This window comes from Spinacia oleracea, chromosome 2, assembly GCF_020520425.1.
Source record: "Spinacia oleracea cultivar Varoflay chromosome 2, BTI_SOV_V1, whole genome shotgun sequence".
NCBI classification, from domain to species: Eukaryota; Viridiplantae; Streptophyta; class Magnoliopsida; order Caryophyllales; family Amaranthaceae; genus Spinacia; species Spinacia oleracea.
Window position 1 is genome coordinate 27,940,048 of NC_079488.1, and position 144,179 is coordinate 28,084,226.

The following is a 144,179-nucleotide window of genomic DNA, read 5'->3' on the forward strand; positions in this document are numbered from 1 at the left end:
GGAATGGGGAAAAAAGTAGGTGTCTACAGTTAGCCCCCACTTTGACTGAGTCTTGGAGTAAGACGATGGTCAAAGTATTAGACGGAGTGCGTCACACAAGCCATGGTGTATGTGACCTATTTTGCGAGGGTCTCACGAGCCCCCGAGTGACAACATTTGACTTAAGGGTCGTCACTTGAAGTGTCGACATATCCCTCACGTGTCATTGGGATTTGTCAACTGATAGTATAGAAACTTCCTCGCTTTGTCATTGGAAGGATCTAAAGACGCGTAGAAACTCCCTCACTTTGTCATTGGGAGTAACTACAGATGTTTTTGAAATTAAAGCTGTAAAGTGTAATTGGGCCTGGCCAAGCCCAATCACGAGGTAAAACATTTTTTTAAAGATTCTCATTTTCAGGGCTAGCTAAACGAGAAAACCCCCTTGTTTTTATAGGATCTAAAACGAAGGAAAATCCAACAAACCAATCCTTTAATTTTTGGAAAAAGGGAAAACCAATGAAAGTTATCGCTGCAGCGACTAAGGACCTGCGCTGTTAATGACGCAGACCCCGCCCGCTGAAGGTGGGCGAGCCTGTCCTCTGAGGGGGACCCCCCGTCCGATAAAAGTGGACGAATCTGTTTGATGTTTTTTGAAAATAAGGACCTACGCGGTTTGTGACGTAGACCCCGCCCGCTGAAGGTGGCGAACCTTGTCCGCTGAGGGTGGACACCCCGTCCGATAGAAGTGGACGAATCTGTTTTGAAATTTTTGAAAATAAGGACCTACGCGGTTTGTGACGTAGACCCCGCCCGCTGAAGGTGGCGAACCTTGTCCGCTGAGGGTGGACACCCCGTCTGATAGAAGTGGACGAATCTGTTTGAAATTTTATTTTGTTTTGTTGTTTTTTTTGAAAATAAGGACCTACGTGGTTTGCGCCGTAGACCCCGCCGGCTGAAGATGGCGAGCCTATTTTAAATTTGAAGACTTTATTTTTCGAAAACTGAGGACCTGCGCGGCTAGTGACGCAGACCCTGCCCGCTGAGGGTGGGCGAGCCCATTTTGAATTTCTTATTTTGCCTATGTAGAAGAGCTTTTGGTGATTACAACCTGTTGGTGGGTCGTAATATTTCCTGATTAGATGTGTCCTATAAGTGGGTCCACATTGTGTATTTTTGTTTAACAATATTTTTTGAAATATCCAAACATGTTATGGTGCGTGGCGCAGTCTGGGAATGTGATTTTGATTGGCGCTCTCTGTTGGAGTCCACTTTTCGCGAGCCCCCAAGTGTTGGGCCTCGTCGGTTGTTTTTCGCGTCTTGTAATCATGTTTGTGGTCACGCTCGTATGTGCGAGCGACCTCCTATAGTAGTGTGCTATTTTTAGTGAAGCCGTGGAGTGCGACTTTAGCTTTCAGGCGACATCCGGTTTTGGCTTGGCCCGGATTATCCCTTTGACAGACAGACATTTTCTATTTGGAAAACCAATGACTTGACGACACATATTTTTGGTGTTTCGAAGAATGACCATGATATTTAACTTGCTTTTTTTTTTAAAGTGTACATGAGCGTTTTCTGAGATGAGTCTAAGTTTCGACCAAGTTTTATTATTATTTTTTTGCTTATTTGGGGAGCTAAAGGTGCTTTGGGCTTGATCCTACTTGCAATAGGGCCTCGTGTTTAGCAACACGGTCTTAAGTCCTTTCCTATTCCGTGTTTTGTGAAATCTGGGCCTTGGGCTGCATTTTCAGCGCCCCAGCTCAGGCGTTAAAAATTCCGGCGCCCAGAGGTGGGCGCTGAAAGTTCTTTCCTGGTAATATTTGATTTTCGGATTTCTAAACACGTTTCCGAATGGGATCAGGATGTTTATTGGGTGCGTTCAGCTATATATAGGGGCTAGGTACGTCCTTATTTTCCACCACTCTCAAATTCTTTCTCTCTTTTTGCTGTGCTCTAATTTATTTACTGCTTTTGCCATGTCGACCCCTACTTTCTCACTCCAACGGACTGTTAGGCGTTGGCTACGAGCCCTTACTCCCACAGAAAAAGCTTTGTTAAAAGAATACCACTTAAAGGCACTTTTAGGCTTACAACAAATTAATATTGGTTATAATTTTCTGCATGCTGCCCTAAACTTTTGGGACTCCGATCATCATGTTTTTTCCTTTCGGGGCAATGCTACTCCTGTTACCCCTGACACTATTGAAGAGGGTAAAACAACCATAAGGGCTTTCCTAGGGCTAGATGATAACATGTTTGCTGAACTTGTTGTAGACGATAAGGTTAACTTGGCAAAACTTGTAAAACATCATTTTAGGCCTAGTAAGAATATGACCGAACAAAGACTGAACATTCGAGCCCTTGTATTTTGCTTGTTGAATCATTATTTGCTATCGAATAATAATGGTGTGTTCGGTGACATAAGGCTGATCCCCTTGATTAGCCAGATGGAAATTTGCTATTTTATTATGCCGTTGGTTGTTGCTGAGACTTTGCTGAGTGCGGATGAGCTGAAGAAGGATGCCAAATCCGAAATTTTTAAGGGAAGCCCCCTATTACAGCAGGTAATCTATTTTTTCTTTTGCGCACACATACGCCACTTTTATATATTTCTTTTTGCCTGGGGCTGAGTTTCAGCGCCCAGGGCTGGGCACTGGAATATTGGGCGCCTGGTCCTGGGCGTTGAAACTGCGCCCCAGGAACCTTTTTCTTTCTTTTCATTCTTTTGATTCGATCGTACCTGTTTTTGCTGATTTGGCTTGCGGAACGGCTTAGACTTTTGGAAGCTCCTGCCGATCCTAAACATTATCGCCCTATAGCTTTGGGTAACCGAAAATACTTGCACCAAGGCCAGGACGAGACCGAATGGACCTCCTTTTTTACTTATGGCATTTGTTCTATTAAGTGGGTGGTACCATGGTGGGGTTTGACAACTATGACAGGGGGGTCTGATGTATCGGTTTATATTTCTTTGTTAGGGCTATCTTGTCCCATTTATATTTTCCCTTACCGAGTCATGCGTCAATATGGTTTAAGGCAGACTATCCCCTTTTCTGATACGGTACCACCTAAGGTAGCGACTTTTGCACAAACACGGGTCTTAGCGTGGGCTAGGTATTATGATGGTCTCCCGCGTTGGGCTGTAGCTAAAAATGGGTTTGTGGGTCTTTCTGAAAACTATAAGTTGTGGATGAGTTCCGATGATAAGGATGTGAGGACCGAGGCTCGTAATGGGGAGCCGGCTGAGCTTTTGATACCTCGTATTCGTATTAAGTATGAGGTTCCTGATTCTGCCAGACCTCGTACCTATAGTTTTAAGACTGTGAAAGCTCGTCCTGATCGAAAGCGAAAGGAAGTTCTTCCCCGTTCCAGTGTCAGGCCTAAGAAGATGCCTAACATGAAAGGGCATGCTGTTGTTAAAAGAAATGCAAGCTCTCGCGGAGATCGTCGCCGGAACAATGTATGGGTTAGGAAGGCTCAGCCGCCTGTAGAAACAGTGGCTAGTCCAGTTGACGATAGTAATCCTTCTCCCACCACTGTTTGTGCCCTTGAGGCTGAGCGGGCTATAACTGAGAATGTTTCTAAAGCTTTGGCATCTTTGGAAGTTAGTGTCCAGGAGCCAGTTCTTATGGAGATTGATATTGGAGCAGCGCAGAAGACTATGGGGGTGGATCCTGCGAACATTGCTCTCTTCAAGACTTTATTTGATGATCCGGAAGAACTAGAGTAGTGTAGTTCTTTGCTAGGGTGTAGGTGCCCTCTATTTATTTCAGTTGTGTTTGTTTTTATTCCTAGCACTTTGTTTTCCTTCTTATTATGTTTTAATAAAGGCGTATTTTTAGTTTCCATTCAATTTTGTTTATATGTCTAACACTTTTTACACAAAGAATATAATTTTTTTTATTATTGTTTGGACCGAATCCTTGGTGAGGATGGCCTACGTATCTTGTCAGAATCAGGTCGCGCGTAGTTCTTAGCTTTAGAATAAGTTCTAGTATGCCGGATTTCGGTAGATATGTCCTGAAGTGGAAACATATTACTTAATCGGTCAAATGAGTAAAGTATTTGCCATTTTCATCTGTCGTTTTCCATAGGTTGCGTAAAATTCGACCAATTTGTTGGTAAACCTATTTGGATACGTAATGTACCCCCCAAGTGTTCGTTATTTTTCCGTTGTGTGCGGAAAAAATGACGAGCACTTTTCGAAAAAAGGAAAACTTTTGGCAGGCAGAGAGTTTCAACGCCCAGGCTGGGGCGTCAGGAATTTCGGCGCCCAGCCCTGGGCGCTGAAAATAACTTGGGCGGTCAATTTTGACGTTTTTGCTTCACATGTTCTTGCGTTTATTTCTATTTCGTTTTTTGTGCCTTGATATTTTGCTTCGTAGTTAAAGTTAATTTTGAGGCTTTTTTGGAGGTTTTTTTACTGTTAGCGTGAAACGCATTTTTGTCCAGATTAATTTTTTCTATTGGTGACTCAAAACAGTTTTGAAAATGGAGTTAGGGTGCGGAACTTATGAAGATCTTTATGGAGGGTATGATGGAATCTATGTGAGACCGCTGTTGGTGGATTCTACGTTTTATGAATTTATTTTTTTGGTAACATTTGCATTTGTTTTAAATTTTGATTTCTTTTTTATTGTGGGTTGCATGGATTGGCTCTTATGATGACATTGGTTGGCTTTTTAGGTTTTGAGGATGGGATAGTGTGGTTTATTTTGTGGGTTTCGGGAACTGGTTCACATGGCATTATTTCAAAACCGAGTGGGCTTTGTTTGTTGGGCCTATAGTGGGCCGCTTCTTTTTTTTTTTTTTTGCAAGTACATTTGGTGTTTATTTAGTGTTAGAATAAAATTTTTAGGAAAATATTACGCCTTCATTGATTTGGAAAGTAAGGAAAACACACTAAAATAAAACTGACCCATATTCTAAAGGGCCTTAGGACCATCTAAAGTCTCTATTATTTTTTCTATCAATCTAAAGAACTACTAGGCGCTTTTTACTAATGGTGCCCTATGTGGCTCAAGCCTGGGGTTTGGTCTCATAAAACTTCGGTCCTTCACCGGTACTCATCTTGAATACTATTCCTCTTGCGTTGACCCACTGATATGTCTTTACCCATCCGTTCCCGACCTCTTCTAGTGTTGATGCAGGAGAGATTAACCGGGTTGGATCGAAACCTTCATCTTGTAAAGCTAGGGTAGTCATCACAGTTTCGTTCTCCATAGGCCTCGATTCGTTAAACAATGTCCATAGAGCCTGGTTGTCCAATATTTCAGCTGTTTTAGTCTTGGTGAGGTGGGGTGCCTCATCCAAGGTATGGCAGTCATGGAAAATTTCAAATCCGGGTTTTAGCAAGCCATCCTGAACGAAGGGTTCAGGGAAATCACAGCATGGGTGTTCTTCTCCTTCCCGAACAAACATCCCGTTAAGGGTCCTTTGATATGGGGGAAGGAGGGTGGTTTGTTTGGCTTTGTTAAGGCGTAGCCTAGATAGGCGGTCAGCAATATCTTCCTCCGTTGGTTCATAACCTAAGCCAAAGGGAGTAGATTTTTCGGGAAAAGGATGGAATGTGCATTCCTTCTTCCTTATGCCCAATAGGGTTCCTGGGAAATAACCTTGAGCTAACATCATTCTAGGGATGACTCGGGATGCATGCGGGTCTAGGAATGCTGGATCATAATCTTCGATGAACTGGATTGTTTCTTCCATTTGAAACCCATAAAGGTCATCTGCAGTTTCGGCCGTTCCAACCATAGTACAACTGACGTCGAGAGGAGGGGCGCGGATTTCTAGTATTACCCCGTTATGGTTAAGTTTAACCATTTGGTGCAAGGTAGAAGCCACACCTCCTAAGTCATGGAGCCAAGGTCGCCCCAAGAGGAGGTTGAAAGTGGGCTTGATGTCGATTATTTGAAACTCCGTGGTGCGTGCCACAGGCCCGGTTTGTATGGTAAGGTTGATTTTTCCCAATACAGGCCTTCGGGAGTTATCATAAGCTCGTACCCCTTGCGTGGAGGTTTGGAAGTCGTCGTTTCCCAGCCCCAAGCAATGGGCGGTTCGCAATGGGCAGACATTAACCGCCGAACCATTATCTACGAGCGCTAGGGGGATGTTTTGTCCTTTGCATCCAACCACTAAGTAAAGGGCTTTATTGTGAGCACCCCCCCTCTTTGGGTAAGTCTTTATCAGTGAAAACTATGGCCTTTTCTCCGGCATCTCTCGTGACATGGCTAACCAATGAATCAGGTGTGATATCTGTGGGTACTGAGATGAGGTCAAGTGAGCGAATAAGCTTTTCGCGATGTTCCTTTGAAGTACACATAAGATCCCAGATGGTAATCTCAGCTTTGGTTCTTTTCAGTTGTTTCAGGAGAGGATTTTCAATGACTTCCGCGACGGTGGCGTGCCGCCCGTTCTCAGGAGTTTGCCTAACCGGGATGTCGTCCATAGGAGGTGGGTGAATATCCGGTTGGTATATCCTTCCGGATCGGGTGAGGTTGTCGACCTCGGGCTCCTGAGGGGTGGTGTCAATGAGAGCATTCCCGGGCCAAGTTTCAGTGAAGAGGTCCTGGCCCGAGATTTGAGATAGGTAAATATCTTCGGCATCATCATTCCACACACCGCACACTTCCCCCTCGATTCGATCCATAGGTACCACAGCGAGTGGTGCACCTTGAGGTGTAATATACACCGTGGGGTCGAAATTCTCTGGTTGGTCGAGAGAGATGTGACGAGAGCCGAGTGGGCTCTTGTTGTTGTTGGGTTTGCCAACGTTAGGGAGAGGTATTACTTCATCCTCTATCATGTCCTGGATCGTATGTTTTAGATGCCAGCAATTTTCAGTGTCATGCCCATTTCCTTGATGGAATTTGCAGTAAATACCTTCGACCCAATATTTGTTTTTGACAGGAGGGTCACGGGTGGGGCCTATAGGTCTCAACTTTCCTTGATTGGTTAGTCTTTCAAAGGCTTGTACCAAAGTTGACCCGAGTGGGGCAAACTTTCGGTCTCGGACCCATCTTATAGGGTATCTTCGGGCGGGAGCCTCTTCTACAGCATGGACTTCTTGGGCTTGGGGTGTGTTACCCCGATTATAGGTGTTGGTCTTATATGCAGGTTTGCTCTGTATGGTTTTGGCGAGGTCGTCCTTGATTTTTATTCCCACATCATAAACCCTTTTGAAAGTGTCGAGTCCCAGGTACCTAAGGTGTTGTCTGTAAGCCGGGTCTAAGTTGTCAATGAATTTTTGGACCAATTCTGTTTCGGGAGGCCTATTGATTAGCTGGGCCGCCTGGTCCCTCCATCTAGCAAAGTAGGTTGTGAAACCCTCATTTTTCTTTTGGAAGAGAACTTTCAGCTCGCGCATGGTGACTTGGAAATCCATGTTCGACGAGTATTGCTTGATGAAGACATTGACAAAGTCTTCCCAAGTGGGGAAGAGCTTAGGGTCCTGGTGATAGTACCATTTGAGCGGCACAGGTTCCAAGGACAAAGGAAAGGCAGGTAGGTACATGGACTTGTCCACGCCTTTCAAGTTCATGGTGTTCACAAAGCTCAGTAGATGATCACGGGGGTTATCCATGGCCTTGAACTTTGGTAAGTCAGATGAACTGAACTTTTCTGGTAATTTGCCGGAAAAAGGTTCAGGCTCGAGGGAGAAGTATTTTCTTCCCATGGTTTGCTGTAGGACCATTTTTTCAATCCTCTTCTCGTTTTCGAGGTCATTTTTGGCTTGCGCAGCCGCTAAGGCTTCATTTTCCATTTTCAGTTGGCCCATGAGTTGGGTCATTTGGACCATCTGGTCTCGCAAATCTTTGATGGACGTGTTTGGAGGTGCGAATCGAGGTTGGGGAAGCGGAGATCCTTGAAATGAGGGACGACGGACGGAGCTTGGAGCTACTAAACCTGATGTTGGTGATGTATCTTCGAGACGCACTAGCCGTTGATTCCCTGATCGGCACCAAGTGGCAGGACCGGTCCTAGGCATAAGATAAGCTAAAGTTTAGGTTCCCAAAGTTTCAAGCATTACTTAGTCTAGACTTCGACTCTCTAAATTGGTTTTTCACTTTTTCGCTCTTTCTTCTGTCGGTACATTTTTTGGGGGGTTTTTTTTTTTGGTCATTCTTTGGATTTTCGAAACACTTGCCTGTGTGACATTCATAGTTGTTAGCATGTTCGGTTTTGGTGCCGAGCATTGCCGTCGTAGGAGGCCTAACGACGACACAAAGAGTTATTAATTTTTCGCGAGTCGTCTTTTAAAATCGAGTGCTTTTCTTACGCCCTCGTAGCAATTGTTTTGATGAACATTTTTTTGTGCTACATACTTTCTTTTTGCTTGGGCACCGAGGCTGCTGCGCCTGACTAGAAAGCCAAGCAGCAACTTCAGCGCCCAGAAGTGGGCGTGAGAAATTTCGGCGCCCAGCCAGGGGCGTTGAAAATGCGTCCCTGGCTGGTTCTCGTTTTCTGTTTTCTGTTTATGCGACTTCGATTTGCGTGCTTGCCTAATAACCTCCTTTACGCGTAACAGCGTTTGTGGGATTCGTTACAGGCCATCCCGAGTGTCGCTTATTTTGTGGCGATCATTCGGGTTTGCGGAACACGTGTTTCGGTATAACTCTTTGGCAAATTAGTCTATGAATGTTTGGGCAATTTTTAAGGTCATTGGTTTTCTAGGATAGTTTGTCACACACAATCACATATTTCGCTACATATAACTACATTACAAACATGGATTTGAAAATTAAATATGCCACGTAGTTTATGATAGGTTTCTATGGGTAGTTTATTTGCGCCTGGCTTGGTACCGCTTCTATCGTAGATCCAACACATGCCCCGGTCGAGGTAGTGTTTTCAACAGACGAATTTCGCTCAAGAGGCCAACCCGCAAGTGTAAGCCAAGGGGGCATGCAGGCGAGAGGGACCTAATGGGCGAGCGATTGGGTTCGGGATGGGTGTACTACCTGCACAAGTACCGAGTGGGAAACATGCGCGGCGTATGCACCCCCCTATTGGCGAAAAAAGGTATCCTTAGTCCCAACTCCCGAGGGAGCCGAGATTCGTTATGATGTTCTGCCCGTTCACATTAATATGCTGATTTTCAGGTCGTCCCAACTTGATGGGGAAATAAACGCGGGGTAAAATCGTTTCACCCTTCGGCTATTTTGATTACCTACAAGCACGAGTATTTCCTTCACTATCCCCAGTGGAGTCGCCACTGTGAGGGGGTCGAAAAAGCGCGAGGCTAATGCGTGACCTGTCCCTCGTGGGTGTGACGATTCTTTTTATTCAATCAAGTGTAATTGGATTTCCTGTGAGTATACACCCAATTGACTAGTAATATAGGAGTCGCCATTCAGTTTTTAACGACAATGAGAAAAACTGACAAAACCCGGTTATCGTGACATAAAGGGAGTGCAATTATGTTTGACCACGACGGCCGTAGGTTCCCTTGTGATCCCTGGTGTGGGGATCTCTCAATATACACCCGCAAGGTAGAGATTGAGGGTTCGGGGGACCGTAACTACCGAGAGGAGTATTTCGCTCGTCGATAACTCCAGAGGCAGGATATCTTTACTAGCTCAGCATAAATAATTGAAGGGACATGCGTTAACTATTAAACTAATCTGAATTGATTTTAGCAATATGCAACATATAATACTAATTCGATCGTGATTATCTGATTAAATAGCATTAAGGGACCTAGCATGATAATCCGATTTCCCAAAAATATTATATTTGTTAGGCGTGATAGAACAATCAAATTAGGTTAGTTTAACAGTTCATAAAAAGGGTGAGGAAAGCAGTTAAATCATCGAAAAGGGACACATTACGACGCACCCTTGAGAGGTGCGTCACGGTTCTCAGAAAACTAACCACTTTGACTTTGCTATTTCTCCTTTTTATTTAACGAATCTCAATTATGGGACAGGATACGTTCTGTTCGATTTATGGATCGATTGCGACAGAACGCGTGAACAGTTTCGCAGCGAGAGGCTTAGGCTAAGGGGGTTTAGAGTCAATACTCAGAATATATTATGTGTTGTTGTGTGTTGTTTCACGTCGAAACTAGGGGCCTATTTATAGGGAAGAGTTCGTGGAAAGATAGAATTGCAGAGTTCTAATCCGCAAAGAATTAGGAAAAGAAACGTACCCAGGTATTTTCAGCGCCCAGAGCCAGGCGTTGAAAATAGGATCTGGGCAGTTTTTGTTTAGCCAGATTCGGATTCTTAAAATCCGCAGAGTTTGAGATTAATTCGAGTCTTTTAGCGCGTATCAATTTCATGACGGAATGCGTCTGGGCCCGTTACGAAATCTAGGCTCGTTAGGATTTTGATTAATACGTAACTCTTATTTCCGAATCCTATTAGGAATAGGATTCTCGCGGTTTTCTATCTCATTTAGGATTTATGTTGGAGTGCAACACCTAATTCTGACAGGTTTCTATCTTTTATGATTTGCCACTTTTAACAACTACCTGTTACGGCAGTTACTATTTTTAGCAGGTTTCCATAAATAGCAGGTTTCAGGTGAAATGAAATGGGGATTCGAGATTCGTTTATTTTATAGGAGATGCGTTGTCAAGTGGAGTTTTTATGCTTTCATCATCGAACCTTTCCCTTGCGGGAATGGGGACAAAAGTAGGTGTCTACAGCATCAACACGTAATTGGGATGAGACTCTGATCGATGAGAGGAGGAGTGTTGCCTGGTTCGTCGAGTGTTAACCATGGCTTGTAGTTGACTTCCCCACAGACGGCGCCAACTGTTTCTGCGAAGAAAATGCTAAGTGTGAAAATAGGGGAAGCCTCTTCAACCAGGCTGTCGTTTTCCTCCAATCGGTTGTGGTTTGTCCTACAAAAACGGCAAACGTAAACTGGCTCGGGGGGGATTCCCGAGAAAACCCTCTCCGACGCTCAAGTCAGTTCTTGTAGAGAGAGAAAGTAGTGAGAGAGTCAGTGTGAGAATAATTGCATACCTCAGTAATGATTAGGTGAAGCATATTTATAGTAGTGCCGGATGGCATTATTAGTAAATATAGGCAATTATAGGGGTATGGACTCTTGGGCCTGTAGGGGGCTGAGATATGGACCCCTAACTTCTGGTCTGAGCCCATCAAGAGGATTGTGTTTGAGGGTATTTCAGTAATTCCCCTAGAAGGGTATTTTGGTAATTTTGTGTAGAAAGTGGGTCCCACAGGGGGGCCCGAACAGTTTATCTTAATGTATATTTTTAAATCATTAACTTTTTATAAAAGAATTACTAATAGAGTAATCGATGATGATTAAAGATGTTGATGTTCAAAGTTATACACTAAAAACATGTCAAGTCAAAGTGTGTCAAAGTACTTTGGGACAAAGGGAGTAGTCAACAATACACTAATTCATTGAACAACAAGCTCTTACAGAATTCCTTTATTACGGAGTATTCAATTACGTAGACTAAAAAAATTTCAAATAGGTTCAAAAATATGGAACTTCAAGGTAAGTCCATTAAAAGAACGAGCAGTCAAAACCAAAGATACAAAGATACAGAGGCAAGTGCTTAACTAAAAAAAACTTACCTAAAAAAGGTTTCCCATCAGCAGTTTTGGCCCAGACGTTACTTGTAAATCCACTATCGTAAACAAAGTAAACCTTTTCTTGTTTGATTCCTCATTCCTGGGTCAAGCATCCAGATTGAAACCATAAGATGAAGGTCATTCACCAGCGAGCTTGGGTCTGAAAAACGCTCCTGATACATTATTTTAAGTGAAACAAGAAAATTTTCAAGATCAATTAAGAAAATAGAAAAGGGGAGAAGAAATATCATCCAGAGACGATGGATAAGAGAGAGGAGTGATAGTGATGGGTGATAAAGGAGGTGAGAGAGTGGGTATATGGGGAAGGAAAAAGAATTAAATAATAGGGGTGGGGAAATTTAGGTGGGAATATGGCTAAAATCTTTAGGTATTTTGGTAATTAGATAGAAATGTTAGGGTATTTTAGGATAAAATGTATGTCCAAAAATAGAAACGGATAGAACAAAAAGAAACGCTTAAAAAGGAAACGGATAGAACATTAAGGAACGGAGGGAGTAATTATTAATTATTAATTATTTATTATTTATTATTTATTATTTATTATTTATTATTTATTATTCTGTTAAATTAAGTTAAGTTAAGTTAAGTCCAGTTCATTTCAGTTCAGGAGCATTCAAGTTCAGTTCAGGAGCATTCAGTTCAGTTCAGTTCAATTCAATTTAGTTCAGTTCAGTTCAGTTCAGCTCTAAAGAACATGGCCTAACTTGTATAATTATTTTATATTTTCACTAGATGTTGATGGGCAAAAACATTTTAATTTTACACCATACAATTTTCAAGTAGAGAAAACATTTCAAAGTAACAATTATTCATGCGAAAATAAAATTATATTATTCAAAGTAGAAAGTAGGGTATCGATCGGACTACACACTAGTTAATCATGAAAACCAACATATACGTACATTCTTTAAACTTACATAAACTCACAAATATAGACGCGTTCCTCTTGTATATATATGAGACTAGAGCGCGTGCATGGGTATTATTCATTAATTACATACTCGTACATAGACATAAAAACTTAGCTAGACACGTTCATACATGCCTATAAGTTGCGAAAGAGTTCATTCATGTATAAAATGCATTTTCGAGGACGATGCAGAATCTGTTATGAATTCTAGAGTTATTAGCTAGAATTCTTGTAACATAATGTAACCTAAGAATTGACTAAGACTTGATGTAGGAAATTGATGTAAGAATTAATGTTGTTCATTATGGTTTTTAGGAGTTTTGGTAAGTTAAGTTTCCTATTCTTTGTATAAATAGTTGTACATATTGTAATACAAGGATAGACTTTTCTCCTCATATTTGTGTGTGTGTGAGTTTAACATGGTATCAAGCCATCTCTAAATTAGAGATTTTTTTTTCCCTTTCAAATAGACGTGTTCTTGCATTTTTTTTATATATTCTTTGCTGCTGTTTGCGCAATTCCCATTTGTGTTTCATGGGTGATGATGATAAATCTAAGGCTCCTCGCTATGAGCCATTTTCTGAATACTACCTTCACCCGAGTGAAGGTACAGGGGCAGTCATAAGCCCTATCCTGCTGAAAGGAGACAACTACGAGGAATGGTCTCGTTCCCTACGCAATAATCTCCGTGCAAAAAACAAACTCGGCTTCATCGATGGTACCATTGATGTTCCAGATGCAACATCGGATGATTTTAATCAATGGGGTATTGTTAATTCTATGCTTGTTGCTTGGATTTTTAATACTTTAGATGTGTCTGTTCGTTCTACTATGCGTTTTCCTGAGAATGTTAAGTCTTTATGGGATGATTTGCGGGATAGATATTCTCTGGGGATCGGGCCTCGTATTCTTGAATTTTTAAAAAAAATTACTGATTGTAAACAAATGGGGAGACCTGTGGCTGTATATTATGGTGAATTAAGTAGTTTACAATATGAATTGTCTAGTTATACAAAATTGCCTACGTGTACGTGTTCCGCTGCTAATGAGTATGTCCAGATTCGTGAAACAGAGATGCTCCATCAATTTTGTATTGGTCTCGAATCAAAGAAATTTGGGAGTGTTGTTTCCAATTTGTTAATGATGGATCCTTTGCCATCTCTCAATGTTGCTTATTCTCGTGTGATTGCTGATGAGAGAAAGCAAACTGTTTCGGAGGCTCAAGAAAACCCCCGTCCCGATGCAGTGGGGTTTGCAACCAATGGTGTGGCGTATTCTCGTTCTGGTAAGGCTGTGGGAGACTCTGATGGTAGGCTATGTACTCATTGTGGTCGAGCAGGCCATGAGAAAGACAAGTGCTTTGAACTTGTTGGATTTCCTGAATGGTATGTTGGTGGTTCGCGCGGTGGTCGTGGGGGCAGGTCTGCCTCAGGCCGTGGAAGTCGTGGTTCTGGTCGCAGTGGGCGCAATTCTGGTCGTGGCTTCACTGCTAATGTTGGTAGTTCACGTGGTGGCAGTACCCAGGAAGTTGGTGAGGCTGATAGAAGCAGTGCACCAACACTGACTGATGAACAATGGGCTCAATTCATGGCTGCATTCAATCGGTCTAAACCATCTTCTTCGTCGTCTGAAAAATTAAACGGTACGTATGGTTTCAGTGATTCGATAATTGATACACGATGCTCAAATCACATGTTGGGTAATCTCTCTTTATTCACAAATTTGCGTGATATTTCATCACCTGTTGGTATGCCTAACGGCAAAAGTACTACCGCCACGAAAGAAGGAAATATTTTGGTGTGCGATGGTTTATTATTGGAGAATGTTTTATATGTCCCTGCTCTAACCTGTAATTTGTTGTCGGTGTCTCAATTACTAGACTGTCACAAGTTTATTGTTCTTTTCACTAACAAGCTATGTACTATTCAGGACCACAATTTGAGGGACCTGATTGGAGCGGGGGTGCAGTCTAATGGGGTCTATATATTCATGCCAATTTGTGCACGTGATCGTCCGCAAGCAAATAAAGTGGTTGTTTCAGATGCAAGTATGCTATGGCGTAGACGTTTAGGTCATCCTTCTATGAAAGTTATTTCTTCTTTACCTGGGGTAGTTAGTGGTAAAAGGCCTAATGGTTGTGATTTTAATTGTCCGATTTGTTTTATGGGCAAACAACCCCGAAACTCTTTTCCGTTAAGTTTGAATAAAGCATCTGGTATTTTTGAGTTAATCCATTGTGATATTTGGGGACCTAATAAGGTGCTTTCTAGTTGCGATGCACGTTTTTTCCTCACTATTGTTGATGATTTTTCCCGTGCTACGTGGGTATTTTTGATGTGCGAAAAATATGAGGTTGGAAATTTAATTTGTGAATTTTATGCAATGGTAAAAACTCAATTTGATAAACGAATTAAGATTTTGAGAAGTGATAATGGGCAAGAATTCTTAAGTATGGGGTCTTTCTTTAAGAAAAAAGGGATTTTGCATCAAACCTCTTGTGTAGATACCGCTCAACAAAATGGTCGTGTTGAACGAAAACATAGGCACATTCTTAATGTTGCTCGTGCACTACGGTTTCAAGCAAAATTGCCTAAGTACTTTTGGGGGGAATGTGTTCTCACTGCCGTTCACCTTATTAATAGGACTCCCACCCAAGTATTAAATGGTAAAACCCCTCATGAGTGCTTGTTTGGCCAAATTCCTTCATATGATTCTATACGTGTCTTTGGTTGTCTATGTTATGCTGCAAATAGGCCACGTGTTAAGGACAAATTCGGCTCAAGATCTAGGCGGTGTATTTTTGTTGGATTTCCTTTTGGTAAAAAGGGTTGGCGTCTTTATGATCTTGATACGAATGAATTTTTTGTGAGTCGTGACGTCCAATTTTTTGAAAATATTTTTCCTTACATTGAGTCACTTCCCGATAAACAAAAATTGCAATGGGAGTTGTATTTTAATCAAAATTCTTTGTGGGATGATACGAAGTTCATTGACGTTGAAGGGAGTGGGACTATTGGAAACTATGGTATGCCAAGTATAGTTGAGGGTAGCACTGGCATGTTGGGTGATTCTAGCAATGTTGATGTTGTTGTTGATGCTAGGCATGGTAGCATACATGATGATGATGCAATAGTGGATGCTAGCCAACAAATCAATCCACACACAGTGTCCATTGGAAACGTGGATAATGTTGATGGCATACAAAATAATATAGTTAATGAGAATGTTGGTCGGGGTCATCGTCAAAAGTTTCCTTCAACGAAACTTCGTGATTTTGTTACCAATACAGTTGTGCTACAAAATATAGACCCTACTTCATCGACTAAGGCTCACCCTCCTCCATCAAAGTCCTCAGGTAAACCTTTTAATATAGCTTGTTATGTGGATTATAATAAATTTTCATTGAGACACAAATGCTTTCTAACAACAATTACAAATGGTAAAGAGCCGACTTCTTTCAAAGAGGCAGTTAAAGATCCCGTTTGGCGTAAGGCTATGCAGGAAGAAATTGATGCTCTTGAAAATAGTGGTACTTGGACGGTTGAAGATTTACCACCTGGTAAAAAGGCAATTGGTAGTGGTTGGGTCTATAAAATAAAATATACAGATAAGAGCATTGTTGAGCGTCTGAAGGGGCGTCTTGTTGTATTTGGTAATCGGCAGGTTCCAGGTGTGGATTATAATGAAACTTTTGCTCCAGTTGCAAAAATGGGGACTGTACGTCTTTTTCTAGCAGTTGTTGTTCCTCTGAATTGGGAATTGCATCAAATGGATGTTCATAATGCATTTCTACATGGTGAGTTGACTGAGGAGGTATATATGCAATTTCCTCCAAGATATAGTACGCCTACTCCAGGGAAGGTTTGCAGGTTGCGAAAATCATTGTATGGTCTCAAACAAGCTCCACGACAATGGTTTGCTAAGTTATCCAACGCTTTAAAGGAATTTGGTTTTAAACAATCTTATGCCGATTACTCCTTGTTCAGCTATATCCAGGGTAGTATTTCCATGCATGTCCTTGTGTATGTTGATGATCTGATAATTGCAGGCTCTTCCCATGCTGTTGTAGTAAGATTTAAAGATTATTTAAGTACTTGTTTCCGTATGAAGGACCTGGGAGTGTTAAAATATTTTTTGGGCATTGAAGTTGCTCGAGGTCCAGAAGGTATTTTTCTTTCACAACGAAAATATACTATGGATATTTTAACTGAAGCAGGAATGTTAGGTTGTAAACCTATCGATACGCCTATGGAGCAAAATCATAGGCTTGCTTATGCCTAGGGGGAGCCGTTTGCTTATCCTGAGCAATATCGTCGTTTGGTAGGACGGCTGGTTTATTTGTCTGTGACACGCCCGGAATTGAGTTATTCAGTGCATACTCTCGCTCAATTTTTAAGTGCACCACAAGTGTTACATTGGGATGCAGCAACTCGTGTTTTACGCTACTTGAAAGGTAGCCCTGGCCAAGGGATTTTACTAAGCCCTATGCCTCATATTTCTCTTACGGCATTTTGTGATAGAGATTGGGCGTCTTGTCCGCTAACTCGTCGTTCTTTATCTGGTTATTTGGTTTTTTTGGGGCGTTCTCCGATATCTTGGAAGACAAAGAAACAACCTACTGTGTCTCGTTCATCTGCTGAAGCTGAGTGTCGTTCTATGGCTGTATCTATATGTGAGCTTAAGTGGTTGAAATCTGTGTTATTCTCTCTTGGTGTTTTGCATCCCAAGCCGATGCAGTTATTTTGTGATAGTCAGTCTGCCATTCACATTGCTAAGAATCCTGTTTTTCATGATCGTACGAAACATATTGAGGTGGATTATCACTTCATCCGCGATGAGTTGGTTAACGGAATGTTAATACTTCATACGTTCCTACTGGTCACCAATTGGCTGACATTTTGACTAAGGCGCTTGGGAAACAACATTTTACTTTTCTGTTGCGCAAGTTGGGCATTCGTGACTTACATGCTCCATCTTGAGGGGGGTGTTATGAATTCTAGAGTTACTAGCTAGAATTCTTGTAACATAATGTAACCTAAGAATTGACTAAGACTTGATGTAGGAAATTGATGTAAGAATTAATGTTGTCCATTATGGTTTTTAGGAGTTTTGGTAAGTTAAGTTTCCTATTCTTTGTATAAATAGTTGTACATATTGTAATACAAGGATAGACTTTTCTCCTCATATTTGTGTGTGTGAGAGTTTAACAGAATCCTCCATGGCCAAATTTGCAGGATAAGTTTCAAACAAGTCATCTGATGAGGAAATCCTTGTTGAATTGACATAATCATAGGGGAAATGATCAATGATACGAGGGACTAGGATCCCGATAAACCTTAGCCCTAGGAGCAGCCAACTCTCTCTGTATTCCGGCCCTGCTATATATCCGATGAACAACCCTCTTATCAGCTGCCACACTGCAACTATCCTTGCAAGTATCATAGTGTACATTAAACGCGCTATTTTTCCTCCCATATTATTATTGTTATTGTTCTCCTCTTCAATTATCTGTATATAGGATCATAGGTTAATTCTAACCTTAGCTAGGGCTCAATAAGCCGGTCTAACTAGACTCTGCTTGTATGGTGCATTTATGCAACGAATGTCTAACATGGAATAATTCTTCCGTTTCACAATATATGCATATTATTGACTTTTTGCTTTATTTATATACTAACTTTGACCATCAATTATATCTTTGTTTACATATTAATAAAAATTATAAAGATCGTAAATTTTGAAAATATATATTTAGATTAACCCAATAATAATCAAAATACAAAAATTCTCTTTACATATGAGTAATAAGTTTGGTCAAAGCTAGTAAATAAATAGTGTAATAAGTAAAAATAATGCATCTATTGTTTAACGGATGAAGTATATTTAGATTGAATCATGAGCTAAGACATGTTTATTTTAAAACTGGCAACAAAAAACTGGAAACTATTTTTTTGTTTTCATTTTGGTTTATATTTTTGTAAAAACAATAGAAAACTGAAAACAAAAAACGACACCTAACATGCTATGTTTCAAAGTGAAAAAAAATGTTATACAGATTACAAATTTTGAGTTTATATAATTCAGGGTACATCATATGACTTTAAAAATTTGACTAAAAACCGAAAAACGTTAATGATATATAACGAGCCCATAGTTCGGTAGACAGAAGTTATGCTAACCTTTCCATGGTAGAAGCTGTTAAATCGGATGGCCGTCCCAAAATGCTTGAACGATAATGCACCATTGTCACGTGGTGGAAACTCAGGCACAAGATCATACCCATAAACAATTCTATTATACTTAATATTATGCTTTCTTAAAACATTTTTCATGAAATGACCAAAATTTTCATCCCAAACCCTAAGTTGGCCATAAGTATAAATACCTTTCATTTTATCTAATCCTCCCTCCGTCCCGGAATACTCGACCCGGTTTGACCGGCACAGAGTTTAAGGGACTTGAATTGACTTATTTAATTTAATAGGTAGTAGTTGATAGTGGGGTATTATTTTAATGTAGTTAGTGAAAAATGTGTAAAGAGGTGGGGTTGGGGGAGAGTAGGGGTTGAATTTTTAATTATTTTTTGTATGGAGTAGGGGGTAGGTAGCTCAACCTCACCATGCAAGGCCAACACTGTCGGAAACAGCACCGCGAGTGCAGCCCCAAAGCTGTGTCCGGTTACGATAATTTTCGCATTTTGGTAACGTGACATCATTTCTTTGAGCTTTTCTCTAATTGTATAATAAGCTAGAGGGCGTTTTGGGTCTTGTTCGATTTGTTTAGGCCACATACCACTAATATCACCTAGGTTATCATCGTTATCGTTGTCACGTGAGTATTTGTTTAGACCTAAAGATAACATGTAACCGAAATGAGTTCTTCCCATTTCTCCATCAATTTTAACCCCCGCGTAATTGAAATTTATTCTCCAATCATCTACCCTGAAAGGTGATACACCTCCAAAAGCCACGACGATCATATCCTCGTCTATGTTTTTCTCGCGGAAGATGAAAGCTTGTGTTGTAAATTTATGTAGGAACTCTGCACATAAATTCAAATAACGAATTAATTTTTTTGGTGAGTTCGTTTACCTTAATGTCATTGGTTATGTTGAAAACACAACGTTAATCATTCATACGAAAAATATGTTTTTTTTTGGAAAAATTGACAAAGGTGCATCTATGTACAGATTATTAAAAGGGCCCAACAAAGGATTATTCCACAATAGTCCCAACTTTGTGGGGTGCTTTACAAAAATGGTCCTAGCAGGTTACCTGACCTGCTACAACAGGCAAACCACCTAACCACCACCCTTGCTACCCTCTCCCCTGCACTACCACCCCCTCGCCATGCTTGTAAATGTACTCCTCTGCCAAGTCACCCCATCCCCCATACCCCACCCTCAAAACCTCCTCTCGTGCTCCGCCACTCCTTACCTCCCTGCCACAGGCTCGCCGGATCCCGACCACCCTCCTCCTTGATCTCTCTCTCGCGTCCCTCCTTCCCCTATTCCCATGCATCTCTCTATCTTCCCCTCCCCTTAGTCTGTTGGTGCACTGCCACCACAAATCCACCGCTTCGCACGCCACACCATCAGAAAATCCCTCCTTCGCCCCCCCCCCATCCTTGCCCAAAAAAATATCTCCCCCGTCCTAGAAAAATCCCTCCCCCTGCCCGTCACCCCTTGCCCTGCCCTAGAAAAATCCTCCCTCGTCCCTGAAACCCCCTCCCCTGCCCCGCCCTTTAAACCCCCTCCCCTCCCCCGCTAGCCCCTCCCCTGTTCCAGAAACACCCTCCCCCCCCCCCCACCCCTTGAATCTGCCTCCCCTGAAACCAGTAAAAGATTTTAAAAATAAATAAATTATCACTTAAACCGGTAACTCGTCCACTTGGACCGTTTTTGTAAAGCACCTCCTAAAGTTGGGACTGCTGTGGAATTATCCGTAGTTGGACCCTTATAAAAATGAACGTTCATAGTTGGGACTGCCCTTATCAATTTTTCTTTTGATGAAATTGATTGAATGTAGCGCATAAAATTTGTCTCACCGTTGTAGAAACTATAGAAGTCCACGAACTCCATCTGGAAGGAAAAACAATTCAAGGACGTAATTAGTACCATGAACACGCATATTAAATAAATCGAAAATGATAAAGGTCGCAACATGCGACCTTTAAGCCGTGTTACAATGATGACATGGCATGATTATGTGTCATGATTTAAATTGAAAACTAAAATATTTAACTTATATAACCTATTATATTATACATGTTACAAAAAAATGGGTAGGAAAATCTTAATATTCTAATTTGTTTCCTTATTTACATCGACTACCTTATTTACATATATATTTTCATAATAAAAATATTGCATTGATAGTAAAAATATTGACGCATAGCCTACGTGGCGCCTATATATATACCAATTAAATTACGACACGTAAGATTGCGACAAATAAATGTTGTCGCAACTTGCGACCTTTATCATCACCCTATATAAATTAACGATGGACCATTTTTGTTTTGCAAATGAGACATAAGGGAATATAAATTGAAAAGGGGGAGGAAAGATTCCAAAAGTAATTATCCACATTTAGTCTTAACGGCTTAACCACTAGTAGGGGCATAAGGGGCAAGCGAGAGGTTCAGCACCCACAAGTTCTGAATTTTTTGACAAAAAAAAAACAGTTAAAAAATATTGAAAATTTTAGAAAATAGGTAAATCTTCTTACTAGGTCTCCCTAAAATGTAAATGAAAAATTAAAAAAAAATCCACCTTTTACGTAGAATAGTCTTAGTTAATGTAATTGCGCATGGCCAAATGTAACACTAAATGAACAACTGTAACAATAGCCAAGTAATTGGGATTGGAAATTATGAAAGTGTTACATTAGAGTATTAGACCCTTTGATGTAACATTTGAAGGAAAGCGTTACAATTTTACCATTACAATAACCCTTTAAATGCAGTAGTGTCACTAGGCCAAGATCTTATTAATTAACGATAGATAGACCATATGGTACTATGTTGTTACAGTTTTGTTTGGGAGTTCTTTTAATTAACACCTTTAGTCGGTCTCGATCCTATGTTGCACAAAAACAATTAATATGAAAATTCAATTAAATGGAAAGGCAAAAACAAGAAATTAGAGGAAATTAAATAAGTTCAACTATATAAATCAAATATTCTGTTGAACTTATATTGACTTACATAGACAGTAGACTAGCTACTCGTTTGCTTCAAAGCCAATATAGTCTACCTAACTACATTACTAACCTTCCAACGTTGAGAAACAGTGGTCTGGATAACAGCCTCATTCTCGTAAGCCAACTTAGATGCCATCATTGAAAGTGGAGGGTAATATTTCATGCTTTATTTTTTTGTCCAGATCGAGCCTAGTGTCTACGAATTCTACGATGGAGTAATAATCCTTACTACCTTCTGTAAACACGATTTTAATTAGCAATTACAATATACTAATTAAAAACACGAAATTAATGTAATAGAGAAATAATAAAATAAACGGCCGATCGAGTAAATAAATAATATCATTAGCGCTAATATAATACGTACTTAGAGTATTGGAATTAAGGAGCCAAGTTTCCCCAAGGGCTTGGCTATGAGCGTTAACAGTATTTCCACAAGTATAGATAGAAATATTGTCCACCTCATTTTTCATAAACTAGTTGTTGGCCGACGCGCTAACGCGCGCCGTCCCCCAAGTTAGCAAAATAAAAAAATATTAAATTATTAGTCATAATAATTACAATTTGAAAGTCACTTTACAAGAAAAAACACTTACTACATATGAAATCGAAAAGTGTATTAAATACGTTTTTCATTTACGAATTAGACGACATAGAATGAACTACTTGCGTAATGCCTTCAGAAAGTTGTAGTTGCTTGTTACCTTCCCAAACCATGTAAGGAAGCCATTCAGATGTTTTAAATACTCGCCTGGGTGTTTTTTGTGTCTCTAGATGACAATATAAAATTATTCTTCTCCCTTCGCTGGTGGACAGGGGCTTATATAGCAGGTGACAAAGCCTCGTTTCTTGCAATAATCAAGGTATCCAACCTGAGAGAAAGAATAAGACAGAATAGCAAGCATAAAACAACTCAACAAGCCTACTACCTCAAAAACAAGCAGCTGTCGCGACTATTTCCCCACTTCTCTATTTCGTGTTGACCTCACAAACACGAAGTCATGCTAAACAGTTTCATATGCCTTATGATCAACCACTATACCGATAAATAATGCCAGACTTTAAGGAAGCCAACGAAAAGAGCATTAATAAGCAATACACAAACTTGTAAACAGCATAATTCAGAAGCAAAATTTTGGAGGAACTCATTTGCTGTGGGTAATTTATATTTCAGACTATAATATGCTTTAAATAACCAACTAAAAGTAAAAGAAAAGTACCTTTAAGTGGTCAAGTTTAGCATTTACTGGTACTTTTGAAGATCTTGCAAATAATAGATACTTTTGATACTTTAATTCTTCATCATTGGGGTGTTGCGACGACTTCAAGGATCAGTACCAGTAATTGAAGTTTCTTCTTCCTCCTTTTCTTCAATATTGTTGTTCTTTCTGTATGATTGAGCTTTGTAATTGCTGAAATGCAGATTCGATGTACACAAGGTTAACAATGATTTGATGAAAATTCAACCAGAAATTGAACAGAAATGACAGTCGTTTTCCCACTCTTTCGCATGAATTTAATTACCTGTTCTTCTCTCCGAATTCATCCAGGGAACTGAAGAAATTGATCGATTTTGAGGTAAACAGCTGTAATAATTGAAGAAATTTAAACATAATTAGTCGGATTTTAATTCAGAAATGCTATGAATTTGTTAGCCGAAAATTGATTTAACAAAAAAAGCTTCAAATTTTCTAATTGTTCAATCGTCCAAATAAGCCACACATTTTAATCATTTTGAAGATTATTACAGGTTTTAACTCTTTAAATTCCGAAAATCGTTAGCCAAAAATTGATTTAACAAAAACAGCTTCAAATTTTCCAATTGTTCAATCGTCCAAATAACCCACACATTTTAATCGTTTTGATGATTATTACAGGTTTTGTTACAGGTTTAAACTTTTTAAATTCCGAATGTGAAATAAATCCTAATTACAGACGATCGATCAAGTACTCCCAACCAATCAACTTCAGACCACCATTACTAATTACAGGCTGAATTATTAAAAGAAAGAGAAAGAATTACCTTGATGAAACCAATTTCCTGATGATCCAAGGATACTAAAAAGGAGAGAAAAGTTAAGGGGGCGGAGGAGAGATGGCAGGTAGGGTTCGCAAATGGAAGGGATGAAATCTCAGAGAAAGCAAAGAGAGGCAGCAGATCTTGTCAGTAGGGAAAAGAGAAATGGTTTGCTGCTCATAATAGGTTATAGTTTAAAAGCAGATTGAAGAAGATGGGTGTTTGTAATGCCGAGGAGCATGCAATTTGCGCCCCTAGCTGTGAGGACAGAACTCACATTGTTGGGTTATGATACATATGACAATTCATAAATCATGCGGAAACAACCATTAAGCCAGGAATACATATTATTTACACATAATCATATAGCATAGTTTAGATGCATACTCTTTGTTGCGTGCCTTCCCTAGCTGCGCCCGAACCGAACAAGAACAAGTCTTTAGGACTCCAAGTGTCGTCCCTCCGTAGATAGTCCACAGCACGTTCGGATCCGCCTTAAGATTGACCAACTAGAATCGCCCCTAAGGTACTATAAATTTTCGGCACTTTTGAGCAAGATGTGTGACTGAATTTTTCTCTCAAAAACTCACCTTTGAATACTTGAATACTCGTTATGAATTGTGAACCCAGGCCACATATTTATAGGGGTATGGAAAGAGAATTGGAATCCTATTAGGATACGAATTAATTAAATTAGAATTATAATAAAACTCTTATTTAATTAATTTATCAAATAGAATTAGGAATTTAATCATTAACCGAACTCTGCACGTTTTAGGTTTCGTATGCGAACACAAACACTTACGCGAGCATGACCCGCAAGCGTGCAGGCCATGCCCGCGCACAGCCCACACGGCCGCACGGCCCACGCGAGCTACAAGCCCACGCGAGCTGCAGCAATGCTCGCAGCCCACTGCTCGCAGCTGCGCGCGCTGCGCGCGCTGTGCGCGCTGCCACGGCCTGCTGGGCCTGGCCTTGCGCTGGGCCTGGCGTGGCCTTGGCTGTTCGTGTGGCGCGCTTGGCTTGCTGGGCGATGGCCTGGCTTCGTGCTGGGCCCTCGTCCGGCAGGCCTTGTCCGATGCTTATTCGTACGATACGCTTCCGATTAAATTCCCGATTCCGGAATATTTTTCCGATACGAACAATATTTAATATTTTCGATTCCGGAATTAATTTCCGTTTCGAACAAATATTTAATATTTCCGTTTCCGGAATTATTTTCCGATTCCGATAATATTTCCGATTCTGACAATATTTCCGTTTCCGGCAATATTTCCGATTCTGGCAATATTTCCATTTCCGATAATATTTTCCGATACGTACCATGTTTCCGTTTCCGGCAACATCTACGACTTGGATAATATTTATATTTCCGATACGATCCATATTTCCGTTTCCGGCAATATCATCGTTTCCGGAGTATTCATTTCTTGCCTGTGACGATCTCAGCTCCCACTGAAACCAAGATCCGTCGATTCCGAATATCCATAGATGGAGTATTTAATGCCATTAAATACTTGATCCGTTTACGTACTATTTGTGTGACCCTACGGGTTCAGTCAAGAGTAAGCTGTGGATTAATATCATTAATTCCACTTGAACTGAAGCGGCCTCTAGCTAGGCATTCAGCTCACTTGATCTCACTGAATTATTAACTTGTTAATTAATACTGAACCGCATTTATTAGACTTAACATAGAATGCATACTTGGACCAAGGGCATTATTTCCTTCAGTCTCCCACTTGTCCTTAGGGACAAGTGTGCATTTCCTAATTCCTTTGTCTCTCAATGCTTGCTCTTGAACATAAGGTAAGAGTTGTCATCCTTATTATGTCCAGAGGTGTTCCTCGGCTTCAGAGTTCAACTGATCAAATAAACAGATAATCATAGCCTATGATTCATCCGAGCACGGCCATGCATTTCACAGTTTCTAGCTCTCCGAGTGGCCTTGTACAACTTTTAAGCATCTCATCCCGATTTATGGGAGGACAATCCCAATCTTGTGATCTTGAGATTAGACTTCGTTTGATAGGTGATTACCTGAGCGTTGCCTTTATAGCCTCCTTTTACGGTGCGACGGTTGGTCAACGTCAAAGCAACCAGTTCTCAAACAAGTAATCTCAAATCACTCAGGTATTGAGGATTTAGTGTCTAATAATTTTAATGAAATTTACTTATGACAGATTTTCATCTCTTACAGTAAAGTTTCATAGGTCTTGCCCGATACTAGTCTTCCCAAAGTAAGTATCTATGCAAATGATTATGACATTGCCATGTCCACATAGTTCAAGAAACAGAACTACTAGTCATCTTGCATTCTAATCGTCTAACGTTTTCTATGCGTCCTATTTTATAGAAAACTCCGACTAGGGACCATTTTCAACCTTTGACATTCAAGTTCACTTGATAGACATTTCTTAGTCACAGGACTGGTCCTGACAGTCTATCTTGAATATATCGTCAAATTGAAGGGACTCATCATTTAATACTAAACCAAGATTAAATGGAATATGAAAATACATTTCATATATGATAAATGTTCAACCCCATTGTTTTACAACCATGGGCCTTAAACCCATCTTTAAAAACAGTTCATGGAATTCAAAGCTATGCTTGATTTCCAGTGCTACAATGTGAGTGTTGTTTCTCACTTGTTGCATAGGTTTAGTTATCATGCTTTGCCAATCTTAATATCCTTTTCATCGAATGTTCTTCGAGATAGATGATAAGATCTTTTGAGTATGTTTATTTTGTGATCTAGTCTTTCTCGCTACAATGGTGGTTCTACGCATTTCTCAATGAAGAACCATCAAGTTAGCAGACCTTTTTCTTGCTTCAAGAGTGGTTCTACGCATTTTTCAATGAAGAACCATCAAGCCAGCAGATAGGTGATCTTCCCAAGTTCAGTGAAGAACTCTTTAACATAAACAACCCTGTTTTATTGCTTTTTAGGCAATAAGTACTTTTACTTCAACTGTTTAGGTTGCTAGTGATGCTTTGTTTGGATTTACCTATCCAAGCAGTTCATAGATATGTGGAAGACTCTCCAACTATATCTTAGAACATAGAAATTATTATTTTAATTTCCCACGCAACAACTCATGGTCTCCAACCCATGTTGCCATTTTCAAAACACGATGCTCTATAGCTCGTCCTTATCAATGGTTAACTCCAAAGGGTCTTGCTTGATCCTTTGCCAGTGTTTATGCGTGTAGCATCAATATTTAGCATATCTTTATTTCCTTGAATCAAGAACTATTCCTATGTACCTTTTCAAGTACCATAAGTATTCTTGATCTCAATCTAGTTGATCTTTACTTAGATCAATAGAGATTGGTATATGTTCGTCATGGTTAAAGTCATACGATACGTTTTTGGCGATCCTCATATTATATCATACATGATAAATTCTTTTGCAGAATAATTCCCAATTGAATTCTATTCATGTAACTTTAGCTTATCTAGTTTCAGTAGATACTAAATCCAGCTAAATTCTTTGACATATAATATAGGTTAAGAATCTTATTTAGATCCTTTGATGTTTAACTTAGTAAATGCTTATACATAGTTCAAACATCCTTTACTTAGATTTATTCACATGGGTCGAATATCTCCAATGGAGACTTTCGTGTTTGATTTAGTAAATGCCATTTACTTAATCCAAAACAATATCATAAGATCTTTGTAAATAGATCTTAATACCCAGTATGTACTAAGTTTCGCCTTGGTCCGTCATTGATGAATAATTTCAAACCTAAGTCATTAGCATTTGAATATTATTTCACAATAGAGAGATATGTGTGTGATACACATAGGACCAATTAAGTTTTATGTACTCCCACTAAACTTCTTATATATCTATAAGAATCATGTACATTTTATGAAACTAAAATGCTTATTAGCTTCACTTAAAATACAGTTCCAATTCCCAATTGCTTGCTTAAATCTGTACTTAGATTTTATAAGCTAGCTTTCCTTTTCAAGCATTTATTTGGATCCACAAATTCTATGACATACCATGTACATAGTTTATTCCAACATTTGATTGAGGAATACGTTTTGTCATCCAATTGCTATATGTACCAATATGCAATCATTGCTTGAATATAGACTTGAGCATTACGATTATGCATGAGGTTTCAACACAATCCATGTCATGAATTTGCTTGTAACCTTTAGCAACTAATCTAGCTTTGTGTGTGAACACAATTTCATGTTTGATGGTTTTTATCCTTGAAACAAACTTGCAACCAATAGGTGTGAAACTATTCTTGCAAATCAACAAAATTTTAATTTTGTCATCAAAACATTGAGTATGTTTTATGGCCTCTAACCATTAAACATTTGAGTCTATATATGGCCTCTAACCATTTTAGGGAATTTGGGTTTCGTCATAGCTTTCTTACAGGTCACAAACTCATTAATTTACATGATAATAGTTTGACTGCAAGTTGTAGGTTTCTTCACTATCTAATAGAAGAATATCATAGTTTCATTGACCAGAACTCTATGTTTCTTTACTATCTAATAGAAGAATCTCATAGTTCCAGTGTCTTGAACTCTATGCCTACTTGGGTATAGAACATCAAACAATGGAATATCAACAGGCACTTTGAGAGTCCTTTGAATATTCTATTCTCCTTGAAGTACTTGTAAAGTCTTCTAAGAGATGTCTATTCTTTAAAGCCACTTGTAAAGTCCTTACAGAATAAGTTCGGATTTTCTGAAGCACTTCGAAAAGCCTCCGGAATGTCCGTTTATGTTTGTTGTTCGCCTCGAAGACTTTCGAGGTCTATTTTCTCCCACTTGTTGTTTTGGAAACGAATCTCCAAAAGGACATTATTTCGAGCAAACAAACATTATGTTCTCAAAAATTCGTGGTAGAAACAATACCCTTGTGTCTCATCACAATGAAACATATATCTAGACTTGGGCCTTAGTTTGTTGAATAACAAACACTAAGCTCCCACTGAGTTTAGCAACTCTTTAGATATATATATAATTGAAAAGATATCTTGAAATTACTTTTCAATAGCTTTGACGAATTTGGTTTAGTTTGGTGGTAGTTGAGCATTTTGTTTTAGAAATTATAGGAAAAGTCTTTATGATTCATCATTGATCGAATCAAGTACTAATTGACTTCGATCATTCCAACGTAGATATGCCATATCTTATGGAGCTAGATTGTGAAATTACAACACACAATCATTGATGATCATATTTGGTCTCAAGTAATCATCAATATGATCTAACCTAGATCTTTGTGATTTCTTGCCAAGTGGATTTTATACTTCTGAATCTTTGAACTAGCCAAACAGATTCAACTTATATAATATTTGAGTAAATAAACCTATATTCACTCAAATCCATGTGAAATAATAAAGTCATAAAACCTTTCTTTAGATTTGAACTCTATCGTCTAGGCGTTCTAACAATAGTTCATATTCTTTGTTACTTTCAACAAGTAAGACTAGCTTGTCTTAAGTTGATCTAGAGATCAACCAACTTTCAAAAGTCCATCAAAATAGAGCTTATGAATGTTAACTTGTTGATATGGTCTAAGCAACAATGCCAAAGATTAGTGGAACTCAAATCAAGGGTTTGATTTGAACCTAGTAAAGTTCTTTAAAGAGTTGTTTGTTTTAATCAAGCATATTGACTCAACCTGTAACTGACCATTTCATTCAAATAAACAAACAAACAAGCATTGTTTTTGTTCTTCTGAATGTGAGTCTTTCTGTGTTTGAAGCAGAAATTTAGGTATGCTGATTATGGAACAAAATAGCCATTAAGTTCCAGCCTTTGAAAGGACTTAAAACAAACTAGATGACCCTACAACTAATGTAGCATTGCCATGCTTCATTTCCCACTTGTAGGTCATTAGTGTATCCTAGCTTCCATTGTTTGAGTTATTACCGAAGTAAGACCCTCAAGCGGTATATGATACCAAGGAAGTTTGATTGCTAGGTCACTTCTCTTTAAACATAAACTTATAGGTAGAAACGGAATCGTAAATTCCTTTCATTTGTTCCTTGTTTTTCCTATTTCTTGTACACTTTCTTATAGTCTTAAGAACTGAATTCTATAGTGTTGACTTTTATACTTTGTTAGACATGTCCAATGTCACCAACAAGGCTCTTTACCATTTTAATTTATGTTGAATATTTTGTTTCAACTAGATGATCTTACCAGAAACTTCTAAAGTTCTCTAAGTATCGATCTATTCGAATGTCTAGGAACTAGACTCATTCGAGAATTAAATGGACAAAGATATTAGGTTGTTAACCATTGGTAAAGCTGAGCGTATTAAACTCAATGCTTTATGATCTCAAAACTACAGTGTATTTTGAATTCACAAGCACCAATTGGTTTGCCATTCGACTTTGATGTTCGAAAACAACCATAAAAGTCGCTATAAGAAACGTACATTTTAAATTGCTCACTTTCTCTCATTTCCGTGAATCATTCTTGGATTCACTACCAATCGAGGAAATTTACTGTTACCTTTCTAAAAGGATTTACTGCAGTGCAAGATATTTAATTATAAACAATAATTAAAACATACATTGAAGCATGCAAAGTCTAAATATTTATCATGAATAATAACTTGAAATTAAAGCAACCATGCAATTCAAACAAGTTATTAGCATTTTATTCGATTTTATTGTTCTGGCAGGTGTGAATAAAATGATTCCAAGATCCTAAAATCATTGAAGAACTAAGCACAGTTTGTCGACTTAATCCTAAAACATCTTAGGTAAGCAAAAGCCTTTTGCTAATAGTCTAGAAACTATTCTTGGTTGATAGGTACGTCTAAGAACTTATTAGGTAAACCTATCGATTTTGCCACGACATAAAAGGACTCCTTACTTATATCGTTGAGTTTCACCAAAACTAACATGTACTCACAATTATTTGTGTACCTTGCCCCTTTAGGACCAATAAGTAACACCTCGCTGAGCGAAAACTATTACTAGATTGATGTAAAGGATATCCAAGCAAGTGTATATTTTGGCATGGCACCTTTTAACTCAATTTTTAAGTTTGGAACTTAAGGCTCTTACTATGTTGGTTAGATTTTAAGTGAACTAAAATCCTTAATCATGCAACATAATCAAGCTTATGATCTCATGCATTTTAAGACATATTTAAAAGCAATAAATAACTTAAAACATGCATAAGATAAATGTGATCTAGTATGGCCCGACTTCATCTTGAAGCTTTAACTTCAAAGTCCGTCTTGAAAATCTCCGTGGGAGGCACCATTTTCTTCAAATAGGATAAGCTATAATTAAAACTAATTACAACTATTTGATGGTACGCAGACCATTTTTGAATTGAAAAACAACTTTGGTACTTTAGACCAATTACATTCAAATTAATGGTACGCAGACCATATTTTCTATCCTATTTGGGCCATACTAGTCACTTCATAACCTGCAAAACAGTACATATACAATATATATACCATTCACCCATTCATTATCATGAATGGCCCACATAGCTGGTTAGTAAAACACATTATGCATCACGTAAACATTTGCAGCAGTTAATCAAGGGCAGCAATAATCTACCAATTATTCAGTCCTTATTAATTCTAATCAAGTTGTTTTAACCTTAAGGATTCGTAGACCTAATCAAGAGTTTTATGACTAAAAGGGCTCCCACTTAAACCAATAAATTCATATGCTTTACTAATTTTAAACATAAAAATGTATTTCAAGTCTAACCGGAAACATACAAATTTAATTAAAATTTAAAGCTCATATAAATTTATAATTGAATCCAAAAAGTTTAATTTAATTTCAGTCGTATTTAAATTAATTCATGATTTTAATTTTAGTAAAATAATTAGAATAAATAAAATTTATTATAATTACAATATTCAAAATTAAAATCCAAGAAAATAATTTAAATTATTAATTTTAAAATTAATTAAAATTACGTAAACTGAAAAATTTCAAATTAAACATTCAAAACGATCTAATCGCAACGCAAACACCCTACGCATTGCACGCCCATGGGCCGCACGCATACAGCCATCGCTGGCCATGTGCGCGCAGCCCATGCGCTCGTCGCATAGCTGCTGCATCTTCCATCGCAAGCCATCGCACGCTATGGTGCTCGCTGCGCGCGCGCTCCATCGCTCGCTGTGCGCGCGAGCCATTGCTCGCTGTGCGCGCGACATCGCTCGCTGTGCGCGCGACATCGCTCGCTATGCGCGCGAGCCATTGCTCGCTGTGCGCGCGACATCGCTCGCTGTGCGCGCGAGCCATTGTGCGCGATCAACGCTGGGCGCAACGCTCGTGGCACGCGAGCTTGCGCTCGCTGCGCGCGAGGCTGCGCGCGCTTGCGCGAGGCAGTGCGCGTCGTGGCGCAGCTCGCTTGCTGCCCACACGCGACTGCCTTGGCTTGCCTTTCGCCCATGCCCATTTGTTCATAGCTCGTGGCCCACGACACAAGGCAGGGCTGCTGCCTTGTGCTCGTGCACCATGCCCTTGCTCATTGCATTCGTGCCGCACGGGCGACGAGCTCCCTTGCTCGTCGTCGCATGCCCGCATTATACAACACCCCTTAAGGGTAACACGAAGCGTCCATTGCTTTGTGCGTGCAAGTTATATGAACGAATCGCATAAAAATTTAAAATTTATATTTAAAATTAATGACAAATTAATAAATAATATTAATTTCATAATTTTAGGGCGAAAAATCGAAAATTTATTATTCAATTGATTTCCGATTGTCATGGATTCAAGTCTAGGTCATAAAAATTTAAAATTTATCATAAATTTACAATTTTTATGGTGGTTTTTAATCATAGGTTTCTAATTAAATTATAATTAATTATGAAAATCAAATTAATTCTAAATTATTCTAATTTTCAACAAATTAATCATAATTACAAATTAGATTGCATAATTAACAAGGCTAGGCATTCAAACTTGTTAAACATATACAGTAGGTCAATAAAAAATTCAAGATTTATCAACAAGAATCGCAAATATTTAATTTAACATCTTAAATTTACAAAATTTTGCATTCGAAAAACTAAAACCTTCGAAAAGTCAAGATTTTAGAATGCCTTTTACATGAGGAATTGACACAAAAATCACTCGATTTGGATGAGTAACGAAGAAACTGCCGAAAAACTGCGTACGTATAATTAAATAAACGCAATTTGCAATTAATTAACAATTACGAAAATTAATCACCCCTTTTAATTCTTGCAAATTTGTAATATTTAACCATGTTCATGCAATTTAGATTATGAAAATAATAAGGGGCTCGTGATACCACTGTTGGGTTATGATACATATGACAATTCATAAATCATGCGGAAACAACCATTAAGCCAGGAATACATATTATTTACACATAATCATATAGCATAGTTTAGATGCATACTCTTTGTTGCGTGCCTTCCCTAGCTGCGCCCGAACCGAACAAGAACAAGTCTTTAGGACTCCAAGTGTCGTCCCTCCGTAGATAGTCCACAGCACGTTCGGATCCGCCTTAAGATTGACCAACTAGAATCGCCCCTAAGGTACTATAAATTTTCGGCACTTTTGAGCAAGATGTGTGACTGAATTTTTCTCTCAAAAACTCACCTTTGAATACTTGAATACTCGTTATGAATTGTGAACCCAGGCCACATATTTATAGGGGTATGGAAAGAGAATTGGAATCCTATTAGGATACGAATTAATTAAATTAGAATTATAATAAAACTCTTATTTAATTAATTTATCAAATAGAATTAGGAATTTAATCATTAACCGAACTCTGCACGTTTTAGGTTTCGTATGCGAACACAAACACTTACGCGAGCATGACCCGCAAGCGTGCAGGCCATGCCCGCGCACAGCCCACACGGCCGCACGGCCCACGCGAGCTACAAGCCCACGCGAGCTGCAGCAATGCTCGCAGCCCACTGCTCGCAGCTGCGCGCGCTGCGCGCGTTGTGCGCGCTGCCACGGCCTGCTGGGCCTGGCCTTGCGCTGGGCCTGGCGTGGCCTTGGCTGTTCGTGTGGCGCGCTTGGCTTGCTGGGCGATGGCCTGGCTTCGTGCTGGGCCCTCGTCCGGCAGGCCTCGTCCGATGCTTATTCGTACGATACGCTTCCGATTAAATTCCCGATTCCGGAATATTTTTCCGATACGAACAATATTTAATATTTTCGATTCCGGAATTAATTTCCGTTTCGAACAAATATTTAATATTTCCGTTTCCGGAATTATTTTCCGATTCCGATAATATTTCCGATTCTGACAATATTTCCGTTTCCGGCAATATTTCCGATTCTGGCAATATTTCCATTTCCGATAATATTTTCCGATACGTACCATGTTTCCGTTTCCGGCAACATCTACGACTTGGATAATATTTATATTTCCGATACGATCCATATTTCCGTTTCCGGCAATATCATCGTTTCCGGAGTATTCATTTCTTGCCTGTGACGATCTCAGCTCCCACTGAAACCAAGATCCGTCGATTCCGAATATCCATAGATGGAGTATTTAATGCCATTAAATACTTGATCCGTTTACGTACTATTTGTGTGACCCTACGGGTTCAGTCAAGAGTAAGCTGTGGATTAATATCATTAATTCCACTTGAACTGAAGCGGCCTCTAGCTAGGCATTCAGCTCACTTGATCTCACTGAATTATTAACTTGTTAATTAATACTGAACCGCATTTATTAGACTTAACATAGAATGCATACTTGGACCAAGGGCATTATTTCCTTCACACATGTGATTTGGCTATCAATTACAAAAGCTTTTCCTTAAGCAAATGTTACATGAAGTACGCATAAGCCTCATTATTTGACCAAATTAGGTAAATTCAAAGCTCAAGTCAAAATACAGATTAAAATATATGGTACACCAGCTCAGAACCTTGAATAGCCAAAGAACATAATGAGAAAACACTTACTCAAAGCTTGGGCATCAGTCATCCTCTTCCTGTAGTCCCTGTTAAGCATTCTTTTAGGTAGCAACGCGCTACTGGGAACACAACATCAAGTCCATGCCACCTACCAGTTTCTGCAGCACACACCTGCTTTACGCGTTTTTTGTAGATTTACTGTTAGGATTTTTACAACGATGTTTGCTGTAACTTCTGAAATTGTTGTGATGATATTTTCCCATAGATGTTTTTTCCCACAGTAGAAACTTAACCGAATTTGTGTGTTGCCAGTGAATTGGCTCGGCAGACTTTACTTGCATCTTTCTAGGTGATCTTGGAAAGACTATCAGAAAGAAGTCAACTGCCTGTTGCTGATAGATATTGAATGCTGGTGGTACCTGTTAGTCAAAGTTAAAGAATCATGTAAGAACGCGATCAACTTTGCGAAAGAAAACTTTATTGGTAAATGTTAGGAGTAGCAAGCTAAGAAATCGAAAATGGCTAACCTTTGGCCTAGGCTCTTTAGTTCTGTGGTTTTTAGGATTGGAGTAACAGGTGCCTGTAAACAACTGATCTCCAAGCTCACACAAATGCTTCCCGAGTTCTGTTGGATTGAGTTTCGGTGATTTCTCTTTCCTCACCAAAACTGTGTCCTTCCCACCCTTGCCTCTCTCTATTGTCAAATTGCCCCTTCCTCTCTCTATTGTCAAATTGCCCCTGCCTCTCTCTATTACCAAATTGCCCCGGCCTCTCAAAGCTATCCCCGGCACTTTGACAAGCATACACGTTGAAGTTCGATGGAAGGGAACTTAAGATCCCAGGACCTCTTGCGACCTACTGCTGGGGATGGACATTTTGGCCAGAGAATCCCGAACGATCTCTATGAACATCCTGAGTTTGAAAACATGTTCAGATTACAAAACCCCATTTCTGCTATAAAGGCAACAAAACAAACACACGGACGAATAGGACACAGATGAAGCAAACAGAAAAAGAGTATTCGGAAACTTAAATCAACTCAGGGTCCCATAATTTTAGAATGTAGAGTGAACCAAATTTCTTTTTTATTCCACAGTTAAGAAGATTTTCACGCAAGTAACAACATGTAATTCTTGTTACCTTCTTCTATCAGCTTCTGACACCCAGATGGTTCGAGCTTTCCTTTCTTCTTGTTTGCCACCAGATTTTTTTCCAAAGAAGTTGCTCAACCTCCCGCTCTATGTGAGTGACAATTAGCTAAACCAGAAATGTGCTTCCTTAATATAAGAACCCGTTTTCAAAAGCTGACGCGATCTCCCTCAAATCTGCGAGAAAATTACAGAAATTCAGAACAATGGACAACACCAAACAAAACCCTAAAAATTGGACTGCAAAATAATTTTTAATTAAACAAATCCTAGATACCAGAGCTTATGCTCGAGTGTTCCAGAGACAAGATGTATTCAAGAAATCAACTAAAATCCCTAGATTACCACAAAATGAGGCAATGCTTCAGCACTATACTCAAATTTCACAAATATAGTTAGAAATATACTCACAAATATAGTTAGAAATATACTCAAAAATTGAGGCAAATGCTTCAGCACTATACTCAAATTTCACAAATATACTCAAACTTTTTGTCCCTAGATTACCACAAAAAATATCAGCACTATACACGTTAGAAGAAGCATGGGCTTTTTGGCTTTAGCCCGTCTTTCGTAAAGGGGTGACACGTCCTTCATATTTTTTAATATCATTTCTTTACGAATAGAGAAAAAAAGAAGAAAAATCAGGTTGATCGCTTTGGCAACGTCAATGTGCTGACACTGAAACATAATGGGTCCTAACAATGGCAAGCTCCCACCAAATTTTGGATTCTAATTGGTTGGTATCACTACTAAGCATGGGATGTGGTATAGTGAAAGCTCAATAAAACTTGTTCAGCAAGTGAAGCTTAAAAGAGTACTCGGAGTATGATTTCCACTTGTCAGATAGGCAGAAGAAAAGTGCACAAGTTAAAAACACTCCGGTTGACAGAATACCAACTTATAATAGCATCAAATGATTGAGCTTTTAGTGAAACAAATGCCAGAAATTGAAAGTAGAGAATCCCAGACAGCTATTATGCATTTAATGTTATTCCACAAACTGTATAGGAGAAAATATAGAGCAACTGACCCAAATAACTGTCCCAGAATTTGGCAATGCTGAATCATTCCCATTAATGGCAGATTGCAGCGTCTGGTGAAGAGGAGCAACTACCCCATGTCCTGCAGTTTCGAGAATATTGCAGCTCTCTAGAGCCAACCCTTTTGGTAAGCCCTTCTTCTCCATGTATTCTTTCAGATTACACACAATCGTCTTTGTTGGAGTTTTTGCAACTCCATGGAACTTCGTAAAACTTGTCACATGAACTGTTACTGCTGACAGTGCGGACCTTGTGAACCCTCATCCAACAATCCAGATACTATATACCAAATCTTATACCACTAATATGAACTGCAATAAAATATGCAACAAGAAAGATCAATCTAATAATTACATCAAAGTGAACACAGGATCCTGTTCTTGCTAATACATGAAATCATTTAAAAATTTAAAAAGAGCGGGAGATGGAAAAATCATTTTAAAAAAAAGAGCGATAGACAGGGAAAAGAGGAAAGAAAATACATAAAAAACCCAACCCTAGATATCAAAATTATTAAAATGCAAACAAAAATAGAAATTACACCTCTTGATCAAGATGTCTCGACGCGAGAAGAAAGCCTAGGACGATCAGTGAGAAGCTCGTATTATCATCCTGAATAGAGGGTAAAATAAAAAGCAATCAGGTCAGTTACATGGACTTCGGTGATAAATAAAAGCTTGAAAACAATACAGGACATGAATAGGAAAGAGAACAAACCAGCTCTTTAGTTCTATTTAGGTGCTACAGATACCAATTTGGCAGCTCGAAATGTCCCTGAAAACATGAAATTTATATGCTTAGGAGAGTTCCCTTGTGTATGACGTGCATACAAGACAAATAATAATGAGAATTGTGACAGTGACTTGAGTTTTGAGTTATGTTAGGAGATAGAAAGAGAGAGATTTGAGTTATATTAAACAAAGATCCTCAACACAAGGTACATACTGCTCAAAAGACACAGACAAGAACCTAGTATGACAAATCCTTTTATCTAAGTTTTTTTTTTTTGCAAATATCAAATAAGCTTCAAGTAAGTTACCTGTCGGGATAATATAGTAGTGGCATCCAAATGAGGAAAAGTTGTAGCAAGAGGAGGATCTGTCGAATCATCAACAGGCACATAGATAGCCTGGACAGAAGTAATAGAACCCTTATTGGTCGTTGTAATACACTCTTGTGGACCTCCAAGATCAGTATCCAAGGTAGGTTGGTAACCAACAGCCGAGGGAATACATCCAAGTAAAGCAGACACCTCTGAGTTAGCCTAGAATCAACAAAAAAAAAGGGTTTGCATAATCAAGAGGATCAATCCACGGAAGATTCACAATGAGTAGAGAAGTTCTTTGACAGGAAACCATACTTGGGTAAAACGGAAAATGTTGTCAATAAAGAGCAGCACATCTTGTCCCTCAGCATTACGGAAGTTTGGAATTGATCCCGAAATCATCTGTACATCAGGAAAAAGAGATTCTGACAAAAACCTGAGAATTGCTACTGTCAAAACCCAGAAGTTAAGCATGCTTAGTGACGACTAACAGAAGACCGTTTCACAAAGTCTTGTAGAGGAATAGGAGTACACGGGCATAATAGTATATAAGAAGGTCTCATACTAACTTAATGTAAGATGTGGATAGCATAATATGTACAAGGGATGACAATTTTTTTCCTTTTTTGGTTTCAAAACATAGCAGTATATACGCAACAATCCCACCTGAGACTTAATCAAATATTCGTTTTTTTTTTACTATTCTAGCTGATCATCCAGAAAAGATACGGAGACCGTAGGTTCTGAATGCAAAGTTACCTAAGGTTAACTTCTGCACATAAGCAGGAAAAGATAACTGAATCTCCTTACTGAAATCAACGAGGACCAGATTAAAATATACAACACCTTAGCAGAATAAGCTAAAAAATCAGGTTACCTTATGTTGTTGGCTGCAAAAACCTCTTGCAATATCTGAACAAAAAAAAGAAGTTGTGAACTCTACTATCGAAAGTTGATGGAGTTCATCGACATCACACCCTATAAAGCCGCAAACTGCTTTGCTGAAGGGCATCCAAGTAAAAGCAACATAAGGGCATGAAGATTACAATGACAACTAATAAAACAAAATGTACCAATTCAAATAGTTCACAAATAGACAAATAGTCATGGGAAATTCCAAGTATTAGAATTATTTACCTGCTGAATATGCAACGGTCTCTCTCCCATTGCAGAACATATGGTTGCCACCTTTGCTTCATGATCATCAATTTCCTTTAGTAGCTAAGCTCTTTTAACAATCATTCCACTGATCATTCTTTCCAGCATAGACTTACGAGATCTTCTCCAAGTCTGTGAATTTGCGGAATTTATTAGGAAAAGTAGCCAATGTTGTACACATGGTGAATGGAAAATATCAAATTGAAGTTCTCTGTATAAGCCAGAGAAACTCCTTTTCCACCTAGATTAAGTTCATATGGTGTGTCGTGGAATGGCAAACAAATCTTCACCCAAATTTAGTGCACACAGTGAAGAAACATAAAATCGTGGATACGGAGATAGGAATTTAAGCAAAGAAGTTGTATAGTTGACTGAAAACTTCTCTAGCATTGCCCACTAATGACATATTCAATACAACTATAGTGGTTCGTAGTATAGTGCCTACACCTAGACATTAAAGAGACTGTGGACTTGGCTCAAGTACCAAATTCTACTCAAGCGGCTAATTGCTTTTAAAAACCTCAAATAGATACACCCTAAACATGGTGCTAGGACAATATCTTAGATTCATGGACCTATCTCAACGCATGAGATCTTTCACTCACATTTTTTCTCATTCAAGAATTGTTTGTTTCTTGCCCATTTACAATTTACAGTATGTAATCATGAACCCTATTACTAATTAGAGCAAACATTTGAAATCGCGATTTTTTTGGGGGGTAATTTTGGGCAATTAGACATTATTGATCTATGCACTATCGCTTCAAAGTAAATTACCTAATTCTTCTAAGCCAATTACAGTACATCAGAATACCCTTTTATCTTCACAAAAGGTTTACACATTGCAACTCACTTGAGCTTAACAAGCCTTGAGCACAAAGACAAAATGTGGTCCATTACTTTTAACCTAGGTAGTATATGTCAATAACAAAAGGAAAAACTCGACGATTTCTCAAGTTTATATGCAATCATGATTAAACATTAAAAAGCACCATTCAAAAATTACTCCTTTTCCCCTACATTTTGAGCAAGAGAGGAAATTAAACTATCATCCAACGTACTTTAAAATACTGAACAAGAGTAATTGATGATCTTACTTGTACAAATATGCAGCAATCGCTGCAATCAACCTTTAATTCGACGAATCTCAGCATTCAACGCCACAACCGAATATAACCTGACAAAATTAGGGAAATTTGGGCACCAAACAATTAAATGTTGAAGTAAAATCAAGTTCAGTGGTATCACAAAACAAAATTGAGAATAATAACTCACCCTTTTTTTGAGCCAATCGCTGCAATCAACCTTTAAGTCGACGAATCTCAGCATTCAACGCCACAACCGATTCCCTATTCGTCTCACTTGCTGCCGTTTCAGCTTTCTGCATAAGAAACTTTTAAAACAATTGAAAATGATAACAATTTCAGATCTGAAGAGCTTACAATTCAAAGGCAGAGAATCTTTGCGATATTTACCTCCCTTCATTCGTGAATTGTGTGGTCGACAAAATTTCAGTAGGAGATGGGGATGAGATTATACCAAGAAGAGAAGCAGGAGGAAAGAGAAAGGGGAAGCTCGAGCAAGCAAAAGGAAGAGGACGAAAGACCTAGGTCAAAGGCTGAACGTAAAGAGAGGGTCTAAGGCTGAAGCAACGTGGAGGAGCAAGATGTTAAGAGGGCAAAAACGATAAATCGGTAGAAATTGAAGGGCATTTTAGGTGTTCCACTATTGGATGAATAGTGAAACACAACTCCTTGCTTTTAAAGGTTGTAGGATTTGAATTTAGACTGGTCTTAGTGTAGGAACATATAGATGCATAAAGCGGAATTTCAGGAAACAATTTCCTAACATCTATCACAGGATCTCATGCATAACAATAGTATAGATCAGATTAAGTCGAAAGAATAATCACCTTTGAAGCGTGTTCTCCCGTTCGTATGCAAGCTTCGAAGATCTTAGAGCCCCACTTGTTGCTCCTCTACTCAGTCCACAAGCACGAATTGAATCCCACGTATGCTAGTACGGAAGAGAACGATCACAATCTGTCTCTTGCTTTGTTTGGGATGTACGACGTTTAGAGAATGACAGTTAGGGTTTTTGTGTTTTCTTTTTGTGTCAGATATTCAATCAACGTAGTTACTGAATCCCTGACATTATAACTATTATAATGTTTAGGGCTTTTAAGTTAACACAAAGCCCAACCTTATTTCTCTTAGCAGGCCGGTTGCCATAGGACCTTTTGGGCCCATTCCAATTAGTGCTTATATGTGTGACCTTATAGGATTAATATATTTTAGTTGTAGGTCCAATCAATATTGTCCTACTAATCACATTTATTCTCTAGCAAGCAAATATGATTACTAAAATAATTAATTTATTATCTTCATAATTAATTCCTATTTATATTTAGTAATTGCCGGAAATGTCTAAGGACATAATTCCTTCAATCTCCCACTTGTTCGAAGACAAGAACGCAATGCTAAATTCCTTAAGTCTCTTAATGCCAAAATTTGATAACACACTGTTATTCTCAAATTCTAGTTTCTTGATCGCCGAGTTTGAACTGTTCAAATAAAGATTAACTTTTAATCCCATTCCGCATGGCCATGCAATTTTCAGTTCTCGCTCATCAAGAGGCCCAGACACCATTCCTATCAAATAGGAGGACTTATTCACTCTTGTATGACCATAACTCCCACTCAATTCTTAGCCCACCTGATCACTGCCTTTATAACCTCCTTTTACGGCGCGGCGTTTAACAGCGTCAAAGTTAAACTAATTGTCTCGTGGTTATTAAGACATACTCATGTCTAAGGAATCCACTAAATATAGAAGTTTGATTCTACTTTTAGAATCTAGTTAGGTCAAGTCTCAATGCATCAAGTATACATCCATATAATCAATTAGACATCCCCATGTCTCCATAGCCCATGAAACTGCACTATCAATTAATTACATGCTAGTCTTCACATAAATCACTTATGTCCAATTTAGTGATTTAGACTAGGGACTTAATAAGTTGTGATTTCAGTTCACTTTATAGGGTTCCATTATCAAAACGTTTTCGATAATCCTATTTGAAAACACAAGTTATTTGGACATTTTATTTAATACTAAACCAAACAATTAAATAAGAATGAACTTTTATTGATAAACATTCAAAGCATAATAAATGTCTTTACAATTGTAAACATAAAGTAAACAAACTAAAGCCATTCTCCCATATGCCTAAGCCCCATAGACCTAGTATGACTCTCATGCTTAGGTTGAGCAAGCGGCTTAGTCAGAGGATCAGCCACGTTATCCTCAGTATGAACCTTGCTTACTTTCACATCCCCTCTTTCAACGATCTCTCGAATAAGATGGAATCTCCTGAGCACATGTTTGGATTTTTGGTGCGATCTGGGTTCCTTGGACTGGGAAATGGCACCATTGTTGTCACAATACAACTCAATGCCATTTTCAATGCTAGGAACTACACCAAGTTCACTAATGAACTTTTTGATCCAAACAGCTTCTTTTGCTGCATCACTTGCTGCAATATACTCAGCCTCTGTTGTAGAATCTGCGATGGTACTCTGCTTAGACCTCTTCCAGCTCACAGCCCCTCCATTGAGACAAAATATGAAACCAGATTGTGATCGGAAATCATCTTTGTCACTTTGGAAGCTTGCATCGGTGTATCCAGTGGCAACCAACTCATTATCTCCACCATAGACCAAGAAATCATCCTTAGTCCTTCTTAAGTACTTAAGGATATTCTTTGCTGCCATCCAGTGCGCCTCTCCTGGGTTTGACTGGTATCTGCTGCACATACTCAAAGCATATGCAACATCCGGTCGAGTGCATACCATGGCATACATAATGGACCCTACTGCAGAGGCATAAGGAACACTACTCATGCGCTTGACCTCATCAGGTGTCGAAGGACACTGAGTCTTGCCAAGTGAAATGCCATGTTGCGTGGGAATGAAACCTCTTTTGGAGTTTTCCAGCTTGAACCTTGCAAGAACCTTATCAATATAAGTCTCTTGGCTAAGTCCAATCAGCCTTTTGGATCTATCTCTATGGATCCTTATTCCCAAGATGTATTCAGCTTCTCCTAGGTCTTTCATGGAAAAACAACTTTTAAGCCATTCCTTGACTGACTCAAGCATGGTCTTGTCGTTTCCTATGAGAAGTATGTCATCCACATACAAGACTAGGAAAGCAATACTACTCCCACTCAACTTCTTGTATATACAAGATTCCTCTTCATTTCCGAGGAAGCCAAAAGATTTGACTGCCTCATCAAATCTGAGGTTCCAACTCCGGGATGCTTGCTTAAGCCCATAAATGGACTTCTTAAGCTTGCAAACTTTTCTTGGACTGTTTGGATCTACAAAACCTTGTGGTTGTGTCATGTACACATCCTCTTTCAAGAACCCATTCAAGAAGGCGGTTTTAACGTCCATCTGCCAGATCTCATAGTCATGAAAGGCAGCAATCGCAAGAATTATCCTAATGGATTTCAGCATGGCTACTGGTGAGAAGGTTTCATCATAGTCAATACCATGAATTTGTCTAAAACCTTTTGCCACTAGTCTTGCCTTAAAGACATCAATGTTTCCATCTTTGTCCTTTTTCAGTTTGAAAATCCATTTGCAACCTATGGGTTTAACCCCATCAGGCAAAGCAACCAAGTCCCATACTTGATTTTCAAACATCGAATCCATTTCGGATCTCATGGCTTCAAGCCATTTCTCGGAGTCTTGACTCGTCAAAGCATTTGTGTAGCTAGTAGGTTCCTCATGTTCTAAAATCTCTATTTCAGAACTTTCAGTCAAAAGGAAATCAATATATCTCTTTGACGGAATTGAAGGAAATAATGCCCTTGGTCCAAGTATGCATTCTATGATAAGTCTAATAAATGCGGTTTAGTATTAATTAACAAGTTAATAATTCAGTGAGATCAAGTGAGCTGAATGCCTAGCTAGAGGCCGCTTCAGTTCAAGTGGAATTAATGATATTAATCCACAGCTTACTCTTGACTGAACCCGTAGGGTCACACAAATAGTACGTAAACGGATCAAGTATTTAATGGCATTAAATACTCCATCTATGAATATTCGGAATCGACGGATCTTGGTTTCAGTGGGAGCTGAGATCGTCACAAGCAAGAAATGAATACTCCGGAAACGATGATATTGCCGGAAACGGAAATATGGATCGTATCGGAAATATAAATATTATCCAAGTCGTAGATGTTGCCGGAAACGGAAACATGGTACGTATCGGAAAATATTATCGGAAATGGAAATATTGCCAGAATCGGAAATATTGCCGGAAACGGAAATATTGTCAGAATCGGAAATATTATCGGAATCGGAAAATAATTCCGGAAACGGAAATATTAAATATTTGTTCGAAACGGAAATTAATTCCGGAATCGGAAATGTTAAATATTGTTCGTATCGGAAATGAATTCCGGAATCGGAAATTTAATCGGAAGCGTATCGGACGAGGCCTGCCGGACGAGGGCCCAGCACGAAGCCAGGCCATCGCCCAGCAAGCCAAGCGCGCCACACGAACAGCCAAGGCCACGCCAGGCCCAGCGCAAGGCCAGGCCCAGCAGGCCGTGGCAGCGCGCACAGCGCGCGCAGCGCGCGCAGGTGCTTGCGTGGGCTTGTAGCTCGCGTAGGCCTCGCTGCGTGGGCTGCTGCTCGCACGCACGCGCATGGGCGGCCCATCGTGGCTGCCGTGTGTGTGTGCGTAAGTGTTTGTGTTCATGCACGATTCCTAAAACGTGCAGAGTTCGGTTAATGGTTAAATTCCTAATTCTATTTGATAAATTAATTAATTAGAGTTCTTGTAGGATTCTAAGTTTAATTAATTCGTATCCTAATAGGATTCCAATTCTCTTTCCATACCCCTATAAATATGTGGCCTGGGCTCACAATTTATAACGAGTTTTCAAGTATTCAAAGTGAGTTTTTGAGAGAAAAATTCAGTCACACATCTTGCTCAAAAGTGCCGAAAATTCTAGTACCTTAAGGGCGATTCTAGTTGGTCAATCTTAAGGCGGATCCGGACGTGCTGTGGACTATCTACGGAGGGACGACACTTGGAGTCCTAAAGACTTGTTCTTGCTCGGTTCGGGCGCAGCTAGGGAGGGCACGCAACAAAGAGTATGCATCTAAATTATGCTATATGATTATGTGTAAATAATATGTATTCCTGGGTTAATGGTTGTTTCCGTATGATTTATGTAATATCATATGTATCATAACCTAACAGTGGTATCACGAGCCCCTTATTATTTTCATAATCTAATTTGAATGAACATGGTTAAATATTACAAATTTGCAAGAATTAAAAGGGGTGATTAATTTTCATAATTGTTAATTAATTGCAAATTGCGTTTATTTAATTATACGTACGCAGTTTTTCGGCAGTTTCTTCGTTACTCATCCAAATCGAGTGATTTTTGTGTCAATTTCGCATGTAAAAGGCATTCTAAAATTTTGACAAAAAAAGTATTTTTCTGCCGAACTCAGAATTCTCAAATTCGAAGCCTAACTATGACTTTTCGAAGGTTTTAGTTTTTCGAATGCAAAATTTCGTAAATTTAAGATGTTAAATTAAATATTTGCGATTCTTGTTGATAAATCTTGAATTTTTGATTGACCTACTGTATATGTTTAACAAGTTTGAATGCCTAGCCTTGTTAATTATGCAATCTAATTTGTAATTATGATTAATTTGTTGAAAATTAGAATAATTTAGAATTAATTTGATTTTCATAATTAATTATAATTTAATTAGAAACCTATGATTAAAAACCACCATAAAAATTGTAAATTTATAATAAATTTTAAATTTTTATGACCTAGACTTGAATCCATGTAAATCGGAAATCAATTGAATAATAATTTTTCGATTTTTCGCCCTAAAATTATGAAATTAATATTATTTATTAATTTGTCATTAATTTTAAATATAAATTTTAAATTTTTATGCGATTCGTTCATATAACTTGCACGCACAAAGCAATGGACGCTACGTGTTACCCTTAAGGGGTGTTGTATAGTGCGGGCATGCGACGACGAGCAAGGGAGCTCGTCGCCCGTGCGGCACGAATGCAATGAGCAAGGGCGTGGTGCACGAGCACAAGGCAGCAGCCCTGCCTTGTGTCGTGGGCCACGAGCTATGAACAAATGGGCATGGGCGAAAGGCAAGCCAAGACAGTCGCGTGTGGGCAGCAAGCAAGCTGCGCCACAACGCGCACTGCCTCGCGCAAGAGCGCGCAGCCTCGCGCGCAGCGAGCGCAAGCTCGCGTGCCACGAGCGCTGCGCCCAGCGTTGCTCGCGCGCACAGCGAGCGATGTCGCGCGCCCAGCGAGCGATGTCGCGCGCACAGCGAGCGATGGCTCGCGCACACAGCGAGCGATGGCTCGCGAGTACAGCGAGCAATGGCTCGCGCGCACAGCGAGCGCTGGCGAGCGCGCACTGCGAGCGATGGCTCGCATGCGACGAGCGCTGGCGCGCGCGCAGCGAGCACCACAGCGTGCGATGGCTTGCGATGGGAGATGCAGCAGCTATGCGACGAGCGCATGGGCTGCGCGCACATGGCCAGCAATGGCTGTGTGCGTGCGGCCCATGGGCGTGCAATGCGTAGGGTGTTTGCGTTACGATTAGATCGTTTTGAATGTTTAATTTGAAAATTTCAGTTCACGTAATTTTAATTAATTTTTAAATTAATAATTTAAATTATTTTCTTGGATTTTAATTTTGAATATTGTAATTATAATAAATGTTATTTATTCTAATTATTTTACTAAAATTAAAATCATGAATTAATTTAAATAACGACTGAAATTGAATTAAACTTTTTGGATTCAATTATAAATTTATATGAGCTTTAAATTTTAATTAAATTTGTATGTTTCCGGTTAGACTAGAAATACATTTTTATGTTTAAAATTAGTAAAGCATATGAATTTATTGGTTTAAGTGGGAGCGCTTTTTAGTCATAAACTCTTGATTAGGTCTACAAATCCTTAAGGTTAAAACAACTTGATTAGAATTAATAAGGACTGAATAATTGGTAGATTATTGGTGCCCTTGATTAATTGCTGCAAATGTTTACGTGATGCATAATGTGTTTTACTAACCAGCTATGTGGGCCATTCATGATAATGAATGGGTGAATGGTATATATTGTATATGTACTGTTTTGCAGGTTATGAAGTGACTAGTATGGCCCAAATAGGATAGATAATATGGTCTGCGTACCATTAATTTGAATGTAATTGGTCTAAAGTACCAAAGTTATTTTTCAATTCAAATATGGTCTGCGAACCATCAAATAGTTGTAATTAGTTATAGCTTATCCTATTTGAAGAAAATGGTGCCTCCCACGGAGATTTTCAAGACGGACTTTGAAGTCAAAGCTTCAAGATGAAGTCGGGCCATACTAGATCACATTTAATCTTATGCATGCTTTAAGTTATTCATTGCTTTTAAATATGTCTTAAAATGCATGAGATTGTGGCTTGATTATGTTGCATGATTAAGGATTTTAGTTCACTTAAAATCTAACCAACATAGTAAGAGCCTTAAGTTCCAAACTTAAAAATTGAGTTAAAAGGTGCCATGCCAAAATATACACTTGCTTGGATATCCTTTACATCAATCTAGTAATAGTTTTCGCTCAGCGAGGTGTTACTTATTGGTCCTAAAGGGGCAAGGTACACAAACAATTGTGAGTACATGTTAGTTTTGGTGAAACTCAACGATATAAGTAAGGAGTCCTTTTATGTCGTGGCAAAATCGATAGGTTTACCTAATAAGTTCTTAGACGTACCTATCAACCAAGAATAGTTTCTAGACTATTAGCAAAAGGCTTTTGCTTACCTAAGATGTTCTAGGATTAAGTCGACAAACTGTGCTTTGTTCTTCAATGATTTTAGGATCTTGGAATCATTTTATTCGCACCTGCCGAAACACATAACTTGAATAAAATGCTTAATAAACATTGAATTATGCATGTATGCTAGAATTTAAGTTTATTAAGAGAAACTGTGAATGGTTATTTATTTGTTTATTCTTTTCAATTGTAGTTTTTAATATGGCAAACAACAATTCATTCAACATTCGATCAATTCTCGAAAAGGAGAAGTTGAACGGGAAAAACTTCCTTGACTGGCAAAGGAACTTGCAAATAGTTCTTATGCAGGAAGAAAAGGAGTATGTCCTAGATGAGGCGATGCCCGAAGCTGCAGGCGACGGGGTCACTCAGGCAGCCCTCAATCGTTGGATTGATGCCAACAAGGATGTGAAATGTCTAATGCTCGCCACCATGAGTGCGGATCTGCAGAAAACGTTCATCAACTCAGATGCTTTCACAATCATCAGTGAGTTGAAGAACATGTTCCAAGATCTGGCTCGAGTCGAAAGATTCGAGACTCATAGGCAAATTCTTGAGACCAAGCTTAAGAAAGGCGAGCCCGTAAGTCCACATGTTCTCAAAATGATTGGACTCATTGAGAATATGAGTCGGCTGGATCAACAATTTTCTCAGGAAATGGCTATAGACACCATCCTCCATTCTCTTCATAGCGGGTATGATCAGTTCAAACTGAACTACAGTATGAATAGTCTGGACAAAACGCTCACTGAGCTTCACGGTATGCTGAAGACCGCTGAAAAAACGCTCAAAAGTGATAAGCAGGATGTGCTTATGGTGCGTGGGGGCAAGTTCAAGAAATCTGGAAAGAAGAGGAATGCTAAGAAAGGTGGCAACAAGGCCAGCCCAACTAAGAAAACTGGCGCCAAATCTGTAAAGAGGAAGGTCAGTCAACCCACTTCTGAATCCGAATGCTTCTACTGCAAGAAGAAGGGGCATTGGAAGAGAGATTGCTTGAAGCTAAAGGAAGATCAGAAGAACGGAACTGTCGTTCCATCTTCAGGTATTTTCGTTATAGACTGTATACTTGCTAATTCAACTTCTTGGGTATTAGATACAGGTTGTGGCTCACACTTATGTTCCAATCCACAGGGACTAAGAAGAAGTAGAAAGTTAAGCAAGGGTGAAGTCGACCTACGAGTGGGAAATGGAGCACGGATTGCTGCATTAGCTGTAGGAACTTACTATTTGTCGTTGCCCTCCGGGCTAGTTTTGGAACTGGAAGAATGTTTCCATGTTCAAAGTCTTACTAAAAACATCATTTCAGTTTCTTGCTTAGATGCTAAGGGATTTTCCTTTTTAATAAAAGACAATAGTTGTTCGTTTTATTTTAAAGAGATGTTTTATGGATCTGCTAGATTAGTCAATGGACTTTATTTATTAGATCACGACAAACAAGTATATAACATAAATACCAAAAAGGCCAAAAAGAATGATTCAGATCTCACCTATCTGTGGCATTGTCGATTAGGCCATATAAACTTGAAACGCTTAGAAAGACTTCAAAAGGAAGGAATTCTAGAACCATTTGACTTAGAGGATTATGGTAAATGCGAATCATGTTTACTTGGAAAAATGACAAAGCAACCTTTCTCTAAAGTTGGAGAAAGAGCAAATGAACTATTGGGTTTAATCCATACAGATGTATGTGGACCAATGAGTACAAATGCTAGAGGTGGTTTCAGCTACTTTATCACTCTCACTGATGACTTCAGTAGGTATGGTTATGTCTACCTAATGAAGCATAAGTCTGAATCCTTTGACAAATTCAAGGAATTTCAGAGTGAAGTAGAGAATCAATTAGGCAAGAAGATTAAAGCACTGCGGTCTGATAGAGGCGGTGAATATCTGAGCTATGAATTTGATGACCATCTGAAAGAATGTGGAATTCTATCAGAATTGACTCCTCCAGGAACACCACAATGGAACGGTGTATCGGAACGGAGGAACAGAACCTTGCTAGACATGGTCAGGTCAATGATGGGTCAGGCCGAACTTCCATTAGAATTTTGGGGACATGCACTAAATACAGCTGCACTCACTATAAATAGAGCTCCGTCTAAAGCTGTCGAAAAGACTCCATACGAATTATGGTTTGGAAAGCCTCCAAATGTGTCTTTTCTTAAGATTTGGGGATGTGAAGTATACGTCAAACGATTAATTTCAGACAAACTTCATCCAAAATCTGACAAATGTATCCTTGTGGGCTATCCAAAGGAAACAAAGGGGTATTACTTCTACAATACATCTGAGAACAAGGTGTTTGTTGCTCGAGATGGTGTCTTTTTGGAGAAAGATCACATTTCCAAAATGACAAGTGGGAGAAAAGTAGACCTCGAAGAAATTCGAGTCGAACAACAAACTCTAGAGAATGCTCAAGATGACATTCAGGATGAAACTCAGAGATCTTTAGAAGAATCTGGTGAGAATCATGGTCAATCTAGAAATGTTACCCCGCGTAGATCGCAAAGATATAGAACTCAACCGGAAAGGTACTTAGGTATTTTGACGAACGAGAGCTATGACGTTCTATTACTTGAAAGTGATGAACCTGCGACTTACAAACAAGCTATGACGAGCCCTAGCTCCAAGCAATGGCAAGAAGCCATGCAATCTGAATTAGACTCCATGTCTGAAAACCAAGTATGGGATTTGGTCGATTTGCCAGATGGCTACCAAGCCATTGGAAGCAAATGGGTTTTCAAACTGAAAAAGGACAAGGATGGGAAACTTGAAGTTTTCAAAGCTAGATTGGTTGCAAAAGGTTACAGGCAAGTCCACGGTGTGGATTACGATGAAACTTTTTCACCAGTTGCAATGCTAAAGTCTATTCGGATAATGTTAGCAATCGCTGCATATTACGATTACGAAATATGGCAGATGGATGTCAAAACTGCTTTCTTAAACGGCGTTTTAACAGAAACTGTGTTTATGACACAGCCTGAAGGTTTTGAGGATCCAAAGAATGCTAAAAGGTATGCAAGCTAAAGAAGTCAATCTACGGATTGAAGCAGGCATCCAGGAGCTGGAATATACGTTTCGATGAAGCAGTCAGTGACTTTGGTTTCATCAAGAACGCAGACGAATCTTGTGTATACAAGAAGGTCAGTGGGAGAAAAATTGCTTTCCTAGTATTATATGTCGACGACATATTACTTATCGGAAATGACATTCCTATGTTGAACTCTGTCAAGATTTGGCTTGGGAAATGTTTTTCGATGAAGGATCTAGGAGAAGCACAGTACATATTGGGCATCAAGATTTACAGAGATAGATCTAAAAGGATGATTGGACTTAGTCAAAGCACTTATATCAATAAGGTGCTTGATAGGTTCAAGATGGCGGACTCCAAGCGAGGCTACCTACCCATGTCTCATGGAATGACTCTAAGCAAGACTCAGTTCCCAAAAACACTTGATGAGCGTAGACGAATGAATGGGATTCCATATGCATCATTGATTGGTTCAATAATGTATGCTATGATATGTACACGCCCGGATGTTGCGTACGCACTCAGTGCTACGAGCAGATACCAGTCAGACCCAGGAGAGGCGCATTGGACTGCTGCCAAGAACATTCTGAAGTACCTGAAAAGGCACAAAGATGACTTCCTGGTCTATGGTGGAGATGATGAATTAATTGTTAAAGGCTATACGGACGCAAGTTTCCAAACCGACAAAGATGATTTCAGATCACAGTCTGGGTTTGTCTTCTGCCTCAACGGAGGAGCAGTAAGCTGGAAAAGTGCTAAGCAAAGCACCATTGCGGATTCTACAACTGAAGCGGAGTACATTGCTGCACATGAAGCAGCAAAGGAAGCTATATGGCTAAGGAAGTTCATAGGTGAACTTGGTGTAGTCCCCTCCATTAAAGGACCAATAGCCCTGTATTGTGACAATAACGGAGCTATTGCACAGGCAAAAGAGCCTAGACACCACCAGAGAGTCAAGCATGTACTTCGTAGATTTCACCTTCTACGAGAGTTCGTTGAAAGAAAAGAAGTCGAGATAAGCAAGATTGGAACTGATGACAACATATCAGATCCATTAACTAAACCTCTGCCGCAAGCGAAGCACAACTCGCACACTGCAGCTATGGGAATCAAGCATATTGGAGAATGGCTTTGATGTCTCTGTTTAATGTTTTAAAGTTTTAGAGTTTAAATCTTTGTAAAACATTATTGGTTAATCATTCACAATAAATGAAAAGAATTCATTTTTCCATTTAATTTGTGGTTTATTAAATGATGAGTCCCTTCAATTTGACGATATATTCAAGATAGACTGTCAGGACCAGTCCTGTGACTAAGAAATGTCTATCAAGTGAACTTGAATGTCAAAGATTGAAAATGGTCCCTAATCGGAGTTTTCTATAAAATTGGACGCATATAAAACGTTAGACGATTAGAATGCAAGATGACTAGTAGTTCTGTTTCTTGAACTATGTGGACATGGCAATGTCATAATCATTTGCATAGATACTTACTTTGGGAAGATTAGTATCGGACAAGACCTATGAAACTTTACTGTAAGAGATGAAAATCTGTCATACGTAAATTTCATTAAATTATTAGACACTAAATCCTCAATACCTGAGTGATTTGAGATTACTTGTTTGAGAACTGGTTGCTTTGACGTTGACCAACCGTCGCACCGTAAAAGGAGGCTATAAAGGCAACGCTCAGGTAATCACCTATCATACGAAGTCTAATCTCAAGATCGCAAGATTGGGATTGTCCTCCCATAAATCGGGATGAGATGCTTAAAAGTTGTACAAGGCCACTCGGAGAGCTAGAAACTGTGAAATGCATGGCCGTGCTCGGATGAATCACAGGCTATGATTATCTGTTTATTTGATCAGTTGAACTCTGAAACCGAGGAACACCTCTGGACATAATAAGGATGACAACTTTTACCTTATGTTCAAGAGCAAGCATCGAGCGACAAAGGAATTAGGAAATGCACACTTGTCCCTAAGGACAAGTGGGAGACTGAAGGAAATAATGCCCTTGGTCCAAGTATGCATTCTATGATAAGTCTAATAAATGCGGTTCAGTATTAATTAACAAGTTAATAATTCAGTGAGATCAAGTGAGCTGAATGCCTAGCTAGAGGCCGCTTCAGTTCAAGTGGAATTAATGATATTAATCCACAGCTTACTCTTGAGTGAACCCGTAGGGTCACACAAATAGTACGTAAACGGATCAAGTATTTAATGGCATTAAATACTCCATCTATGAATATTCGGAATCGACGGATCTTGGTTTCAGTGGGAGCTGAGATCGTCACAAGCAAGAAATGAATACTCCGGAAACGATGATATTGCCGGAAACGGAAATATGGATCGTATCGGAAATATAAATATTATCCAAGTCGTAGATGTTGCCGGAAACGGAAACATGGTACGTATTGGAAAATATTATCGGAAATGGAAATATTGCCAGAATCAGAAATATTGCCGGAAACGGAAATATTGTCAGAATCGGAAATATTATCGGAATCGGAAAATAATTCCGGAAACGGAAATATTAAATATTTGTTCGAAACGGAAATTAATTCTGGAATCGGAAATGTTAAATATTGTTCGTATCGGAAATGAATTCCGGAATCGGAAATTTAATCGGAAGCGTATCGGACGAGGCCTGCCGGACGAGGGCCCAGCACGAAGCCAGGCCATCGCCCAGCAAGCCAAGCGCGCCACACGAACAGCCAAGGCCACGCCAGGCCCAGCGCAAGGCCAGGCCCAGCAGGCCGTGGCAGCGCGCACAGCGCGCGCAGCGCGCGCAGGTGCTTGCGTGGGCTTGTAGCTCGCGTAGGCCTCGCTGCGTGGGCTGCTGCTCGCACGCACGCGCATGGGCGGCCCATCGTGGCTGCCGTGTGTGTGTGCGTAAGTGTTTGTGTTCATGCACGATTCCTAAAACGTGCAGAGTTCGGTTAATGGTTAAATTCCTAATTCTATTTGATAAATTAATTAATTAGAGTTCTTGTAGGATTCTAAGTTTAATTAATTCGTATCCTAATAGGATTCCAATTCTCTTTCCATACCCCTATAAATATGTGGCCTGGGCTCACAATTTATAACGAGTTTTCAAGTATTCAAAGTGAGTTTTTGAGAGAAAAATTCAGTCACACATCTTGCTCAAAAGTGCCGAAAATTCTAGTACCTTAAGGGCGATTCTAGTTGGTCAATCTTAAGGCGGATCCGGACGTGCTGTGGACTATCTACGGAGGGACGACACTTGGAGTCCTAAAGACTTGTTCTTGCTCGGTTCGGGCGCAGCTAGGGAGGGCACGCAACAAAGAGTATGCATCTAAATTATGCTATATGATTATGTGTAAATAATATGTATTCCTGGGTTAATGGTTGTTTCCGTATGATTTATGTAATATCATATGTATCATAACCTAACAGGAATGACGGTCCTACTAGACCTACGTTGGGGAACAACAGGAGAAGTTTCCACCTCATTAGGTTGAGGGACTTCGCATGGATTATCTCCAAGTGGGACGGTAGAAGGCGCATGAATGGAATGCACCGCCTCCTGAGCATTTTCATGCTGGGTCGTCTCTGACAAGGTGTGAACCTCATCCATTTGTTGCTCATCTCGAATTTCTTTGAGATATACATTACTCCCACTTGTTTTTCTGGAAATAAACTCCTTTTCCAGAAAGACACCATTGCGAGCAACAAACACTTTGTTTTCGCTTTGGTTGTAGAAGTAGTATCCCTTAGTCTGTTTTGGGTAACCCACAAAAAGACACTTATCGGACTTGGGTGAAAGCTTATCAGAAAGTAAACGTTTTACATAAACTTCACAACCCCATGTCCTTAGAAAAGACAATTTCGGAACTTTTCCAGTCCACATCTCATATGGCGTCTTTTCTACTGCTTTGGACGGAGCTCTGTTGAGTGTGAATGCCGCTGTTTCAAGCGCAAATCCCCAAAATAAGGCAGGAAGGTTAGCAAGATTCATCATGGACCGAACCATATCTAATAAAGTTCGATTCCTTCTTTCGGAAACCCCATTCAACTGTGGTGTCCCTGGTGGAGTCAATTGCGAAAGTATTCCACGATGTTTCAAATGATCACCAAACTCTTGAGATAAATATTCACCACCACGATCGGATCGCAATGCTTTAATTTTCTTTCCAAGTTGGTTTTGTACTTCATTTTGGAATTCCTTGAACTTTTCAAAGGATTTCGACTTATTCCGCATGAGGTAAACATATCCAAATCTGCTCACATCATCAGTAAAAGTAATGAAATACCCGTACCCTCCCCTAGCCAAAGTACTCATAGGTCCGCACACATCAGTATGTATGAGGGTTAAAAGATCATTGGCCCTTTCACTTGAGCCTGTGAAAGGAGACTTTGTCATTTTCCCCATTAAGCAAAACTCACATACTTCAAATGATTCAAAATCAAATGATTTGAGAATTCCATCCTTATGAAGTTTCTCTATGTGCTTTGAGCTTATATGGCCTAATCGACAATGCCATAGGTAAGTAGGGTTCAAATCATTTGGTTTGTGTTTCTTGTTTTCTATGTGATAGATATGGTTTTGTAAGTCTAGTACATATAAACCATTTGATAATTTAGCAGAGACATAGAACATACCATTCAAATATGCTGAACAACAATTATTCATAATTTGAAATGAAAAACCTTCCGAATCCAAAATCGGAATAGAAATTATGTTCTTGGTAATAACTGGAACGTAATAACAATTATAAAGTTCTAATATTAAACCAGAAGGCAAGCGTAAACTATAATCTCCTACAGCTAAAGCAGCAACTCTTGCTCCATTACCTACTCGGAGATCCACTTCGCCTTTGCTCAAGCTCCTACTTCTTTTTAGTCCCTGCACATTACCAATAATGTGAGATCCACAAGCGGTATCAAATACCCAAGAAGCAGTTGTAGCTAAATTAACTTCTATGACATAGATACCTGAAGTTAAAGCACCAGTCTTCTTATCCTCCAGATATTTGGGGCAGTTCCTCTTCCAATGACCAATCTTGTGGCAGTGGTAGCACTCATGTTGAGCAGCTACCTTAGCCTTGGGAGTGGCCTTTGGCTTGGTTGAAGAGTTCTCATTGGCAACTACCTTGCCCTTGTTCTTCTTCATGGGAGCCCCTTTCTTCTTGAACTGCTTACCTTTACTAACCATTAGAACATCCTTATGTTTAGGTTTAAGTTTCTCTTAGCCTGAATTAGTGAACCATGCAACTCTTGCAGGGTAGCCTCCCCTCCTTGCATGTAGAAGTTCAACTTAAAGTTATGAAAATCTTCAGGCAAGGATCTGATGACTATGTCAGTTGCCAGGTCCTTAGGATAAGGGAAGCCCAATTTCTCCATGGTCTGAAAATGTCCAATCAAATCGAACACATGCAGACCAACGGGCTTCCCCTCTTCCAACTTGGAATCCAGAAGTTTGCAGTTTGCTTCAAATCTCTCCAATCTAGCATTTTTCTGAAACAAAGTTTTCAGTTGCTGGATTATGCTGTAGGCATCCAGACTATCAAAACGTTTTTGATACTCTGGTTCCATGCAAGCAAGCATCAAGCATGTTACTGGCAGGGAGTTATCCTCTAGAGTTTGTCTAGCTCGCCTTTGAGCTGCAGTAGCATTTTCTGGCAGGGGTTCAAGGAGAGGATTGTCAAGAACACTTTCTTTTCCTTCCGCTCTGAGAACAATTCTCACAGCCATTTGCCATTGTAGGAAGTTGGTAGCATTCAGTTTGTCTTTTTCAATTAGAGGGCGCAAGTTAAAAGTAGAGTTGTTTGCACCAGACATGATAACTACAATAAAAAGTAAAGCAAGATTCAATATAATGTTTATCAAAATTAGCAATTAAACAAATTCAATTCACTACTACCCTTTATTTAAAATTAGAGGTCCCTATTGAATAAAGAATTAACCAAGATCCCCTCCCACTACAATCAAGCGGACTTTGGCCCTGCTACTTTAATTTATAGTATTCGAGGTAAGTAAACATTTTACTAATTATAACTGTTTATAACTGATTATAACTCTTGGTAGACAGGTTAACAACTCTTTGTATTTTCCCATCTCTTAGCTTCAAAACCCAAAACTTTGTCTTTTGATAGTTTTGTTGAGTTAAACCAAACATTAACATGTAAGTTTCAAAAACCTACCCTACTATCCCCGGAATTATAAGCAATACCCTGCTTTGGCAGAACCTATTACTCATGATCTAAGGCTTTATAGGTGTTGAATGGAAAAGCACTTAAACTCAATATTATTTTTGGACCTAAGTTTACTATGTTGGTTAATTAAAAGTGAACACATTGCTTTAAATAACCACATACATAAACTCAAGAAGCATTTTAAGGCAATATAAAATGCATAAAAATAAATGTGATCCTAGTATGGCCCCTTAAAATAAGCTCAAATCTTCTTGGGTTCCTGTTCATCTTTCTTGGATCTCCATCCTTGAATTTCGGATTGAACCTTCTTACTCCATCGAGCTCATAATACGAACTTTATAATCTAATTTAAACTTTTAAATTAAATTAAAATAATACAGAACGATGCGCAGATCGTATTTCAAAATTTACAAGAATACAAAACGATACGCAGATCGTATTTTCTATCATATTTTGGGCCATACTAGTCACTTGCCTGTAACAAAATATCATATATATATATATATATATATATATATATATATATATATATATATATATATATATATATATATATATATATATATTCCATATGCGCATATAATATCAAACTATATTAAACACAAATTATTTACTTATTAACTGTTAATAGGCAAATAACATTTCCAAAATAATTATAAAAACTTAAACAATTTAAGTTTAACATTATTTACGAAACTTTATTATTTTAATTCAATTACTTATTTAAATATGGCTAGAATAATCTCATCAATCTCTAATTTGCATTAAAAAGAAATTCATGATATGCTCAACATAGAAAATATAATTTTCCCAAAAAAAAATATTTTCAAATTACTCAAAATAACAATATTTTAAATTTAGAAAACACTACTACATTTCTTATCAGATGCAACGCCTAAAATCGTTGCATTAGGCATCAAAATCCGTCGCATTAGACCTAATGCGACGAAAAATGACCATTGCATCCGGTGGCGTTGCATTAGGCCTAATGCGACGATCAGTGATCTAATGCAACGGGAAATTAGTACCGTCGCATTAGATAAACATCTAATGCGACGGTCCTTAGATGGGGTGTCGCATTAGTTCTTTACCTAATGCGACGGTTATTTTAGCTAATGCAACGGTTATTTTAGCTAATGCGACGGATATATACGATGGCTTAAAGAAATAATGCAACGCGTTTTAGCCTAATGCAACGGTAATTTATTGTCAAAATAAATATGTTGAACACCTAATGCAACGGGTTCATTTATTCATAATAATTAATAATAATAAATAATAATAATAATAATAATAATAATAATAATAATAATAATTAGTTTTCTAAATTAAGAAAGGATGTCAATAATAAAATATTTTCATTGACTTAAAGAGTAATATTACAATATCAGTGACCATAGGACACATGCATTACAAAATAGTTATTCACTAATTAATTTAGTGTTTTTGATGACAAAAATGCATAAAACTAAAATCCACGTAAACAAATTCAACATTACTAGAAATCACAAAAATGACTCAAAAACAAACAAAAGCCTCCACCGTGTCATTGCTAGATCTACATTTCTTCTCCATTTAGCTCACCATGCTCCTGCAAGTTTAAATCACGAATGTGCACAAGTTAGAGATGGTGCACTAGCTAAAACACAATAACCTTCATGTTTACTCAAATAAAAACATGAAATTTCACAAAAACATAAGCAATACCAGATACGACTAAAATACTACTAAAATTACTAAAATTTCACAAAGGGGGCATGGTATTCATTCTTTATATATAGATGCCGTGTTTTCAAAAACAGAAATCCCCTTCCTTCATAACTATCGCACATTCGCGACAAACATATTCGAGTTCAACGGTACCCAAATGGGATGGTCCCTATTTGGGTTCTCCTTGATTAGAACTCAGTAATTACTAAATTTCGCTTCTATTCTCCATCTTCTCCCTTTTCCACACCATTGACTCATATATCCAAAATAGATATAAGTTTCTCAAGAAACACTTGCTTACCAAAAAGGCATACCAATATGAATTTGAGATTTATGTTAAATCATTTGATTACATAAAGAAAAGGATAGGTAAAAAGTTAAAGGAAAAAACAAAAGAGATTTATGTTAAATCACTTATGATTAAAAGCTTCTGCAATTGTACATCATTGTATATCATTGTATGTTCACACACTACAAACAACACATCGATATCCGTACCTGTAGAGGCGGTTGAATGGTTGTCGTTCCTTCGAAATGAGTATTACTGTCCACTAGCCGAGCATGATAACTGACAACTTTTCTTCAACTGACAGACATTTCTCAGGAACCAATTGAAACACAGGACTGCAGTATTGCTATACTTTTTTTCTTGATCTTACAAATGTTTTTGGAGTGATCAAACAGTTTTATGACCAAGGAGAATTAAAACTACTAATCAAACAAGATTAATATAATGATCTATAATGATTAATGAACATGTTCTTGCTGTTTTAACTATTAACTATGCTGTATTGATCAAATAAGTCTACATTCTTTTTATCTGCTTGAAATTGCTACATCTGAAAGCAAGGAAAAACTGTCAGGTGATTTTGCTTCCAATTTGATCAATATTACAAATCTAAAGTATTCTTTTACAGCATGGGTTACCATGCGCTTACAGCATGGGTTATTCTTTTACAACTTTTCTTCAACTACCCTGTAATGACTCCGTCTATATCTCCTAACATGCAAAATGAAAGACCATGGGTAATTGAAGAAATCCACTAATTCTGTTTAAAGCATCGCAATTTTTTAATCGAAGAACCAATAAAAAAATCTATGATTAATTCAGAACCTAATATTAAAATAGGAGAATGCCCCAATTTGATCCAAGATTAACAATAACCAAAATAATTCGTTTGTCAAGAATATGAAATAAATTGGTAAACCAAGAAACTTACTCAAGTAAACAACGAAAAAGCTCTAGATTGCATCAATGGCGTCAATTTAGAGGTATGAAGAACTCACAAATATGCAATTTCCATTAACTGATCGTGAGTAAAGAAAGACAGCTCCATACCTTTTTAAAGATGGAAATTTCAACGGACCTCCAATGGAAAAGATGAGACAGAGTCGGTAAATCTCTGTAAACCTTTTCTTTCACTAGCAAAATTTCAAGAAATTCGATGAAATTTTCTTCAAATTTTTTCGAATGAATTTCATTTTAACTCTACCCAAAACCCTAACTTTGGGAGATGGAGAGGTGTAGGACTCTAGAGATAGATCGAGAATAGAGTGACAAAAAATATGGGCGAGTAGTTGGTGACTCCCGTGGAATATTATGCAAAAAACGCATTATACATTAGATTACAGTTGATCATGAAACAGACAAGGAAAAGGAGCTGGTGGACGAAAGGGGTGGTTTCGTCTCCCAAAGACCAGGTAGTTATTAATAAATAATAAGAGGTTCATCATAGAAAAATCGACATGGGCTAATAAAGAGAAAACTGATTGATATAGGGAATGTTCCTCATGTGGATGGTGTGCTGGAAATGACAAAGGCACTTCAAACATGCCTAACTATTTATCCCTCACTGCAACACAGCGAACAAGCCTAACTCCAACCTTATAACTCACTTCTAATTTCCAATTTATAAGTTCCAGGAGGACAAGATTACTTGTGGATCTAAAAGTTTCTTCAATACAGGTATAGGGTCCTATTCTTCTTGTCTCTAAAAATGACACTGCTCAACTCATCGAAGAAGCCTAAAACAACTCAAGTTGCTCTATTTCTGGCCTAACCAGAGTGGCCATTAGTGCAACAAGAACATAAGTCCCTCAACAAGAAGTCAAAAGACAAAAAAAAAGATATAAAAGAAGGGAGACAGAAATCAGATTTTATATTGGAGAATGAGAAAATGCAACATAATGTAATGCCAAAAGAAATATATTACCTGGTTGATTGTCCTACTTGTCCCCTGGACTGCCCCTTTTGTTCACTACTCGTCATCAATTTCCTCAAGGTAATAATTAAGAGTGTTAACTCTAATAAAAAGAACAAAAGAAAAAGATTAAGGTAACCATCAATCAAATTCAATTAAAGAAAAGAATAGAAAGTTATTTAACTACCTAACTTCGTATAACTAGATAATACTCACTACTACATTTCAGAGCTAATGCAATGCCGAAAATCGTCCCATCAGGGGCAAAAAACCGTTGCATTAGACCTAATGCGACAACGAAAACAAGAGTTAAACTTGCTTAAACATGTAAAGACCGTTCACCATCTGATTGATATAAGAAGAACCCAAGAAAATTCAAAATTATCCAGAGTCCGCGTTAAAGGGTGAGTTCCTCACTCTTGGTTAAAAAAAATTCTTTCAGTTAGTCTATCTACAAAAACGAATTTTCGAAAACTACGCTATAATATATTTTAGAAAAAGGTCACGATCCTACGCTTACAGAGGTCAGAAGCATATAAAATGTTCTCAAGGTGGTTTACCTTGAATCTTTGGTTTCCAAGTTTGAACCTTGGAAGTTGGAACTTGAAGTTTCTGCATAATTTTATGTTTTACCAAATTATGCTCACCGACATGCAACACATTAGGCACATCCAAATCGATGGACTCATAATATTAGGAATAACATCACTTATTCCGGGAATAGCTTCTTCAAGTTGAGAAATAATAATTAGATGTAATGCAGGGTACAAGTTGTACCGGAATTATGAAGTCTGGTTTTCTTTATCCCTTTTAATCAAATCAGTCTGTCACACCTTCGAATTTAGATTAACATCCTCCTTTACATATTTAATTCCAGCTTCAGAAACAATATACTTTTCCTACACTAATTATTTAAGAGATGTATTATTATTCATAGACACTAGACTGAGGTCTGGAACCAATGGTCTACTGGGAATATTTCAAGCAATCTTAACAGATATCACTATTCACTACCAAACTTATGCAAAAGAACAATATTGCAACATACTGAAACATACTCCCATATCACTACCAAACCCGAGTTGCTCTTTCTCAAAGTTAGGATGGGGAAAAGATTGTTACTCTTCTGACTACATTGTTGTCGAACCTTATAAACAGAACTGGTTGAATTATTATCTTGGATTTTCTCAAACTCGCTGGCCCTTCTTTTTTGGATTATTCTTCTTCACAAATGGCCCATAGTCTGTGGCTGAGATACACCCTATTATATAAACAGAGCTCCTCATAATTTTGAGGTGTTGTAGTATAATTATAGCAACATCGAACAACAGTAATGCAGCAAAAAAAATATCTTCTTAGGGATTCACTATACCTCAATTAGCTTTCTATCTACACATAACTTGATAGTATACTTATCTTTTTCATCAGTTATCCAAGCTTTTAGGGTAGGTGAGAATACAAATCTTCAAAATAACTCAATTAGAAATCTCTAAAGCATATATTACGATTAACTAATTGATAAATAATAGAAACAATGAACATTTGAAACAAAATTTTCCAACATTCTAAATAAAACTGATTCACACCAATCTTTTTAATTCCTTATTCAAAAATAAATAAATAAAGATCTTACAACCTATTAGTTTATATTAGTCCTACACCCTTCTGTTATTCCTTGAGAATTAGCTTAATTAACAACTGTCCAAGAAGTTGTGGAGATAAGTCGCAAGTTAAACCAAACACAAAGTTGAATTACAACACTTAACAACAACATAGACATAATTAGATTATTATATGAACCTGTCACTTCCTTAATAAGGTCTTCCAAATTTTCAATTTGGACCAAAAGTTATTAACTATACAGCTATTACAAGCACTAAAGTACATATCATGCATGGTTATGGCTTAAATCAAGTACAATCCCTTAATGTTTCTAGCATTTTGCAACTAAAAATTCTTTCTTAGCCTAATTCCATTAACCACAACTACATCATCTAATAATTTTTACATCCCATTATCCCAAATAAACCCACAATCCAAAAAGAGCAAAAGAACAAGGTTCACCCCCAACGCCATAAACTAAAAAAAAAAATAGCACATAAAACCCAGTACAAGCCATACTTCAAAAATAGCAGAGAACAAAAAATTTAACCTGCAATACCAATTTCTGCCCAGAATCAGTAGAAGGGTCAGAATTTCCAAACCCATCTGACAAATTAACCAAGGTACAACGCTGTGTTTGAATATTTATTGAATTGAAGACAACATCAGATGTTATTGGAGAAAAAAAAGAACCTAATTTCTTGCAAACAAACTTAATCTATTGCATAAGAAAATGATAATAATTAGAAAACCTAATTATAGAATTTTCGTGACGAGCTCATAAATCAAAGCAATGAAAGGAATACGAACCATCGGTCGCCTGCACTTTTCCTCTCTTGAGCGCCGATGGTCGTGGCCGGAGCCCTACTGGGTTTTGTTTGGATCCACTGCACTTGCTTGCTCTCCATATTTTTCGTAATCTTCTAACCTTCTCTTCTCTTCTCTTCCTCCGTTTCTTTGATCTGAAAGTTCTAGAAAGGAAATGGGGGAGTTTGTCTTTTTCCCCCTTTAATAAAGGGGAAAGATTTCAAAATTTAGGGAAACAAATGAGAGGGAAGATGGAAAATTTGGGGGCGCGTTAGAATAATTAACCAAGCGTCGCATTAGCCAGTAAAGCCGTCGCATTACCCAAACTAATTTGACGGTTTTATTTATCCGTTGCATTAGCCTTGTTTTTTCAAGGGTTAAGGAAGAAACGTTGCATTAACCTTATCTATTGTGACGGTAATAAGGAGGCCGTTGCATTAGCCTTGTCTTGTCCGTCGCATTTGTTCAAAAATGTAGTAGTAAACTAAATCAAAATAATTTTGACCTTTACCATACTAACAAAATCAAATCTTGTTTAGGAAAATTAGACTTTCCTTTTAATGAAAAAGTCAAATGATTGTCAATTTCCTTAACCACCACTAAAAACATGACACTGATCGTGAGCTCCTTTTAATGCAAGTGATTTTAAAACTGTTTTCTTATTTTATTATTATTACTTTTTTTTTTTTAGTATTAATGATAATTGCAGCAGCAAAGGCTGCGAATTACCATTTAAAACTCTCGACAGAACCACAGTTTAAACGGAGCTCACGATTATTTTACCGGGCATCGCCGGCCAGCAACCACCAGAGTCGCCGGCCAGCAGCCACTCCGGCCGACCCGACCACCAGCAGAAAATCGGCCGACCCGCGATACATCGCAACTGCAGCGACTCAGGCGCAACAACAGCCAGGCGCAAGCAACGTCAATACGCCGCCTGTCCTGCCACTCTGCCGCCGCCCGTATTCCTGCCGGAAGGTCGCCCTAATTCACCCGCCACCGTGGCTCCACCGTCGCAGGTGGTGGCCACCCAGCCATGGGGGTTGTTCTTTTAATTTGTGTAACAATTACCTAAATTAAATTAATCTTTATTCAACTTTTGTTAAAGATTAACAAAATTAATTAGGGTTTAATTATCCGAAAATAGTGCTAGAAATTTTGAATAAATCAACAAACCTTAAACTGAATTTTAGGGTTGTTAAGAATCAGATTTCAATTTATAGTCTTTATTAAAATTAAATCTAATAAGAATTCAAGATTCAAGGCATAATTATCTCATTTTATTCAAATAATTCAGAAAAATAACAATTAAAATCCGAAAAATTCGAATTAAATTATTATGAGGTTCTATTGAATTTTCTTAACAAATAAAATCAAAAATTTTAATTGTTATCCTTAAATTTTATGATTAATCGAATTAAACATAAAAATTAACCAAATTCAATGATTAATATACAAAAATTCCGAAAAATAGTTAAAAAATTACCAAAAAATTTCGGCTATTGTATAAAAATTAGGAGATAATCAGTAGATTTATTTAACAAATTAAAAATCAAATCTTTAATTGTTAACAAATTATTTCCATGATTAATCTTATTAACCAATAAATAATTTAAAATCTATCGAATTTAATTTTTAAAAAAATCCGAAATTTTTGTGTGATATTAACTGTTAATATCGGACTTAGGTTAAAATTTTCGGAATTTTATAAATTTATTTTGAGCAAAAATTAAATAAATCACGATTTATTAATTCCAATCAATTAATATCATATATTAATTTTGCAAATTCAAGCCATAAATAAATCTTCCCTTAATTGAATCAAAATAATAATGTTGCATACAATCATGATCATAAAATATTATGCAAGAGGCTAAAACTGATACCACTGTAGGAACATATAGATGCATAAAGCGGAATTTCAGGAAACAATTTCCTAACATCTATCACAGGATCTCATGCATAACAATAGTATAGATCAGATTAAGTCGAAAGAATAATCACCTCTGAAGCGTGTTCTCTCGTTCGTATGCAAGCTTCGAAGATCTTAGAGCCCCACTTGTTGCTCCTCTACTCAGTCCACAAGCACGAATTGAATCCCACGTATGCTAGTACGGAAGAGAACGATCACAATCTGTCTCTTGCTTTGTTTGGGATGTACGGCGTTTAGAGAATGACAGTTAGGGTTTTTGTGTTTTCTTTTTGTGTCAGATATTCAATCAACGTAGTTACTGAATCCCTGACATTATAACTATTATAATGTTTAGGGCTTTTAAGTTAAAACAAAGCCCAACCTTATTTCTCTTAGCAGGCCGGTTGCCATAGGACCTTTTGGGCCCATTCCAATTAGTGCTTATATGTGTGACCTTATAGGGTTAATATATTTTAGTTGTAGGTCCAATCAATATTGTCCTACTAATCACATTTATTCTCTAGCAAGCAAATATGATTACTAAAATAATTAATTTATTATCTTCATAATTAATTCCTATTTATATTTAGTAATTGCCGGAAATGTCTAAGGACATAATTCCTTCACTTAGTGTCTTACATATTCAGCCGAGTGCACCTTTATAGACAGTCGGTTTTTTTTTTTTTTTTTTTAAAGTAAAGTTTGTGAGGGGTGTTTGAATTTTGATGGCACACCAAATTTTTTAACTTTTTTTTTTAACTTTTTTCTTTTTGGGGTAGACCAAGTGTTTTTCGTTTTTATTAGCACGGTCTGATTCATCGATCTAGTATGATATTATAATAAACAATACGAATAAGTGAAAAGAGCATAGTCTTAATATATTGAACATAGATTTTCAATTTTAAAGGTGCGTTCTGTTCACTTATTTTTTCTTAACTTATTAAAGACTTATTTAAGTTATAAATGGTACTCCTCCCGTCCCTTAATACTCCCCCGAGTTTCATCGACACAGAGTTTTACACAAATTTAATTGACTTATTAATTTATTAGGTGGTACTTCCTCTGTTTTTTTTCTGTTTGTTACATATTCCTTTTAGGGTGTTTCACAATGTTTTTTTTACGTTGGAGAATCTTTCCTTTTATAAACTTATTATACTGTCATTTTTTGTGCTAACTTTTAATTTTAATTGGTCCGATATTTTCAACTCATTAAATTTCTTTACAATTTCCCAAATATGTTAAGTTAGCAATCTGTGTGGATTGATTAGTTGGCTCATTTTGATAAATAAAACAATCTTATTGGTTGTTGTAATGATTAGTGGATTGAGGTTTACTTGGGTTTATTTTTTTTTAATAAAAATTGAAAGTTGAGTTTCACTATATTCAAAGAGACAATAAATGTCAGATTTTGAAAGCATTTAAAAAACAATAAAAAAAAAATTATTATACGTTAATAAACGTGCAAAAGTCCAAACGTAGCAAGCAAAAAAAAACGGAGGGAGTAGTTGATAGTGAGGTATGTTTTTAATATAGTTAGTGAGAAATGTGTCAAATAAAGTGGTGGGGATAGGGAGGGTTGAATTTTTTTAATGTTATATTTTAAGGAAGTAAGAAATGTTATCACTTGTCAGTAGAAAATCAACACTGTAGTTAGTCAAAAAGAACATTCAAGCAAGTATTTGAAGTAAATTCCATGTGGGGTTAATATTTTAGATTTAAATTTTAATATCTTGTGGGGTTGTTTATGTGAAACAACCAATAAAAGCACAGAGTATGTTACTATTTGATACCCAGGGAGTATATGTATCCACTTCCCTTACACCCTTTTTGTTACTCGTATTCTGTATTTACGTTTGAAATATCATGTTCCGAATTTATCGATTAATTAAAGTAGATTGAGGCTCCTACTTTTTATACAAACTAGTAGTTGGCTGCGCGCGGTTGCGTGCAGTGTGGCTGGAAATTTAAAATTTGGTACCGTTGGGTGTTCTAGCATTCTACGAGTATATGAAATAGTTGTGTACCACAAAAGTGAACTTATATCAATAGACAATTTCGAATTTGATATCCCAACTTGGCAAAAAATACAACATAACTCAACCCTCTCTCTCAAGGTTCTAGATCTCTTAAAGCGGCTCACGACCCATTTGTAATAAAACCCAGTTGCATTTATTACACAAACACCATAAATATGCCGCCCTAATGCATATAATAAGGTACGCTCATTTATTGTATTCACGCACACTTTAACTTAGAGAACTCTCTCTACTCTCAAACCTAGTATTTACTTAGGCATCGGAGAGGATTTCCTCGAAACACCCCCGAGTCTAGTTAACTTACTTGTGTGCAGGTAATTTGAGCCAAAATACTCTCAAGAACAAGCTAGATCTTCCACTATTACGAAAGAGCCTTCATCCAAAACTCATTGTTTCATACCCGGAACAATTAATATGATTTTGTATTTTAATTGGTTGTTAGCATTCTTCATTATATTCTCTAATCACTAAAATTATATATATAACAATCCGTGACATATAGCTAGCCACTTTACTCAACATGTTAAAGAAAAAAACAAGAAAAACAATTTAAAGAAAATAAGTGCTACTGTTCATAAGAAATTTCTCCCACTTTTTAAGGGTTATTATAGATTCCGTTTATTTCCTTTCATCGTGATACTCCATATTAAACTCTTGCTTGTAAACACAAACTCTTAAATAAGACAAATATACAATAATTATCAAAAGTTGGGTCACTTTGGTGCATCTAGGATTTGTGTACGGGGTTATGAAATTAGACTAAAAAATAAATAAAAACTCTACATTACGACTTAAGGCGCAATTTTTTTTCCCAACTAAAACTTTAGTTAATAATTTATTCCACTATCTTAATCTATACTAATATATTAAAAGGCGTTTATGAAAACGTATATGTGTGACGTATACCCCCTCCTTATTACGCCACGTCATCGCTAATAAGCATCACGTCATCTGTAAGTTTTTTTTTAATTTAAGTTAAGACTATATATAGAAAGTATGTGCTAAAACATGCATACACTTACTAATTTAACTAGTTCAAATAATAAATTATACGTAGTATTAACTTAATGTACATGGGTAAGGAATTTTTTTAAAATATAATAATTAATATTTATTTCAAGTGGTTGAATGAATTACTCATGTTAAGAGTCCATACATTCAACTAACCATTCTCTTATTGTTTAAATAGAATATTAAAGGTACGGCTGGTCGCTCATCCATGAATTTAAGAGACAATTTCCGAGTTGATGGTCTGTCAGTATTATTAAGAACGTTACTCTTTTTATTATGGAGTAAATAGGTCTGGATGTCCCTAAACTTTGCCAAAAGGAGCAATTAGGTCCCTCAAGTTTCAAAAGGAACATTTAGGTCCCTCAAAATGGATGGAAAACGCTGCTTTTTGTTTTCCGTCACTAACGGCCGTTAAAATGAATATAATAATATAAAAAATTATTAAAATAAAAGGAGAATTAATATACACGTAGATTAATGATTGAAAACAGATGATTTTGATGAAAAGAAGCCTTTTCCAATTACTTAGCCTTTTCAACTTACTTTTTCTATGTGTACACGTGGAAACCCTTCCAACTTCCCTCGTTTTTTCTGGTTCCTTCTTAATAATGTTTTGGCGGTATTTTTTTTACTGTTCCCAACCCTATTTCCCCCCTTTGGTCCCCCCCCCCCCCATTTTCACTCTCAGTTGTCTTTTTCCCATTTACTCACTTAAACACTTGAGAGAATTTGAAGTTATTGCTCTGGTGATTCTGCAAAAATGGGTTCTTGCGTATCCAACAAAAGGACTGCTGATTCCAAGTGGGAAGTTCCCTCCCCCAGGAAGAGAACAAGAATTTCCAGATGGGACGAAGGTATTTTCATTCAATTTGTCGGTTTTTTCAATAAATGTTTGCAGTTGAGCCATGATAAATTAGGGCTTTTTTGTTAAGTAACTTTTTCCCAAAATTGGTGCATGCATTATCTTGATTGTGGTGTTTTATATGTTAATTTAAACAATCGTGGGTTGATTTCGCATAATTTATCAATTGAAGTTGGAATTAGGGTTTCGTCCGTTTTTACTTTCCAATTTTTAATTCGAATTGATGCTTGCATGTTCTTGAAAATGGTGTTTAATATGTTAAATTATACAATTGTTGCCTAATTTGGAATTAATTTAAACTAGATTTTGTAGTAATTAGGGTTTCACTTACTGTTTTTGATTCACTTAAATAAAAAACAGAGTTTGATTAATTCGAATTGATGCTTGCATGTTCTTGAAAATGGTGTTTATTTAAACTATTGTTTCTTAATTTGGAAGTATTTTAATCTAGATTCCGTTTAATAATTAGGGTTTACTTACTGTTTTATTGACTTTGGCCGTTACTTTGACTTTAGGAGACCTTGCTTTAAGGGAGGCACACCCCCTTTGTCATCATCAAGACATCCTCATCACCCAGATCTTCACCAAGTTGGAGTGGGAGGGGCAGGCTGCTGTGCAGATGGTATGCAAGCAGTGGCGTAGGTGGGCCAAGTTGCGGTACCGCCTCCCATACCACTACCCTCAAGGATGCTACCGCGCGTGGCTGCGGGAGTGGGTGATCATGGACATCATTGACAATGATGGTCGTGACTTCCACGCCTGGATGGACAAGGATATGACCGTCTACTTTGACGGCTTCCCCCTCCTTTTCAAGGAGGAGGAGTGGCTGGTGGTGGAGGCCATGCAGGGGTGGGTGGTGGTGGCGCTGGTGGTGGCCCCTCTTTTGTCAAGCTTATGATGATCCAGCTTGTTTATAGCTTTTTTTATTTTTAATTTTCGAGGACAATTACATTACTACTGTCATTGCAATTAGGTTTTTGTGAATGTGACAAGTGTTGGTTTTTGGTATTTGTCACTGCTATGACAGTAGTTTATATCTAACCGTAGGCTTCTCCCTCAATAGTGGATTGAGGTTTGAAATGTAAGGGTTGAAGCCTACCCTTTTGTAAATGGAAACTAGAATTATCTTGAATGAATGAATGAACTTTTTCCTTTTGTTATCTCTTGTGTTGTTATTCAAGCTTTCATTTGGTTTGATTTCTTAAAGTTTTGTTTTTTTAATTGATATTGTTTAACTTTGATCAGATGTTGATGATTTGACTTTGAATCCTTGCATATATGTGCATCATGGTGGTGAATGGGTTGTGCAAGGTGATATGGTTTATAGTTAGGGGAGGGTGGATGTCTTTGATTACATCCATGAGAATGCAGATGACAAATATGTTAAGGAATTAGTGGATAGTTTAGGTTATAATGATATAGAGAAAGTACATTTCTTGGACCCTAGGAAAGAATTCAAGAATGGGGTTAGGTTTTTAGGTTTTGAATTTTGATAGTAGTACTTGTAACCCTTTCTTAGCTTTACTCTTTGAATACAAAAGCATTCATATATACATTGAACATAAAATCAAACCCACCTACAACTTTAACCTAAACAGGAGTGGAGGAGGGGGAGGAGGGAGAGGTAGCTTCCTTGAGTTGTTGAATACTAATGTGGTTGACTAAAATTCTGATTATGTGGAACCACCTTTTACAGTACTCCCACCCAAACAAACTGAACCTCAACCTGAACCTCAAATTCAACCTCAAAATGTGCCTCAACCTGAAATTGATTATGATTCAGAGGGTACAGATGAGGATGATGATGAGTTAGCCACTGCTAGGTCTAAGATATCTCACTAGTAGAAAAAACCCTTATTGCAGCGGGCTTTTAGACCCGTGTTGCAGCGTACATCGTATGCTGCAACTGGGGGGCCTGCAACAAGTCTGGAATTGTACGCTGCAAAAAGTGGTTTTTTACAGCGTACATATGCATGTACGCTGCAACAAGTGCCAAAAATTTGGTAAAATTCTTGACTTGTTGCAGCGTACAAATTGGTGTACGCTGTAAAAGACCCAACTTGTTGCAGCGAACATCTATTTGTACGCTGCAACAGGTCATGATTTTTGCCAAATTTTACACCCTTGTTGCAGCGTACATATATATATGTACGCTGCAACAAAGCACATTATGTAGCACAATTTTAGTTTTATTTAGGGATACCTAGAGTGCCTTACACCAAATATAGAAACCTGTCACAACAATAATAGAATATCGCAACCTGCATAACAAATTTAAAAACAATAACTGGTGTTTTGTATACTATATATCCCAAAACCAAAGTGCATGTATTACATTTAAATATATGTTCCGATTTCAACTTACACGTACATTTTAATATAAAAGATTGTTCTATAACAACTAAACCAACTCGAACAAGCGCTCAGACCAATATTAAATACTTGCTGGTAAAAAACTTAGCCCATTGCTCACGAACCACATCAATTTCCTCACTAGCATAAGGTGCATTCCTCGGAGTGTAGACCTTTACAAAAACAGAAATTTCAATTAAACATTAGATTAAATGCAAATTAAATATCACATTTTAACATTCAAGCAACTAATGGCAATGTCCTAATAGTCTAGAATACGAATCAAGAGTAAGGAAAATTAATTAATTACCTCATCTAGCCTTAGGTTATGCATATTAAACATGTAATAAGTTTAAAATGAGTCATTAGGTTCTTTAGTTCAAAGTTCGGAGCGAAAATGTCTCATTTTAGCCTAAATATGACATATAACGACCTAATGAGCCTTAAATGTGCATAAATGGATTGGAATGAGTCTTAGAAAGTTAAAACTAAGGATGTTAATCATGTAAAAGGTTTAAAATGTGTCCGTAGGTTCTTTAGTTCATAGTTGGGAGCGAAAATGTCATTTTAGCCTAAATATGACCTACAATGACCCAATGAGCCTTAAAGGTGCATAAAAAGATTGTAACGAGTCTTATAAAGTTAAAATTATGCATATTAAACATGTAGTAAGTTTAAAATGAGTCCTTAGGTTCTTTATTTTAAAGTTGGGAGCGAAAATGCCTCATTTTAGCCTAAATGTGACCTATAACGATCAAACAAGCATTGAATGTGCATGAATAGATTAGAATAAGTCTTAGAAACTTAAAACCAAGCATATTAATCATATAATAAGTTTAAAATGAGTCCTTAGGTTCTTAAGTTCAAAGTTGGGAGCGAAAATGTCATTTTAGCCTAAATATGACCTATAATGACACAAATAGCCTTAAATGTGCACAAATGGATTGGAATGAGTCCGAGAAAGTTAAAAATAATCATATAAAACATTTCGTAAGTTTAAAATGAGTCTTTAGGTTCTTTAGTTCAAAGTTGGGAGCGCAAATGCCTCATTTTAGCCTAAATATGACCTATAACGACTTCGAATTGCAACTTAATTTGTACGGCTGGTCATGGATTAATTGAAGGAATAGATCCGGAAAGTATATTGGTTGAAAGGTCAAGCCGTGTCAGGTCATGTAGTCTTCCTATCTCAGAGGGTATAGTTCTAGTGAAACTGTTATTGTAAAGATAAAGAATCTGAAGTTTTGACAGTTGCTCTGTTTCTGTTGGAATAATCCCACTGAAATTATTGTTATTGTTCTGGAATTGCAAGGAAATAAACTCAGTCCAATTGGTAAGGAAATGTGGGGAGATTTCACGAGACAAATTGTTTTCAGATAAACCAAGATCTGTCATTTTCCTAAGATTGCTAACGGGCAATGGCAAATACTAACTTCCCAGCAGCAGCAAAAAAAGTAAGGTTTCTACAAAAAACATTACTCAAAGCGTAACTGAGATATATTTACATGTCACATAATGTCCCAAGAATTCCCTTAATTTCGAATCTTCATAAAATTTTGTGTCCAGGCATAGCTTAAGGCGGATTGAAAACTAAAAGTACGACGAGTAAATTCTTACCTGATAGCCTCAATTGTTTGAACCAAAATTCAGAAAGATCCCACAGAGAAACTCCAATAAGAATTGTTCGGAATGAACTGAAGATTAATGAAGGAGCTATGTAATTAACAACAAAGGTAGGGCACTAACTTGTATAGACTGAACTCCTGAAAAAGCATCAGGTTGCTTCTGGCCAGCTTCTGGTTCCAAGAATCCCGCTACAAGTATCTTCCGCTGCAGAGAAGAAAGAATCTGCAGATTGCCAGAAGTATCTATCAGGATTAAATGGACAACCAGGACAGGTGAACATACGCAAAGTCATAAACTATCAATATTTATATCAATTTAGCAATTCCAAAATATATTACATTTTCGGAAGGTCGATCACCAGAAAGTTCAGTCAAATGAATCAGAATTCTTCCATCTTGGCTTCAGAATTCTAAACATTTCAGCAGTGGAGCAGCAGGAAAGTCGCGTACTTTGGAGACACCAATAACAGTATCCATGGATGACGTGTTCAAAGGCAGTGTACCTGATAAATCCATGCCATGAAAAACTCATATAAGACACTACCAAAGTAAAGCTGATTTATACTCAGGCCTTTTTCAGACTGAATGTCAGAAGGATTGTGGTGAAATTTTCTGAGCCGATAGCTAGGGAAATCCAATGCTTCATGATTGGTGACCATCAAATTGGCAGTGCACATTCGCTTTGTTTGGTGGATCAGAAGATTGCTTCTTTGCACATCAACATCATTTGCAACAACCTACACAGAAAATGACCACCATTAGATGGACATAAGCAGTTGTAATGTCGAACATTCCAGAATGTTTCTGAAAACTCATAACAGAATGCAAAACCAAATGAATTTACACTAATACATAATGAAACAGAAAGGAGACATATTCAGAGACATAGAGCTAAATAACTAATTACCAGTCCACTTGGTAAGGACCCAGTTTCATTCGTACGATGAATAATCTCAAGTAACTGGAAAGTTTTTGATCCTGGGGCTGCACACAATGCGAAGAAGAACGATATCATCAAAAAGCAGCCAAAGAAACTGTAAGTGCAGATTTTTATAACAATAAACAAAACGCTAACAACTTCTTTCCCAAATGATGTCCAAGTAAACTGAAGGCCTACTAAGATGACAATTTAAAACTCTTTCAGAAGGATATAAAGATGCTTTATAATATCACCATGTACTGTCGAGTACAAAATGGTTTGGATGTACATCCAGGAAAAGAGGAGGTACCTGTTTAAAAGTGGCAACAAAATCATTTTAATTCATATATTGTCTCCCTCTGTTTATAAGTAAAAGACATCTATACATCTACACTTTTCATGGTCAAACTTTGACTGCAGATTTACAAACTAACTTACATTCCTGAATTATTTTCCCAGTATATTTCAGAAGGGACAAATAGTTGAAGTTTCACTAGAAAAGTGTGGGCTATTTATATTATGTAACGGGAGAGTCTGGTACTTGCAAACTTGCAAAATAACTTACCATCCTGACAGCTTCTTGTCTAGTTATGTTTCCTATTTCATTAGCTAGCTTAAAGAACTCATGGAATCTGAAATATAGAAATAAGATAATCAATCATTACCTGCAGTAGAAATATTATGTGTACAATACTCTACACATCAAAATCAACACAACTCCAGTGCCTCTAAAGAAGCTCACACATGTGGCAGGGTGAAAGAGGGTCAAATGCATGCAGTCTTACCATTACAATAAACGCAACAAAGTCAGACAAAAGTGTAGAGTTTAACAAGTCAATTTGATTTAGTATATTATAATTGGAAAGAGGTAGTGAGCTTGTGATAGCAAGTTAATTTCAAAAATGAAGCTGAACATCATTTCAGCGTACCTAAAACGACTATTGAATTCTTCAGCACAACCAAAAAACCCAACTCTACATATTATTACAGAGATCCTTGAGCAAAACCAAAAAGACCTTGGGCACTCAAATAATACCCCCTCCGGGTTTTTTTTTATTATAAAAAAGACGCACTTTTCTTTTTTGAACGTTTTTTATAATCTACTTTAACTACTAGTTTTGGAGGCCCCCGCTTTACTCTCACATAAATAACTTTATGCATGTCATTATCCCATCTTACCTTTTCTCTCTCCCAAAATTGTACGGGTAATGGGACACTTGATTTTGATGAAAAGACGGGAGTGTAAATTAAATTAAATGGAGGGAGTATATGAATCTTGGCCACGTTAAGTTTAACTGTAAATGGCCAAGGTTTCTCTTTAGGATCATGTACCCAACTCTGAGTAAATCCTCAATTGCAATTTTGTTCCCATCTTAGGTTTAACTATTAAAGAGAGCATAATATGACCAAGGTCAAACTCAAGCAACCTCCTCATTCACTTTTTATCTCAAGAAAACTAATTAAGGAACACTCTGAAGTCTGAACAGAACAAATGTAAAACAATGATCAAAGGATGTCAACTTATCTGTTATTCAAAAATGACCACAGTAAATTGGTTCACACTTTCAAGTGATAACCTAGTAAAGTAGTTAGTGTGAAGACTAAGGCTAATAAGAGTTTTTCAACTATAAATCCTATTTGTGAATGGCCCACTAAGCATTATGCATTAATTATAAGTTAATGGTACAAATAGCATCACATAAACAAAGTGGCCGATTTAGTGCATATGCTTAAAAAATGTCAGAACATAGAAAGATGAATTTGGTACTATACATGGTACACAATCCTCAATGACTGAACTTGACAATCGGATTGGTCTTTGCGTATTTTTACTGAACCCAAATGCTCATTTCACAAAGTAACATAGTTTAACCCAGATCAAAGTAGCAATTTCCGGACAACAAATAGAGAAGCACGGAAAACTGATAGAAATAGCTTATATGGTGTTGTACATAAAAAAGGACAAGTCCCAGCACCAGTTCCAAACTACACAAACGCCCATTTAAACCCAACTACAAATTGCAAATTGCAGCGCATTCAAGGAAGTCAACTCCTAGTAAAATTGGCATTGCAATAGCTGAAATGTATAAAAAATTAAAAACAGTACCCAAATTGCCAAACAAAGAACACCAACAATTATATAATCTGATTATGTCAATCTCTATCAGGTTATCCAATTATGAAAATCTGCTTAATTCAACGTATGTGTTAAAATACTTACAAATTTGCAAAATTAAGGAGAAAATTCAACAAACACTAACAAAGCAGAATCATGAGCCGTAAGTTGCAAATCAACATAGTAAAGAAAAAATCGAAAATCAATGAAAGCCTAGTCATAACACAAGTTTGACAATCTACAACATAAAACCTAAACCTCAAAATCACAAAAGCAGAAAATCAAACGAATAACACCGAATCAACAAGGACAGAAGAAAATCACCATAATAGGATGACATACCTTAGTTTGAAGAAGCTCTTTAATATCTTCCCTAGATTATTTTTAGACAATATCAATGAAATTCATGCACGTATTATCAAACCTGGATGAAAACATTTGATGATGCATACATAAAAACATTTTTTTAGGAGAAAAAGGAATCATGAAGGACAGATTTCCTCAAAGACCACAACTTCTCTCAAAGTAGCCCTTCAAAAATCACATTTCAATAGTACAATGCAATTAACAACAGTCAACCCACCTCCCCTGCTCCACCCCACCACGACCGCCACCACCACCACCACCATTTTCTAATTCCAACACCACCCCCATCTTTATCTATGAACAAACCCTAAAACCGAATTGAACAAACGAATTGAACAAACCCTAAAAATGAATTGAACAAACGAATTGAACCCTAAAAACGAATTGAACAAACGAATAGAACAAACCCTAAAACGAATTGAACAAACAAATTGAACAAAACCTAAAACGAAGCACAAAACTCAAAAAACGAATTGAACAAAACGACACCTGGAGAGGAGGCGAGAAAAGAGACCCACCGACGACTGGCGAGGAGGCCAGAACCACCGACGACTCTACGAGGAAGCTCGATTGATGACGCAGGAATTGTTTTTTTTTTGAGGGGGCGACGCAGGGAAAGCTAAGGGAAGAAGAAGGGAGTTGAGCGCGAGAGCTGAAATTTTGAGATGCTTAATTGTTTTGAATTACTCCGTAGTATTCAACCAACATTGCAGTTTTTTTTTTATCCGGGTTATTGCAGGGGGCTTTTAAATGTACGCTGCGACAAAAACGGGCTATTGCAGGGGGCTTTTAAAATGTACGCTGCAACAAACACTTTTGCAGGGAACAATTAAATTGTACGCTGCAACAACCATTTAAATGGTTTGACCCGCGTTGACCGACTGGTTGTTGAAGCGTATTAATACATGTACGCTGCAACAAGGGGGTTGCAACATGGGTTTTTTCTACTAGTGTCTGATGATATGAGAAGGGAAAAGGCTTATTTTGAGGAGTTAGTAATGCTGAAAAAACTAGCAGAAAGTAAAGTAGAAGGTGGTCTGAATTTGGGGGATGACTTTGATGGATACAGTGACTTAGACAGCCCTAGTGAGTCAGAAGATGAGGATGATGTTGGTTACTTAGTTGCACCACAACACCATAAGAGGGGGAGAGGGAAACAGAAGCAAAACAACACTGAAACTGAAGAGAGGGAAGCCACTTTTTATGTTGGGCAACAGTTTGAGAATCCAAAGACATTTAGGAAAGCAATCATAGATTATTCAATTGATAAAGGAAGAAACATTCCATTTTCTAAAAATGATTCCACTAGGGTTTGTGCAGAGTGTGAGCACAAAGATAAAGGTTGTAAATGGAGAATTTGGGCTTCATGGGAGAGAGGAAGAAGGTCATTTACAGTGAAAACATTTGTCAGTGAGCACACTTGTGGTAGGACACCTATCATTAAGAAGATGACTTCACATTGGATTGCAGAACACTACCAGAATCTGTTTAAGGTTAACCCTTACATGAGAGTGCAAGATATTCAGGAAACCATTTGGTTAGAAAAGGGTATAAGGGTGAGCAAAGACAAGGCTGCCAGGGCTAGGAGAAGGGGTCAAGCACTCATTGTTGGTGAATACAAAGAGCAGTATGCATTACTCCCAAGGTATGCAGCTGAGATACTAAGAAGCAATCCAGGGAACACAGTGAAGTTGAAGTTGGATGCAAATGTGTTTGACAGACTGTATTTGTGTTTTGAGGCACTTAGGAAAGGGTTCTTGGCAGGATGCAGACCTTTCATATCACTTGATGGATGTTTCTTAAAGGGACCATTTGGGGGTCAATTGTTAGTAGCAGTAGGGAGGGATGGAAACAATCAAATGTTCCCTTTGGCTTGGGCTGTTTGTGAGGTTGAAAGCACTGACACATGGAGTTGGTTTCTAGAACTTCTAGCTACTAATTTAGGCACTAGTGAAGGAGCAGGGTACACATTCATGTCTGACCAACAAAAGGGTTTACTTGCTGCTGTGTCAAATGTGTTTCCACAAGATGAAAGTAGGGTGTGTGAAAGGCATGTGTACTGTAACTTTAGGGGAGTGTTTGGAGGTGGTTTAGAGTATAGAAAACAATTCTGGACTATTGCAAAAAGCAACACAGTAAATCACTTCAATGAAAACATTGAAGTAATGAGGGCTATTTCACATGAAGCTGCTGAAGACCTACTGAAAAGGAACTACAAGAAATGGTGTAGGGCATTCTACACTCCATTATCTTGTTGTGACAGTGTAGACAACAACATGAGTGAGGTGTTTAATGCATACATCTTGAGTGCAAGGCACAAGCCTATTATTACCATGTTGGAAGATATCAGAGAGGGTTTGGTGGAAAGACTGCATAAGAAAAGAGATTTCATTGGGAAAAAGGAGATAATGTTGTGTCCTAGGATCCAAATTCAGTTAGAGAAACACAAAATTTGGGCTAGGGGTTGGAATGCATACTGGGATGGTGGGGTTTTGCTATGGAGTAAGAGAAGGTGCAACACAGGTTAAGTATGTGGTGGATCTGAACCAACATACTTGCGGTTGCAATGCATGGCAGGTGAGTGGGATTCCATGCAAACATGCAATTGTTGCTATATGGAATAAAGTAGACCACCCAGAACAATATGTCAATGCATATTTCTGCAAACAGACCTACATCAAGGCATATGAATTTTTGTTAGAGCCTTTAAATGGTCCTCATGAGTGGCCTACTTCTGATAGCATTGTTGTGGCTCCAAAGGTGAAAAAGGTCAATGGAAGACCTAAAACAAAGAGGAGATATGGTGTTGGAGAGGTAACTGCATCTGGTAAGCTGAAGAGAACAGGCTGTGCCATGAAATGCAGCTTATGTGGTGTGATAGGCAACAACAAAAGGGGTTGCAAGAATGCCCCTAAGCAACAACAACACAGCAACAATCATGCTACTGCAGAGCAGACCACACCACAGCAACAACACCCAAGAACCAGTTCAGCTATACCAATGCACAATAGGGGTGTGGGTATTTATACCTACCCAAATGGGTATCAAAGAATAGCTACTGTAAGTCATTCAATAGACTCAAATTCTTTCTTACATGTTACTTTACTGTACTGAAGCCAACTTGTTCCTAATTTATTTTAATTAATGCAGCCTATATCACAACATTTCCCCATACCACAGAGGCAAAGACCTCCTGCAGCTTTCTATTCTGATCATGGGGGTGAGCAAACCATCTACTTCTTCCCTGCACATGACTTCCCATTGTCACAGACTCAACCAAGTCAAGGACACACAATATCAAGCCAAGCATTGCAGGATCTTGCAATGGCTAGAAGATTAGAAAAAAGACCATGAGGTTAGATTTTATTGAATTTAAAGTCTTCATTACATTTCATTAGTGCAGATCATTACATTTTACCTACCCACTTAACCCACTTAACTTAAAACAAACCAGATAAAAAAAAACAGAACCACTAGGATTACAACCCACACTTCACATTTCACACTAATAGGTCTTCTCATCTTGCTCATCACATAGTCTGCCTCCCTCTTCCTTGCATAATTGTTAGCTTCACTAAGTTTTGTCCTAAAACTATCAACTTCAGCAGCAAGGCTTTGTTTATCTTGCATTAACCCTAGTATGACAATTGTTTGCCAAGTTGTTGGTTCTTGTTCATCAATCCATCTAAAAAAGATGCAACCCCTTCTGTTTGTTTCAACATCATAATCTGGACAAGCAATGAACCTCCTTCCAGGATTTTCTTTTGTCCATGCCTTTTGAATGGATACTGTGAATCCACAGTAGCACCTCTTAGGGTGTTCATTATCACCATTGTTGAACAAAGAGATAGCCCTGTTCATCATTCTGCAAATAAATTACGTTTTAATAATTATTTCCTAAATATGTTTAATTATTGTTAAAATAAGCTAACTTAAGATTTAAAAAAAATGGCAGAAAAATACCTTTTTGTTGAGAAGAGTCAGCTATGGTGGAGCAACAGAGAAAAAACACAGAGCAGAAGATGGAGAAGAAAGAATTTTTTTTTTAAGTGTTTTATTGTTGTTTTGTTGGGCATGGAATGTTAAATACTCTGTTTTTTGAGAGCCTCAACGGCTATATTTTTGTAAAAAGCTAACTGAAATGAATTTCCCTTTATTTAATTATTGGTAAATGGTAAATGTAACTGTTTTTTTGTCGTTTAGTGCCTTTTATTTAGTTTCCTTTTAATTTAAATTCATTTTAACGGCCGTTAGTGACGGAAAACAAAAAGCAGCGTTTTCCATCCATTTTGAGGGACCTAAATGCTCATTTTGAAACTTGAGGGACCTAACTGCTCCTTTTGGCAAAGTTTAGGGACCTCCAGACTTATTTACTAATTTAACTAATTCAAATAATAAATTATACGTAGTATTAACTTAATGTACATGGGTAAGGAATTTTTTTAAAATATAATAATTAATATTTATTTCAAGTGGTTGAATGAATTACTCATGTTAAGAGTCCATACATTCAACTAACCATTCTCTTATTGTTTAAATAGAATATTAAAGGCACGGCTGGTCGCTCATCCATGAATTTAAGAGACAATTTCCGAGTTGATGGTCTGTCAGTATTATTCAGAACGTTACTCTTTTTATTATGTGTCGTCTTAGGTTATTTATAACCCCTAACTGTTATATCCGGGTATATCCAATTCTGGCTGTAACCCCTAAAAAAGGCGACGCGCCTGTATTGTTTTTTTTTTATTGTACTGTTTGTTCTTTCATGTTGTTTTTTTAAATTCATTATAAAATTGTTTATAATTGTTGTATTGTTTGTTCTTTCTTCTGAAATTTTATATTCTTTTTTATATTGTTGGTTCTTTTTTGTTGAATTATTTGTTCTTTTTTGTTTATTTATTTATTCATAATAATCATCTGGTTAATGTTCATAATGAAATTAAGATCTCCAGATCTTTTATGTTTTTACAAGCGCATGTATTTTTTGTTCTTTCTTTTTGTATTGTTTATTCTTTCAATTTTTTTAAATTCATCATAAAATTGTTCTTAATTGTTGTATTGTTTGTTCTTTCTTCTGAGATTTTATGTTCTTTTTTGTTGAATTGTTTGTTCTTTCTTGTTTATTTGTTTGTTCATAATAATCCTGTTGTTAATGTTCATAATGAAATTGTTCATACTTTTTGTTTAATTTCTTCATACCTTTTGTATTCTTTGTTATTTCTTGTTCTATTACTGAGCATCTTATAAACCCTTGTATCTTTATAACCGGCCTATTTGTTTTCTTTGCATTCTCATCACTTTCAAATCAGTAAATGTTCATTTTTAATTAGTTGTGAGCATCATATCAAATTACTTACTATTTTGATTTTCAGTCTACAACAATAAGACAATGAAACCGTGAAAGTCAAATATTGTGTCCAAATCACACTTCACACATTCAAAAGTATAAGGACTACAGACTATATCAAAAGCAAGATTCAAGATTGAAGATATAGAAAAATAAGTGGATGGTTTCTACCAATATCTTGTCATTCAAGTACAAACTTACATAGGCAATGCCTAAAATGTTTAATTTTTTGGTAAAATATGTTATTCGATATGTTTTAATTGCTCAATATATGTAAACTATGTTTAAAGTAATAACATAGTAATGCAATAACTAAGTTCATTTTATAATTAGTAACTACTCATTTCACAATCAGTAGGTAAATGTTCATTTCTAAATTGGTTGAATAAATGAGGATTGCCAAATAATTAGATAAATGTTCATCTTCGGATGAGTAGATAAATGTTCATTTTCAAATAAATAAATAAATATTCATTTTCAAAATAGGAAATGTTCATTTCCGGAATAGTAAATGTTCATTGCCAAATAAATAAAGGAAAATTTGTAATTATTAATCCAACCTTTGCACGGTTTTCTTTAATTAAGCCTACCTATGCGATATTTCTAAATAATCCAACCTTTATGACCCAACTACTATTATTAAGCCTGGATGACCGGTTACCTGTTACAAAGTCAAGGAAAATTTGTAATTATTAATCCAACATTAACCCGATTTTCTTTAATTAAGCCTACCTATGCGATATTTCTAAATAATCCAACATTTATGACCCAACTACTATTATTAAGTCCGGATGACTGGTTACCTGCTACAAAGTCAAAGTTAAAAACGTTGACAACCTAAAGTTGGTTTCCCTCCTAAAATATTGGACACGTCATCATCACTTGCCACCTAAACAAGGATTTCATTTTTTTTTCAAAAAACCCTTAACCCTTCTCTTCTCTGTACCGTGTTTCAATTCTCTCTCCTCCATTACTGCTGCTTCAACCACAATTGTACTGGTTCATGACATCATCAGCGATTTTCTTGTGGAAATAGGTGACTTCATCCACGCGCATTCAAATTTCGTCTCCAAAATCGTACAATTGAAGGTGAACTTACGAACCTTAGCGTTTTTGTTCCTTTTTTGGTAAATTTTGAATTTTGGGCTTCCTTGATGGTCAGTTCGTAAAAATCCGAGCTGTTGCAATAATATAGTTTTGTTTTTTATGTTGTGGGATGTTGGTTATTGTGGTCTTGTTGAAAATTTAGGAAAAAAAAAACCTTGAATATGAAGAAGATTCAGATCCAACAGGCAATTGCTTTACCCCAGCCATAGCAATTGCTGATTATTTTTGATGAAATTCGAATGGAGAGGTATGAGGGATCGACAATGGTGGAGAAGAGATAGAAGAGAAATAATGGAGAGGAGTGCAGAGATGAAACAGAAAATCGCAGAGGAGAGAGGAACGAAAATTAAAATAGCAATTAAAGAAAATAAGGGGGAAAAAATAAAAATAAAATTATAATTGTTATATGCCACGTAAGGGTTAATACCGCCTGTAGCAGGTTAGTAACTTGTTAGGCTTAATAATAGTAGTTGGGTCATAAATGTTGGATTATTTAGAAATATCGCATAGGTAGGCTTAATTAAAGAAAATCGGGCAAATGTTGGATTAATAATTACAAATTTTCCATAAATAAATAAATGTTCATTTTCAAAATATTAAATATTCCTTTTGGATGGGGTACAACCAACTCTGACTATACACTGGTACAATCCAAAATTTGCAGGTTATTTAGCATAACCTAAGAGATCGATTTTTGGCACCCCCTGTGTGGGTGTAAACTTACCTCAAACTGATTAAAGATGGAGAACTTTCCATTGATATCATCTTAATATTGCCTTTTTAAAAAAACATTATACTTACTAATTGACATCCTACTGATACACTTGTGATTAACCAACATTATTAGAACGTTAATAAACCTATCTAGTTGTTAGTTTAAGTTAACTTAAGATGAAAAAGACTAAACCTAATTCTCCACTTTGTTCCCTCATTTATAAATTAAAGGAAACATTTGTACATGTTCCTCCAGTTAATTGCGTTCTTCATGGTGTTTGGCTACAAAAGGTCTTGCGCGCATAAGGTGTACAATAAATTTATTGTACACCAAGATAACTTTAACCCTTTTTTTTTGTAACTTTAACCTAGTTTTGATTAACTTTTATATTAGTAAAAAAAATTTGATAGATAAATATTTTAAAGGGTTAAATGATTAATTTTATACATTATTAGTGAATTTGAAGAAATAAGTTTTACTAAAATGAAAAAATTTATCACTTAAAAATAGATAACTTTTACATATATAAGCTTAACTTTTAAGCATTTTGAGTTAACTTTTACTCCGGTGTACAATATTTATTGTATACCCATTGTAAATAAGAATTTGTGGTTTGGCTATTGTTGCTTTAAAATGGATGAGTAGTAAAATAGCTAAACTTGGTACGTACTATCACATAATAGCATTAAGGATAAAGATTGATGTGCCCTAGACCTGATCAAGATGAGCCCGGCCCGTCCGAAATTTTTGCGGATTTGGGCAGAATTTTTCAGCCCGGTTTACGGGTCCGACCCGACCCGGCCCGAAAATTTTATTTTTTGGGCGGGTTTGGGAAACACAAAAATACATTTTTTTAGTTATAAATTTGGCCCGGCCCGAAAAGCCTGGTAGGCCCGGCTCGAAAATAACGGATTTGGACACAAAATTTTGGCCCGAATCTTGGCCCGGCCCGACATAGCGGGCTGATTTTTACACTCAAGCCCGGTCCGAACCCGGCCCGGCCCGGCATTTGATCAGGTCTAATGTTCCCTACACATCTGCAAATCTATAAAGATTAAGATTGAAGCAAAGAGAATTGACTCGATGTCAGCTACAAGTGTCTCATGCACTAAAATAATAGAGTACTTCTTCTGTTTTTTTTTTTTAAATGACACAATTATTTAGGCACGTTTATCATTGCACGATTTTAAATGTTAATATTTTTCATTATGGATAAGAAAAAATTGTATAAGATAGATGCTTAAAAAATATTTATGGAGACGAATTTAATAATCACACGACTATTTTTTTTCTTACGTATAAATCACAAAAGGAATTAAAGGAGCTTTTGTGAATAGTGTCAAAAATTCAATTGTGTATGTAAATAAGGACGGAGAAAGTAGTAGTCTTTTTATCTTGGATAAACCACAAACGTACAACCGAGTTAATTAGTTGGGGGTGGTGGAATTTAATTAGGGATTTTATTTCTATTTTAAACACTTAAACTAACAATAATCCAGTTCAGAGGCTTTATTAACATTTGATTAACGTTTTAATAACGTTGGTTAAAGAAACATAATCATGAGCTTATCAGTGGAAAGTCAATTACGGAGTAGTAAAGACGATATCATTGTAAAAAAGTCAATGCTAAGACGGTATCCATGAGAACTTCCCTAAAAGTTGTTTTGATATAATATAAAAGTCGCCTATGTTTTATTGATTAATTTTGTCTCTCTATATAAAATTAATTACAGATCGGAGTACCTTTTCAAATCTGTTGCATTGTATAAAAATAATTATATAACCCTTTACAAAATTTCAAATTATAAATGTCTTCCAAATGTACAAAATTAATAATGTTATGAAAAACTTATTAAAATATAATCATCCCGATATACAATTAATTTATTATTGATAATCAGTGTCGGGGCTACAATGATATCATGACTATAGGGCCATGTGAAAGTTTTCTAAATGAGACCCTCATTTAATTAAAAACAAAAGGAAAGAGAATAAAAAAATTGGACTTGTCAGGAATTGTAAAAAAGTCAATATAATGCTAAGACGGTATCCATGAGAACTTCCCTAACAGTTATTTTGATAAATTTTATTGATAAATTTTTTCTCTCTATATAAAATTAATTACAGATCAAAGTACCTCTTAAAATCTGTTGTAGTGAATAAAAATAATTAATATCCCCTCTGTATTTATTTAAGGAATACACTTGCCTCTTCCAGCCGTATTTGTTTAAGAGATACATTTGCCATTTTTAGTAACTTATTAATCACACCATCTAATTAAATAATCTATCTACATCTCACCCCCACCCCACACCCCCTAAAATAACATGGTCCCCACTTATTTTACTTATTAAAATATCTACCAAACCCCACTTGTTTTATTACTTTATTTCATTCAATTTTTTTTCTTAATACCCGTGTCCGGCCAAATGTATCCCTTAAATAATTAAGAAGGGAGTAACCCTTTAAAAAATTTCAAATTATTAATGTCTTCCAAATATAAAAAATTAATAATGTTATGAAAAACTTATAATAATCATCCCGATATACAATTAATTTATTATCGATAAATAATACTCCAATTAGAAACTTATTAAAATCATCCCGATACAATTTTTTTTATTTTAAACACGCCGTACGTACAGAGAGCATCTTTTGACGGATAAAACAATGCAAAAGTCATATTCAATAAAGCAACATCCAACTACCTTAAAAAACAAAAAGCAATATCCAACTGACGTCCACGAAATCAACAAGACACCATTGACGTTAACGCCATGATATTCAAGTATTTTCGGATATCAGATATGTACTTGTAAATGCATATCATAGCAAAAGATAAAATAGGAAAAAAGACAAAAAAGAAATTAAACTGTACGGTTTTAAATAAAAAGATACTTTTTTTTACAGAATGATACTTTTTTTACATAAATGGTACTTCCTTTTTTGTCTTTTAACTATTTATCTTTTAGCTGATATGTGTGTTGTCATAATATTCAAACCCCCCCACCCCCACCCCCACCCCAAAATGAACGCTATAAACAAAGCTTGTTACTCCCTCCATAATTTTTTGATGATCACCATTATTAAGGAAATATAGTTGAATTTGATATATTAATAACATTTATGGTGTAATTGACTATAAAGAAATATGAAAAAACAAGTACGATGTTAAAGTTACTAAAAATAGAATTATTTGTGACTTAAGTGGGCTCATTGGACAGCTAACAAATTAAAAATACAATTAAGAATAGGTGTAAAAGTGACAAAAATAAAATTGCCACTCCTAAAAAAATACGACCTGAAATAGTATTTGTGATTTGTGACTTCTAAAAAATGAAGGAATATGTCCTTTAATCAAGATGGCAATCACTAAATATAGATTAGGATTAATAATGGAGATTAATAATCCGGTTATTTAGGTGGTCATAATGTTTTGCTAGAAACCAATTATGATCTGTGGGCTAATTATTATTGGGCTACTACTAATATAACCGGGTCATATAAGGTCACACACAATAGAGTATTGGATATGATCAATATGACCCAAGGCCCATGATGGTCTTTGGTGTTGGATAGGATTTTGGAGTAGTTAAGGTTTACTAGGATACTAGGTTCCCTAGTTCTAGTAGGATTGGTTATTAAGTTATTATATATAGACGTGATGACCATATGATTAAACATAAGTTGAAAAAATCATTAACCTTATTCAATACTCCAAATCCGTCCCTTCCTTGTGAAAGTGAGAGAGAGATTTCCATCTTCTCCATCCGTTCTAGCAAACGACGCAAGGAGATCTTGATCCGTGCTCGTGTGGACTAAGTAGAGGAATCACGCTTGGGGTTCTGTCTCCGAATTGGTCCTTGTTCGTATACTCGGGAATCACGCATCAAAGGTATATTTAACTCCTATATTATGATTCATATTAATGTATGCTTGCGATCCTGTTAGATGTGAGAAAAGTGTTTTCTGCAATTCCGCTATTAGCATCTAATCCTACAGTGGTATCAGTTAGCTCCTTGCATACGTTAGTTATGATCATGATTAAAGTTTTAATTTTTGATGCATATTCTTGATTATTTTGATACAATTACGGCAGAATTTAATATATGGGATAACAAGAAAAATTAAAATATTGATTTTAATTTTTTGGGTGTATACAATATTGATTTTATACATATGTATGCTCGTATGAACAACTGCAGTATCTGAAACTTGAGCCTCACCACAAAAATCTTGATTTATGCTTAAATTTATGCAATTAATTATGATTAATTGTACAAATTTATAAGACATTGAAAATATTGATTTTCATTTAAATATAAATCTGAAATTATCAAGAACAATTCGAAATTTATACGTAAATAATCTGATTATTTAGCCTATTAATTTCGATTTTGTACCTAATTTATGCCCAAAAACATTGATTAATTGTGCACAAAATAGTTTTATGTCCAATTTTTTTTTTTTGAACCCTATTTTATGAAAAATTACACCACCACATTAGACACAAATTTAACCCAAAATTCACTCAATTGTTGATTGAATTCCCACACAAAACTCACGCAATTGTTGCACAATTTGAGTGGGAGAAATAGGGAAAATTCGCACCTTTATTCCATGGCTGGGTGGCGCAACCACCGCAAGGTGGGCCACGGTGGAGAAGGATCGGTGTGCGGCGGGCTGGTGTAAGGGAGGGCGTGGGCTCGTCAGCTGGTCGGGAAGGTCACGCTTGACGGAAAAAGGGAGTTACACCGGGGCTGCAAGGGTTGTGGTGGCTGGTTTTACTTCCGACCCTGCTAGATAATTCTGATGGGCTTTTGTTTTGCTGTATTTCGAGCAGTACCGCACAAAGCCCAAATTTTTGGCTGCATAGCTATGCATGCAATTTTGCATGCATATGAGCTCCAACTGCTTTGTTTTAGCAGTTCCAGCCTTCATTTTTTAGTGCATTTCCTTTTTAAAAAAAAATAAATAAATTTAATTAAAAAATTTAATTAATTTTTTTTTTTCTAAATTTTGTATAACGCTTGTTTTCCCCAAAAAATCTCATTATTTGAGTAAGCTGCAAGCACACATAAGGAACAAACAAATGGACATTTAAAGTAACTTAATGAACATTCATGTTCAAAAAATGAACTTTATCATCTATTTTTCTATATGCTTTTTCTATTTTAGTTCTATTTCTATATTCTATATGCTTCTAAATTTTCTGCTTCTTTCCTTTCGGGTTCCACTTTTTTCGCTACACCGGTCTTTTTTCTCTTTCTATCTGATTCCTTATTTGCATATTCTTTTCTTGTTTTTTCCTTCAATTCTTGCAGCCTCTCTTAATACCACATCTTCAATTTCGGGTTTTTTCTTTTGTTGGCGCATTCATATTAACCATTTCCTTCCTGCATGAAAATCATAATGTTATTGAACATAAGACTTGAGAAACTGAACATCACACAAAGTGTTCTTATTCATGAAAATATGATAGTTTTATAAGTTGAATTTAGTTGAACATGATTCGTTATAAGTTGAACACGAGACTTGAGAAACTGAACATCACACAAATTTTTTCTTATTTGTGAACATCATCTTTTATAAATTGAACATCGCCTTTTATAAGTTGAACATGATGAGTTATAAACTGAACATGACAATATTTAGAAAGTGCCAATTTTGATATTTTAGTAAAGAATAATGAACATCTGCTTATTACTGTTGCTACTTGCCTTTTAGTTGAACATGATTCTGTTCATAATTCTTTATAAGTTGAACATGAGATTGAGAAATTGAACATCACACAAAAGTAATTGAACATATTTTAGTTTTATATAAGTTGAATTTAGTTGAACATGAATTTGTATAAGTTGAACATAAGATTTGAAAAATTGAACATCACTCAAAAGTGTTCTTATTTGTGAACATCATCTTTTATAAATTTAACACCATCTTTTATAAGTTGAACATGATGAGTTATAAACTGAACATGACAATATTTAGAAGGTGCCAATTTTGATATTTTAGTAAAGAATAATGAACACCTGCTTATAAAATATGAACATGATCTTTTAGTAAAGAATAATGAACATCTGTTTTAAAGAATGCTTTTGGCTCGTTGTTTGATGTTGATGCTTTTTTATTAATGTTGATGCTTGCCTTTTAGTTGAACATGATTCTGTATAAGTTGAACATAAGACTAGAGAAACTGGACATCACACAAAGTGTTGAAGATGTCATAGTTTTATAGGTTAAATTTAGTTGTACATAATTCTTTATAAAGTTGAACATGAGACTTGAGAAACTGAACATCACACAAAAGTATTGAACATATATTATTTTTATAAGTTAAATTTTATTGAACAACATCACACCAAAGTGTTGAACATATCAGTTTTATAAGTTAAATTTAGTTGAACATGATTATTTAGAAGTTTAACACGAGAGTTGAAAAACTGAACATCATACAAAAGTGTTATTATTTGTGAACATCATCTTTTATAAGTTGAACATGATAAATTATAAACTGAACATAACAAAATCAAAATTAATATTTCACCAATAACTACCACAACCACCACGAACAACAATCCCAACAACAATACCAACAACAACAACAACAACAACAACACCAACACAATACTAAGTTACCAAATGTAGTTCATTCTACAATTCTGAACATCGAACTTTATAAATTAAACATGAACAGTGATAGATCTAAAATCACAGCATAAAATTGTTGTTCAAAAAAAAAAATGAACACCTACATATATTAATTTGAACATCTACATATATTAATTTGAACATCTCCAACCACGAAATTAATTAAACACGAATATGTAAATTAAAGTCACAATCAAATTTGGTGACGAAACTAACAAATTATTAAACACGAATTCGCTGAAAATGAACCTTGAATAAATGCATATTAAAGATCAATTTACAAAGGAAACTCACGAATTTCATACAAATAAACATAGATTGACATAAAGAGAGGAGGGAGATATTCAACAGATCTGATAAAAAATTCACCGGAATCGATGAGAAATTCGACATATTCGACCAGAAAATCGACAGATCTGACCAAATTTTGACATATCCGACCAAAAATTCGACAGATCTTACCAGAAATTCGACGAATCCGACTAGAAATTCGCCGGAATCGCATGAGTAACCGTCACTGTGGAATCCATCGGAGTCAAATTGGAGGTTTAAAGAGAGATAAATATGTAATTTGATGAGAGAAAATAGTAGTTTGATGAGAGAGAATGTGGAGGTTTTGATGAAAGAGAAAATGGTGAGAGAAAAATAAAATGGGGTTTGATGAGAGAGAAAATGGGGAAAGGTTAGAGGAGAGAGAAAAATGGGTATGTATAATGTAGTGTATCAGCTCATATGCATCTAGAGATAGATGCATACCTATGCAGCCATTAATTATTACCGCACAAAGCATATTAATGACTAACTTTGTTTTCCCCAATTCCATATACACATCAGCAGCTTTTGGGTCAGGCGGACTGACAGGCACGTGGAAGTACGACCAACTGACTCGCCCACGCGCGCGTGAATTCACGCGCATATAATATCATTTTTTTCTTTCTCCTCCTTGTTTCCTCCGCTCGTCCTTCAGTCTCTTCTCTCTCCTCTCCTCTCCTCTCCTCTTTCCTCTCTCTCCTCTCTCTTCTCTCTCGTTCATCTAGCCTTCATCTATTATCGCCGGAGACAACAACCACCACCACAATCATGTCCACCAGGTTCCGATGTCAACGTTCTACACCTCTTGATCTCCTTTTAGTTTCAATTTCAAGTTTCACCTAAACCCTAATTGAATCTTCGATTATCGATTTTCTGACAACATGAGGCGGTGGTAGAGGTGCGGATGGACGCCGATATGGAGGCGATGGGTTTCGGTAGGTCGAGACTGATCGGAGGTTAGACTCATCGCAGATGTTTGAGGAGAGAGAACTGGAGCTGTTGTGTTGTTTTCTGTCTCTAAACTCGGAGTCACCGTGAAGCCATTGCTAGAACTAATACTGGGGGTTTGGGAAGGCCTATTTTGTCGATGACGATCAGGTGGAGAAGGCTTGGGGATTTGCTTGCTTCTGATTTTTTTAGTTGAAGTTGTATACTGCTAATTAAAAAAGTGATTGGCTTCTACACTCTACAGTACGTACTATTATACTTCATTGTTTTAGTTATCGTTTTTGTTATGTGTAGTTATAAAATGAATTGGTTTAGTTATTTTTTTTGGCATTTAGGTTGCTTTTTAAAAAAGAAAAAAAGTTATACATTTGTTATATTTAGTTAAGAATAACTTTAGTTTAGTTATGATTAAATTTGTTTTAGGTAAGATGAATTTGTTTTTAGTTAAGAATTACTCTGTTTATAGAGTTGAGGAGGACTATGGCGTCGTTTAGTTTATTTTAGGGCCTTATTCCTCTTTTACACCAAAAAAAACTCAATTGATTAACTAAATGGTTTCATTGCTTAACTAATTGATTTAATTGCTTACTAATTGGTTCAATTGATTAACTAATTGAATATCAAGCTTAGAAAATACTTTCTTTATTTGTAAAGTTATTGGTTCCATTGCTTAACTAATTGGTTTTATTGCTTAACTAATTTGTTCCATTTATTAACTAATTGATTTCGGTGCTTAACTAATTGGTTCCATTTATTAACTAATTGGTTTCAGTGGTTAACTATTTGGTTTTGGTGCTTAACTAATTGGGTTCAGAACTTAACTAATTGGTTTAATTGCTTAACTAATTAGTTCCGTTACTTAACTAATTAGTTTCAATACTTAACTAATTGGTTATATTGCTTAACCAATTTGTTCCATTTATTAACTAATTGATTTCGATGCTTAAATAATTGGTTCCATTTATTAACTAATTGGTTTCGGTGGTTAACTAATTGGTTTTGGTGCTTAACTAATTGGGTTCAGAATTTAACTAATTGGTTTCATTGCTTAACTAACTATTTCCGTTGCTTAACTAATAAGTTTCATTGCTTAACTAATTGGTTCTATTGCTTAACTAATTGGTTCTATTACTTAACTAATTGGTTCCAGTGCTTAACTAATTGGTTATGTTGCTTAACTAATTGGTTTCATTGCTTAACTAATTGGTTCAAATGCATAACTAATTGGTTCCAGTGCTTAACTAATTGGTTCTATTACTTAGCTAATTGGTTCCAGTGCTTAACTAATTGGTTCTGTTTCTTAACTAATTGGTTCCGTTGCTTAACTAATTTGGTTCCATTGCTTAACTAATTGGTTCTGTTACTTAACTAATTGGTTCCAATGCTTAACTAATTGGTTCCGTTGCTTAACTAATTTGGTTCCATTGCTTAACTAATTGGTTCTGTTACTTAACTAATTGGTTCCAATGCTTAACTAATTGGTTCCGTTGCTTAACTAATTTGGTTCCATTGCTTAACTAATTGGTTCTGTTACTTAACTAATTGGTTCCAATGCTTAACTAATTGGATATGTTGCTTAACTAATTGGTTTCATTGCTTAACTAATTGGTTATGTTACTTAACTAATTGGTTTCAATGCTTATCTAATTGGTTATGTTGCTTAACTAATTGGTTTTGTTGCTTAACTAATTGGTTTCGTAGCTTAACTAATTGAATTTCAGGTTTAACTAATTGGTTCCATTGATTAACTAATTGGTTTTATTGCTTAACTAATTGGTTGTAATGCTTAACAAATTGGTTCTGTTGCTTAACTAATTCAACTTCAGGCTTAACTAATTGGTTCCATTGCTTAACTAATTGGTTATATTACTTAACTAATTGGTTCCAGTGCTTAACTAATTGGTTTTGTTGATTAACTAATTGGTTCTGTTGCTTAACTAATAAGTTTCATTGCTTAACTAATTGGTGTTCCATTGCTTAACTAATTGGTTCTATTACTTAACTAATTGAATTGGTTCCAGTGCTTAACTAATTGGTTCTGTTGCTTAACTAATTGGTTTCATTGCTTAACTAATTGGTTCAAATGCTTAACTAATTGGTTCCACTGCTTAACTAATTGGTTCTATTACTTAGCTAATTGGTTCCAGTGCTTAACTAATTGGTTCTGTTGCTTAACTAATTGGTTTCGTTGCTTAACTAATTGAATTTCAGGCTTAACTAATTGGTTCCATTGCTTAACTAATTGGTTCTATTACTTAACTAATTGGTTCTGTTGCTTACTTAATTGGTTTCATTGCTTAACTAATTGGTTCAAATGCTTAACTAATTGGTTCCACTGCTTAACTAATTGGTTCTATTACTTAGCTAATTGGTTCCAGTGCTTAACTAATTGGTTCTGTTGCTTAACTAATTGGTTTCATTGCTTAACTAATTGGTTCAAATGCTTAACTAATTGGTTCCACTGCTTAACTAATTGGTTCTATTACTTAGCTAATTGGTTCCAGTGCTTAACTAATTGGTTCTGTTGCTTAACTAATTGGTTTCGTTGCTTAACTAATTGAATTTCAGGCTTAACTAATTGGTTCCATTGCTTAATAATTGGTTCTATTACTTAACTAATTGGTTCTGTTGCTTAACTAATTGGTTTCATTGCTTAACTAATTGGTTCAAATGCTTAACTAATTGGTTCCATTGCTTAACTAATTGGTTATATTACTTAGCTAATTGGTTCCAGTGCTTAACTAATTGGTTTTGTTGCTTAACTAATTGGTTCCGTTGCTTAACTAATTGAATTTCAGGCTTAACTAATTGGTTCCATTGCTTAACTAATTGGTTTTATTGCTTAACTAATTGGTTGTAATGCTTAACAAATTGGTTACGTTGCTTAGCTAATTGGTTTCGTTGCTTAACTAATTGAACTTCAGGCTTAACTAATTTGGTTCCATTGTTTAACTAATTGGTTCTGTTACTTAACTAATTGGTTCCAATGCTTAACTAATTGGTTATCTTGCTTAACTAATTGGTTTCATTGCTTAACTAATTGGTTATGTTACTTAACTAATTGGTTTCAATGCTTATCTAATTGGTTATGTTGCTTAACTAATTGGTTTTGTTGCTTAACTAATTGGTTTCGTAGCTTAACTAATTGAATTTCAGGCTTAACTAATTGGTTCCATTGCTTAACTAATTGGTTTTATTGTTTAACTAATTGGTTGTAATGCTTAGCAAATAGGTTCTGTTGCTTAACTAATTCAACTTCAGGCTTAACTAATTGGTTCCATTGCTTAACTAATTGGTTATATTACTTAACTAATTGGTTCCAGTGCTTAACTAATTGGTTTTGTTGATTAACTAATTGGTTCTGTTGCTTAACTAATTGAATTTCAGGGTTCACTAATTGGTGTTCCATTGCTTAACTAATTGGTTATATTACTTAACTAATTGAATTGGTTCCAGTGTTTAACTAATTGGTTCTGTTGCTTAACTAATTGGTTTCATTGCTTAACTAATTGGTTCAAATGCTTAACTAATTGGTTCCACTGCTTAACTAATTGGTTCTATTACTTAGCTAATTGGTTCCAGTGCTTAACTAATTGGTTCTGTTGCTTAACTAATTGGTTTCATTGCTTAACTTATTGGTTCAAATACTTAATTAATTGGTTCCACTGCTTAACTAATTGGTTCTATTACTTAGCTAATTGGTTCCAGTGCTTAACTAATTGGTTCTGTTGCTTAACTAATTGGTTTGGTTGCTTAACTAATTGAATTTCAGGCTTAACTAATTGGTTCCATTGCTTAACTAATTGGTTCTATTACTTAACTAATTGGTTCTGTTGCTTAACTAATTGGTTTCATTGCTTAACTAATTGGTTCAAATGCTTAACTAATTGGTTCCATTGCTTAACTAATTGGTTATATTACTTAGCTAATTGGTTCTAGTGCTTAACTAATTGGTTTTGTTGCTTAACTAATTGGTTCCGTTGCTTAACTAATTGAATTTCAGGCTTAACTAATTGGTTCCATTGCTTAACTAATTGGTTTTATTGCTTAACTAATTGGTTGTAATGCTTAACAAATTGGTTACGTTGCTTAACTAATTGGTTTCGTTGCTTAACTAATTGAACTTCAGGCTTAACTATTTGGTTCCATTGCTTAACTAATTGGTTATATTACTTAACTAATTGGTTTTGTTGATTAACTAATTGGTTAGTTGCTTAACTAATTGAATTTCAGGCTTAACTAATTGGTGTTCCATTGCTTAACTAATTGGTTCCATTACTTAACTAATTGGTTCCAGTGCTTAACTAATTGGTTTAATTGCTTAACTAATTGGTTCCAGTACTTATGTAATTGGTTCCAGTGCTTAACTAATTGGTTTAATTGCTTAACTAATTGGTTCCAGTGCTTAACTAATTGGTTTAATTGCTTAATTAATTAAATTTCAGGCTTTACTAATTAGTTCTAGTGCCTAACTAATTAAATTTCAGGCTTAACTAATCGATCCATTGTTTTAACTAATTCGTTACATTGCTTAAATAGTTGAATTTCAGGCTTAACAAATACTATCTTTATATATGTAAACTTATTAGTTTAAACGCTTAACTAATTAATTAATTACTTTGTTTAACTAATTAATTCAATTGCGTAACTAATTAGTCCAAGTGCTTAACTAATTGGTTCCATTGTTTAACTAATTGGTTACAGTGCATAACTAATTGGTCTCATTGCTTAACTAATTATTTGGTTCAATCGCTTAACTAATTAATTGGTTTTAGTGCTTAACTAATTAGTTACGTTGTTTAACTAATTAGTTCAATTGCTTAACTAATTAGTCCAAGTCCTTAAGTAATTGGTTCCATTGTTTAATTAATTGCTTCCGTTGCTTAACTAATTGATGTCACTGCTTAACTAAAACCAAAAAATATTAACTAAAACAAAAAAAAAGTTATAACTAAAATAAAATAAAATCTTAAGAAAAATCCAGAAAACCTAGAAAATAATAATTGACTAAAACAAATTTAACCTTAACTAAAACGAAAATATTCTTAACTAAAACAAAGTTAACCTTAACTAAAACGATAAATTACTACAACGATTTATTTCTTAACTAAATGCAACAAAAGTATAACTAAAATTAATGAAAAAATTATAAACTAACCGTTCATTTGATAACTAAATATTACAAAAATATAACTAAAACAATACATTTCTTAACTAAAACCATGAATTCCCTTTTTTTTTTCTAAAAATAACTAAAACCATGATTAACTAAACCGTTCCATTTCATAACTAAATATAACTAAAGTAATACTATGTACAATTCTTAACTAAAACCATGAATAACTAAAACGAATTAGAACACCACACGACAACAACATCATCATCAACATCCACGAAAGCGGCAAAAGCTGCTCATTTGAGAACATAAACAGTTGCACAAGCAATCATTTGAGCCATCTCAAAGAGAATATAGTCTTCTAATCTGGATCGACCAACAACAGTCGTTGCTTCTGCAGCATTGTTCCTGCAGCATGTGGTTGTGGTGGGGAGTGGTGTTGCTGTTTCTTAGGGGCTTCTTGCGCCCGTGCCTGTGCGATAAATAGAAGGATGGCCATCTTTTCGATATTCAAATAGCTGAGAGATGTTGAGAACTGTGACCTTTGAGCCTAATCGACTAAGGATGTCCTTCACCATGCTCATTGTTGGCAAGTCAGAAGTAATGGGGTTACTCTCATTTCACTATCTGGATTCCATTCTTGGCCCTGAATGTAGACAAAACAAAAATGGAAACTATCATTTAAGAAATGAAGTAGCAGTACTATCCATGAAAATTGTAACTAATGAGTCCACTTAAGCATAGTGTAGAGGCAAAAGGCACTACTGTTTTGATCAATAAACGCGACATTTCTGACTTCTCAACAGACTTGGGACCTTAACCAAGCCAGGACCTCTACAAAGCTAGTTCAGACTTCAGGTCTCTTAGTACTAGCTAAAACAAGTGTAGTCTTAACTAATATGAATTTATTCTTAACTAAAACGTAATTATTCTTAACTAAAATAAATTTAATATTAACTAAACCAAAAGTATTTTTAACTAAAACCCTAAAACTCTTAACAAAAGCAATATTAATTGTAACTAAAAGTCACTAAAAGTCTAAAACAAATTAAATATATTATGCAAGTTTTGGTATCAAACAAAGTAAATATACTCTGCAATTTAATTAGCATAGCCACTATAGTGCCAGGCTGCCAGCTATAGATTTCTATACACATGAAACCTAGCAAAGTAAAAAGGCACCCAAATACACATAGCAAAGCAAAATTATTCTTAACGAAAACAAATTTAATCTTAACTAAAACGATTTTTTTCTTAACTAAAACAAAATTATTCAAAACTAAAACGAATTTATACTTAACTAAAGCAAATTTAACTAAAACAATATAGTTCTTAACTAAAACGAAATAATTATTAACTAAAAGAATCTAGGCAAAAAATCCTCAATAAGTAACACATGCTTACTGTTTTCAATTGAGAAACCCTAGCAATAGCGGTAAACCAAATAAAATCTCACCTTCGGCCGCCACCAAGCGCGGGACAAAAAATCGAGTCCAAAGCACCAACTCAATGCACCGCAACAGATTTTATCATGACTAAAACAAATTTAATTCTAATTAAATCAACAACATTAAACAAAAAGCTGAAAATTAAAAAAACCTAAAATCAGAAGAAGAAAGTAGTGCCTCAGCCGCCACCGCCGTTCAGCGCTCCGTTCCACTCCGCTCTCCTCCCATCTCCGACGGCTAATGCGACAAGGTTAATCACCGGCGCCACCTTCATGCTAGGAAAATCGAAAAAATCAAACAAAAACCTAAAACCAGAAGATGAAGGACAATGGAGGAGAGAGATGGAAGAATTACCTCGATGCTCGATCTTGACATCGTCGTCGCAAACGGTTTTGAGGCGAAGAGTATCAAGAGGAGGGAGAAAGAGATCGAGAATGTCTCCTTGCTCGCAGGCGGCGAGTTTCGCCACCACCGTTCTCCACCGCCGGCGATTTCAAAGAGAGAAAAGCAGAGGGTTTGAGGTGAGAGAGGGAGGCAGCGGGTTTGAGAGGAGAGAGAAATGAAATAGAGTTTCGAAATCGGGTAAAAATAGATATTTATATAACCCGTAAATTAAAACCACGGATCTTTTTGACCCGCGAACTGACCCGCGACACACCCATAGGTGGGTGGTCTGACCGGTCAGACGGTCTTTTCAAAATGTTTGTATATACACATTAGTCAAATTGAGATCAAAATAATAAGAATATTGTTTTTAATTAATTTATTTAAATTGTTTAGGCTAATTAATTAAAAACAAGATAATTATTAATATGATTAATAGTTAATTAGGGTCATTTACTTTAATTAAGTAAATAAATGAATGCCAATATTATGATATTATAAGATATTATATGATATGCGTGTATGGAATATATGATATTTTGTTACAGGCACGTGACCAGTATGGCCCAAAATAGGATAGAAAATACGATCTGCGTATCGTTTTGTATTCTTGTAAATTTTAAATACGATCTGCGCATCGTTTGTATTATTGTAATTTAAGAGTTTAAATTAGATTATAAATACACTATTGTAAGCACAATGGAGCAAGAAGGTCCAATCAAGATTCAAGGATGGTGATCCAAGAAAGATGAACAGGAACTTTTGAAGATTTGATCTTAATATTTTAGGGGCCATACTAGGATCACATTTATTTTATGCATTTTATATTGCCTTAAAATGCTTATCTAAGTTTATGTATGTTGCTAGTTTATGCCATTAGTTCACTAGTAAACGAACCAACATAGTAACACTTAGGTCCCTTAAAAGAATATTGAGGTAATATCTTTCCAAATCATAACCTATGAGGCCTTGGGGAATATGGAGGATAGTTTCTGCAAAAGCGGGGTGTCTTTTCATTGACCTTAGGATAGTACGGGTAAATCTATATAAGGGGTTTATAGCCTTGATTTGGTTGCACTCAACAAAATCATCAAAAGATAAAGTTTTGGATTTTGAGGCATAGAAATAGGTTTAACATAAGATGTAACCTATTAACCAAGAGTTATAAATGGTATAATTAGTAAAGGGGTTTGCTTACCTTGACCACAATGAATTTTAGGGAAGTGCTAAAGTACGCTTAAAACCTTGTGGAATGGGGTCTTGGAATCATTTTATTCACAAGGGACAAAATAATTTGAATAAAATGCACATTAGCTTATGTATGTTTAAAGCATGTTTAAATTTTCTTAAGCTTTTGTATGACAAACATGATTTTAAATTTTTCAAATTTTCTATTGTAGATATAATGACTAACAACCAACCTATCATCAATCTTCGTTCGCTCCTTGAGAAGGACAAGTTGAACGGAAACAACTTCCTTGATTGGGAAAGGAATCTAAGAATCGTTCTTAGACCCGAAGGAAGAGAGGATGTCCTTGAGACCCCTATCCCAACTCTGAGAGCCACAGCAACTGATGCTGAAAAGGCTAATCAGAAAGCTATAAAAGAGAAGTCAGTAGTTGTCACTTGCCTTATGCTAGCTTCCATGGAATCAAAGCTTCAAAAGAGGTTTGATTTAATGGATGCTTACACCATCATTGCTACTCTTAAAAGTATGTTTGTGGAGCAAGCAAGGGTGGAGAGGTATGATACCCATAAGGCAATTCTTGAGTCCAAACTCGAGGTGGGTAAGCCAGTCGGTCCTCATGTGTTCAATATGATTGGACATTTTGAGAACATTGAATAACTTGGATTCCCATATGGTCAAGAGTTGGCCACTGACATCATTCTGCACTCTTTACATGATGGCTTTTCTCAGTTTAGGCTAAACTTCAATATGAATGGAGATTCAAAAACTCTTGAAGAATTACATGGAATGCTTAAAACTGCTGAGAAAAACATAATTGTTGAACCTAAGAAGGAAGTTCTCATGGTCAACAAGGGAAAAGGGTTCAAGAAAGGGGCCGCTGGAAAGAAGAAGAAGCATGTTCAAGGGAAGGGCAAAGAAGTTGCTCATCCTAAGGCAAAAACTTCTGAAAAGGCTAGAGTAGCTGCTGACAGCGATTGTTTCTACTGCAATGCAAAAGGGCATTGGAAAAGGAACTGCCCAAAGTACCTGGAAGACAAGAAAAATGGAACTGTAGCTTCCACTCCAGGTATATATGTTATAGATATTCTTGCAGCAAATACTACTTCATGATTATTTGATACCGGCTGTGGTTCTCACATTATTTTGAATGTGCAGGGACTAAAAAGAAGTAGGAGCTTGGCTAAGGGAGAGGTAGACCTACGCGTAGGCAATGGTGCAAAGGTTGCAGCTCTTGCAGTAGGAGATTATAGTCTATCTTTACCATCTGGTTTAGTGTTAGAATTAAATAATTGTTATTTTGTTCCTGCAATTACCAAAAACATCATTTCAGCTTCCGTTTTGGATTCTGAAGGTTTTACATTCGTTATAAAGAATAATTGTTGTTCTATTTATAAGGATGATATGTTTTATGCCAATGCTAAATTGTTGAATGGGCTTTATATTCTAGATCTACAAACCCATGTCTATAACATAAATACTAAAAAGCAAAAATCAAATGATTTGAACACCACTTACCTATGGCATTGTCGTTTAGGTCACATTAGCTTGCAACGCATCAAGAAACTCCAAAAGGATGGACTTCTAAAATCATTTGATTGTGAATCTTTTGATACATGCGAAAAATGACAAGATCACCTTTTACTGGACAAGGTGAAAGAGCTAGTGATCTCTTGGGCCTCATCCATACAGATGTATGTGGAATAATGAGTTCAGAAGCTAGAAGTGGGTTTCGATACTTCATTACCTTTACGGATGATTTAAGTAGATATGGGTATATTTACTTAATGAAACATAAATCTGAATCTTTTGAAAAGGTCAAAGAGTTTCAAAATGAAGTACAAAATCGGCTTGGCAAAAAAATCAAAGCATTACGATCTGATCGTGGTGGCGAATATTTGAATCAAGAATTTGATAATCATCTAAAGAGATGTGGAATTGTTTCACAACTCACTCCACCAGGAACTCCACAATTGAATGGTGTTTCTGAAAGGAGGAATCGAACTCTACTTGATATGGTTCGATCGATGATGAGTTTTGCTGAACTTCCAATATCTTTCTGGGGACATGCTCTAACAACTGCCGCATTTACACTAAACAGGACTCCGTCTAAGGCTGTTGAAAAGACTCCATACGAATTATGGATCAGAAAAGTTCCAAAACTTTCTTTTCTAAAAATCTGGGGTTGTGAGGCTTATGTAAAACGTTTACTCTCAGACAAGCTCGCACCCAAATCAGATAAATGCTTTTTCGCAGGGTATCCTAAGGAAACAAAAGGATACTATTTCTACAATCCAAGTGAGCACAAAGTGTTTGTTGCTCGGGATAGTGTCTTTCTGGAAAAAGATTTTATTTCCAAAAAGACAAGTGGGAGAAATATTCATCTCGAAGAAGTTCGAGAAGAGCAACAAATGGACATAGATCAACCTATGTTAGAGACGATAGCTTGGGGCGACACAACCCTTTATAGGGAAGCTATCCCTGCGCCGGAGGAAGAGATCGACATTCAATGGTCCTCCTCCTAACGTCCCACTCGAATCTAATTCGCACGGAGTACCACAAACAGTTGTGGAAACTCCTCCTGTTGTTCAACCCACACGTAGATCTGAAAGGCCCAGAATCCCATCAAAGAAATATACTGATTTCATATTGACTGGAAATTTGGACATCTTGCTTCTGGAAAGCAAAGAGCCTATTACTTACAAGCAAGCTATGACGAGTCCAGACTCCAAAAAATGGCATGAAGCCATGACATCTGAAATGGATTCCATGTCCAAAAATCAAGTATGGGACTTGATAGACTTGCCAGATGGGGTAATACCCATAGGGTGCAAGTGGGTTTTCAAATTGAAAAAGGACAAGGATGGAAACATAACAGTTTTCAAAGCTAGATTGGTTGCAAAAGGATTCAAACAAGTTCATGGTATTGGCTATGGCGAAACCTTTTCACCAGTGGCTATGCTTAAATCCATTCGGATAATCCTAGCAATTGCAGCTCATTATGACTATGAGATTTGGCAAATGGATGTCAAAACCGCCTTTCTTAATGGTTATTTGAAAGAGGATGTGTACATGAAACAACCAGAAGGTTTTGTGGATCCAGAAAATCCTAGGAAAGTATGCAAGCTTTAGAAATCCATTTATGGGCTAAAGCAAGCATCAAGGAGTTGGAATCTTCGATTTGATGAAGCTATCAAAAGGTTTGATTTCATCAGATGTCAAGAAGAGGCTTGTATGTACAAGAAGTTTAGTGGGAGTAAGGTAGTCTTCTTAGTATTGTATGTGGATGACATACTAATCATAGGAAACGACATCCCTATGCTAGAGTCCGTCAAGGAATGGCTGGGGAAATGCTTTTCAATGAAAGACTTAGGAGAGGTAGAGTACATTTTGGGTATAAAGATCCATAGGGATATATCTAAAAAGCTTATTGGACTAAGTCAAGGAACTTATGTGGATAAGACTCTTGACAGGTTCAATATGAAGGAATCAAAGAAAGGATTCCTACCCATGCAACATGGCGTACATCTAAGCAAGACACAGTGTCCAGTTACACAAGTTGAGCTAGATAAAATGAGTAGGATGCCTTACGCATCTGCAATAGGATCCATCATGTATGCCATGATCTGTACTCGCCCAGATGTTGCATATGCCTTGAGTATGTGCAGCAGATTCCAATCTAATCCAGGAGAAGCACACTGGAATGCAGCTAAGAACATCTTAAAGTACTTGAGAAGGACAAAAGATGATTTCTTAGTGTATGGAGGAGATGATGAGTTGATTGTTGAAGGCTATACTGATGCGAGCTTCCAAACGGATAGAGATGACTTCCGATCCCAGTCGGGATATGTCTTCATCCTAAATGGAGGAGCAGTGAGCTGGAAGAGTTCAAAGAAAAGCACGGTGGCTGATTCTACAACAGAAGCTGAGTATATTGCCACAGTAGAGGCTGCAAAGGAGGCAATTTGGATTAAGAAATTCATTACTGAACTTGGCATTGTTCCTAATTGTGCTAAAGCAATTGACATCTATTGTGATAACAATGGTGCAATAGCTCAATCAAAGGAACCAAGTTCAAAACCTAGATCCAAACATGTACTTGGCAAATTCCATGTCATTCGAGATTATGCCGAAAGAGGAGATGTGAAGCTTTGCAAAGTTCATACGGATGACAACATAGCAGATCCGTTGACTAAACCCTTACCTAGGCCCAAGCATGACAGTCACATTAGGGCCAAGGGAATCAAACAAATTGGAGAATGGCTTTGAAATTGTTTTGTTTTAGATTATGAACATTGTTTTCATAAGTGTAAAACTCTTTATCATGTTTTGTTGATTTGAAATGAAGTTTCATTATTATTTAATTATGGTTTAGAATTAAATAAAATGTCCAAATAATTTATAATTATCAAATAGGATCATCATAAAAGTTTTGGTGAATGAAACCCTATTAAGTGAATTGAGATTATAAATTATGAACTGTCCCTAGTCTAAGTCGTTAAATTGGACATAAACGACTAACTAAAAGACTGGTTTGTAAGTTGATTGATAACGCCTGGTTTCATGGGTTATAGGGACATAAGGATGTCTAATCATTTACATGGATATATATTATGAATATATGTTGGACTGACCTACCTAAAAGTTCTTTAAACATGTTATAGAATTTTGTGGTTAAACTATTTTAGTGGGTTCCTCAGACATGAGTATGGTATTTTCACACTCAGTGATTAGTATGTCTTTGACATTGTCAAACGCCTTGCCGTAAAAGGAGGTTATAAAGGCAGTGCTCGGGATTGCTAAAAATTGAGTGGGAGTTATAGCTATACAAGAATGAAGAAGTCCTCCTATGTCAATAGGAATGGTGTCTTAGGCCTTTTGAAGAGTAAGAACTGAAAATGCATGGCCGTGCTCAAATGGATTAAAGTTAATCATTTGTTTTGACAGTTCGAGCTCGAAGTTCAAGAAATAATTTGAATATTAATATGGATTACATAAGATGTCATCATATTATCAAATTGGACATTAAGTGACGAAGGAATTTAATATTGCACACTTGTTTAAGGACAAGTGGGAGATTGAAGGAATATGTCCTTTAATCAAGATGGCAATCACTAAATATAGATTAGGATTAATAATGGAGATTAATAATCCGGTTATTTAGGTGGTCATAATGTTTTGCTAGAAACCAATTATGATCTGTGGGCTAATTATTATTGGGCTACTACTAATATAACCGGGTCATATAAGGTCACACACAATAGAGTATTGGATATGATCAATATGACCCAAGGCCCATGATGGTCTTTGGTGTTGGATAGGATTTTGGAGTAGTTAAGGTTTACTAGGATACTAGGTTCCCTAGTTCTAGTAGGATTGGTTATCAAGTTATTATATATAGACGTGATGACCATATGATTAAACATAAGTTGAAAAAATCATTAACCTTATTCAATACTCCAAATCCATCCCTTCCTTGTGAAAGTGAGATAGAGATTTCCATCTTCTCCATCCGTTCTAGCAAACGACGCAAGGAGATCTTGATCCGTGCTCGTGTGGACTAAGTAGAGGAATCACGCTTGGGGTTCTGTCTCCGAATTGGTCCTTGTTCGTATACTCGGGAATTAGGCATCAAAGGTATATTTAACTCCTATATTATGATTCATATTAATGTATGCTTGCGATCCTGTTAGATGTGAGAAAAGTGTTTTATGCAATTCCGCTATTAGCATCTAATCCTAAAAAAATATGGAGGGAGTATTTCATTATAGATTGCATGTTGTACAACTGACAAATCTTACGTCGTCCTTTAGCAATTGCTGATTTATGGAGTTTAATGATTTGTTTAATTTAACAAGTAGGTATTTGATAAAACAAATAAGGAGTGGAGTAACATTTGATTAAAAGTTTGGCCAAACAGACCCAATGTCAGTCAAGAGACTTTATTAACATTTGATTAACATTTTTGTTGCTTAAAGATATATAATCACGAGTATATATGTGGAAAGTCAATTACGAATTAGTAAAAATGATATCATTAAAAAAACCCGGCTAATACTAAGATGGAAACTCCCTTTAATGTTGAGGGGTGATATCCAAGATCTGAGATCGTATCTCGTTTACAGTATTTGTCGTCTTGCATTTTGTACCTGAAAAATGTAACTATCCAGCTGTTGGATTAATCAATAGTTTTCTACTTAAAAATTAAAATGGATATTTTGTGTTGGCTTCCAGATTTGTGAATATATATATTACGAATTACTCGTATCATCAATTTTGTGTTACGCCACTAGAGTATTTTTGTGGCAATTGTATATGTACGACCGAGGTTTGATCTTAATTGCTCGTGATTTATTGTGAGAATTTGTGTGGTGATCGTGTACGTCCAAGATGTGATCTTGTTCGATTTATATGTAACTTTAAGAACTTAATTTATTTAGTTCTAAGCTATAAAATAAAAAACCTCCCTCGAAAGATAGGGTTGCCGCTCTCTCGAAAGATAGGCAAGTCTCCGTCATCTTAGACGCTACACCTTCAACGATGGCCGACAACCTTGCACTCAAATGCTCCTCGCTACAAATTGATGATGAAGAAGGTGTGACTATTGACCTAAGGGAGATTGAATGTTTGGAAACGAATGGAAAACTCGGCTTTTACTGGTAGGGATCGAGATTGTTAACTGAACATCCGTACACTTTGGACGCTTTCAAGCGCACAATGATGAAGGTTTTGAAGGAAATAATGCCCTTGGTCCAAGTTTGCATTTAATGCTAAATATAATAAATGCGGTTCAGTATTAATTAAACAAGTTAATTATTCAGTGAGATCAAATGATATGAATGCCTAGCTAGAGGCCGCTTCAGCTCAAGTGGAATTAATATAATTAATACCACAACTTATTCTTGACTGAACCCGTAGGGTCACACAAATACTACCTTAACGGATCAAGTATTTAGTTGAATATTATATTCAATAGATACTCTAATTATGGATATTTGGAAATGACGTATGTTGGTTTCAATGGGAGCTAAACAAACTGTCAAAAAGCAAAGAAAGAATATTTGCCGGAAATGAAGATATTACCGTAAACGGAAATATGATTCATAACGGAAATATAAATTTATCGAAGTCGAAGATATTGCCGGAAACGGAAATATGGTTCGTATCGAAGATATTAAATCGGAAATTGAAATATTGTCGGAATAGAAAATATTAACGGAAACGAAAATATTATCGGAATCGGAAATATTGTCGAAATCGGAAATATTATCGGAATCGGAAATATTATCGGAAACGTAAATATTGTTCGAATCAGAAATAAATTCCGGAATCGGAAAAACGAATCGGAAGCACGAAACGAGCAACAGACCGTTGCACGAAGCAACGACCCATCGCTCGTGGACCGTGGCACAGCGCGCCAGCCACAAGGGCCAGCGCTGCTGGCCAGCGGCATGGGCCAAGGCACAACGCGCACAACCACAAGGTCCAGCGCAGCTGGCCAGCGCCACGGGCCAGCGCTGTTGCGCCTAGCACGCGGGCCAGTGCTGCTGAACTTGCTGCCTTGGGCCAGCGTGCATGGCTCCGTGCAAAAGGCAAGCTGGTCGGCTTGCTTGCTATGCAAGCAAAGCAGCCGGCCAGCCCTAGGAGTTTTAGGGTTTTGGATTTTTGGTGTATTTTCCTAAACTTTCCTAAATCGTGCTAGGGTTTTGGCACCTAGGGTTTTTCCTATTTCCTATATATACATGGCCTATGGATATGTACAACACACATCAATTGAAACACAATTCAATTCTCTTTGCTCATCACACAATAGTGAGATCCCGAAATCATAAACCTTATATTATAACCTAGTTGGTACGATCTAAGGCGAATCCGAACGTAATGTACGTGGACTTTCTACGGAGGGATGACGTTTGGCATTCTAGCTTGTTCTTGTTCGGTCCGGGAGAAGCTAGGGAAGACACGCGTCACAAACTGTATTAACTAAATTATGCTAAATGATTATGTGCATTTAATTTGGATTCTGGCATTTATGGTTTTTCCGCATGACATTAGATTGTTCATAAACTAATAGTGGTATCACGAGCCTTTAATTAATTGCGTAATAATTTAAATTAATATGGATTAATCTTATAAAGTTGTAAAGAATTAAAGGGGTGAATTAATTTGATATAATTAATTTCACATTCACGCGATTATGAATTAATATGTTCGTAGGATTTTCGGCAGTTTTGTCAATAATGATCGGAATCTTATGATTTTATAGTGAATTCCGCATGTAAACGGCGTTTTAAAATTTTGACAAAAAAACACTGTTTTTCGGCCGAACACATAATTCTCAAATTCAAAGCCTAACTATGAATTTTCTGAGGTTTTAGTTTTTCGGATGCATAATTATAATTTTAATGATAGTAAAAATTAATATTTGCGAATCTTGTTTAATAATATTGAGTTAATAAAAGACCTACTGCATAAGATTAACAATTTTAAGTATTATATTCGTTAATTATGCTACGTAATTTGTAACTATAATTAATTTTTTGAAATTCAAATAATTCGGAATTTGCTTTGATTTTCATAATTAATTAGTAATTTAATTGAGATCTTATAACTAAAACACCACCTTAAATTTGTTAAAGTTTGAAACTTTAAAATTTTTGAAACCTAATTTTAACCCCTAAGGTATATCGGAAATTATTTTAATTAATGAATTTTCGATTAATCACCTAAAATTTTATGAAATTAATACGATTTATTAATTTGTCATAAATTTTGAAATATATTAAAATATTGTTTTTGTGAATGTTCACAAAATTGCACGCACGAAGCAATAGAAGCCTAGTGTTACCCTTAAGGGGTGTTGAAATGATACATGCGACGACGAGCAAAGGAGCTCGTCGCCCATGCACTACCATGGCAATGAGAAAAGCGCAAAGCACACACATGGGCTACGGCCTGTGCGTGTGTGCTATGTGCGAGTGAACGAGCATAGGCGAGACAACGAGGCAAGGCAAGCAACGCTGGGCATACACACTTGTGCGTGCTTCCTTGCGTGCTTGCTCCCTGTGCGCGCAGCAACAAGGTGGCGCTGGCCTTGTGCACACAAGCACATGGGCGCTGCAGCGATGCACGCGGCCCATGGCCTGCTGCCGTGCAGTGGCTTAAGCGATGGACAAGCGCGGGCCAGCAGGCGCTGGCCGATCCAACGTAGCTGTGCGCGTTTGTCCTTGGTGAGGCGTGGGCTTCGTGCTCATTGCCTTCCCTTGACACAAAGTGCGATTTAATTTTCGTTAAGCGACGAATTTAATTTTGTCCTTGTAATTTTTTCTCAGAATTTAATTTTATTAGTTTAATTAATTTTATACTAATTATTTAATAAAAATAAAACCTTGAATAAATTATGATTAATTTATTTTAATCAACTAAAATTAATCTAAAGGGATTTAAAATATTAAATATATGAGCTTTAAATTTTTAATTAAATATATGGTTTCCGTTTAGACTTGGAAAGACATTTTTATGTTTTAAAATTAGTAAAGCATATAGTTCTTGGTTTGAGTGGGAGTTTCATTCATGAATGGTTAAACTCTTGATTATGTCCTTGTTACCTTAGGATTAATAAACTCGATTGGAACTAATAAGGTCAAATAATTGGTAGATTCTTGAGCCTTAGTTAGTTGTTGCAATTATTATGTGATGCATTTTTCTGCTAACTTGCTAAGTGGGCCATTCATTGATAAATGAATTGGTGAATGGTATATTTTAAATACATTGTTTTGCAGGTTGCGGAAAGTGACTAGTATGACCCAAATAGGATAGAAAATATGGTCTGCGTACCATTAAATCTGAACGTAAAATATGGTCTAGTGCACCGTAAGTTCTAATTTAAATATGGTCTCCGTACCATCAATTTGTTGTAATTAGTTTAATTATTGAAAATCCTATGTGAAGAAAATGGAGCCTCCCATGGTGAAATTCAAGAACAAAGTTCCAATCCATTTTCAAGACGGAATTTAAAGTTGAAGCTTCAAGATGAAGTTGGGCCATACTAGATCACACATATTTTATCTTATGCATGTTTTAAGATATTTATTGCTTTAAAAATATCTTAATATTATGCATGAGATTATGGTTTGATTATGTTGCATGATTAAGGATTTTAGTTCACTTAAAATCTAACCAACATAGTAAAAGCCTTAAGTTCCAAACTTCAAAATTGAGTTAAAAGGTACCATTCCAAAATAACACTTACTTTATAGAAACCTTTATATCAAGTTAGTGATTGTTTTCCGCCAAAGCGAGGTGTCACTTCTTGACTTTATTGGGGTAAGGTACACCATTCAATTCTGAGTACATTTTTAGGTCGATTAGTGATAGATTTCCGCCAAAGCGAGGTTTCACTTCTTGATGCTAAAAAGTTGAGATACACAATTAGTGGTGAATACAAGTTGATTTTGGTTGAACTCACCGATATATGTAAGGAGTCCTTTTATATCGTGGAAAATGGGATAGATTTTCCTAATAAGTTCTTAGACGTACCTATCAACCAAGAGTAGTTTCTAGACTATTAGCAGCGATTTTTGCTTACCTAAAATATTTTAGAATTAAGACAAGCCAAAAAATGCTTAGTTCTTTAATGATTTTGAGGATCTTGGATTCATTTTATTCACACCTGCCGGAACAATGATTTCGAATAAAATGCCAATGACTTGTTTATATTGATGATTGCTTTAATTTTCATGTTATTACTAATGATAAATGTTTAGACTTTGCATGCTTCAATGTATGTTTTAATTATTGTTAAATATCTTTCACTGTAATAAATCCTTTTAGAAGGTAACAAAAATGTCCTCGATTGGTAGTGAATCCAAGAACGATTCACGAAAATGAGAGAAAATGAGCAACTTAAAATGTGCGTTTCTTATAGAGACTTTTATGGTTGTTTTCGACTAAAGTCGAATGGTAAAACAATTGGTGCTTGTGGATTCAAAATACAATGTAGTTTTGAGATCATAAAGCATTGAGTTTAACACTTAACTTTACCAATGGTTAACAACCAAGTATCTTTGTCTATTTAATTCTCGAATGAGTCTACCTTCTAGACATTCGAATAGATTGATACTCATAGAACTTTAGAAGCTTCTGGTGAGGTCATCTAGTTGAAGCGAATGTTCAACATGAAGAAATGGAAAGAACTTTGCTGAAATGACATAGGACATGTATAACAACAGCATTGGCCGTAGAAAGAAAATATTGACGGTGACTCACCAGACTTAAAGGAATCGATACCTTGGTCTTCCTGCAGTGCTATAGTATAGGCTTTTTACTCTCTCTCATAACAGAAGAGAACAACCACAGGAATGAGAAAACTCATAGAGGGATGTTGATTCGAGCAGGCAGCAAAAGTATAAAAGTCAACACTTGAGAATTAAATTCTTAAGACTATAAGAAAGGGTACAAGAAATAGGAAAATAGGGAACAAGTGAAAGTAATTTACAATTTCGTTTCTACCTAAAAGTTAATTTTTAAAGAAAAGTGACATAGCAATCAAACTTCTTTGGTATCATATACCTCTTGAGGTTCTTACTTAGGTAATAACTCAAACAACGGAAGCTAGGCTACACTAATGACCTGCAATTGGAAAATGAAGCATGGCATTGCTCCATTAATTGTAGGGTCATCTAGTTTTTTAAAGTCCTTTCAAGACTGGAACTTAATGGCTACTCTGTTCCATAATCAGCATACCTAAATTTCTGCTTCAAACACAGAAAGACTCACATTCAAAGAAAACAAAAACAATGTTTATTAGTTTGATCGAATGAAAAATGTCTTTTTAGGTTGAGTCGTGTATGCTTGATTAAAACACAACTGTTTAAACAATAAAACTTCGGATTTTTCATGAAATACCCCCGAGGTTTGCTTTAATGCACCAAATACCCCTAAACTTTCAAGAATGCACCAAATACCCCCGAGGTTTTAAAAAATAACACAAAATGCCCTTAATGAGCATTTTCCGTCCATTTCGTTAAGTCTCCGTTAGCGTGAATTTACTTTTTTACCCTTACACAACAATTTTCTCTAGTAATCCTAATATTAACCCTAATTAAATCAATTAAACCCCTAAAAAATTAATTAACTATTATCTAAAAAAAGTAAGCCCCTAAAAATCTAATGAACTATTAAAAAAAACAAAAAAAAAAAATTTTGACCCAAAAATATGAAGCTGCTTGCTTCTTCATTCGTCTTCACCATGCCACCATCATCTCCCAGAAAATCCCTGCAAATTCAGATATTGCTTTTATGTGGTGGTGCTTGGTTCTGCAAATTCGTCTTCACCACACCATTTTGATATCGATGCTAAACCCCGAAAAAAACGTAGCAATCACCCCGCTCTTTTTCCTTCTCATTCTTGCCCAATTTCTCTCTCATGTTCTTCACCATCATCATCATCACAAAACCCAACCATTAAAACCAACCAAAATCCGTCTTTTTCTTCTTCCACCACCACCATCATCTCTACAATCTATTGCAAACCAAGATAATTTCAAACCCAAATTATTGTAAGAAAACCTAAATTGTTGCAAACCCCAACAAATTGAAAATCCAGATAAATCACAAAGCATTAAAACCATCAAAATAAATCAAATTTGTAGATAGAGAAAGACTACGGTGAGGAGACCCAAATAGCTCCCAGAACCACCACAAACACCTAGAATCCGTGGACGAGATTGCTACGATTTTTTCGGGGTTTAGCTTTGAATTAGAGGGTTTTTTTCGGGATCTTGTTGCGAATTTTTTTGGTGATCTAATCGTTTATTTTGCTGATTTTTCCGGGATGTAAAGGTTGATTTTCCGCGTTTAAGAAAGAAATGGAGAAGAGAAGATGAAGGGTTCCTCGGTGGTTGTGGGTGGCGATGGAGTTCACAGATGTGGAAGAAGCAGCAGCGGGAGAGATAAAGGAGCAAAGATGATGGATTTGGAAGATTGGCAGAGGGAGAGAGAAAGGAGCAGAGATGATAAAATTTGGAGGATTGGTTTGCAGACTCCCTGGGAAGAAGGAATAAGAAGGAGACAAAACAAAGAAACGGAAAAGAGAAAGAAAAAAAAGAAAACAAAAAAATAAAAAAATTATGTTAACGGATACTTAACGGAATGGATGGAAAATGCTCATTAAGGGAATTTTGTGTTATTTTTTAAAACCTCAGTGGTATTTGGTGCATTCTGGAAAGTTTAGGGGTTTTTGGTGCATTAAAGCAAACCTCGGGGGAATTTCATGAAAAATCCGATAAAACTTTGCTAGGTTCAAATCAAACCCTTGATTTGAGTTCCACTAAACTTTGGAAATGTTGCTTAGACCATATCAACAAAGTAACATCCAAAAGCTCTATTTTGATGGACTTTTGAAAATTGATTGATTTCTAGATCATTCAAGACAAGCTAGTCTTACTTGTTGAAAGTAACAAAAGAATGACCTATTGTTAGAGCTCCTAGACAATAGAGTTCAATGCCAAAGAAAGGTTTTATGACTTAACTATTTCACATAGTTTGAGTGAATAAAGGCTTTATTTACTCAAAGTGATATAAGTTTGAATCCGTTGACTTGTTCAAAGATTCATAGAGAAGTATAAAAACCACTTGGCAAGAAATCATAAAGATCTAGGATAGATTATTTTGATGATTACTTAGACCAATAATGATCATCAATGATTTATGTTGTAATTTCACGATCGAGCTCCATAGGATATGGTATATCCAAATTGGAATGATTGAAGTCAAATATTCGATCAATGATGTGTTGGTTATTCCTCCTAATTTGGGGAAGATATAATTAGTAAAGACAAAGAAAAAAAAAGGAGAGAAAAAGAAGGTGAGAAGTTAGAAAGCAAGAAACATTTATTGGCAAATTATTCTGCGATAATTTGCGTCATTAGTTTCTTAGTAATAGGTTGGTTATAAATATGTAATCATATTGATAGTTAAATTCATTCAGAAATATAACATTGTAACATAATGCAGATATATAGAAACACGTTACATTTTTAGAGTATACCATCGAATATTAGTTTATATTTAATAAACACTTTGTGAGTTTATATTATATCATAAAGATATAATTGTTAGCCTATTTTGTTTATTCACGAAAGGGAAAGAATATTATTTCCGCTGCAAAATTATTTGTAATCTTTCCCAACAGTCTGGTATCAGAGCCGAATACGTACATATACGTCATCGCATATAAATAAATGGAAGATTCGATGGTAAGCCTATCGGGAATGATTAAATTGACATCATCCAACTATTCCATGTGGAAGTCTCGAATGGAGGATATCCTTTATTGTAAGGACTTGTATAAGCCCATCGAGGAAGAAAATAAACCGGAAAATAAAACCGAAGATGCATGGAAATTGAAGAATCGTAAGGCGGTCGGGTTAATACGACAACATATTGATCAAATCATTTTTCAACATGTTGCTAATGACACGGATGCCTACAAGCTTTGGAAAAAGCTTGAGTCAATGTATGAGAGGAAGACAACTTTAAATAAAGCTACATTGGTGAGAAGGTTGGTTCGTCTTCTATACAAGGAAGGTAAAAATATGGCAGAACATATGAATGAATTTCAAGGCATTGTTAATCAGTTAACAAATTTCAACATGGAAATTGAAGATGAAGTCCAAGCCTTATTACTCCTCAGCTCATTACCTGATAGCTGTGAAACTCTTGTTATCTCGTTGAGCAATTCGGCTCTGAGTGGTAAACTCACCCTTGATATGGTGAAAGACAACTTATTCAATGAAGAAGCTAGAAGGAAAGAATTTGACTCGACAAATCAGATTGAAGCACATATTTTTAAAAATCGTGGGAGACCAATGTTTAGAGGTTCCCAAAGTCAAGAAAAATCTAGAGGCAGATCAAAATCCAAAAAGAGGTTCACTTGCTTTTATTGTCATAAGCCAGGTAATAAGCAAAGTGAATGTAGAATATGGAAGCGGGACATGAGATTTAAAAATGACAGGAGTAGTGATAATGAAGATAAGAAAAATGTCACGGCTACAGCAGTAGGTGATGATATTTATTTTGTAGGTGATGACGAATGTTATAACCTAACAAGTGAAGATTGTAGTTGGGTAATTGATACAGGTGCTTCGTATCATCTAACTGCAAATAAAAATTATTTCACATCTTACACTAGCGGAGATCTTGGTTTTGTAAGGATGGGAAATGATGGATCCTCCAAAATTATTGGTATTGGGGATGTTTGTTTGGAAACCAATACAGGCTGTAATCTTACACTACGCGATGTCAGACATGTTCCAGATATTCGGCTGAATTTGATTTCAGCTGGTAAACTTGACGATGAAGGGTATGCAAATCACTTTTCAAATGGAAAGTGGAAATTGTCAAAAGGCTCGATGATTGTTGCTCACGGAAAGAAGCAACAAACCCATTATGCCACAAATGGGAAGCTCAGCTCACAACTAAATGTAGCTGAAGAATGTTCGACCGAGCTATGACATAAGCGACTCGGTCATATGAGTGAGAAGGGATTACAAATCCTCACTCGAAAGCAACTCCTCCCATTGAAGGATGTTAAATTGAAATCATGTGTTGATTGTTTGGAAGGAAAACAACACAGAGTTTTATTTCGAAGAAATCCACCGTCTAGAAGATCTCGAGTTCTAGATTTGGTTCATACAGACGTTTGTTCTATGACAAAAAAATATCTTGGTGGTGCATCATATTTTGTTACATTTATTGATTACCATTCCAGGAAAGTGTTAGGTTATGATACATATGACATTTACATAAATCATGCGGAAACAACCATTAACCCAGGAAACATATTATTTACACATAATCATTTAGCATAGTTTAGATGCATACTCTTTGTTGCGTGCCTTCCCTAGCTGCGCCCGAACCGAACAAGAACAAGTCTTTTAGGACTCCAAGTGTCGTCCCTCCGTAGAAAGTCCACAGCACGTCCGGATCCGCCTTAAGATTGACCAACTAGAATCGCCCTTAAGGTACTCAGAAAATTCGGCACTTTTGGGGCAAGATGGGTTTTAATTTTCTCTCAAAAAACTCACTTTTGAATACTTTGAAACTTGTATATAAATTATGACCCCTAGGCCTTTATTTATAGAGTTATGGAAAAGGAATCGTAATCCTAGTAGGATGCGAATTAATTGGAATTAGAATTCTACATGAATTCTACTTAATCAATTTATCCAATAGGAATAGACATTTAATCATACACTGACTCTTGCAGATTCAGGAATCTCGCATGAGCTCAAACTCACACACACACGGCAGCCACAAGGGCTGCCCACGCATGCGAGCAGCAGCCCACGCAGCGCGGCCCACGCATGCGCGGCCTTGTGCGCGCTGGGCTGTGGCGTGCGTGCTTGCTGGGCGATGGCCTGGCTTCGTGCTGGGCCTTCGTCCGGCAGGCCTCGTCCGATGCTAATTCGTACGATACGCTTCCGATTAAATTTCCATTTCCGGAATCTATTTCCGATACGAACAATATTTAATATTTCCGATTCCGGAATTAATTTCCGTTTCGAACAAATATTTAATATTTCCGTTTCCGGAATTATTTTCCGATTCCGGTAATATTTCCGATTCTGACAATATTTCCGTTTCCGGCAATATTTCCGATTCTGGTAATATTTCCATTTCCAACAATATTTTCCGATACGTACCATGTTTCCGTTTCCGGCAACATCTACGACTTGGATAATATTCATATTTCCGATACGATCCATATTTCCGTTTCCGGCAATATCATCGTTTCCGGAGTATTCATTTCTTGCCTGTGACGATCTTAGCTCCCACTGAAACCAAGATCCGTCGGTTCCGAATATTCATAGATGGAGTATTTAATGCCATTAAATACTTGATCCGTTTACGTACTATTTGTGTGACCCTACGGGTTCAGTCAAGAGTAAGCTGTGGATTAATATCATTAATTCCACTTGAACTGAAGCGGCCTCTAGCTAGGCATTCAGCTCACTTGATCTCACTGAATTATTAACTTGTTAATTAATACTGAACCGCATTTATTAGACTTAACATAGAATGCATACTTGGACCAAGGGCATTATTTCCTTCAGTCTCCCACTTGTCCTTAGGGACAAGTGTGCATTTCCTAATTCCTTTGTCGCTCGATGCTTGCTCTTGAACATAAGGTAAGAGTTGTCATCCTTATTATGTCCAGAGGTGTTCCTCGGTTTCAGAGTTCAACTGATCAAATAAACAGATAATCATAGCCTATGATTCATCCGAGCACGGCCATGCATTTCACAGTTTCTAGCTCTCCGAGTGGCCTTGTACAACTTTTAAGCATCTCATCCCGATTTATGGGAGGACAATCCCAATCTTGCGATCTTGAGATTAGACTTCGTTTGATAGGTGATTACCTGAGCGTTGCCTTTATAGCCTCCTTTTACGGTGCGACGGTTGGTCAACGTCAAAGCAACCAGTTCTCAAACAAGTAATCTCAAATCACTCAGGTATTGAGGATTTAGTGTCTAATAATTTAATGAAATTTACTTATGACAGACTTTCATCTCTTACAGTAAAGTTTCATAGGTCTTGTCCGATACTAGTCTTCCCAAAGTAAGTATCTATGCAAATGATTATGACATTGCCATGTCCACATAGTTCAAGAAACAGAACTACTAGTCATCTTGCATTCTAATCGTCTAACGTTTTCTATGCGTCCAATTTTATAGAAAACTCCGACTAGGGATCATTTTCAACCTTTGACATTCAAGTTCACTTGATAGACATTTCTTAGTCACAGGACTGGTCCTGACAGTCTATCTTGAATATATCGTCAAGTTGAAGGGACTCATCATTTAATAAACCACAAATTAAATGGAAAAATGAATTCCTTTCATTTATTGTGAATGATTAACCAATAATGTTTTACAAAGATTTAAACTCTAAAACTTTAAAACATTAAACAGAGACATCAAAGCCATTCTCCAATATGCTTGATTCCCATAGCTGCAGTGTGCGAGTTGTGCTTCGCTTGCGGCAGAGGTTTAGTTAATGGATCTGATATGTTGTCATCAGTTCCAATTTTGCTTATCTCGACTTCTTTTCTTTCAACGAACTCTCGTAGAAGGTGAAATCTACGAAGTACATGCTTGACTCTCTGGTGGTGTCTAGGCTCTTTTGCCTGTGCAATAGCTCCGTTATTATCACAATACAGGGCTATTGGTCCTTTAATGGAGGGGACTACACCAAGTTCTCCTATGAACTTCCTTAGCCATATAGCTTCCTTTGCTGCTTCATGTGCAGCAATGTACTCCGCTTCAGTTGTAGAATCCGCAATGGTGCTTTGCTTAGCACTTTTCCAGCTTACTGCTCCTCCGTTGAGGCAGAAGACAAACCCAGACTGTGATCTGAAATCATCTTTGTCGGTTTGGAAACTTGCGTCCGTATAGCCTTTAACAATTAATTCATCATCTCCACCATAGACCAGGAAGTCATCTTTGTGCCTTTTCAGGTACTTCAGAATATTCTTGGCAGCAGTCCAATGCGCCTCTCCTGGGTCTGACTGGTATCTGCTCGTAGCACTGAGTGCGTACGCAACATCCGGGCGTGTACATATCATAGCATACATTATTGAACCAATCAATGATGCATATGGAATCCCATTCATTCGTCTACGCTCATCAAGTGTTTTTGGGCACTGAGTCTTGCTTAGAGTCATTCCATGAGACATGGGTAGGTAGCCTCGCTTGGAGTCCGCCATCTTGAACCTATCAAGCACCTTATTGATATAAGTGCTTTGACTAAGTCCAATCATCTTTTTAGATCTATCTCTGTAAATCTTGATGCCCAATATGTACTGTGCTTCTCCTAGATCCTTCATCGAAAAACATTTCCCAAGCCAAATCTTGACAGAGTTCAACATAGGAATGTCATTTCCGATAAGCAATATGTCGTCGACATATAATACTAGGAAAGCAATTTTGCTCCCACTGACCTTCTTGTATACACAAGATTCGTCCGCGTTCTTGATGAAACCAAAGTCACTGACTGCTTCATCAAAACGTATATTCCAGCTCCTGGATGCCTGCTTCAATCCGTAGATTGACTTCTTTAGCTTGCATACCTTTTTAGCATTCTTTGGATCCTCAAAACCTTCAGGCTGTGTCATAAACACAGTTTCTGTTAAAACGCCGTTTAAGAAAGCAGTTTTGACATCCATCTGCCATATTTCGTAATCGTAATATGCAGCGATTGCTAATATTATTCGAATAGACTTTAGCATTGCAACTGGTGAAAAGGTTTCATCGTAATCCACACCGTGGACTTGCCTGTAACCTTTCGCAACCAATCTAGCTTTGAAAACTTCAAGTTTCCCATCCTTGTCCTTTTTCAGTTTGAAAACCCATTTGCTTCCAATGGCTTGGTAGCCATCTGGCAAATCGACCAAATCCCATACTTGGTTTTCAGACATGGAGTCTAATTCAGATTGCATGGCTTCTTGCCACTGCTTGGAGCTAGGGCTCGTCATAGCTTGCTTGTAAGTCGCAGGTTCATCACTTTCAAGTAATAGAACGTCATAGCTCTCGTTCGTCAAAATACCTAAGTACCTTTCCGGTTGAGATCTATATCTTTGCGATCTACGCGGGGTAACATTTCTAGATTGACCATGATTCTCACCAGATTCTTCTAAAGATCTCTGAGTTTCATCCTGAATGTCATCTTGAGCATTCTCTAGAGTTTGTTGTTCGACTCGAATTTCTTCGAGGTCTACTTTTCTCCCACTTGTCATTTTGGAAATGTGATCTTTCTCCAAAAAGACACCATCTCGAGCAACAAACACTTTGTTCTCAGATGTATTGTAGAAGTAATACCCCTTTGTTTCCTTTGGATAGCCCACAAGGATACATTTGTCAGATTTTGGATGAAGTTTGTCTGAAATTAATCGTTTGACGTATACTTCACATCCCCAAATCTTAAGAAAAGACACATTTGGAGGCTTTCCAAACCATAATTCGTATGGAGTCTTTTCGACAGCTTTAGACGGAGCTCTATTTATAGTGAGTGCAGCTGTATTTAGTGCATGTCCCCAAAATTCTAATGGAAGTTCGGCCTGACCCATCATTGACCTGACCATGTCTAGCAAGGTTCTGTTCCTCCGTTCTGACACACCGTTCCATTGTGGTGTTCCAGGAGGAGTCAATTCTGATAGAATTCCACATTCTTTCAGATGGTCATCAAATTCATAGCTCAGATATTCACCGCCTCTATCAGACCGCAGTGCCTTGATCTTCTTGCCTAATTGATTCTCTACTTCACTCTGAAATTCCTTGAATTTGTCAAAGGATTCAGACTTATGCTTCATTAGGTAGACATAACCATACCTACTGAAGTCATCAGTGAAAGTGATAAAGTAGCTGAAACCACCTCTAGCATTTGTACTTATTGGTCCACATACATCTGTATGGATTAAACCCAATAGTTCATTTGCTCTTTCTCCAACTTTAGAGAAAGGTTGCTTTGTCATTTTGCCAAGTAAACATGATTCGCATTTACCATAATCCTCTAAGTCAAATGGTTCTAGAATTCCTTCCCTTTGAAGTCTTTCTAAGCGTTTCAAGTTTATATGGCCTAATCGACAATGCCACAGATAGGTGAGATCTGAATCATCCTTTTTGGCCTTTTTGGTATTTATGTTATATACTTGTTTGTCGTGATCTAATAAATAAAGTCCATTGACTAATCTAGCAGATCCATAAAACATCTCTTTAAAATAAAACGAACAACTATTGTCTTTTATTATAAAGGAAAATCCCTTAGCATCTAAGCAAGAAACTGAAATGATGTTTTTAGTAAGACTTGGAACATGGAAACATTCTTCCAGTTCCAAAACTAGCCCGGAGGGCAACGACAAATAGTAAGTTCCTACGGCTAATGCAGCAATCCGTGCTCCATTTCCCACTCGTAGGTCGACTTCTCCCTTGCTTAACTTTCTACTTCTTCTTAGTCCCTGTGAATTGGAACATAAGTGTGAGCCACAACCTGTATCTAATACCCAAGAAGTTGAATTAGCAAGTATACAGTCTATAACGAAAATACCTGAAGATGGAACGACTGTTCCGTTCTTCTGATCTTCCTTTAGCTTTGGACATTCTCTTTTGTAATGGCCTATTCCATCACAATAAAGACAGCTTGATGTGGACTTGTCCTGCTTTGATTTAGCATTGCCCTTGGACTTTCCACCTTTCTTGAATGGTCTCTTTCTAGCCTTGAGTAAATCTTTGGCTTCACAGTCCAGTACTATTTCAGCCTTTCTGACAAGGTGAATAAATTCTGCAACTGTTTCTTCTCTTGGTTCACTTAGGTATTGTTGCTTGAAGCGACCAAACCCACTGTGTAGTGAATTGAGCAAGACAGAGACTGCCATCCTTTCGCTTATTGGTGTTCCTAGTAGACTTAGGCGATCAAAATATGAACACATAAGATCCACATGGAACCTCAGTGGGACGCCTACCCTCTGTTTAGTGCGAAGGAGCTGAACATGTGTTTCTTGGACCTCCATCCTATAACACCTGTTGGGAGAACTAACCTTTAGCCCAGACATTGATTCAATCAACTCATGGACGTTCAGGTCCCTGTCCTCCGTACTTCCACGACAGATATCCCTCAGATTCTTGATGAGCGTAAAAGGTTCATAGGCTACAAACCTTCTAGCCCAATCATCAGGGATATTGTTCAGCATGAGACTCATAACCTTTTTGAGATCCGCATCCCAGGCGTAAAATCTCTCAGGGGTCATGTCTCTGGCATAGTAGCTTGGCATGGGATGTGATAGTACATACTCAAGTCCATTGAGTTTGACTATTTCAACTAGCTTAGCTTCCCATTCAAGAAAATTTGTCAGGTTCAGCTTGACCATAAGCTCAGAACCCATGATGATGTTTTGATTGTTGTTTGCCATATTAAAACTACAATTGAAAAGAATAAACAAATAAATAACCATTCACAGTTTCTCTTAATAAACTTAAATTCTAGCATTCATGCATAATTCAATGTTTATTAAGCATTTTATTCAAGTTATGTGTTCCGGCAGGTGTGAATAAAATGATTCCAAGATCCTAAAATCATTGAAGAACTAAGCACAGTTTGTCGACTTAATCCTAGAACATCTTAGGTAAGCAAAAGCCTTTTGCTAATAGTCTAGAAACTATTCTTGGTTGATAGGTACGTCTAAGAACTTATTAGGTAAACCTATCGAATTTGCCACGACATAAAAGGACTCCTTACTTATATCGTTGAGTTTCACCAAAACTAACATGTACTCACAATTATTTGTGTACCTTGCCCCTTTAGGACCAATAAGTAACACCTCGCTGAGCGAAAACTATTACTAGATTGATGTAAAGGATATCCAAGCAAGTGTATATTTTGGCATGGCACCTTTTAACTCAATTTTTAAGTTTGGAACTTAAGGCTCTTACTATGTTGGTTAGATTTTAAGTGAACTAAAATCCTTAATCATGCAACATAATCAAGCTTTTGATCTCATGCATTTTAAGACATATTTAAAGCAATAAATAACTTAAAACATGCATAAGATATTTGTGATCTAGTATGGCCCGACTTCATCTTGAAGCTTTGACTTCAAAGTCCGTCTTGAAAATCTCCGTGGGAGGCACCATTTTCTTCAAATAGGATAAGTTATAACTAATTACAACTATTTGATGGTACGCAGACCATATTTGAATTGAAAAATAACTTTGGTGCTTTAGACCAATTACATTCAAATTAATGGTACGCAGACCATATTTTCTATCCTATTTGGGCCATACTAGTCACTTCATAACCTGCAAAACAGTACATATACAATATATACCATTCACCCATTCATTATCATGAATGGCCCACATAGCTGGTTAGTTAAAACACATTATGCATCACGTAAACATTTGCAGCAATTAATCAAGGTCACCAATAATCTACCAATTATTCAGTCCTTATTAATTCTAATCGAGTTGTTTTAACCTTAAGGATTTGTAGACCTAATCAAGAGTTTATGACTAAAAGCACTCCCACTCAAACCAATAAATTCATATGCTTTACTAATTTTAAACATAAAATTGTATTTCTAGTCTAACCGGAAACATACAAATTTAATTAAAATTTAAAGCTCATATAAATTTATAATTGAATCCAAAAATTTAATTTTAATTTCAGTCACATTTAAATTAATTTATGATTTTAATTTTAGTAAAATAATTAGAATAAATGCCATTTATTATAATTATAATATTCAAAATTAAAATCCAAGAAATTAATTCAAATTATTAATTTTAAAATCAATTAAAATTACGTGAACTGAAATTTTCAAATTAAACATTCAAAAACGATCTAATCGAAACGCAAACATCCTACGCGTTGCACGCCCATGGGCTGTACGCACACAGCCATTGCTGGCCATGTGCGCGCAGCCCATGCGCTCGTTGCATAGCTGCTGCTGTCCCATACGCAAGCCTCCGCACAGCGCCCACCGCACGCGAGCTATCGCTCGCAGCGCGCGCGCGTTACCGCGCTCGCTGGTGCGCGAGATCGCTCGCTGGTGCGCGCGAGCCATCGCTCGCTGGGGCGCTGCATCGCTCGCTGGTGCGCGCGAGCCATCGCTCGCTGGCGCGCGAGATCGCTCGCTGCGCGCGCGCGAGCCATCGCTCGCTGGTGCGCGACATCGCTCGCTGGGCGGGCGACGTCGCGCGCTGTGCGCGCGAGTGATGCTGTGCGCAGCGCTCGTGGCACGCGAGCTTGCGCTCGCTGCGCACGAGGTTGCGCGCTGTTGTGCGAGGCAGCGCGCGCTGTGGCGCAGCTCGCTTGCTGCCCACACGCGACTGCCTTGGCTCGCCCCTCGCCCATGCCCATCCGTTCATTGCTCGTGGCACACGACACAAGGCAGGGCTGCTGCCTTGCGCTCGTGCACTACGCCCTTGCTCATTGCATTCGTGCCGCACGGGCGACGAGCTCCCTTGCTCGTCGTCGCATACCCGCATTATACAACACCCCTTAAGGGTAACACGAAGCGTCCATTGCTTCGTGCGTGCAAGTTATTTGAACGAATCGCATAAAAATTTAAAATTTATATTTAAAATTAATGACAAATTAATAAATAATATTAATTTCATAATTTTAGGGCGAAAAATCGAAAATTTATTATCCAATTGATTTCCGATTGATATGGATTCAAGTCTAGGTCATAAAAATTTAAAATTTATCGTAAATTTACAATTTTTATGGTGGTTTTTAATCATAGGTTTCTAATTAAATTACAATTAATTATGAAAATCAAATTAATTCTAAATTATTCTAATTTTCAACAAATTAATCATAATTACAAATTAGATTGCATAATTAACAAGACTAGGCATTCAAACTTGTTAAACATATGCAGTAGGTCAATCAAAAATTCAAGATTTATCAACAAGAATCGCAAATATTTAATTTAACATCTTAAATTTACGAAATTTTGCATCCGAAAAACTAAAACCTTCGAAAAGTCATAGTTAGGCTTCGAATTTGAGAATTCTGGGTTCGGCAGAAAAATACTATTTTTGTCAAAATTTTAGAATGCCTTTTACATGCGGAATTGACACAAAAATCACTCAATTCGGATGAGTAATGAAGAAACTGCCGAAAAACTGCGTACATATAATTAAATAAACGCAATTTGCAATTAATTAACAATTACGAAAATTAATCACCCCTTTTAATTCTTGCAAATTTGTAATATTTAACCATGTTCATGCAATTTAGATTATGAAAATAATAAGGGGCTCGTGATACCACTGTTAGGTTATGATACATATGACATTTACATAAATCATGCGGAAACAACCATTAACCCAGGAAACATATTATTTACACATAATCATTTAGCATAGTTTAGATGCATACTCTTTGTTGCGTGCCTTCCCTAGCTGCGCCCGAACCGAACAAGAACAAGTCTTTTAGGACTCCAAGTGTCGTCCCTCCGTAGAAAGTCCACAGCACGTCCGGATCCGCCTTAAGATTGACCAACTAGAATCGCCCTTAAGGTACTCAGAAAATTCGGCACTTTTGGGGCAAGATGGGTTTTAATTTTCTCTCAAAAAACTCACTTTTGAATACTTTGAAACTTGTATATAAATTATGACCCCTAGGCCTTTATTTATAGAGTTATGGAAAAGGAATCGTAATCCTAGTAGGATGCGAATTAATTGGAATTAGAATTCTACATGAATTCTACTTAATCAATTTATCCAATAGGAATAGACATTTAATCATACACTGACTCTTGCAGATTCAGGAATCTCGCATGAGCTCAAACTCACACACACACGGCAGCCACAAGGGCTGCCCACGCATGCGAGCAGCAGCCCACGCAGCGCGGCCCACGCATGCGCGGCCTTGTGCGCGCTGGGCTGTGGCGTGCGTGCTTGCTGGGCGATGGCCTGGCTTCGTGCTGGGCCTTCGTCCGGCAGGCCTCGTCCGATGCTAATTCGTACGATACGCTTCCGATTAAATTTCCATTTCCGGAATCTATTTCCGATACGAACAATATTTAATATTTCCGATTCCGGAATTAATTTCCGTTTCGAACAAATATTTAATATTTCCGTTTCCGGAATTATTTTCCGATTCCGGTAATATTTCCGATTCTGACAATATTTCCGTTTCCGGCAATATTTCCGATTCTGGTAATATTTCCATTTCCAACAATATTTTCCGATACGTACCATGTTTCCGTTTCCGGCAACATCTACGACTTGGATAATATTCATATTTCCGATACGATCCATATTTCCGTTTCCGGCAATATCATCGTTTCCGGAGTATTCATTTCTTGCCTGTGACGATCTTAGCTCCCACTGAAACCAAGATCCGTCGGTTCCGAATATTCATAGATGGAGTATTTAATGCCATTAAATACTTGATCCGTTTACGTACTATTTGTGTGACCCTACGGGTTCAGTCAAGAGTAAGCTGTGGATTAATATCATTAATTCCACTTGAACTGAAGCGGCCTCTAGCTAGGCATTCAGCTCACTTGATCTCACTGAATTATTAACTTGTTAATTAATACTGAACCGCATTTATTAGACTTAACATAGAATGCATACTTGGACCAAGGGCATTATTTCCTTCAGAAAGTGTGGGTCTTTCTTTTAAAAAGTAAAGACCAGGTCTTTGACGCGTTTAAGGAGTTTCATGCAAAAGTAGAAAGAGAACTTGGCATGAAATTAAAATGTGTGCGATCCGATAATGGTGGTGAGTATAGAGGTCCATTTGAAGAATATTGCAGGAAGTATGGGATAAAGCTCGAGAAAACTGTCCCCAAAAACACCTCAACAAAATGGTCTCGCTGAAAGAATGAATCGAACGATCACGGAGAAAGTTCGTTCGATGTTATCACATGCAAAGTTACCCATATCTTTTTGGGGGGAGGCAGTAAAGACTGCAGTTCATTTGATTAATCTTTCTCCTCCAGTTTCACTTGATGGTGATGTTCCACAGATGATATGGTTTGGAAGAAAATTAAACTATGAAAGTTTGAAAGTGTTTGAATGTAGAGCCTTTGTTCACATCCCGAGGGATGAAAGATCAAAACTTGATAGCAAGACAAAACAATGTATTTTTCTTGGCTATCCTGAAGATGACTTCGGTTATAGGTTATGGAGTCCTGCTGAAAGAAAAATGGTTAGAAGCAGAGATGTTGTTTTCTTTGAAGATCAAACCATTGAAGACTTACAAAAATTGGGAAAATCTACAACATCCCATGAAGAATTTCCTATAATCATGGATCCAATTCCTTCTCTTGATGCAATTGATGATCACGGGGGAGAAGTACACCAAGATGATCAACCTCATGATGATGAGAATGTGGAACATATTCCACAACAAGAAAATCAATCATCTCATGAAGCAGAATTAAGAAGATCCACTCGAGATAGACGACTTCCAGCAAAATTGGTTGGAGGTGAATATCAGTTACTTACTGAAGGGGGAGAACCAGAGTCTTATGAAGAGGCTTTGAAAGATGTACATCAGGAAAAGTGGATGGAAGCCATGCAAGATGAGATAAAATCCTTGCATGAGAATCACACATTTGATTTGGTACAGCTACCAAAGGGGCGACGAGCACTCAAGAATAAGTGGGTGTTTAGATTAAAGACTGAAAAAAATAATCCACAACCAAGATATAAAGCTAGGCTGGTTGTGAAGGGGTTCAGTCAAAAGAAAGGTATTGACTTTGAAGAAATATTCTCACCACTTGTGAAAATGTCGTCAATACGAGTTGTTCTTGGCATGACAGCATGCATGGATTTAGAAATTGAACAACTAGATGTGAAAACAGCCTTCCTACATGGTGCTTTGGAAGAATAAATATATATGGAACAACCTGAGGGATTTCAGGTTAAGGAAAAGGAACACATGGTATGTCATTTGAATACGAGCTTGTATAGCTTAAAGCAAGCACCACGAAATGGTATCGAAAATTTGAGTCTTTTATGAAAGATCATAAATATCAAAGGACGACATCAGATCATTGTGTGTTCATTAAAAGATTTGCAGAGGGAGATTTCATCATTCTACTCCTCTATGTCGATGATATGTTAATTATTGGTCATGATACCAATAAAATCGCCAATTTGAAGAAGGCGATGAATAAGTTCTTTGCTATGAAGGACTTAGGACCAGTAAAACAAATACTTGGCATGAAAATCTCCCGTGACAGGAAAAATAAGAAGTTATGGCTGTCACAGGAAAGATATATTGAGAAACATCTTGAGAGGTTTAATATGCATAAGGCTAAGCCAGTGAGCTCTCCACTTGCAGGTCATTTTAAATTAATCTCTCAACAATGTCCTACAAGTGATAAAGAAAAAGAAGATATGGATAAAGTTCCTTATGCATCTGCAGTTGGCAGTTTGATGTATGCTATGGTTTGTACAAGACCAGACATTGCCTATTCAGTAGGTCTTGTTAGTAGGTTTCTCTCTAATCCAGGGAAAGAACACTGGGAAGCTGTAAAATGGATATTAAGGTATTTACGTGGCACGTCAAAAATGTGCATATGCTTTGGTCTAGGAGATCCTGTGTTAAAAGGTTACACAGATGCAGATATGGCTAATGATGTTGATTCGCGAAAGTCAGTATCAGGTTACATGATGACCTTTGCAGGGGGAGCTATATCATGGCAATCAAGGTTACAAAAATGTGTTGCATTATCAACAACAGAAGCCGAGTACATTGATGTGACAGAAGCTTGCAAAGAGCTCTTGGGATTATAAATTTTCTACAAGAGCTAGGAATTAAACAAGAAAATTATATACTTTATTGTGACAGCGAGAGTGCTATCCATCTGGCGAAAAATCCCACCTTTCATTCCCGTTCTAAACATATAGATGTAAGGTATCATTGGATACGAGATGTCTTTGAAGCCAAGCTGTTACATTTGGAAAAGATCCATACTGACCATAATGGCTCAGATATGATGACCAAAATATTGACCATACAAAAGCTTAATGTATGTCGAGGAGAAGCGGGTTTATCAAAAATATTATAATAAGTCGGAAGGGGGAGATTTGTTGGTTATTCCTCCTAATTTGGGGAAGATATAATTAGTAAAGACAAAGAAAAAGAAAAGGAGAGAAAAAGAAGGTGAGAAGTTAGAAAGCAAAGAAACATTTATTGGCAAATTATTCTGCGATAATTTACGTCATTAGTTTCTTAGTAATAGGTTGGTTATAAATATGTAATCATATTGATAGTTAAATTCATTCAGAAATATAACATTGTAACATAATTCAGATATATAGAAACACGTTACATTTTTAGAGTGTACCATCGAATATTAGTTTATATTTCATAAACACTTTGTGAGTTTATATTATATCATAAAGATATAATTGTTAGCCTATTTTGTTTATACACGAAAGGGAAAGAATATTATTTCCGCTGCAAGATTATTTGTAATCTTTCCCAACATGATGAATCATAAAGATTGTTCCTATAATTTCTAAACAAAATGCTCAACTACCACCAAACTAAACCAAATTCTTCAAAGCTATTGATAACTAATTTCAGAATATCTTTTCAATAATATATATCTAAGAGTTCCTAAACTCAGTGGGAGCTTAGTGTTTGTTTTTCAACAAACTAAGGCCCAAGTATAGATATATGTTTCATTGTGATTTATTCAAATGAGACACAAAGGAATTATTTCTACCATGAATTTTGAGAACATAATGTTTGTTTGCTCGAAATAGTGTCCTTTTGGAGATTCGTTTTCCGATTCCAAAATGATAAGTGGGAGAAAATAGACCCCGAAAGTCTTCGAGGCGAACAACAAACATAAACGGACAATTCAGAGGCTTTTAGAAGCTCTTCAGAAAATACGAACGGACATTCCGGAGACCTTTAGAAGTTCTTCAGAATTTTAGAAATGGTTTTAAAGAATATATCACTTAAATATTTTTCGAGTGCTTCAAGGAGAATAGAATATTCAAAGGACTTTCAAAGTGGCTATTGATATTTTATTGTGTGATGTTCTATACCCATGTAGGCATAGAGTTCAAGTAACTAAAGCTATGAGATTCTTCTATTAGATAACGAAGAAACCTACAACTTGCAGTCAAACTATTATCATTAATGAGTTTGTGACTTGTAAGAAAGCTATGACGAAACTCAGATTCCCTAAAATGGTTAGAGGCCATATATAGACTCAATGTTTTGATGACAAAATTAAAATTTTGTTGATTTGCAAGAATGGTTTACACCTATTGGTTGCAAATTAGTTTTAGGATAAAAAACATCAAAACATAGAATTGTGTTGTCACACAAAACTAGATTAGTTGCTAAAGGTTACAAGCAAGTTCACGACGTGGATAGTGTTGAAACCTCATGCATAATCGTAATGCTCAAGTCTATAAATCAAGCAATGATTACATATTGGTACATATGGCAATTGGATGACAAATCGTATTCCTCAATCAAATGATGAAAGAAACTATGTACATGAAAAGTCATAGGATTTGTGAATCCAAATAATTCTTGAAATGAATGCTAGCTTATGAAATTTAAGTATGGATTTAGGCAAACAATTGGGAATTGGAACTCTATTTTAGTGAAGCTAATAAGTACTTTAGTTTCATAAAATATACATGAATCTTATATAAGTATAAGAAGTTTAGTGGGAGTACGTAAAACTCAATTGGTCTTATGTGTATCACACATATCTGTTAGGTTATGATACATATGACAAAACATAAATCATGGGGAAAACCTTAATGCCAGGAAACATATTATTTACACATAATCATTTAGCATAATTCAGATGCATACACTTTGTAGCGTGCCCTCCCTAGCTGCGCCCGAACCGAACAAGAACAAGAACAAGTCTTTTGGACTCCAAGTGTCGTCCCTCCGTAGATAGTCCACAGCACGTCCGGATCCGCCTTAAGCTTGACCAACTAGAATCGCCTTTAAGGTACTAAGAATTTCGGCTAATAGGCTACTAGTGTTTGGCTGATTTTTGCTCCAAAATCTTACCTTTGAATACTTCAAATCGTCTCTCTAAATATGTGACCCTAGGCCCTTATTTATAGAGTTTATGGAAAGGAATTATAATCCTATTAGAATACCAATTTAGTTTAATTAGAATCCTGTTACGACTCTTATTAAATAAATCTATCTACTAGGATTAGGATTTAATTGTAGAACAAGTTCTAATAGCCTTAGGATTTGTATTGCACACAACCGTACACGAGCACGAGCACGAGCACCACCCGCGCAAGCCTTACGGCCCACGCGAGTCTGCACTCGCTCGCAGCCCAATGTCGCAGCCCACTTGATTGCTCTGCGCGCGCCAAGGCCTTGCTGGGCCTGGCCTTGCGCTGGGCCTGGCGAGGCTTGGCTGAGTGTGATGCGTGTGGCTTTGCTGGACGATGGCTCGGCTTCGTGCTGGGCCTTCGTCTGGCAGGCCTCGTCCGATGCTAATTCGTACGATACGCTTCCGATTAAATTCTCGATTCCGGAATTCATTTCCGATACGAACAATATTTATCATTTCCGATTCCGGAATTAATTTCCGTTTCGAAAAAATATTTAATATTTCCGTTTCCGGAATTATTTTCCGATTTCGATAATATTTCCGATTCTGACAATATTTCCGTTTCCGGCAATATTTCCGATTCCGGGAATGTTTCCATTTCCGATAATATTTTCCGATACGTACCATGTTTCCGTTTTCGGCAACATCTACGACTTAGATAATATTTATATTTCCGATACGATCCATATTTGCGTTTCCGGCAATATCATCGTTTCCGGAGTATTCACTTGTTTGCCTTTGACGATCTCAGCTCCCACTGAAACCAAGATCCGTCGATTCCGAATATCCATAGATGGAGTATTTAATGCCATTAAATACTTGATCCTTTTACGTACTATTTGTGTGACCCTACGGGTTCAGTCAAGAGTAAGCTGTGGATTAATATCATTAATTCCACTTGAACTGAAGCGGCCTCTAGCTAGGCATTCAGCTCACTTGATCTCACTGAATTATTAACTTGTTAATTAATACTGAACCGCATTTATTAGACTTAACATTAAATGCATACTTGGACCAAGGGAATTATTTCCTTCAGTCTCCCACTTGTCCTTAGGGACAAGTGTGCATTTCCTAATTCCTTTGTCGCTCGATGCTTTCTCTTGAACATAAGGTAAGAGTTGTCATCCTTATTATGTCCAGAGGTGTTTCTCGGTTTCAGAGTTCAACTGATCAAATAAACAGATAATCATAGTCTTTGATTCATCTGAGCACGGACATGCATTTTACAGTTTCTAGCTCTCCGAGTGGCCTTGTACAACTTTTAAGCATCTCATCCCGATTTATGGGAGGACAATCCCAATCTTGCGATCTTGAGATTAGACTTCGTTTGATAGGTGATTACCTGAGCGTTGCCTTTATAGCCTCCTTTTACGGTGTGACAGTTGGTGAATGTCAAAGTAAGCAGTTCTCAAACAAGTAATCTCAAATCACTCAGGTATTGATGATTTAGTGTCTAATAATTTTAATGAAATTTACTTATGACAGATTTTCATCTCTTATAGTAAAGTTTCATAGGTCTGTCCGATACTAGTTTTCCCAAAGTAAGTATCTATGCAAATGATTATGACATTGCCATGTCCACATAGTTCAAGAAACAGAACTACTAGTCATCTTGCATTCTAGTCGTCTAACGTTTTCTATGCGTCCAACTTTATAGAAAACTCCGACTAGGGACCATTTTTAACTTTTGACATTCAAGTTCACTTGATAGACATTTCTTAGTCACAGGATTGGTCCTGACAGTCTATCTTTAATATATCGTCAAATTTGAAGGGACTCATCATTTAATACTAAACCCAGATTAAATGGAATATGAAAATACATTTCATATATGATAAATGTTCAACCCCAATGTTTTACAACCATGGGCCTCAAACCCATCTTTAAAACAGTTCATGGAATTCAAAGCTATGCTTGATTTCCAGTGCTACAATGTGAGTGTTGCTTCTCACTTGTTGCATAGGTTTAGTTATCATGCTTTGCCAATCTTAATATCCTTTTCATCGAATGGTCTTCGAGATATGATGATAAGACCTTTTGAGTTTGTTTATTATGTGATCTAGTCTTTCTTACTTCGATAGTGGTTCTACGCATTTTGCAATGAAGAACCATCAAGTCAGCAGACATGTGATCCACCCAAGTTCAGTGAAGAACCCTTTAACGTAAACAACCCTGTTTTATTGCTTCTTAGGCAATAAGTACTTTTACTTCAACTGTATAGGTTGCTAGTGATGCTTTGGTTGGATTTACTTATCCAGGCAGTTCACAGATATGTGGAAGACTTTCCAGCTGTATCTTAGAACATAGAAATTAATTTCCCACGCAACAACTCATGGTCTCCAATCCATGTTGCCATTTCAAAACACGATGCTCTTTAGCTCGTCCTTGTCAATGGATAACTCCAAAGGAATCTTTCTTGATCCTTTGCCAGTGTTTATGCGTGTAGCATCAAAATTTTGGCTTATCTTTATTTCCTTGAATCAAGAACTATTCCTATGTACCTTTTCAAGTACCATAAGTATTCTTGATCTTAATCTAGTTGATCTTCACTTAGATCAATAAAGATCGGTATATGTTCGTCATGCCTAAAGCCATACGATACATTTTTGGCGATCCTCATATTATATCATACATGATAAATTCTTTTGCAGAATAATTCCCAATTGAATTCTATTCATGTAACTTTAGCTTATTCTAGTTTCAGTAGATACTGAATCCAGCTAAATTTGTTGACATATATGTTAGGTTATGATACATATGACTTTACATAGATCATGCGGAAACAACCATTAACCTAGGACAACATATTATTTACACATAATCATATAGCATAATTTAGATGCATACTCTTTGTTGCGTGCCCTCCCTAGCTGCGCCCGAACCGAACAAGAACAAGTATTTAGGACTCCAAGTGTCGTCCCTCCGTAGATAGTCCACAGCACGTCCGGATCCGCCTTAAGATTGACCAACTAGAATCGCCCTTAAGGTACTAGAAAATTTCGGCACTTTTATGAGCAAGATGTGTGTTTTAGTTTTCTCTCAAAAACTCACTTTTTGAATACTTTTAAAACTACTTATAAATTGTGAGCCCTAGCCTCATATTTATAGGGGTATGGAAAGGGAATCGAAATCCTATTCAGATACAAATTAATTAAACCTAGAATCCTACAAGAACTCTAATTTAATTAATTTATCAAATAGAATTAGGAATTTAATCATTAACCGAACTCTGCATGTTTTAGGAAACGTGCACGAACACAAACACTTGCACACACACGCACGGCAGCCACGATGGGCCCCCATGCGTGCGCGCGAGCAGCAGCCCACGCAGCGCTCGCGCGCGCTGCGCGCTGCGCGTGCTGTGCGCGCTGTGCGCGCTGCGCAGCCTGCTGGGCCTGGCCTTGCGCTGGGCCTGGCGTGGCTGTTTGTGCGGCGCGCTTGGCTTGCTGGGCGATGGCCTGGCTTCGTGCTGGGCCTCGTCCGGCAGGCCTCGTCCGATGCTTATTCGTACGATGCGCTTCCGATTAAATTTTCCGATTCCGGAATTCATTTCCGATACGAACAATATTTAATATTTCCGATTCCGGAATTAATTTCCGTTTCGAACAAATATTTAATATTTCCGTTTCCGGAATTATTTTCCGATTCCGGTAATATTTCCGATTCTGACAATATTTCCGTTTCCGGCAATATTTCCGATTCTGGCAATATTTCCATTTCCGATAATATTTTCCGATACGTACCATGTTTCCGTTTCCGGCAACATCTACGACTTGGATAATATTTATATTTCCGATACGATCCATATTTCCGTTTCCGGCAATATCATCGTTTCCGGAGTATTCATTTCTTGCCTGTGACGATCTTAGCTCCCACTGAAACCAAGATCCGTCGGTTCCGAATATTCATAGATGGAGTATTTAATGCCATTAAATACTTGATCCGTTTACGTACTATTTGTGTGACCCTACGGGTTCAGTCAAGAGTAAGCTGTGGATTAATATCATTAATTCCACTTGAACTGAAGCGGCCTCTAGCTAGGCATTCAGCTCACTTGATCTCACTGAATTATTAACTTGTTAATTAATACTGAACCGCATTTATTAGACTTAACATAGAATGCATACTTGGACCAAGGGCACTATTTCCTTCAGTCTCCCACTTGTCCTTAGGGACAAGTGTGCATTTCCTAATTCCTTTGTCGCTCGATGCTTGCTCTTGAACATAAGGTAAGAGTTGTCATCCTTATTATGTCCAGAGGTGTTCCTCGGTTTCAGAGTTCAACTGATCAAATAAACAGATAATCATAGCCTATGATTCATCCGAGCACGGCCATGCATTTCACAGTTTCTAGCTCTCCGAGTGGCCTTGTACAACTTTTAAGCATCTCATCCCGATTTATGGGAGGACAATCCCAATCTTGCGATCTTGAGATTAGACTTCGTTTGATAGGTGATTACCTGAGCGTTTCCTTTATAGCCTCCTTTTACGGTGCGACGGTTGGTCAACGTCAAAGCAACCAGTTCTCAAACAAGTAATCTCAAATCACTCAGGTATTGAGGATTTAGTGTCTAATAATTTAATGAAATTTACTTATGACAGACTTTTATCTCTTACAGTAAAGTTTCATAGGTCTTGTCCGATACTAGTCTTCCCAAAGTAAGTATCTATGCAAATGATTATGACATTGCCATGTCCACATAGTTCAAGAAACAGAACTACTAGTCATCTTGCATTCTAATCGTCTAACGTTTTCTATGCGTCCTATTTTATAGAAAACTCCGAATAGGGACCATTTTCAACCTTTGACTTTCAAGTTCACTTGATAGACATTTCTTAGTCACAGGACTGGTCCTGACAGTCTATCTTGAATATATCGTCAAATTTGAAGGGACTCATCATTTAATACTAAACCAAGATTAAATGGAATATGAAAATACATTTCATATATGATAAATGTTCAACCCCAATGTTTTACAACCATGGGCCTCAAACCCATCTTTAAAACAGTTCATGGAATTCAAAGCTATGCTTGATTTCCAGTGCCACAATGTGAGTGTTGTTTCTCATTTGTTGCATAGGTTTAGTTATCATGCTTTGCCAATCTTAATATCCTTTTCATCGAATGTTCTTCGAGATATGATGATAAGATCTTTTGAGTTTGTTTATTATGTGATCTAGTCTTTCTTACTTCGATAGTGGTTCTACGTATTTTGCAATGAAGAACCATCAAGTTAGCAGACATGTGATCCACCCAAGTTCAATGAAGAACTCATTAATATAAACAACTCTGTTTTATTGCTTCTTAGGCAATAAGTACTTTTACTTCAACTGTTTAGGTTGCTAGTGATGCTTTGTTTGGATTTACTTATCCAAGCAGTTCACGGATATGTGGAAGACTTTCCAGCTGTATCTTAGAACATAGAAATTAATATTTTAATTTCCCACGCAACAACTCATGGTCTCCAATCCATGTTGCCATTTCAAAACACGATGCTTTATAGCTCGTCCTTATCAATGGTTAACTCCAAAGGGTCTTGCTTGATCCTTTGCCAGTGTTTATGCGTGTAGCATCAATATTTAGCATATCTTTATTTCCTTGAATCAAGAACTATTCCTATGTACCTTTTCAAGTACCATAAGTATTCTTGATCTCAATCTAGTCGATCTTCACTTAGATCAATAGAGATTGGTATATGTTCGTCATGCCTAAAGTCATGCGATACGTTTTTTTTGCGATCCTCATATTATATTATACATGATAAATTCTTTTGCAGAATAATTCCCAATTGAATTCTATTCATGTAACTTTAGCTCATTCAACTTCAGCAGATACTGAATCCAGCTAAATTCTTTGACATATAATATAGGTTTAAGAATCTTATTTAGACTCTTTGATGTTTAACTTAGTAAATGCTTATACATAGTTCAAACATCCTTTTACTTAGATTTATTCACATGGGTCGAATATCTCCAATGGAGTATTTCGTGTTTGATTTAGTAAATGCCATTACTTAATCCAAAACAATATTATAAGATCTTTGTAACCAGATCTTAATACCCAGTATGTACTAAGTTTCGCCATGGTCCGTCATTGATGAATAATTTCAAATCTAAGTCATTAGCATTTGAATGTTATTTCACAATAGAGAGATATGTGTGTGATACACATAGGACCAATTAAGTTTTTATGTACTCCCACTAAATTTCTTATATATCTATAAGAATCATGTATATTTTATGAAACTAAAATGCTTATTAGCTTCACTTAAAATACAGTTCCAATTCCCAATTGCTTGCTTAAATCTGTACTTAGATTTTATAAGCTAGCTTTCCTTTTCAAGCATTTATTTGGATCCACAAATCCTATGACATACCATGTACATAGTTTATTCCAACATTTGATTGAGGAATACGTTTTGTCATCCAATTGCTATATGTACCAATATGCAATCATTGCTTGAATATAAACTTGAGCATTACGATTATGCATGAGGTTTCAACACAATCCACACCGTGAATTTGCTTGTAACTTTTAGCAACTAATCTAGCTTTGTGTGTGAACACAATTCAATATTTGATGGTTTTTATCCTTTAAAACAAACTTGCAACCAATAGGTGTGAAACTATTCTTGCAAATCAACAAAATTTCAATTTTGTCATCAAAACATTGAGTATGTTTTATGGCCTCTAACCATTTAAAACATTTGAGTCTATATATGGCCTCTAACCATTTTAGGGAATCTAGGTTTCGTCATAGCTTTCTTACAAGTCACAAACTCATTAATGATAATAGTTTGACTGCAAGTTGTAGGTTTCTTCACTATCCAATAGAAGAATCTCATAGTTTCATTGACCAGAACTCTATGTTTCTTTACTAACTAGTAGAAGAATCTCATAGTTCCAGTGACTTGAACTCTATGCCTACTTGGGTATAGAACATCAAACAATAGAATATCAACAGGCATTTTGAGAGTCCTTTGAATATTCTATTCTCCTTGAAGCACTTGTAAAGTCTTCTAAGAGATGTCTATTCTTTAAAGCCACTTCTAAAGTCCTTAAAGAATAAGTTCGGATTTTCTGAAGCACTTCGAAAAGCCTCCGGAATGTCCGTTTATGTTTGTTGTTCGCCTCGAAAACTTTCGAGGTCTATTTTCTCCCACTTGTCATTTTGGAAACGAATCTCCAAAAAGGACATTATTTCGAGCAAACAAACATTATGTTCTCAAAATTCGTGGTAGAAACAATACCCTTGTGTCTCATTTGAATAAATCACAATGAAACATATATCTATACTTGGGCCTTAGTTTGTCGAATGACAAACACTAAGCTCCCACTGAGTTTTGCAACTCTTTAGATATATTTTATGAAAAGTCATTCTGAAATTACTTTTCAATAGCTTTGACGAATTTGGTTTAGTTTGGTGGTAGTTGAGCATTTTGTTTTAGAAATTATAGGAAAGTTCTTTATGATTCATCATTAATCGAATCAAGTACTAATTGACTTCGATTATTCCAACTAAGATATGCCATATCTTATGGACCTAGATTGTGAAATTACAACACACAATCATTGATGATCATATTTGGCCTCAAGTAATCATCAACATGATCTAACCTAGATCTTTATGATTTCTTGCCAAGTGGATTTTATACTTCTGAATCTTTGAACTAGCCAAACAGATTCATCTTATATCACATTTGAGTAAATAAACCTATATTCACTCAAATCCATGTGAAATAATAAAGTTATAAAATCTTTCTTTAGCTTTGAACTCTATTGTCTAGGTGTTCTAACAATAGTTCATATCTTTTGTTACTTTCAACAAGTAAGACTAGCTTGTCTTAAGTTGATCTAGAAATCAACTAACTTTCAAAAGTCCATTAAAATAGAGCTTTTGAATGTTAACTTGTTGATATGGTCTAAGCAACAATGCCAAAGATTAGTGGAACTTAAATCAAGGGGTTGATTTGAACCTAGTAAAGTTCTTTAAAGAGTTGTTTGTTTTAATCAAGCATATTGACTCATTCCGTAAATGACCATTTTATTCAAATAAACAAACATTGTTTTTGTTTTTCTTGAATGTGAGTCTTTCTGTGTTTGAAGCAGAAATTTAGGTATGCTGATTATGGAACAAAATAGCCATTTAGTTCCAGCCTTTAAAACAAACTAGATGACCCTACAACTAATGTAGCATTGCCATGCTTCATTTCCCACTTGTAGGTCATTAGTGTATCCTAGCTTCCATTGTTTGAGTTATTACCGAAGTAAGAACCTCAAGCGGTATATGATACCAAGGAAGTTTGATTGCTAGGTCACTTCTCTTTAAACATAAATTTATAGGTAGAAACGGAATCGTAAATTCCTTTCATTTGTTCCTCGTTTTCCTATTTCTTGAACCCTTTCTTATAGTCTTAAGAATTGAATTCTTTAGTGTTGACTTTTATACTTTGTTAGACATGTCCAATGTCACCAACAAGGTTCTTTACCATTTTAATTTATGTTGAATATTTTGTTTCAACTAGATGATCTTACTAGAAGCTTCTAAAGTTCTCTAAGCATCGATCTATTCGAATGTCTAGGGACTAGACTCATTCGAGAATTAAATGGACAAAGATATTAGGTTGTTAACCATTGGTAAAGCTGAGCGCATTAGACTCAATGCTTTATGATCTCAAAACTACAGTGTATTTTGAATTCTCAAGCACCAATTGGTTTGCCATTCGATTTTGATACTCGAAAACAACCATAAAAGTCGCTAAAAGAAACGTACATTTTAAATTGCTCATCTTCTCTCATTTCCGTGAATCGTTCTTGGATTCACTACCAATCGAGGAAATTTACTGTTACCTTTCTAAAAGGATTTATTGCAGTGCAAGATATTTAATTATAAACAATAATTAAAACATACATTGAAGCATGCAAAGTCTAAACATTTATCATGAATAATAACTTGAAATTGAAGCAACCATGCAATTCAAACAAGTTATTAGCATTTTATTCGATTTTATTGTTCCGGCAGGTGTGAATAAAATGATTCCAAGATCCTAAAATCATTGAAGAACTAAGCACAGTTTGTCGACTTAATCCTAAAACATCTTAGGTAAGCAAAAGCCTTTTGCTAATAGTCTAGAAACTATTCTTGGTTGATAGGTACGTCTAAGAACTTATTAGGTAAACCTATCGAATTTGCCACGACATAAAAGGACTCCTTACTTATATCGTTGAGTTTCACCAAAACTAACATGTACTCACAATTATTTGTGTACCTTGCCCCTTTAGGACCAATAAGTAACACCTCGCTGAGCGAAAACTATTACTAGATTGATGTAAAGGATATCCAAGCAAGTTTATATTTTGGCATGGCACCTTTTAACTCAATTTTTAAGTTTGGAACTTAAGGCTCTTACTATGTTGGTTAGATTTTAAGTGAACTAAAATCCTTAATCATGCAACATAATCAAGCTTTTGATCTCATGCATTTTAAGACATATTTAAAACAATAAATAACTTAAAGCATGCATAAGATAAATGTGATCTAGTATGGCCCGACTTCATCTTGAAGCTTTGACTTCAAAGTCCGTCTTGAAAATCTCCGTGGGAGGCACCATTCTCTTCAAATAGGATAAGCTATAACTAATTACAACTATTTGATGGTTCGCAGACCATATTTGAATTGAAAAATAACTTTGGTACTTTAGACCAATTACATTCAAATTAATGGTACGCATACCATATTTTCTATCCTATTTGGCCATACTAGTCACTTCATAGCCTGCAAAACAGTACATATACAATATATATACCATTCACCCATTCATTATCATGAATGGCCCACATAGCTGGTTAGTAAAACACATTATGCATCACGTAAACATTTGCAGCAATTAATCAAGGGCACCAATAATCTACCAATTATTCAGTCCTTATTAATTCTAATCAAGTTGTTTTAACCTTAAGGATTTGTAGACCTAATCAAGAGTTTATGACTAAAAAGCGCTCCCACTTAAACCAATAAATTTATATGCTTTACTAATTTTAAACATAAAAATGTATTTCTAGTCCAACCGGAAACATACAAATTTAATTAAAATTTAAAGCTCATATAAATTTATAATTGAATCCAAAGAGTTTAATTTAATTTCAGTCGTATTTAAATTAATTCATGATTTTCATTTTAGTAAAATAATTAGAATAAATAAAATTTATTATAATTACAATATTCAAAATTAAAATCCAAGAAAATAATTTAAATTATTAATTTTAAAATTAATTAAAATTACGTGAACTGAAATTCTCAAATTAAACATTCAAAAACGATCTTTAATCGTAACGTAAACACCCTACGCGTTGCACGCCCATGGGCCGCACGCACACAGCCATTGCTGGCCATGTGCGCGCAGCCCATGCGCTCGTCGCATAGCTGCTGCATCCCCATCGCAAGCCTCCGCACGCATTGGTGCTCGCTGCGCGCGCCAGCGCTCATCGCACGCGAGCTATCGCTCGCAGTGCGCGCGCGACATCGCTCGCTGGGCGCGCGACATCGCTCGTTGGGCGCGCGACATCGCTCGCTGGGCGCGCGAGCCATCGCTCGCTGGGCGCGCGACATCGCTCGCTGGGCGGGCGATATCGCTCGCTGTGCGCGCGAGCAATGCTGGCAGTGCGCGCGAGTCCTCGCTCGTTGTGCGCGCGAGCAATGCTGGGCGCAGCGCTCGTGGCACGCGAGCTTGCGCTCGCTGCGCGCGAGGCTGCGCGCTCTTGTGCGAGGCAGCGCGCGTTGTGGCGCAGCTCGCTTGCTGCCCACACGCGACTGCCTTGGCTCGCCCTTCGCCCATGCCCATTCGTCCATTGCTCGTGGCACACGACACAAGGCAGGGCTGCTGCCTTGTGCTCGTGCACTACGCCCTTGCTCATTGCATTCGTGCCGCACGGGCGACGAGCTCCCTTGCTCGTCGTCGCATGCCCGCATTATACAACACCCCTTAAGGGTAACACGAAGCGTCCATTGCTTCGTGCGTGCAAGTTTTATGAACGAATCGCATAAAAATTTAAAATTTATATTTAAAATTAATGACAAATTAATAAATAATATTAATTTCATAATTTTAGGGCGAAAAATCGAAAATTTATTATCCAATTGATTTCCGATTGTTATGGATTCAAGTCTAGGTCATAAAAATTTAAAATTTATCATAAATTTACAATTTTTATGGTGGTTTTTAATCATAGGTTTCTAATTAAATTACAATTAATTATGAAAATCAAATTAATTCTAAATTATTCTAATTTTCAACAAATTAATCATAATTACAAATTAGATTGCATAATTAACAAGACTAGGCATTCAAACTTGTTAAACATATGCAGTAGGTCAATCAAAAATTCAAAATTTATCAACAAGAATCGCAAATATTTAATTTAACATCTTAAATTTACGAAATTTTGCATTCGAAAAACTAAAACCTTCGAAAAGTCATAGTTAGGCTTCGAATTTGAGAATTCTGGGTTCGGCAGAAAAATACTGTTTTTGTCAAAATTTTAGAATGCCTTTTACATGCGGAATTGACACAAAAATCACTCAATTCGGATGAGTAACGAAGAAACTGCCGAAAAACTGCGTACGTATAATTAAATAAACGCAATTTGCAATTAATTAACAATTACGAAAATTAATCACCCCTTTTAATTCTTGCAAATTTGTAATATTTAACCATGTTCATGCAATTTAGATTATGAAAATAATAAGGGGCTCGTGATACCACTGTTAGGTTATGATACATATGACTTTACATAGATCATGCGGAAACAACCATTAACCCAGGACAACATATTATTTACACATAATCATATAGCATAATTTAGATGCATACTCTTTGTTGCGTGCCCTCCCTAGCTGCGCCCGAACCGAACAAGAACAAGTCTTTAGGACTCCAAGTGTCGTCCCTCCGTAGATAGTCCGCAGCACGTCCGGATCCGCCTTAAGATTGACCAACTAGAATCGCCCTTAAGGTACTAGAAAATTTCGGCACTTTTATGAGCAAGATGTGTGTTTTAGTTTTCTCTCAAAAACTCACTTTTTGAATACTTTTAAAACTACTTATAAATTGTGAGCCCTAGCCTCATATTTATAGGGGTATGGAAAGGGAATCGAAATCCTATTCAGATACAAATTAATTAAACCTAGAATCCTACAAGAACTCTAATTTAATTAATTTATCAAATAGAATTAGGAATTTAATCATTAACCGAACTCTGCATGTTTTAGGAAACGTGCACGAACACAAACACTTGCACACACACGCACGGCAGCCACGATGGGCCCCCCATGCATGCGCGCGAGCAGCAGCCCACGCAGCGCTCGCGCGCGCTGCGCGTGCTGTGCGCGCTGTGCGCGCTGCGCAGCCTGCTGGGCCTGGCCTTGCGCTGGGCCTGGCGTGGCTGTTTGTGCGGCGCGCTTGGCTTGCTGGGCGATGGCCTGGCTTCGTGCTGGGCCTCGTCCGGCAGGCCTCGTCCGATGCTTATTCGTACGATGCGCTTCCGATTAAATTTTCCGATTCCGGAATTCATTTCCGATACGAACAATATTTAATATTTCCGATTCCGGAATTAATTTCCGTTTCGAACAAATATTTAATATTTCCGTTTCCGGAATTATTTTCCGATTCCGGTAATATTTCCGATTCTGACAATATTTCCGTTTCCGGCAATATTTCCGATTCTGGCAATATTTCCATTTCCGATAATATTTTCCGATACGTACCATGTTTCCGTTTCCGGCAACATCTACGACTTGGATAATATTTATATTTCCGATACGATCCATATTTCCGTTTCCGGCAATATCATCGTTTCCGGAGTATTCATTTCTTGCCTGTGACGATCTTAGCTCCCACTGAAACCAAGATCCGTCGGTTTCGAATATTCATATATGGAGTATTTAATGCCATTAAATACTTGATCCGTTTACGTACTATTTGTGTGACCCTACGGGTTCAGTCAAGAGTAAGCTGTGGATTAATATCATTAATTCCACTTGAACTGAAGCGGCCTCTAGCTAGGCATTCAGCTCACTTGATCTCACTGAATTATTAACTTGTTAATTAATACTGAACCGCATTTATTAGACTTAACATAGAATGCATACTTGGACCAAGGGCACTATTTCCTTCAATATAATATAGGTTTAAGAATCTCATTTGGATCCTTTGATGTTTAACTTAGTAAATGCTTATACATAGTTCAAACATTCATTACTTAGATTTATTCATATGGGTCGAATATCTCCAATGGAGTCTTTCGTGTTTGATTTAGTAAATGCCATTACTTAATCTAAAACAATATCATAAGATCTTTGTAAATAGATCTTAATACCCAGTATGTACTAAGTTTCGCCTTGGTCCATCATTGATAAATAATTTCAAACCTAAGTAATTAGCATTTGAATGTTATTTCATTATAGAGAGATATGTGTGTGATACACATAGGACCAATTAAGTTTTACGTACTCCCACTAAACGTCTTATATATCTATAAGAGTCATGTACATTTTATGAAACTAAAATACTTATTAGCTTCACTAAAATACATTTCTAATTCCCAATTGCTTGCTTAAATATGTACTTAGATTTCATAAGCTAGCTTTCCTTTTCAAGCATTTATATGGATCCACAAATCCTATGACATACCATGTACATAGTTTATTCCAACATTTGATTGAGG

General features: G+C 36.8%; 1 protein-coding gene, 2 long non-coding RNA genes and 1 pseudogene across 7 annotated transcripts; 1 reads left to right on the forward strand and 3 right to left on the reverse strand.

Annotated features, from left to right (window-relative positions):
• Positions 1-17,646: 17,646 nt before the first annotated feature.
• On the reverse strand, positions 17,647-22,141 carry LOC110789137 (triacylglycerol lipase OBL1-like; annotated as a pseudogene).
• Positions 22,142-37,977: 15,836 nt separating this feature from the next.
• LOC130467788 (uncharacterized) lies at positions 37,978-40,739 on the reverse strand. Of its 3 annotated transcripts, none has more exons than XR_008927639.1 (6): positions 40,244-40,739; positions 40,066-40,145; positions 38,948-39,100; positions 38,688-38,722; positions 38,126-38,212; positions 37,978-38,029 (listed from the first exon to the last, which is right to left on the reverse strand). It is a non-coding gene; the product is annotated as an uncharacterized lncRNA (long non-coding RNA). The 3 variants fall into 3 exon arrangements; XR_008927637.1 differs by having other exon boundaries at positions 38,688-38,811; XR_008927638.1 differs by lacking the exon at positions 37,978-38,029 and having other exon boundaries at positions 38,133-38,246; positions 38,688-38,811; positions 40,244-40,738.
• A 36,826-nt stretch (positions 40,740-77,565) lies between these two features.
• On the forward strand, positions 77,566-79,717 carry LOC130467297 (uncharacterized). Its single transcript, XM_056835771.1, has 2 exons — positions 77,566-79,126; positions 79,233-79,717. The coding sequence occupies exons 1-2, from the start codon at positions 77,566-77,568 to the stop codon at positions 79,715-79,717; spliced, it is 2,046 nt and encodes a 681-aa protein (XP_056691749.1).
• Positions 79,718-96,795: 17,078 nt separating this feature from the next.
• Positions 96,796-98,949, reverse strand: LOC110789145 (uncharacterized). Of its 3 annotated transcripts, none has more exons than XR_008927642.1 (3): positions 98,602-98,943; positions 98,256-98,522; positions 96,796-97,445 (listed from the first exon to the last, which is right to left on the reverse strand). It is a non-coding gene; the product is annotated as an uncharacterized lncRNA (long non-coding RNA). The 3 variants fall into 3 exon arrangements; XR_008927641.1 differs by having other exon boundaries at positions 98,399-98,522; positions 98,602-98,937; XR_008927640.1 differs by lacking the exon at positions 96,796-97,445 and having other exon boundaries at positions 98,080-98,522; positions 98,602-98,949.
• Positions 98,950-144,179: the final 45,230 nt, after the last annotated feature.

Bases quoted from the DNA above. Each gene is read 5' to 3' on its own strand.
- LOC130467297 (XM_056835771.1), top strand. From the start codon at position 77,566: ATGAGAAGGGAAAAGGCTTATTTTGAGGAGTTAGTAATGCTGAAAAAA. The intron at 79,127-79,232 runs GTTAAGTATGTG...GGAATAAAGTAG, and splicing joins TAAGAGAAGGTGCAACACAG to ACCACCCAGAACAATATGTC.